The following is a 121896-nucleotide window of genomic DNA, read 5'->3' as shown; positions in this document are numbered from 1 at the left end:
AAAGGGGATTGTGGAAGAGAAGTGAAAAAGAGAGTGTAGGCAGGGTAGGTGGAGAAGAGTGTCAGGAGTGATTTGTGACAGACGGGTATCAGGAAGAGTGAAAGGGATGGTCTACAGGACAGTAGTGAGACCAGATATGTTATATGTGTTGGAGACGTTGGCACTGACCAGAAAGCAGGAGACAGAGCTGGAGGTGCCAGAGTTAAAGATGCTAAGATTTGCATTGGGTGTGACGAGGATGGACAGGATTAGAAATGAGGACATTAGAGGGTCAGCTCAGGTTGGACGGTTGGGAGACAAAGTCAGAGAGGCGAGATTGTGATGGTTTGGACATGTGCAGAGGAGAGATGCTGGGTATATTGGGAGAAGGATGCTAAGGATAGAGCTGTCAGGTAAGAGGAGAAGAGGAAGGCCTAAGAGAAGGTTTATGTATGAGGTGAGAGAGGATATGCATGTGATGGGTGTAACAGAACAAGACACAGAAGCCAGAAAGATATGGAAGAAGATGATCCTCTGTGGCAACCCCTAATGGGAGAAGCCGAAAGAAGAATAAGAAAGAAGATGTATTTTCTATTCATTAATGTTATTTAAAACTTCAATAAATATTGGATCACAAAAAAGTTTGTGATGTACAATCAGTTGATATAATGAATGCAATGCATATTAATGAATGCATTATATTACAAAATAAATTCAAATAGAGGGTGCAATGCAAACGTTAACACTGAATACGTTGAGGTCTTTTTGGAGTCCTAGGCAGTGTTGACGGAGGTCACCTTTCTTTGTCCATAGCAGGTACAGTAGTTGGTATCATTAGAGTTGTGACTAGTAATGGGGTGGGGGGGTTTGAAGTGTCTGCCCCTTCAGTAGCTCAAATGGTGCCCCTTTGTGCATATACCACAGACTTTAACTCTCTGAGGGCTGAATATTTTTTTCAGCTGCTGGCAGCCAGAGTTCAAGGCGAATCTGGCGAGAGAGTGAAGTGAATACGCAAAGTGAAATACTCTGTGGATGACATTTTGCGTATTATTGCTGAACTGGACTTATTGGACTTCCGAGTTCGATGCAAGTGATCTGGAGATGGAAAATGTAAGTGATGCACCAGCATCAGCTGACTGGTACCCAGCTGATCGTAGAGCTGAACGCGTTCGTGTAGCGGCCGGCACTCCTACATGTCGTTATATGACATGTCGACATCTACCTCAAAAGAGTTAAGGAGTGTGTCCTCCTTGATGTTATGAAATAACCAGCCTCGACACACACAAAAAGGTCTGGGGCAGCCACCTGTATACTGTCCCTGGCTGCAAAAGGGTATAAATTGTGGCACTGATGTACATAGAATGGAGTTCAAGACTGAACTAAGCAGAAAAGGAAGTGGTCTGTTATTTAAGGCAGGGAACCGGAAATGATGTCATCGAGACCTATAGCCGGAAGTGACGTCAGTCTTTGACCCCTGAACCGGAAGTAGTGTCTTCAAGGTTGAATCAGGCAGAATTTCCCATATTTGGTCTGCAGTGACAACAGAGAAAGGTTTAGTGCACCCTGCCACCCCCTGGCCTGCAGTGGAATTACCTTCACTTGATCAATTCAGCTTCCACCTATGCGCATGTGTGTGACAGTATACAGAATGTCCACACTTTTCCTTTCACAGAGTCAGCATTTGGACACAATTTTCATAATTTTGGCTCTGTGTGCCACCATGATGGATTTGAAATGAAGCAATCAAGATGTGATTGAAGTGTAGACTTGCAGTTTTAATTTAAAGCATTTAACAAAAACACTGTATGAGCCCTGTGGTGGGCTGGCGCCCTGCCCAGGGATTTGTTCCTGCCTTGCGCCCTTTGCTGGCTGGGATTGGCTCCAGCAGAACCCTGTGACCCTGTGTTAGGATATAGTGGGTTGGAAAATGACTGACTGACTGACTGACTGTATGAGCCATTTAGAAAAGACAGCTATTTTTATACATGGTCCCCCCATTTTCAGAGACTCAGAAGTATTTGGATATACCGTATATGCTCCAATAAACGCAGAGTCTCTTATTGTAGCCAGTCTCTAATAAGCGCCGGGCTTCAGAGGGGACATGGCCAAATAGTAGCTGGTCTCTAACAGTAGCCGGGTCTTTGATATTTGCCAACTAGCATACATTGTAAGCGTCTGTAGCTTTGCATGTGTAATACATGTGCATGTCAGCACGTTGCATATATAAGAAATACGGATATACCGGTTTCTAAAACTGCTTCATTTTCGTGCCATCATTTCGGATTCGGACGACGAATAGCAGCGAAAGGTACAGAAAGACATTGCCATTTATCTTTAACAGTCTTAGGCAGCATGTGAAATTCAAATAAAGTAGCTGTTTGTAATATTAGCCAATATTTTTGTGTACCTACATGTACTGACACGCGCGAAAAAAATATTGCGTTGTGAAGGTTTTTGTTAATAATGGCCAGTCTCTAATAGCAGCCGGTCTCTATTAAGTGCCGGGAGCCGAGGCTAGTTTTGCAAATAAACGCCGGGGGGCCACTATTGGAGCATATACGGTACTAACATAATAATGAATATAACAATCATTTTCCATACTTAGTTGAAAATCCTTTCCAGTCAATGACTGCCTGAAGTCTGAACCCCTGGCCATCTCTAATTGCTGGGTGTCCACCCTACTGATGCTTTGCCAGGCCTTTACTGCCACTGTCTTCAGGTGCTGCTTGTTCATTGGACTTTCTGCCTTCAGTTTTGTCTTCAGCAGGTGAACTGCATGTCCAGTCGGGTTGAGGTCAGTTGATTGACTTAGACATTGACGAATATTCCACTTCTTTGCTTTAAAAAACACTTGGTTTGCTGTCCCAGGAAGTTTAGGCTCATTGTCCACCTGTGCTGTGAAGTGTCGTCATGTCAGTTTTGCAGCATTTATCTGAACCTGAGCAGACAGTATAGCGCCCTGCACACTTCAAAAATCATCCTGCAACTCCTGTCAGCAGTCATATCATCAATAAACACCAGTGACTGACTTCATTGGCAGTCATGCATGATCAAGCCATAACATGGCCTCCCCTATGTTTCACAGATGATGTGGTATGCTACAGATCATGAGCCGTTCCTTCTCTTCTCCATACTCTTCTCAATCCACTATTCTGGTACACATTGATCTTAATTTCATTTGTCCTAAGAAAACTGATCCAAAACTGGGCTGCTTCTTTTTTTTATATTTTATGTCAAAGTCAAATCTGTCCTTCCTATGGTTGAGGATCACCAGTTGGTTTGCACTTTGTGGAAATAAGCCCTCCATGTTTACTTTCATGAAGTCTTCTCTTGATTGTAGACTTTAGCATGACAGGTCTACCTCCTAGAGCGTGGTCTTGGTTTGGCTAAATGTTGTGAAGGGGTTCTTCTTCACCAAATGCAGAATTCTGCAGTCATCCAGCACAGTTGTCTTCTGTGGTTTTCCAGACCTTCTGGTGTTTCTGAGCTCACCAGTGTGTTCCTTCTCTTTAAGAATGTACCAGATGGTTGAGTTGACCACTCCTGGTGTTTCTGCTGTCTCTCAGATGGGTTTGTTTTGTTTTGTCTGCTTAATGATGGCTTGTTCTTACTTGCATGGACAGTTCTTTGCACCTCATGTTGAGATTTCACAGCGACAGAAATTCCACACTTGAAGTCAACTCCAGACCTTCTACCTGCTTAATAGTTAATGAAATAATGAGGGTCCTGCTCACACCTGGCTATGGAACAGCTTATCAGTCAAATGTCCAAAAACCTTTGAGACCCTGGAAATGGGGGGACTGTGTATAAAAATGGCTGTCATGTCTAAACGGCTCATACGATATTTCTATTAAACCCTTTGAATTAATGGCGAAAGCCTACGCTTCAATCATGTAATTATTTTTTCATTTCAACTCCGTTGTGGTGGCATAGAGAGCCATAATTACTGCCCAAATACTTACGGAGCTCACTGTAAACGGCAGGTAATGGTGCCCATTCAGTGTCATCAGTGTTTGACAACCCAGGGGGTTGTGTACATGGGGTGTGTGAGGCCTTTAGGTTTTATAAATGGTGCCCCTTTGGGTGATGGCACACAAACAACATTATTAGACTTTGGGGTGAGTTCCTCTGTGTCCAGTGCACACACACCTTCGGAAACACAAACGTGTACGTACAGCAGACATTTCTATCATATAGGTGCATCTCAAAAAATTTGAATGCCATGAAAAAGGTCATTTGTTTTTGTAATTTATATTAAATTATGCTATATTCCTTACACATAAAACGTAAAATGAAATGTTTCAAGCCCTTTTTGTTGTAATGTTGATGACTATGGTAGACAGCTCAAGAAAATCAGAAATCCAGCATCTCAAATTATTAGAATATCTCATTTTGGGTTTGAGTAAATTGCTATTCAAACAACAGAAATACTGTGACCCTCTCGGTTTAGGTCAGTAAACACAATCATGGGGAAGACCGCTGACTTGACAGCTGTCCAGAAGGCAATCATCGACGATCCTCCACAAGGAGGGCAAGCCACAGAAGGTCATTGCTGATAAACCTGCCTGTTCATGGAGTGCTACATCCATGAGCATATTAATGGAAAGTCGACTGGAAAGTGAAAAGTGTGGTAGGAGAGGGTGTGCAAGCAACAGCCTTGAGAGGATTGTCAAGAAACGTCAATTCAATAACTTGGAAGTGCTTCACGAGGAGTGCACTGGGGCTGGTGTCAGTGCTTCAAGATGTCTTCAAGAAAGGGGGCTAGAAATTGTTGCATTCCTAATATCAAGCCACTCCTGAACCAGATCTTTGTCTTCTGCAAAAGGATGAAGGTCCAAGTCTTTAGAGTCCTGGTCCTTCCTGCCTTGCTATATGGTTGCGAGACATGGATGCTATCCAGTGACCTGAGACGAAGACTGGACTCCTTTAGTACTTTGTCTCTTCAGAGAATCCTTGGGTACCGGTGGTTTGACTCTGTGTTGCTCTCGGAGTCCCAAATGAGGCACATTACCCGCATTGTGAGGGAGCCTCAGTTACGGCACTACGGCCACGTGGAGCGATTCCCCAAGCGTGATCTGGCTCACAGGGTCCTAATGATTGGGCAGCCAAGGGGACAACCACATAACGCCAGGTTGGGGCAGATAGATGATCGATTCTGAAGGGTGGGACTGGACTGCGTGTCTGTCTTTGGGATGCCAACTGAAAACCTGAGCTGTTTCGTCATGTTGTGGGTGCAGCAACATCCTGTACCAGTACATGCTCCCCAACCTGACCTGTCCTGAACCACAGACAATGTCAGAAACGTCTTACCTAAACAAACTGGACTGCTGTTCAGTGGTCCCCAGTCCTCTTCTCAGTGAAAGTACATTTTGCATTTCATTTGGAAATCAAGGTCCTTATGTCTGGAGGAAGACTCGAAGGCACAGAATACAAGGTGTTTGAAGTCCAGTGTGGTGCCATGTCATGTGCTGGTGTTGGTCGACTGTGTTTTATCAAGTCCAAAGTCAATGCAGCCGTCTACTAGGAGATCTTAGAGCACTTCATGCTTCCATCTGCTGACAAGCTTTATTGAGATTCTGATTTTCTTTTCCAGGAGGACTTGGCACCTGCCCACACTGCCAAAAGTACTACCAGCTGGTTTCCTGGAAATGGAATTAAAAGGTTGAAGGTTTCTTTATTTAGCCGTGCTTACACAAAAAAACATGGTTTGCCTTCTCAGTTGTATCTAATAACACGACAGAAAGAAATAACACAAAACAAATAGGGACAAGACAGGTAAGGTAAGGCAGTATCGATAGTGCATATTCACACAAAAATGGTTACAGGATACATATCAAACCTTAATCATTTTCTTTGATATTCCTTACTAAAAAGTTGTAAGGCACTAGGAATAAAGGAATTTCTGGAGCGATTTGTGTGGGCTTTCAAAGCGACTAACCTTCCTGATTTACTTACTACGTGTAATGGATGTCTGTCGTCAGGTGAGATGATCTCCAGTTTCTTTAGCATTGTCCTCTGACACACACATTTGCCAGATCATCTCCATCAGTCTCAATACCTTTAGCTGCATGCTTAGTAGTCTGCTGGACCTCTTCTTAAATTTTATTTTATCAGACTATTAAACCAGGCAATAAAACTGACAACAGACTGCGATAAAAGGACAAGACGAGGTCCTTATCTACTTTAAATAGTTTGATCTTATGGAGGAGAAATAAGCCCTGATTGCTTTTCAAGAATATTTTTTACGTTATTTGAATTCCAGTTAAAATTGTTACTTAGGTTAGTTCCTAAGTATTTATATTCATTCGCTATTTCTACCTCCTCCCCCATGAATAACAACGTGTGAACATACAGATTTCTGTCTCTTAAAATCAAACATCATTTCTTTGGTCTTTTTACTTTCTTGTACATGAAGTATACAGTACAAAAATATGATTTTGAGATTTTGATGAATCTTGATGTTTTAGACCTCCCTGAGTCCAAAAATACCATTTTTGAATGTCTGTCTGTCTGTGTCTGTGTATAAACACAATAACTTAAGGACGCTTTCACTTAGGTCAACTCAATGTTGCATACAAGTATTAGGTACAAAACATAGATTTTTATCAACTTTTGGGCTATTTCCGCTAACCGGAAGTGGTGTTTTGTTTATTGATGCAGCTACAAAGTCCAGTTTATTCAACTTTACTTTTATAATAATTGCTCAATGTATTATTAATTTGATTTGATTTGTTGTTGATGGTTCTTTAATTTACTGTGGACCACTACAAGCAGGCACCACCATGCCCCAACCCAGCACAGACAGACACGGAGGAACAACTCGAAGTGCACAGGACTTTTTATTTTCTTTTCCCTTGTGGGCAACACTTTCCCCGTTCCCCACAAGTATAACACAGTCCCAAAAGTGCAAGCACATTACACTTCTTTTCTTCCCTCTTTCTTTCTCTTTCTTTTCTCTCCTTTACTCCTCCAGTCAAGCTTTGTCTCCCTCCTCCCGACTCCAGCTCCCGGAGTGGCGGCTGCTGGCTCCTTTTATAACGCACCCGGAAGTACTCCAGGTGCTTGATAAACTATTTCTGGTGTGCCGGAAAAGCTGCTCTCCAGGGCTGAGTAGCAGCTGCAGCACCCCCTAGCGGCACCCAAGAATCCCAACAGGGCCGCACCAAACTCGAACTCCCATGGAGCCCTGCCGGAGTCTGAGGCACCGGTGCAACCCAGGGGGACTGCCACCTAACGCTCTGGGGGAGTGTGGAGGCGTCCTGGCCAGGCAAGGGTACCAGCCATCTGCCACAGTACATAATATAAAAATACTAAGGGGCTCCGCCCCCTGCTCACTTTGCTTGCCAACCCCCAGGCGGGCGCTATGCGCCAGCCACTTCGAATCTTTGCCGGTCGCATGTTAGTTTATTATAAATGTGAACGTGATCTTTCGGATTCATATAGAAATCCAATAAAACATCTTTGTTCGTGTTTTCTGCGGTGGGTTGGCACCCTGCCTGGGATTGGTTCCTGCCTTGTGCCCTGTGTTGGCTGGGATTGACTCCAGCAGACCCCCGTGGCCCTATGTTTGGATTCAGCGGGCTGGAAAATGGATGGATGAATGGATGTTCGTGTTTTGCAGATAAATTTTGTGTAAAGTGCGATACTTTTGGACATATGGATTTGCATCCATTGTTGGCTGTAGTCTTTAGAGTCCTGTCCGATTGTTTAACTCTTTCGATTCTGTGTTGCATCGCTTCTCCGTGAACATAAATATAAACCTGACCGAATTGTGGTTTCTTCGGAATTAAACTTGTGGTAGCTTTAATTGTTGCAGGACCACAGATTCTCATAGCGTAGAGTCATGAATCACGTAAATCTACATTTTGAGCATTGAATGATGCGAACATGAACAGATTATTGTAGATTCAGATATTTTGCCTGTAGTGTTTGTGGATTTCACTTTCAACAAAAAACAAACCTTTTAATTCTTGCGGATAGGCCTCTTCATTGGGAAGAAACACTACTTTTCCCTTTTGGCAACACGAATTAAACGATCTACAAGCCGAACAATATCTACATACTCCTGTAATTTCACCTATGTCCATATATTCAATCTCTTTTTGCTGTTCCATTATTTCATTGAGTAGTAATTTCCATTTGTTTGCGCTAATGTGATCTTTACTAAGACTTTCAAATTTTACTACTTTCATAACCTCTAACCTGCACTGCATGTGTATCAACACCAACATTTTTGAGCCTCTTCATGATGTTCTACTTAGTCTTCTACTCTTTGTCTTTTATTTCTGACCCCGCTTAGACCTGTTAGGTTTTCAATCTCACTTGGTCTGTGGCTGATTATTACTTTCCTTATTTTCCAAATTTGCACTTAGATTATTATTGTTCTTTCTTGAATTCTTTTCTTTCCAACACTTTTGGGCCTTGTGCTGCCCTTTCTTCTTTGCTTAGTCGTTGACGTGTCATCTGGAACATATACAATTATTGTCCAGAAAAAGACTACAATGTAGGAAACAAATAGATTGTATGTCTAAAAACACAGTCCAGAAAAGCTTATTTAAAGGATGAAACTGAGGACTTTTCATAAACAACTTAAAATGAGGAAAGAAGAGTTGAGAGTGTAGGAACTGTGTCTGACAAAAGTATTCACACGAATGAGAGGTGAGTGGACCATGGGCGTGATTGAAAATAGTTGAGATGAGGGCGGGACTTGAAAAAATGTCTTGGCAATAGTCTCGTCTCGCAGGACTTGAAAAAATCTCTTTGTAATTGCCTTGTCTCAAGATTTTCTTTTATAATAGAGAGATAATAATTTGTCTTGCAGTTTTACTCCATAAAATATCTATCCCCATATCTGAATATACGAGAAAGTCTAGGGGAGATCACAACCGATTTTTTACACTCCGAATAAGAGTGGTTTTATTACAGACTAGAAAAATACCGAAGTACTGCCTTAAAATTTTTTTTAAGAAGAAAATTTAAACTTTTTAAACTGAGGGAAAATATACCAATAATTATTTGTTAAGGATCTCTTTGTATACCACATTGTCAGTTTGGCCCTCCGGTTGTAATATGACCAAGCTGTGCGCTGAGCTTACTCTTAAGCATGCAATGTACAGTTGGCCATGTGAAAAGTAATCTTGTCTCAAATCTCACAGCTTGGATTGCTGCTGTCATAATCGGTTTGAGTTTCGTGGTTTGTTTCAATTACGACAGTATTTGTAGGACTTGTGTTGAAGAGACATTCGGCATCTGTCAAGCGTTGTAAGTATACAACCGGCTTCATCGATAACTTCACATCCAGCTTTTGAGAGTTTAAACAATCATAAACATCAAAGTGTCCACTAATGAAATTTCCACCTGTGAATCTAAGATGTTTAAGAGGCGTTGGCGGTTGTCAAAAGGTGCAAAATATTTGGCCATTTCGGTACACTTGAAAGCGACAACCGAACAATTCAGCGGCAGCCATCAACTCACATGCAGAACCATAGGTGAAGGGCTTAAGCATTTCACTCTTCTAGTGCTCCTGTGTAGTCTAATTATCTCCTGTACCGTCATCAGTCCACACCTTGAACCTGTCCCAGTCATTCAATACATAAGACACAATGTTCCTCCAGATATCAAGAGTGAGCCTGATATGGCCGTGCAATATGTAACAAAGAAAATAGAAAAGGCAGGTGGCATCTCCGGGCATGGAAACCACTCGGTAAGTGACAGTTCTTTGATCGATGGTGATCACCTCGTTAGACATGTTAATGGGGGTACGGTTGGAACGGAAAAAGGAAATGGGTACCTGAACAATGTAAAGTAAGTCTAAAATACCTACACAATAACTATAATCATAATAAACGAACAATAAAACAGCGGAGAAACCGTGAATTAAATAAAAAGGCTGTAGTTATCAGCAGGGAGACGTGAATCCCGTGGCGAAGCAAGGAAGGGAATGTAGAGACCGGAGCGACGGATGGCCTTATATAGGCAGGCAGCCAACAACGTGGGAGGCGTTAGGATGGGGGACCCAACGCTGCCTCTCACGGTGACTGAGCTGCAGGCTATGGACGTATATATGTACGTAAGAAGGATTCAGTTAGCATTGGGAACTCGCGTACCAAATTTCTTGAAGATGGGCCCATAAGTAACAAAGACCGTTGGAAAGTTCAATATGGCAGCCAACAGTGGTGTCATACCACCAAAATAAGTACGTACATTGGTTTTGGTTAGTGCAGGGAAGCCGCCTACCAAATTTCGTGAAGATGGGGTCATAAATAAGAAAGTTCAACATGGTGGACGTTGTCGACCGTTATGACTGTTACGGGTAGAATTACAAAATGAAACCTGTTTAACTTTTGTAAATAAGCTGTAAGGAATGAGCCTCCCAAATTTCAGCCTTCTACCTACACGGGAAGTTGGAGAATTAGTGACGTTGGAAATTTAATTATGGAGGCAGACAGTGGCATCATACCACCGAAATAAGTACTGTCAGAGGTGCCAGGAGCGACGACCTGGCCGGGACGCCTTAAAGGACCAGAAGAGGGCGTGCACCCGCCTTGGATCACATGGGGGCCACCACCCTGGTTGCTTTGGGGGCCACGGGTTGAGGGCATGGAAGCCCAACCCAGTAGGGGCCCGTGGTCACCGCCAGGGGGTGCCCCAGTGCCGTGGGAACCCTGGACCCCAGTACTTCCACCACACCAGGAAGTGCTGGGGGGCAGAGAAGCAGGGACACCCGGAGAGCTTCCGGGAGAACAGCCGGCACTTCCGCCACACTGGGGCGTGTCAGCGGGAGATTGCCGGGGAGCACCTGGAGCTCATCCGGGTGCAAATAAAAGGGGCCGCCTCCCTTCATTCGAGGCGAGAGTCGGGAGCGGAGTGGACTGAGCCTACTAGAGGAGGCAAGGAGGTGGCCTGAAGAAGGTAGTAAGGCATTGTGGCCAGGACTTTGGGGTTTGTGTGGCACTGAACTGTAAATAACATTGTAAATAAACGTGTTTGTGGGTGACATGAACGTGTCCGCCTGTCTGTGTCTGGGCCAGTCTCCACAGTACATACATCGGTTTCAGTTAGTGCAGTGAGGCCACCTACCAAATTTCGTGAAGATGGGGTCAGCCTTCTACCTACACGGGAAGTTGGAGAATTAGTGACGTTGGAAAGTTCAATATGGCGGCCGACAGTGGCATCATACCACCGAAATAAGTACGTACATCAGTTTCGGTTAGCGCAGGGAAGCCGCCTACCAAATTTCATGAAGATGGGGCCATAAATAAGAAAGTTCAACATGGTGAACGTTGTTGACCGTTATGACCGTTACGTGTAGAATTCTGAAATGAAACCTGCTTAACTTTTGCAAGTAAGCTGTAAGGAAAAAGCCTGCCAAATTTCAGCCTTCTACCTACACGGGAAGTTGGAGAATTGAGTGAGTCAGTGAGTCAGTGAGTGAGTGAGGGCTTTGCCTTTTATTAGTATAGATGACTCCCGAAATTCACGGGTGTTGCATTCCTAAAGCACCCGTGAATTGTGAAAAACCGAAAATTTTGATTGTGGTCAAAAAAATGCCTATAAATGCCTATTTTTATAGTTTAAACCCTAAATATGCCCCCAAAAAACTTTCATTTCATTTCAAACTCAGCTTAATACATTACCCTAAAAAAAAGAATGTAAAGGTAAACCCGTATACTGTACAGTACTGTACTGCTATGTCTCCCCTAGTGCTAGAATGTAAAACACCAATGTTACCCCTATATGTACTGTAATTCATGCAAGAGCGTTTTTTTGGTATGCACTGTCGTTTTCTTTGGTATAAGTAGGGTAAAGACTTAATAATTTAATTTAATAAAAATACAGTAAAATGTACAGGTACTCACCAATAATGAATGATATTGATTGAAGATGATGATGAATTAGCTGTGCAGTATGAGGAAGGTGTGTCATGAAGATAATGACAGCATAGCAAAGCAGAGGATTTATAGCTCCTCGGGCGGCTACTGTGGCATAACTTTTTAGTTTTTAGCCCACCGTACGGCACACACACACACCAAGCACACACGAGGGACAATTTAGGATCACCAATGCACCTAACCTGCATGTCTTTGGACTGTGAGAGGAAACTCACGCAGACACGGGGAGAACATGCAAACTCCATGCAGAGAGCACTTAGGACTGAAACCACCACCTCCTTGTTGCGTGGCAGCAGCACTTAGCACTGCATCACTGTGCTGCCCTAAACAGTAAACCATACCATAAAGATAAATAAAGAGACTTTCTCAAAATGACCTAATCATTTACAGCACTGGAAGTTTCTCTGCGGCTTAAATGATGCAAAGAAAACGTCCTGCGTATTATTTTTAATTTGATTGTTCAAAAAAATCCAAACTTTGTACTCTGTCTGCAATTGGTTATAACTGCAGTATTAGTACGATTCTAATTGTAGCATATGATCTGAATCATTATTAAGTTTCTCATTTAAATGGGGATGCTGATTTTAAAAAGGTCAGATACAAATAAAAATTGAAACAACATGTTTTAAACTAAATAAATCTGCATGCCACTATATTTTTTTTTCATAAAGTATTAAACTGATACTGCGTATCATCGCTCTTAACCTTTTCAAGTCTTACTTTACTAGAGAATGCCAGCATTCCTTGAGTTCAGAATTGTTTGGCATGATCTTGTCAGATGAAACCTTTATGTATGTAGATTTCTGTAAAAAGATACTTGACAGATGAATGCAGAAAAAAAAACGATGGAAGGAATCCCCCAGTTGTGTTGTTTAAACTCACCCAGTTGCTATGGCAATGGCCATTGTCTCATTTTAAAGATAAAAGAGATTAGAAAACACTGGAACGTGTACAGAGCATTAAGAGGGGAATTGCAAAAAGTGCTGGCAACCAAACAACATTCCTGATTTTCTACCAAAGTATATTTCTGAAATATAATTAGGGGAAAACTTCTTTTTCATCATTCAAACCATTTTATTTTCTGAGTAACATGAATCATGCTAGCTAGTTGAATATTTATATAAGATAATGTACATTGACATCCTTACGCTTGTTACACTTGTTAAAAATTAATTCGCGGAAATATGTTCCATGGTGGCAAATTGATACGAATCACTCCAATTTTTAAAACAGCTCAAATAAAAGTCAAATGTTGACGAGACTCTTAGTGCCCACTTCTACATCACATGTAAGCATTAGTTGTTAATAAATAACGAAGTAAGCCAGTTTTATTCTGGCTTTTTATAAGAATCTCACCAATTACAGCATCTCAGTAGTCGTCCAGACTGTACAGGCTAAGGCTGCCCCCTGCTGTCCAATGCTGTAACTCTGTGGTGATTCATACTGAACAGTACTAATAACACAGTGCATTTATTATTAGATAGATAGATAGATAGATAGATAGATAGATAGATAGATAGATAGATAGGGAAGGCACTATATAATAAATATGAAAGGCACTATTAGATAGATAGATAGATAGATAGATAGATAGATAGATAGATAGATAGATAGATAGATAGATAGATAGATAGTGTGATGGACAGCCAGGTCCCATGCCCGGCAGGGACACCCTTGCTGCATATGTTCTGGGGGAGCCACCATGGACAGCTCAATACCTCCCCCGGGACGCTAGGTGGCAGCCTCCATGGCCAATGTTCATTTCCCACTCTCCCGCGTGGCACCATGGGACATGGAGTCCTCCACAGCCTGGTTGGGAGATAGGGTGGCCGCTAGGGGTCGCTGCCAAGACTCAAGAACCCGGCTGGACGAGTCATCAGCCCCACCCGGAGGTGCAATTGGGACCAGGTGGTCAAGCACCTGGAACACTTCCGGGTGAGGTATAAAACGGGTCAGCCTCCACCACTAAGGGGCCAGAATCGGGAGGAAGAGGATGAGGTTGCCTGCGAGGAGTGGTGAAACATTGGTTTGTGTACTGTGTTTTGTGCTTTTGGGACTTTGTTGGGCCTGTGGGACACGGGGAAGACGTGCCCCACGGCTGAAGAAAACTAATAAAGCCTGTGTGATTTTTAGACGTGCCTCTGTGTAAGTCTGTGCCGGGTCGGGCGCTATATAACGTCCTTTACAATAGATAGATAGATAGAAAGAAAGGGAAGGGACTATGTAATACATAGATAGAAAGGGAAGGGACTATGTAATACATAGATAGATAGGAAAGGCACTATATAATAGACTAGCAAAATACCCGCTCTTCACAGTAGTGTGTTAAAGAAGTTATGAAAAAGAAAAGGAAACATTTTAAAAATAATGTAACATGATTGTCAATGTAATTGTCGTAGGCTTATTTTAGTATTGACAGTGAATTTGATGATTGTAAAGAATTTAATTTATGATTGTAAATGTTGTGTATGAGAAATGCACATTTTTAGGATGTAAGGATGTCTTTGTAAACGTTGTTTGCAGTTCTGCCCTCAGGCAGTAAAGTGACCAGGCTGTCTGCTGAGCTCACTCTTGAGCTGGCAACGTACAGTCGCCCATGAAAGAAGCAATCTTGTGTCAAGTCAACACATAGCACGTATTTAGCTTTAATCACCTTTTGAAGCTCTCTCCGATAATAGTATCAAATAATTATCACAACAAATTGCAAAAGTTATACAATTGTCTAATTTTTTTTTTTATTATTATTATTTGATTTGGTGCTGGCCAAATACAATAAACTTTTTACTGTGCAAACCATCATTTTTTTCCTGAGGAACCTATGATAATATGTAAGCGAGTGTGCCAAGTTTACCGGAGAATTAAATTCTTGCACCCGCACTGGACTGGGTAAACTTCACATGCAATTAATACGTGAAACATGAATTCCTTTTGTAACTCATGCGAATAAAAAGCCGGCTTGAGCTAATAAGTTTGAGGCGCGTGGTTGGCAAACTAATGCCACGCCCTTTTACTACAAAGAAGTGCAGAACTTAGCGCTTTTGCTTCGCGGATCCAACTACCTGGACTTGAATGTATAGCCTGCTTTTATAAACTTGCCAAGATCCATTTCGGTGGAATGTAACTATGTGAGTAAAGCATCGAAGTGCAAAGTGATACGCCCTGTTTTCAGAAACTGATATACTGTCGCATGCAATGGTATTTGGTGCTCATGTGAATGCACATGCAATATTAGCTGGCACGACCTTAAAGTAGTTGGTGCGTTGACTATGATAAGTGGTGGGCACGAGTTATATAAACGGTGGGCACCTGAGCTGGAGAGAGAAAGTTGTACGCACCAAATTGCTTTTACATAACAAAAAAAAAACACCATGTCCCCTCAGGGACTCCGCACGTGTGTGCAAACGTATACCTCCAAACATAAAGTACCTACCTAAAGTCGCACTTTTGTAAAATGTTAGCTTAACTTTATCAAGTACATACATGGAAACATATCGTACGTACGTAAAAGTATCCCGTACGTATAAGATTGGGATTATCCTATAATTGTTTCCTCTGTGCAGTTCAGAAGTTCGGCACTGTAGTGACATTCGCTTCTAATGTCGTCGGGCGTGTTAGCAGTTCTGGCCCTGGTAGACAATACACACTGTCAAGCCACGCCTGCCCAAGTCTGTCATTGGCTACTTGTCGTTATGACCGTTTTGCCGAAACAGTTTACTGATAGGCTGTTTCCCGAAGACGACAGCAGCCATTTAAGTGAAGTGAAGATGCTACGGAATGTATTATAAAACGTGGCACGCAAGGCACATATTTCGAAAAAGATTTATTCTTTAATGTCAGTGAACTACCGGTAGTACATTCGTTCAGGGACCAAGCCTAGTACCAAAACAACTATATGGTAGTTCGTTCACTGCACAGCACTATGCCAAACCAGACCCACTCTACTAAGCAGTACTATAAAGAATCAACCTGATGCAAACATTGTCTTATGTTTTTTCCGCCATTGTGCTCGAGTTTTTTTTTTTTTTTGCATTTAGTGACATCGGATTAAACGGGAATACCCGTCTGGTACTCAGTGTTATTGATAAAAATTAAGACGAAAAATACTCGTCAACGCCAATTTTTATCTAAAGAAAACATAACAAAATATAAGTAAAATGCGTCTTTAATGACGAGAGCTAAGATGACTGCTTTAAAAAAGTGAATAAAACGAAAATGTTACTAACACATTATTGGACACTGAGCGACATGTAGCGCTGAACAGGTCTATCACACGTGACACGATCTGCCAACAAATAACGAGCATGACTGCCGCGATGTAATTTTTAATCTCTGTATGCTCGCTTGTAATTGGCTAACACTAATTTGGGCGCCATCCGGAAATCCTGGCGTCACCCAGAATCCTGCGCCACTGTGATCCGTAATGCCCGCCAACGTGATCGGCGGGCGAAAAATGCGGTCAGACATATGGGCCAACTTTACTTACAGCGCTGACGAAAATAAAACCCAGTATCATCCCAGTGAAATGAAGCTCACAGGAAAGAGCATAAACAGGACAAACTTCAGCGGCTTTTACAGGCGCGCCATACAGACATTCGTGCCAAGGTATGTAACGTTATCTAGGCGGCGACTTGCCTGACACCAATACCGATACCTCTGGCTCTGGTTCACCCAGCTAATACGAATGCGTCAAGTGCGATTGGAGAAGACGTGTTCATTAAAAAAAACAAAAAACACACACACACACACGAGGGTTTTGTTACTGCCAGTTTTATCGTTTTACGAGTTTTAAGAAACAGATTCGTGCAGCTTTGAGAGCCTTCAGCAGCCTCAGATGTGAGTCATAACAGTTTAGCTTGTACTGTCAGGCATTTATTACAGAAGGTGATACTAGGGTGTTGTACCGTGTTAGCCATTATCAATGTAAGGGGAAGTCAAGCGAAATGACACCATTTATTGGCTAACTGAAAAGATTACAATATGCAAGCTTTCGTGGCAACTCAGGCCCCTTCTTTAGGCAAAATGTTAATAGCAATTAAAAATCGAGGCAAGTTTAAAGTGAAGTGGCTTGTCAGCATCAAAGGTGAAAGGAGCTGCACCATTTGTTAATACTAACCTAAAATGTATTTAAGGATTTCAGTGCTTGAATCGCATCTCCTAAATTAATACAATATGTAAATGTCATTGCTGAACACAAATCTGCAAACATTAAATTTGTGTTATTCATTTGCTTTCTGAGAGCAGGCTAATGTTTATGAGTATAACCCCTAAAATGTAAAGAACGTAATAAAACAGACAGACAGACCTCAGTATGTGCGTCTCAGAAACTGCAGGTCTGACATTGTGGTCAGCAGCACAGGAGCGCTGCAGGGCACTGTACTTTCTCCGGCCCTGTTCAGCCTATATACATCAGAATTCCAATACAAGTCGGAGTCCTGCCACGTGCAAAAGTTCACTGACGACACTGCTATCGTGGGCTGCATCAGGAGTGGGCAGGAGGAGGAATATAGGAACCTAATCAAGGACTTTGTTAAATGGTGCGACTCAAACCACCTACAACTGAACACCAGCAAAACCAAGGAGCTGTTGGTGGATTTTAGGAGGACCAGGCCCCTCATGGACCCTGTGATCATCAGAGGTGACTCTGTGTGCAGACCTATAAATACCTGGGAGAACAGCTGGATGATAACTTGGACTGGACTGCCAATACTGATGCTCTGTGCAAGAGAGGATAGAGCTGACTATACTTCCTTAGAAGGCTGGCGTCCTTCAACATCTGCAATAAGATGCTGCAGACGTTCTATCAAACGGTTGTGGTGAGCGCCCTCTATTACATGGTGGTGTGCAGGGGAGGCAGCATAAAGAAGGGGGACACCTCACACCTGGACAAACTGGTGAGGATGGCAGGCTCTATGGTAGGCACAGAGCTGGACAGTTTGACATCCGTGGCAAAGTGATGGGTGCTGAGCAGACTCCTATCAATCATGAAGAATCTACTGCATCCACTGAACAGGATCATCTCCAGACAGAGGAGCAGCTTCAGCGACAGACTGCTGTCACCGTCCTGCTCCACTGACAGACTGAGGAGACCCCACACTATGTGACTCTTCAATTCCACCCGGGGGGTAAACGTTAACATTATACAAAGTTTTTGTCTGATATACCTGCATTTTTATCAATCTTTAAAATTTTATCAGTATGCTGCTGCTGGATTATGTGAATTTCCCTTTGGGATTAATAAAGTATCTATCTATCTATCTAAAAGCGCTCATGATGTCATATATTAGTATGGTACGTTCGTGAATATAATGCAGTCTCTCGGCTACGATTAACTGACTACAGGTAACTTTTTTAATTGTGGATTTGCACGCATTAGGAGTGTGCGGGGCCTAGGGCTGACCAACCAAACGTGGGGCTGGTTACGTAAAAATGATGTTACTGGTATGTGTGGACTATATAAACTTAAGCGCAAATTTAATAAAAATAATGGTAACATACACGGATTTTCTCATTACCGTATTCAGCTAAATTTTTGCAAAATAACACATGGACTTTATTAAAATATAACGATATAATCTATTAAAAAAAGTGCAATTCATGACTCATGACAATACCATGACAGTGCAAAATGCGATACGGTGTCATGCGGAAATTAGCAGGGCCTTTTCTAGAAAAGGACCCAAATTGCAGGTATACACTGACATCAGAATCAGAATATTTTTATTGTCATTGTAAAAAATACAGCGAAATTAGGTGCAGTCCGTGTGGTGTCAAAATATAAATAAATATAAATACAAAAGGACAGGAAAGGATAAGAAGAAATAAGGCAGAACACAAACATTCAACATAAGACCTTATTGCACATGAAACTCTATTGCACAAGATGTCATCTATTACACTGTAGTAAACAAGTTGCATTGGAGGTGATTAGGTCGCATTCAGTGCCCTAATAGCAACAGGGTAGAAACTGCTATACAGTCTATTAGTCTTTGTTTTGATGCTCCTATATCTTTTGCCGTGATGGCAACAGTTGGAATACTTCATGAGCGGGTGTGAGGAGTCTTTTAAGATGTTTTCCACTTTCCTGAAGCAGCGAGAGCTGTGCAGTTCATCCAGAGGGGGTAAAGACCAGCCGATGATCTCCTGGACAGTCTTTACGATTCCAACATGTACAGAATTTTACCTTGGAGAGGGATTATATATATAATATAATATATATATATATATATTGTATATATACTGGAGAATATAACTGAGACGGTCGCCCCACTTGCCACCCCCAAATGCCTCTTTTGTTCTAAGTATTAACAAAGTCTGATCACTCATGTGGCACACTTTGGAAACACCACAGCAAAGGGTCTTTTACAAGAATTCTGAAATATTGGATTAATGTAAAATAAATGACTCATCAGTTAAATGTTACTCCTTAGTGAGTTTTTCTAACATGCTAATGATGTAAATATAAATCTTACAATAGCAAATGTTGCAAACCTAACAGAGTGAACCTATGACAAACCAGATTGTAAAAGTATTTTGTTACAAAAACAGCTTTTAAGGGCTTGTTTAAATGTAAGTAAGTAGTAAATTAATTTGGAATTCTCTAATTCAATAGTACAGATATAATAATGTTTGAATTTTTATTTTTAGTATTATTTTAAGCAGTATTTTTTAGTTGGTGGTCAGATAAATCAGATGAGTCCATAGTTAGTCCATGATGATCTCATTATTTCTAAACCCTTTGCTGAAATTAAATGTGTGTTGCTTGGTCCAGTAAAATCATAGCAGCATAACTAAGGCACATTAAAATCCAGAGAACTGTGATGACAGACCAGAGCTGACATTATCTGAACAATATCTTTTGAAGTAAATCCTTTCTACACCTACTCTTCATTTTATATTCAATCATCACTACATGTGGTTTGGCACATTAGTGTACATGTTAGTATGATAGTATAGAGGTACAGTGCATTCTGTGTATATTCATATGTTAAATAAGACATCCATCTCATTCTGATTCATGGACTAATTTACTTTTAGTCAACTAAAACCAATTAACTTTCTCTCAACTAAAATTTAGTTTTTGTTGACTAAAACTAAATGATTAAAATGTGACTAAAACTAAAATGCAATTTAGTCAGAAGACTAAGACTAAAACTAAATCAAAATGTATTGTCAAAATTAACAATTCTTTGCACTCCTCTTGTGTTTTGTGTTTTCCCTTGTCCTCATTGTATAAAGAAATGTTTTATTAAAGTAAAGATTTTTTTTATGTCTATTTAAGTCTAAAGAATGAAATCATATTAAAACTCTTTTCTTCTATTGTGCACGCTATATAATAATTATATTATTCTGAACTGGCACCCCTGGGTTCGCTTCCCGGGTCATCCCTGCATGGGGTTTGCATGTTCTCCCTGTGTCTGTGTGGGACACGCAGGTTAGGTGCATTGGTGATCCTAAATTGTCCCTGGTGTGTGTTTGGTGTGTGGGTGTGTGTGTGCCCTGCTCCACTAGACCCCCATGACCCTGTGTTAGGATATAGCAGGTTGGATAATGACTGATGATTGACAAATTGGCCCCATTATAGGGGCTTTGATGCCCCATGAAGGGCCATTGTCCTGTCCATTGCTGCTTCCTAACATGCATCCTCTGGACCACCATAATGCCGAATTTGATTAAGCGTGTTTGAGGAAGTTGCATCATGTTATGCTAAATGGAATCCCATACAAGAATGATTGTGGATATACAGTCTTATGAAAAAGTAAGTGCACCCTATGGAAACAGTTGACTTTTCAACATATTTGAACAGACAAATATTAGATCTTCCTGCAAACAGTGCCTACAGATCAAGGTGATACACTTGAACAAGTGACACATAAAATTGAATTGGTGCATTTATTCTGACAACCTAAATGAAACAAAATGCAGACTTCTAATGTGGAAAAAAGAAAGTTCACCCCTATATTTATCAAGACTTCAAATCCATAAAATTTAGAATCAGATGTTCTATATTAGGTGCCACTGATTAGGTGGACCCTGTCTTATTTAACCACCAGATCTTGAGAGTCTGGTGCTCTTTTTGCTGTTGTCCTGTGTGGTATCATCATGTCAAGATCACTAATACGCCCCCAACCACCCTGCGGATCTCTAGGAGTCTGGTCAAGGATTTAAAAAGATCACCAAATTATTTAAAATCAATCATTACAATGCAAATAAAATCATTGACAAACTGCTAATTTGTTCAGAATTGTCTGGCCATGCATATTCAGTGCAAGAGCTGACTGGTTCACACTTTTAAGTGTCCAAGAATCCTGAAATTTCTTTGCAGGGTCTGCAAGTAACTCTTGCAACACTTGGTGTTAAATTGGATGCATCTACAATCAGAAAGAGATGGCACAAATTTCATCTGCATGCCAGGTGTGTCCAAAAAAGAACACTAAAGCCAAGAGTACAGTTTGTCATAGAATATCTAGGCAAATGTCAGAGGGAAAACATTTTTTTATGCAATAGGTGGTTTTCTTTTTTGTTTAGGCAAATAAACCAAAAACACAGGTAAATAATGAATGTAAAAAAAAAAAAAAGCCAAAGGGTCAGTAGGCACGAGAGAACGGGGTGATAAGTGAAAAGGCAAATTTCCTGATTAATTCTGTTACAGGTTATTGTGTCGGTTGTCTATAGGACACGTCGTATTAAAAGGTTTGGGAACCCCTCTTAATTCTTTGGATTTTTGTTTATCATTGGCTGAGCTTTCGAAGTAGTAACTTCCTTTTAATATATGACATGCCTTATGGAAATAGTAGTATTTCAGCAGTGACATTATGTTTATTAGATTAACAGAAAATATGCAATATCCATCATAACAAAATTAAACAGGTGCATACATTTGGGCACCCCAACAGAGATATGACATCAATACTTAGTTGAGCCTCCTTTTGCAAATCTAACAGCCTCTAAACGCCTCTTATAGCCCTTTGATGAGTGTCTGGCTGCTGGATGGAGGTATTTCTGACTATTCTTCCATACAAAATCTCTCCAGTTCAGTAAATTTGATGGCTGCCAAACATGGACAGCCTGCTTCAAATCATCCCGTTGATTTTCGATGATATTCAAGTCAGGGGACTGTGACGGCCATTTCAGAACATTGTATTTCTCCCTCTTCATGAATGCCATTGTAGATTTCCAACTGTGTTTTGGGTCATCGTCTTGTTGGAATATCCAACCCCTGCGTAACTTAAACTTTGTGACTGATGCTTGAACATTATCCTGAAGAATTTGTTAATATTGGGTTGAATTCACCCGACCCTTGACTTTAACAAGGACCCCAGTCCCTGAACTAGCCACACAGCCCCACAGCAAGATGGAACTTCCACCAAATTTGACAGTAGGTAGCAGGTGTTTTTCTTGGAATCCGATGGTGTTCTTCCGCCATGCAAAGCGATTTTTGTTATGACCAAATAACTCGGATTTTTGTCTCATCAGTCTAAAGCACTGTTCAAATGTGTTGAAAAAGTCAACAATTTCCATGGGGTGTACTTACTTTTTCACATCATTTATTTCAGATTAGGGTTACAGTGGCAGAAGCCTATGACAGAACCACCCACTAAAGACCATACAGCAAACCCCAAAAGGGATGCCCATTCAAAATACCAACATTGTTAAAATTATTCTATCAGAAAAAATTTTAAGGTTGAAAATAATAAAAGAAAAAAAAAATACAAAATAATTTATTACCTTCAGGAGACATTTGTACCAAGTCCTAAACGAACGTTGGAGAAGGTGCTTATGAGACCAAGAGTGGACTTTTTTCCCCCACTAGACCATTACCTTTCTTGATATGTTTGTTGAATAAATAACTTAAAATGCTATTTTTCCTTATATTTTTATTTAAGTATATAACCTTTATCTCTAGGCACAGCTTGCTTGAAGATCTACTGTTTGCCAGTTCAACTATATTGAAAAAATAATTTAAATAGGGTGTACTTACTTTTTCACTGACTGTATACATGTGAGGGGGTCTAGCAGTGAACTGGGGCCCTGTCTATTAATTATTCATCCCTTGCACTCAATGCTGGTGGAACAGTGTCTCTCCAAGTTAATTGTATTTCATTGAATCAGCTTGACAATTGTACCACGTATGGAAACTGATCAGCCTTGTTTATCATCTCCGTTTCGCTTATAAATGTGTCAAGTGGATGATCGAATTTAACCAACCCATAGATGGCAGTACAACTGTTAGCGCATTCAAACAAGCCACTCCGCCCACCACTTTTTCTTGCTTGTTCCGTCGCCGGCTGTATCGTCTAGCTAGAAATACTTTGGGTCCTTCGCTTGCGTAGTAGTCCTGTAATATCCTATCTTTTTAAATGCATTTTATCTGGTTTTATAAAGGAGAAAACATACTTTTTTGATCAAATTAATTTTATTAAGTTTTCATGTGATGGATATAGCCTGCTAGAGTTTTTTAGCCACTTAATCATTTAAGTGTTTTATTTTTTTTAATCAGGCGTCGTTGAGGACCACCCTAAACGCCTTGTTTCTGCCTCGAGTCGGCAAGCAACGTTGGAATGATGAAGTAGCAGCAGACAAGCGGCACTGAAGCCGTCCGCCTTTCACAGTCTGTTCGCTGTCAACTACTCGTTACCATGATGCCGGGTGAGACAAATTCTCAAGCGGCGGAGGCTGCATCGGATGCTACAAGAGGACCGTGCCAGAACTGCACCGCGCTACAACAGGCAAGTAAACAAATGCGCGCGAGAGGCACCTAGGGATCTCCAGCTAAGGCGTTGTGCGCACTAAATGCGGGCTCTCGTGAGGGTGTTTGATCTCACCACGGTACTAGAACATCTTTACTTCTAAACGATTTGCCTCTTTGTTCACAGTGATGCTTTCACGTGCTTAGCGAAGTTTTCGTCACTTCAGATAGTCGTCCACATGGATTGTGATACTGTCTGCCCTGGTTGGTACCCAGGCAAACAAAACGGTGCCAAGTGCATGAAATCTTTTTAGAACATTATAACTGTAGACGAAGACAGGCCGTTGAACCCAACAAAGCTCGCCAGTCCTATCCACTTAATTCTTCCAAAAAACATCAATATTGTTTGGAAAGTCGCTTAAGTCCTAATGTCTACCACTCTACTTGGTAAATTATTCCAGGTGTCCGTTGTTATCTGCGTCTATGTGTTCTCTTGACCGTGTCTTTCAGAGACGGCAGTAATAATTGTTAGCTTGAATTACCGGAGTTGTCCCAGCATTTCTATTTTTCGAAAGTGTATTACAGGTTTACCCGGAGTTGACACTAGTCTCATCAAGAGCCACCACCGGACTGGATGCAAGTCGGCCAAACTTAAGTGTCAGAGTCGCATCTTGTCCGATATGTTGGGGATGGTGAAGACAGCGTAGAAACTCCACATTTAGATTAGGTAGACTTTTTACAGAGGGAACATTTGTTTACAGCATCAAATTACATACGTAAATAAGCCAAGGCACGAAAAAAATTGACAACTATTGTTGTAATTACACATGCTCAAGATTATTGCAACGTAGAATAATTCTTTAACAGAATAGTTTTCTTATACTGATATTACCAAACCATGATATAAAAGCAAATGTAACAGTAAATTCAGTAAGACTTAATGTTTGCAGCTGGAAATATTCAATCGCCTCGCCTCAAAAGACATTATAGTAATATCAATCGAAGTTAAGTAAAATCTACAACACAAAGCCTCATTTAACAATAAAAATATGTGATACACGTGTGTTATTTTTGAAGGCATAAGTTGACTGAGTTTAAATGAAAAGGGTAATTCTTTTTGCAAATATGTTTGTTATTCAATACGCAACTTCAGTGGTCAGTGGAGCATCCTTTAGCCTTTTTAACTTCTAATAAGTGTTTTCAGTTAGTGCTGGCAAGCTTGTTGCACCTCTATATTGGAATCTTTTTACATTCTTCATGTGCAAAGGCCTCCAGCTCATTGATGTTTAAAGGCTTCCGTGCTGCAGCTGCCTCCTGTAAATCACACAAGAATTTCTCTGGGATTTAAATCTGAGGACTGATCAGGCCAATTCAGGATATTCCCAGATCTATTTCTCAGTTAAGGTTTGGTGGACCTTTAGGTGTGTTTGGGATCATTGTCTTTCTATAGAGTTGAGTGATCACCAAAGGTTCAGTTTACCAACATAAGGCATAACGTTTCACTTTAAAATGGTCTGATATTTATGGAAATCCTTGATGCCAGTAACATGGTCAAGATTTCCAGTTCCTGCAGCAGAAACACATTTCCACATTATCAATGACCTATCAACATGATTGACCATCGAATGGTGTTCTAGTTATAAGCCTGGCCTTTCTCATACCAGACAGTACTGCTGGTGCATGTGTCGAAACAGTTAGTTAGTTTCATCAGTCCATATGACTGTATGTTGTCATTGACCTGTTTTTATGGTCAAGAATGGTGCGCATCTTGGAGTCTGCCAATGAAGTACTTGTGTCTAATTTGATAATATTGAAACAAAAACAATGTAGGTGTTTTACAGTAGCATGGAGGTTTTTCTCAGTTGTCCTGATTAGATTAAGTTGCTAAGGACTCTGGATGAAACTTTGGACTTTTTCCCATGGTCAGGCAGATTTGCTTGCATTGTCACAAGTTTTAAGCTTCCTTATAATGCTCCCAGTCGTGTCTCATGGAATGTTAAATTTTTAGGAAGTCATCTTATACCCGGTGTCCTTCAGGTGCAATGTAATAATTTAATTTCTCAGTTTTTATGAAAGCTCCTTTGTCTTTGCCTTGATTGCAACTGCAATATTATATATAGACTGAAACATAGTGGCATGGCTATATTAACAAAGTATCTTATTACCCAAGAGTCTTACATTTTCTTTGTTAATTTTATATATAACTCAACTGAAAAAGAAGTTGAGCAAGGAAAAAATAATATAGCTCTTTGAAAAGATCTTAATTTGTAAATCCTTACAATCTTTGGGGTGTTGCTTATTTCAGAATGCAAGTTTTGTCACCTCTAAAACAGTCAAGTTTCCTAAGAAAGAAAATCTGTGTCCGCCCCATTTTGCAAATTTTTGTTAAGATCAAAATTTAGCCTGTTGCCAGTGATTGTCACCAATATGTGTGTTGTGGGGGATCTCCTCCCAGATCTGGACCAGGACATCACTGAGCTCCTGGTCAGTCTGAGGTGCAACCTGGTGGCATTGGATGGACCAAAACATAATGTCCCAGAGGTGTTTTATTGGATTTAGGTCAGGAAAGTGTGGTGGCCAGTCAATGGTATCAATTCCTTCATCCTCCAGGAACTGCCTGCATACTCTCGCCACATGAGGCCAGGAATTGTCGTGCCCCTCCATGGATATGCCTCCCCAGACAATCATTAACCCACCACCAAACTGCTCATGCTGAATGATGTTACAGGCAGCATAATGTTCTCCATGGCTTCTCCAGACCCTTTCACTTCTGTCACGTGCTCAGGGTGAACCTGCTCTCATCTGTAAAAAGCACAGGGCACCAGTGGTGCATCTGCCAATTCTGGTATTCTATGGCGAATGCCAATCGAGTTGCTTGCTGCTGGGCAGTGAGCTCGGGGCCCATTAGAGGACATGGGGCCCTTGGGTCACCCTCATGAAGTCTTTCTGGTTGTTTGGTCAGAGACATTCACACCAGTGGCCTGCTGGAGGTCATTTTGTAGGGCTCTGGCAGTGCTCATCCTGTTCCTCCTTATCCAAAGGAGCAGATACTGGTCCTGCTGATGGGTTATGGACCTTCTATGGCCCTCTCCAGCTCTCCTAGAGTAACTGCTTGTCTCCTAGAATCTCCTGCATGCCCTTGAGATTGTGCAGGGAGACACAGCAAACCTTCTTGATGTGCCATCCTGGAGAAGTTGGACTACCTGTGCAACCTCTGTAGGGTCCAGGTATCGCCTCATGCTACCAGTAGTGACACTGACTGTAGCCAAATGCAAAACTAGTGAAGAAACAGTCAGAAAAGAGGAGGAGGGGAAAATGTCAGTGGCCTCCACCTGTTAAACCATTCCTGTTTTGGGGGTCATCTCATTGTTGCCCCTCTAGTGCATTTGTTGTTAATTTCATTAACACCACAGCAGCTGAAACTGATTAACAACCCCCTCTGCTACTTAACTGACCAGATTAATATAATATAATATAATATAATATATAATATTATATTATATAATATAATATAATATAAGTTTCATTGACTTTATGCTATACTCTGATTAAAAAGTGTTCCTTTAATTCTTTTGAGCAGTATATATATATATATATATATATATATATATATATATATATATATATATAGGGTTCAGCCATGTCCACATTTATCTCCTTTAATTAACGTTAAGAGAGCTACAAGAAGGGAGTACATAAGATCTACAACCATATCCTTTGTCTTAGAGATATTTAATTGTAAAAATGAACGATTGCACCATTAACCAAACTCGTCAACAACAGGTCCATGGCTGTCTTCCCTTATGTTGTAGAATACTCATAATTAGCTAATGACCTAATAAGGATTAAAACAGGATTCCAGTAGTGGGAATTGGAAGAGTAACTAAGGCAGCACCACCTTGTTTAAATTTTATATTTGTTCATTAAATTGTGTATTAATAAGAAAAAATTCAAATATTTATTTGAAAATGCATTTAGTCATTTGTTTTGTTTTCTTCCTTCTTTCCACAACTTGTGACTCCAATTTGTGAGACATTTAGGGTGCCGAATGTTGGTTCCCAGATGTTTGGATCAGTGTGCAAAGTCTTATAGCTTTAGTGTGCAAAGTCTTATAGCTTTAGTGTGCAAAGTCTTATAGCTTTAGTGTGCAAAGTCTTATAGCTTTAGTGTGCAAAGTCTTACAGATTTAAGCAAATCCACTTTATGTAGCACCTTTTTATAGTAAGATTGAATTATTTATTTTGGCTGACACCTTGATGGAATCGGTTCCGTTTTTTTTTTTTGGCACCTTGTCATACAGTGTTAGTAGAGAAATTTAAACCCACAAACTCAGTATTTGAAGTCCAAATCCTTAATCACTATGCCTCACTGCCTGCCAATTTACCTACTTTGTACAACTAGAGTGCAACATGTTGGCTCAGTGGTGTAGCCCCAGTTATTTAACATATTGAGTTTGAATTCTGCACCTCTTCATTTTTCAACTTTGTATGTGTTCCTCACGTATACATGTATGGCCAAACAGTTGCTTTTTTTTCTCCAAAATCCCAAAGATGGACAGGGTCATTTTAATTGGCATCTTTAAATTGCTGTGTAGGAGGGAGGAAGGGAGCTTGGGTTTCTGTATGAGTTACTATAAAGATAACGCTTAGCACGTTTGTTTAGTTAATAGCTAAGCTGTCCCAATATCTCATCCACTTGCTTCTTAAAGGTTGTCACGGTTTCAGCTTCAACTCCATGGCTTGGTAGTTTGTTCCAGAGTCCTGCAACTCTTTGCAAACAAAAGTGATTGCTTGCTTCAATCTTATTTGAAAAATTGCGCAAATGTCAGGCCATGGCTGAATGACCAGAGTTCCGTATTTTAGCCTCACTCTCCAGAGGGTTGAAATCAGAAGAAAGAAACCAAATCTTACTAAGCTTTGTAATTCACAGGCAAGTTGATTCAGTAGTGCTATACAGTATGTGTGTGTGATTGATAATGTCCTGCACTTGACTGGTGCCCCATACTGTGTTCATTTCTGGACTTTTGCATTATTAGATTAGCCTTTTTTTGATTACTGGATGCTAGTGGCAGGGTCGGTTGTTGATTTTTGACACTTTCTAACTTATACATCTCCAATTAAACATTTGTACGTTTTAGAGACATTTTCAGAAAAATGTGGCTTGATTGAAAATGGGTATGTGATCTTAGCAACAAGATCCTTCTCTGTCAGAATTTGATTTGTTTGATGACCAAAGTAAATATGATTGAACAAGGAGTTAGTTGGCTTACTTAGAGGCTAATTTATAGTAAACAACTAAAAACTACATGCTCAATGGTGCGCCAAGAAAGAGTTTGCACATTCTGCTTTGATTTTTCAGAGCTAATTAGTTTTTCCTACTAAATAAGGCATTGACCTGGAAAGCACAAAGTTGATACCTAAATACTTCTAACTAATTCTGTATGGAACTTAAGCTTGTACTGCTAGTTGTCCGATTTTAGACATAAACAATTGTGTTTTATCAGGATATTTGCAAGTCACTTTGAATACAAGCTGTTGCCACCTAAAATGAATTGTGAATGTGGCTAGAAAAATTGATTTTCTATTCTGCTGTGGCAAATCTTAAAAACCAGAAGCAAATAGTGCACATATGCATCTTATTAATGTTAATAATTGCTCAGTGTTGATTTTTTTTTTTTTTAAACTTGTTGACTATAGTACATACTGCAACAGGATTGTCATTCTGGCTTGCTTTCCTGTGTGTGTGTTGTTTTTTTCTTTTTTCTCTTCCCTCTTTGCGTCTTTTCTCTTTGTTGTTCTGCCTTACACTGTTTAGCAATACCTGCAGTTGTACTCCTATTTGAGCCAAGTTCCTTTTCACTATAACTCAGTTGTTTTTAAGCGAGCACTGTCATTATTTCAGTGATCATTCAATGAATCTTGTTTTTCTTCTCTTTGGAAACTTCTTTTGTTTTTAACTTTGACTTCACTCAGTCAGCTCTTACAGCTTAAGCTCTCGATGCATTTTATTTCCTCCTCATTTGTACACCATCTAGGTTATGTGCCTGTTCCATTCTTTAAATGCCTTACTTTTCATTTATGGGTCCTCGTTATTTGATGCTGTTTGAACTTTTTTTTTCTTTTTCTCCCAAGTGTGCAATATTGTTTGCTTATTCCTGTTCATTATTGTAGCTCAATGTTTGTCATCCTCTATGAACAGCATGGCAGAGCTGATGATCAATTATATCGTCCATCACTTGATTGGATGGACACCAATGTAAATAAAATCGATTGTCTCTAAACATTTGCAAAAATTTCCTCAATGTGCTTAACTGCAGCTGTCACTTTATGTACTTGTGCACCTCACACTGGGACTGAGGCAAAAATTTCAAAAAAATACTTTTAAATGTTTCAAATTCACAAAATTCCCCTTTAAAGGAGATAAGTAATCAAAAATGTTAAGGACAAAGCAAAGTTTCTTTAAAAGTGACAAACAAGGTACTAGAAAAGGACAAATGAGGCCCAAACAGCTTGCCTAAGAAGGCAATCCAAAGCTAGTAAGTACTGAACAGTAATCCAGAAACCATGCAAAATTGATCATAAACCAGACAATCCAAGACAATACCTACTATAAAAATTTTCACTCTACAGATGTCAGTGAACATCTGGAGATGTAGGAAATTCGTGTAAGGGATCCAGTGGAGGGGCTTGGTTTGATAAGTTAACGTAGGAAAAATAAGAATTTTAACTTTTGCACACTCAGGGATGCCATTTTAATGTAGGAAATGGTGTATGAATGTGAAAAAAGAACTTCTTGATTGATGAGCAGTTAATTATTAGTTTTACCTATGCTAGCAGTTAAATCATTTGGCAAGGCTCCCACTTTATTTTCATTACATTTTTCTGTAAGTGAGGCTTCTGACCATTCAACTTTCTAGGTAGCTGAAGTGCACTCGTAAGAATCATAATAGTACAATTTTATAACTGCATATATATTGACATTTATGATGCATACAAGACAGACTTATAACATCAACAAGGCTGGCTGATTACTGTTCTAATGTATTTTGGCACAGATAAACAGTTTTACGATACCAAGTCTTTAAGGATGATACTCAATGTTGTGTGGAGTTGTTGTTCGTGTTGCTTCGGGTTCAAGAGGACGCTTCTTACCATATTGAGTGCATTCTTGGTTTTGCTACATGGTCCATTGTCCGTGGTGTGCTATGACGCTGATAGTTGCACTCCTAGTTATGACTTCTGCAGCTTCATTGGAAAAAGCATTACTCTTTCTGGTTGAAGAGTGTAGGTGCTGAAGTTCCTCTCTTGAAGTACTTCTACCTCTCAGACTGGGCCCAGTCACAGGCTCAGAGTGGATTTTGGAGCTAATTCAGGGCATCTAGCTCTAAAGCTCTATAAAGAATAGGCCAAAGAAAATTTATTAACTTTTTTGCTCGACAGATAGTAGGTGGCTTCTTACCAAAAGAATGGGGCTCCTGAGATTTCAGCTCAAAAAAGAGAATAGATTGTCAGTGTTCAGCTGCCCCCAACAAAAATGGATCCTTAGCTTTTCAGCCAAGCTAAAAGAGGAGCGGATCAGCAGCTTTCAGAGAAGGGATGAATGCAGCTAGTTTTGGAGGAAGGTAAATGTTCTGGTGACTGGATCAAGGTCACTTCCAGTTATAGGTGCATTATTTTGTCCAGTACATCGAAGATACAGTAAAGTTTTCAGTCACAAACCTAAAATGAATATCAACCTGGGTGCCTTTTTGTTTGAGTGCGTCTCTCCTGAGGTGTTCACTCAACTCTGATTTATACCCTTGTTATCAGATGAAGTACAGGTCTGACCAAGGTGTTGATATGAACTGCAGTTCAGCCGTTTACTCCGGATTGCAGGTGTTGGTTTTTGGCATTCTGGGTTGGTGCAGCGGAATTTCTGCATCCCTGTTAAATTTAGTCCTTCCAGGCCTTATGTGGCACAATTGTAAAGCCTAACAGAATAGGCAATACACACTTTGTCCAACAAAACCTACTCTACATCCCAGCCTGAAATATAAAGGCTGAGGGTAGTCCATTAGCAGTGACAAAATGGTTACCTCTCCTCTTGTGGATCCATCTTCAGTACATACTGTATACATGCATAAAACCTAAATATCACATATATGTATATGCTGTATATATGCATATAGTTCACAAAATGACATAAAAGCAAACACATAAAAAATAGTAATTGAAAAATAACAACCAACAAGAAAAAAAAAACATAAGCCAGGGAATGAAAATCTGGCTAAAACATAATATATAATATACAGTATTCTCAAATTCAGCTCCAAGACCAGAGCAATTTTTCCTTTGCTATTTTTTCATAAAGCAAGCAGGAGACTGTCACTTTACAGACTGTGAATCACAATTTGTTCTGTAATATATATATATTTTTTATTTGGAATTTATTTTAAAATCAAAGTGTTTTGACTTTAATGCTGCTATGTTGTGATTGCTTAAGGACTCCTCTGCCGACAAAAGTGAACAGTGTTTCAGGTTAATATAATTATTGATATTATATGTTTGGGAATAACTACAGATTTGTAGCATACCTGCATTGCTATACTGACGCTAAAATCTGGAATGCTTTGCAAAAATCGGGTTTTTAATTATACGTGACCCTGCCAGCATGCAGACCTGGTACCTATTTTGTAAATGTTTTTCTTTCCCATTACTTATATTTAATTTTCTGATGTCAGTATTTTTGCTCCATTGGTGACTCTAGGCGAGTACAGTAGCATTGCATCAGGTAATGATTTGCTTTTCATGTTTCGTTGCCTTAGTTGCATCATGCACATTTTCTTGTGCTGCTGATATTCCTTTTGAGACCAAGGGGCAGCACTCTAACTTACTACTTCACAGCAGATAATAATGGTGTGATTTTATATTAGCTAGGTAAGTGGTCAGCGCTCAAGTACTGGATTTGATTTTAATTTTTAATTTATAATGAAATATGTAATTTGAAATATGAAATCTAGTAAAGAATTTGCTGCAAACCACAAACAATTTTTATTTCTTCTTTTCATATGTATGTCTCTCTGTTTTTCCCTTATGTACTGTATCTCAATTCCAAGTAATATATTTAATTCATGCTTTCAGACAAAATGATACTTAAGTAATATGGAAAATAAGAGTTTGTATATTGGGTTGCTTGTCACTGCCAGCATTATTGAAAACGGTTCCAATTTATTGTGCACATTTCCATGCAACTGATCTTGATTTGTATTTAGCAGTGATACAGATGTTTTGTAAATATTTAGTGTGTGAAATGTATAGTCTCTCCGTTTAAGCAGCAATGCTTTGAGATTTTTTTTTAAACCAACAGTATTTTTTGATTTGTTGTCCAAAGTAAAAAAAAAAACTTTTTTTGTATTATTCCAATCTAACATGGTCATTGATTTTCTTTTTTTGTGTATTTTAGAATTTAAATGAGTATATCACTGCATTAATAGTGCTGAAGCAAAAGATTGTTGATTCGGAGTAAGTATATTTATTCCTTATTTTTGTTTGATATTATTGCATTATCATTGGGGAATGATTCACTTCCAGGTTTCTACTTGTGAAAGTATTTAGGTCAGTGATCCTCTTATGTACACTTTTATTACTTTATGTAGGCTTTTGTATGATGTTTCTCACTAATATTTTTTTATTAGTTGTTTTACTTTGGGGTATATGAGACAATGCAATGAAACATAATGCTCAAACATCTACAATAAATGCTATAAAATACATATTGTGACAAGTGGTTTGGTAGACAAAAGGAATACATGCAGAAAGGGTAACGCAGCTCTGGAGCATACTGGGACAGTATTGCCTATATGGGTAACACCCTACTCATGAGTCACAGAGTTACATTAATGAATTGCAAGCTGTTTAAAAATAATGCAGTGTCAATGGCCAAGTATCTGTGTTACGTACCAGTACCTCATGCAGACACCTTGACCCCATTTGTGTGTTTGAAAAACCAAGGGGCAAAAATGTTTTAGATATTATGGCGTGTACATCTAATGGCATGCTGAAAGAACCAAGGGGGAACCCACAATACAATATATTATGCATCAATCACCATGCATGAAACACCAATACGGGGGACTTTCCCCTCACACTGCTCTTCGATATTCTATGCAGTGATTGCCGTGTACACATGGCCAAAGGGCAATAAGTTCTTCAGTACTATATAGATCTGTCTGTATACCAAGAAAGGACTCCACCACCCAGAAAACACTCAGTTTAAAAATATATTAAAATTGAGTCCCAAAGCCAAAAATCTTGAGAACCAATATATTAGATGACCTGGAAGGAGTAGCCTGAGAGTTAACAGTAAGCTAGTGGACTGGTAACTCGGGAGAGGCCAGAGTTGCCTCACTCCCTATATAAATAATTGTGGATGCTATTTATAGTATTAGAGAATTTAAATGACATTCAGGCTGATTGAAGGAAGTTCATGTCCTTTCAAAGGCTACTGAAGGCTGAGGAGTACAACGACGCTGGTTGCTAGAAGGCACTTCACAAGGTAGTCCAGTGTTTCTTCCTGAAAATTAGAGTCCCTCTTGAGTGGAAGTTACTATGTAACAGTTGTGATATTTCGCCGGCTTATCATCCCGGCCAATACCCCCAGGCCACCAGATCGAGCCCTCCCTGCAGTATGGAGGTGGCCGGAAGACCAGCAGGGAATCATGGACAATGTAGTTTTAATCCTCAGCCCTGCTGGATACCTCGGGGGCCACAAGAGGGTGCTGCAGGGAGGACCGAAGACTCATTTGTGTCCTATGACCCGGAAGTTCGTCATAGGAAGAGCGACGGGCTTCCGGGGTGAAGAAAAGAACTTTTACCTGACTCGGAAGTGATTGAGGATCACATGGACTGGGGATTGAGAACACTGCCTGGTCAGGGAATATAAAAGGACTGTGGGAGCTCCCAGACGGCGAGCTGAGCTGGGTTGAAGGGTGGCAACGCGTTTGGGAGCTGGAGGATTGTATTATTGTGTTTATTGATTGTTTCTTAGTGATTTATGAGTATAGTGGTGGAGAGTGTGCTTTTTGCAATGTGGCGAATTAATAAAGACAACTGTTGGACTTTTTCCTGGTGTTTGGAGTCGTGGACAGGGGTTCAAGGGAGCGAGAGCACCCCCTATCTACCACACAGTATATGTGTTAAACTATGCACACATTTAGATGCTCTTCATAGACTACCTTTATGCCTTTGTAGATGCCCTCTGTTCTCCAAATAACAAGCATTTTAGGCTTCTTTATAACTTTAAATGACTATAACCCTACTAAAGAGAAACACAAATATCTTATTAAATATTTGCCACATTTGAAGAAGGCTGTGAATAATTAATAGACTAAATACTTACTTTAAAAGCACAGTTTCATAATTAGGGTAAGTGTGTGTGGAAATTAATAGATATTACATAATTGATATGTTTTGATATTAAAATATAGAAAAGCCTGACAGTTCCCCTTTTAAATGTATGCAGTACCACTCCTTATGTGGAGGCTGTTCAGATCCCTGAATTCCAAGATCAACAGTTTAAAACAATATTCAAGAGGAATGATTAACTCAAGAGTTTTACTTCATTTGGTATAAGCATCATATACATACATATGTTTATATATATATATATATATGGATAATATTTCAGTTTCACTCAAGAATGACCAATTATATTTTACAAGTATAATCTGATGAGTTTTACTCTATATTATAAAGAAAACAAAAATTGCCAAATTACCACACTATAGATGACGAACCTTTGGTCATTTTTGAGATTTGTGACACTGACGCAAGATCAGAAACTGCAGGCTGGCGCTACATTTTGTAAAAGCACCAGCTTACTTTAAGGCAGGAAGATGGACAGAAGCCAGTCTAAAGCACCTTTGTTATATGGTATTTTTGGTATTCTTTCAAGGATCAACACAGGTGTACCCCTACAACAATAATATTTAATTAAAATAGTTTAAAGCCATTGAGATTCTAAAATTTCATTTTTGATCCCACCTTGTGGCTCATGCTGCTGGTTTAGGCTCTGCCCTCCACCAGTCTAAATTGGATTAGGTCAATTCTGCAATGGATAGAATGCTTAACCTGGAAGTGTTGGTGGTGGTGGTGTTTTAATTCAGCCTACTAGTTCAGGATGGTTATGGAAGTAGTATTAGTAATCCATTATACCCCTGTATCTCACCCAATTTGTTATAAGATACCTAGTAGAATGGGCTATAGTGATAATGACAAGGCAGTAGTGCTAGAAAGGAAAAGTAATAATATTTTAAGCCCTAAATCCAGTTAAAGAGCATTTCCCAGTTTTCTATTGTGAATTTTATGTCCCACACAATTCACTGTTTAGCTGAATAAATTCTGGTTCTTTTAAATTATTACAGTAGAACATGTTCTTTAGTTTTTATCTGCACAGCTTTTAGTACTGCTGTGTGTGATGTGTGTTTTTTTTTTTTTTGCTTACTAGAATTCCACACAATACTGGAGAGGCGATCTTACTAGAGAACATTTGTTTAGGAATAACTTTACTAGCTTTATATTCTTTAGCCTTTATAATAAAACCTAACATTAAATTTGCTTTTTTATTTGCCTGTCGCTGAGAAACTTGTGTTGAAAGCGCACATCATGTTTGATGCATTTCTTGTTTTAAGTGATACCATATTTCTTTAGTTTAATGTTTCCTTTTATTTTTACATTTTTTAACATCCCACTAGATACATTTCTTGTTTTATTAAGACTGTAGAGGTGTCATTTACTTTTTTTTTTCTTCTCTATTTTACTCTTATTAACCCATTTTGGTTGTCATTTTATTATTGTTTTCATGCTAGTAGTTATCTTGATCTTTTCAAGCTGTAGTTTCCATTGTTTTATATCAGATGCTATATACTTAGTGTCTTAAATCCAGTTTTTATTTTTTTTATAATTATTAACCATATAGTTTTTTTAATTTATGATTTCAGTGTTTTTATTTGTTCAAAGTTACTGGAGGATATTTTATTAATTGCAGCTCTTTTGCAATTTCTTTCTATTATAAATCTTTTTTGTATTTTGTTGACGTTTTTGTAATTTGTCTTTACCTGTTTAGAAAGTAAATTCTGTTTTTGTTTTGTCATGTGTAACTATCTCCTCCTTTCTTGTTTTACAGTCATCTGGTGACGGAGTACCGACAAAAGTGTGATGATATCCTTTTTGGCAAAAGACTTAAGTAAAATTGTTTGTGATAGATTTCTTTTTGAAAACTATGTATGTAGGTAGGTAGGTAGGTAGGTCGGTCACCCTCCCCCCAACTAATTTTTCTATGTATTGCCTTTGATTCTTGTATGGCTAAACATTATCCTCTGATGAAGGCTCCTGGTAGGGGCTGAAAGCTCAGGAATAAAAACTACTTTATGATACGTGATTCATTTTTTCTCCCTTTATGGATCTCCAGCTGCTGATATGCAAACCGTATCACAGACCTTCGCTTCCATTCGTACAACCTTCGGGCAAGAAACCCTCCAATGTATTAGACGATGAGAAACTTCGGCAATCCGTGAAGCACACATCTATGAAAAACGTTTCTTCCTCCATAGTTGTGTCAGGCACAATGTAACTCTGAAATGCTTACGATTTAAACCACTGACGAACACTCCGAAGATTTGAATTATCATGCAACAATTCACAAAACGAGTTTTATATGAACTTTTCACAGAAACACACCGCCAACGAAACTACTACAGATCTGAAACTACAAAGCAACGTTCTAAACTCCTCACAACATGCGAACAGACTATTACAAAGAAATGGACCAAAATGATCCAGAACACAGCTTCCAAAAACCATATTTCTAAACGACATACACTCAGCAAAAAATGGAATAAACTTACGGAAATAAACATATTAACAAACCTCAACCCGGAGTATACAACTTATCCAAAAGACAGCTCTCCACCACAGAACACAATATTCTCACCAGAGGAAAGAAATTGAACCACAAAGACACATCCTACATGAACTTCCTAGGTTCCCTGGAACACGTCTTATTAACCAAGAAGATACAGACGGAAAACGCACAAGAAATGAGTTGCAATGAAATTGCCACTCTATCCCAGTTCACACCCAGAATTTGGATACGCTAGATAGATGACACATTCGTCATATTAGAAAATGGCCAGCTGAATGAGTTCTACAACCATATCAACACAACATTCCCTGCAATCCAATTCACCATGGAAAAAAAAAATGAACCAACACATCTCCATTGAAAAAAATAACAACGCCACCCTGACCACTAGTGTTTACCGTAAGGAATGCTATGCAGACAAGATATTACACTTCACCAGCAACCACCCATTATCTCATAACGGAGCTGTGTTAAAACTTTATTCAGAAGAGTTCACACCCATTGTAATACGAAGGAAACAAAAACGAACAAAAGATGCTATCTTTTCCATCTTTTCACTTCAAACGGATACTCAGACATTCATTAAACAATGCCTACACAGAAGACGCCAAAAAACTCGGCAAACAATTGACTCGAACCAGACCCCCCATCCCACCTGGTACATACTTCCTTATCAACACAGTGTGTCAGAAGGTGCAGCACGCATCGTGGCCAAATCAGGCATCAGAATAGCACACAAGCCTGCAAACCATCTGCGCACTGTCTTTTTTGATGCTAAAAACAAGAAATTGCCAGCAGAAACATGAAACGAAGTTTACAGCATTCCATGCAGTTCTTGCCCAGTGGTATACATTGGACAAACATCAAAAAGGATTGCAACACATATATAGGAACATCGCAACGCTGTTAGAACGAAGGACTCACGATCACATATCTATATGCATACAAAATCAACAGGACATAAGATTTAACTGGGACAATGTACAAGGAAGATTTAAGGCCAGTACTAAAAGTGCCAGAAAACTGGCTGAATATTGGCAGTCAGACAAAAATGCCATTAACATTAACAGACATTTGGACATAAATCCAGCATATGCAAACTTAAGAAGAACATATTCATAATAAATAAAACGTTACGACCAATACTAATCCCTAATTTTGCTATATGTTGCCTTTGATTGTTGTATGTCTAAGCATTATCTTCTGATGAAGGCTCCTGGTAGGGGCTGAAAGCTCAGGAATAAAGACTATTTTATGATACGTGATTCATTTTTTTTCTCCCTTTGTGGATCTACAGCTGCTAATATATATACAGTATAGAGAGAGAGAGCTTAATGCATATTAATATGGGCAAGAGTGTTTGTTATTTTGTTGTCACCTTTTCTATATCTTTCCTTAACAATTTTTTTTACAGCTTGAAAGAGTTGAAAAGTAAGTTTTCAATTAGTTTCTTTTTTTGTTTGTTTTTAATTGTACATGCTTTGATACATTTTGCATTACATAATAAAATCTTTTCGGGGGGAAAATAAATCGATTTGTTGCTTGTTTTAGGGAGTCTGCTACACTTCATCGTCAGCTTGATGAACTGTTCTTAAAGTTGAAACCCCTGGAAAAACAAAAAGAAGAGCTGGATTCTTTAAAGTCTGAACTAGAAGAGAAAAAGGTATATTTAACTTTGTGTTTTTGTTTTGTTTTGTTTCGTTTCATGTTGACACATTTTAAATATTTTTGTGGTGTATCTTTCCACAGTGCTCCATTAAGATGTACCAACAGACATTTTGTGAAATGCAGATGCTCAAGGATGAACATACTAAAACTGAAGCTTTGTAAGAGTCTTATGTTCATTTTTTTTTGGTGTTTTTAGCTTTCATATACTAAAAAATTTATTTTGTTTTATTTGTGCAGGAAAAAGAAGTATGAAATGCAAGCTAAAAAACTGGAAGGTTAGTTCTCAATAAATTAACAATATTAAACTTCTTTTGTTTCCGCCATGAAAGGGACTTTTCTTCCTCTGTGGTGTAAATCTAAAAAAGCTATGTACTTACAGTTCTAATGCAATTTGCTTCTTCAGTGGCTGGTTTTTGAATTTTCCCTTTCTGTTTTTGTGTCATTTAATCTCATGTCTCAAGTTTGTTTCCAACTCTCAATTGGCCATGTGTGATGTGTTCTACTATAGCCTGTGATCCAAGGCTGGATACACCTTTGCACTCTGTAATCCTAGAGCAGATTTAGAATACCTGACATCATACAGTGGAAAAAGTAGCTTCAGAAAATAGTTAGAAGCTTTATTTTAAGTATGCATTTATCAGGCAACCTGGAATGGGGATATGTTTTTCCAGGTAAAAGGTTAAATTTGTTTTCAAGTTGCACTTCTGTTTTTTTCTTTGGTATCGGGGTGCTTTGTGTTGGCAGCAATATGATGGTATAGTAGGAGCAGTGGTTAATATTACCGCCTTACATCTCCTGCATATTGTGTTCTGTTGCCTGCCTGGACGCTGCCCTTATGAGATTTCTAGTTTTGTGTGGGTTTTCCTCTTTCACTCAAGAAGTGTGTTTTAGGTAAGCGTGACACTGATGCCTTTTTCTTGTATTAATGATTGGGAAATTTTTTTTCTTTTGATTGTCCTTTCACCATTACCAAAATTCAAACACAACGTATGCCTATAATCTCTTGTAAAACCTGTTAAGCAGTTTATATATCCATAATAAGTAATTGCTGTCAATGTTACAGGTCTTGCAAATATTGTTTTTATGAAGCATTAGCCTTGTACATTCACAAAGTTCAAACTAGTTTCATAAAACACTATCTTCGCCTCAAAAATGTTCAGTCTATTAATTCGCTATTTCATTGTTAAGATGGAACGAATGCCTAAATGATGTGATCACAAAAAATGGAAAGCTGAGGAATAGTGGACTTCAGTTACAGAACATTGTTTATGAGTCCTCCTTGTGGTCAGTTAGTTCTGTAAACATTTAATGAATTGAATGGGAAATGGAAAATGCAAAGTGCGTTTTTGATGTGTTGATGCATTAAAGCAAGTATCAGTTAAATCAATAATCAATATTTTTTTTTTGTCATCCTTATTGTTAGGTCAGCTAATGTCTTTAACCATCTGTACTCATTTGTGTGTGTGTGTGTATAAAATGCATGTATACACATACTAGCCAAAGTGTCTGGTGTTGGCTGGGTTTCTTTTGTAGAGTGGGTTAAGGAAAGAAAGCAAAGGTTTATTTTTTTTTAAAGGGTGACCCTGTTGTTAACTGTCCTATCAGTCATCCACACTTTCTTTCTCAATATCTCTGCTCCTGTGAGTTGAGAATTTGTTAATTTTGGCTCTGATTGAATTCCAGAATTTCAGTAGCATCTTGTCAGGTTCTAACCATGATTGCTGTCTTGTCTGACTCATCCTGTTAGTTCAAGTTAGACCGTTTGTACTGCTTAAATTATGAGGAAAAGCTGACAAAGTGGAAGTTGAACAGCAAACTTTTGATTCTCCTTTCTGATGCACTGCACTTCCACTCTCAGTTGAGCCTCACCCAATAGCCCCCTGCAAAAGCATGCAATGCTCCTTTTTAAATTACAGTAGAAGCAGCTTTGCTCGGGTGGGTCATGTTAAGCTCTGGTCATTTTTTTGCTGGTCTTACTTCAGTTGGTTTGGATGTTTCACTTGCTCAATGGTAGGGGTAGCCAGCTCTGATCCTGGAGAGCCACAGTGGCTACAGGTTTTCATTCTAACCATTTTGTTAATTAGGGACTAGTTAATGCTTCTAATTAACCTAATTTATTTGCTATTTAAGTATAGAAATATAAAAGTATATAAACTGACAAGTCAGAACAAAGCCAAACTGACCAATCAGATTGCTTATAAAGACCAGACACACACAAACACACACACACACACACACACACACACGGAGGCAATAGCATTTTACTAGATAGTATGGATCTATATACAAACAATTAGTGATCTCTTAAATTATTGCAGTCTTAAAAATTGTTGCTTTAAGAAGACGGACAGGAAATGAATTTATTAGTTAAATTTTTATTTTCTGTAAATGTAGTTTTAAAAAGGTGGCATGTACTGATATTCTCATTAACATTCAACATTTTTAAGTTTATATTGGTATTATTTAAGAAAAGTTTGCAGACCCCCGTAGTTTTCTGTTAACTTGGTGTTTAGAAAAGAAACTGACATCTGTGCAAAATTTTTGTTGATTTATAGCAAAGAGGGAAGGAAAACAACTTGTAATTGACTATTGACTTTCTTACAATTCATTCAGAAAGTACTCAGTCTACTTTGCTTTTTCCAAATTTTGTTACGTAACAGCAATGCTCTAAAATGAAGTACAATCATTATTTTAATCATAAATCCCCACGCGATACACCATATTTAAAACCAAGAACAATATTTTCGAAATTCTTTTAAATGTCTTGAAAAATTAAATCTTACATTTTCTTAAGTATTGAGACCCTGCATTCAGGACTTTGTTGAGAAAAAGAAGTGCCCCAGGTCTTTTGTGTATGATGTTTCAAGCTTGGCACATGTGGATTTTGGGGATCTGTTTGTTTCAAGATTCTGCAGCAAAGCTGATGGGCATAGTTGGAGATATCTGTACCTTTCTCAGATGGCTGAGGACAAAGGATTTGTTGAGCTCTGTTGACTGTAATTGACAAAACTGACACCCATTACATCTCAATTTTAAGAAATATGAAGTTTCTAAATGGTATAGCAGCTGTTCCACTGTAGATGAGTTTAGTTTTCAGCTGCTTAAAAGAGGAGATTTTTGGTCAAGCACCACCGTGACAGAAGGCAGGATCTCGGTCCGCTGTTTAATCATTATTAATGATTGAACAAACTTAACCGTGGAGCTAGAGCAGTCAGTGTCTTCCCACACAGTTGTAGATGAACCCAAAGCAGAGTAGGGATTCTCGGCACATTACTTTGTGGTGCACATGGGTTTAGAATCTGCATAGAGAATGTGACGTCTATATTTATTATTCCTGAGTTAAGAGAATTTGATAATGGCATGTTAATATACTGTATTTCTTTCTTTGTTATCATTAGAAACAACTGCCAAACAGGACAGTGAGATTAAGCAATTAAGGAAAGAGAAGAAACACTTGGAGAAACATTTAGAGCGAACACAGGTATCTTTGCTTATTTTTTAAAATGTTTTGATCAGATGTTTTTTGCTATTTCATGTTTACATTTAAAACTTGGTGTTGTATGAAGGTTTTTCTTTCAGTGGAGGCTTTGCAAGCAAAGCAGAATGAGCCTTGGTAAAGGCTTATGTTCATAATAATAATAATAATACATTTTATTTATATAGCGCCTTTCCCATGCTCAAGGCACTTCATGACAGTGGTCTTTGGGCTACTGTTTTATTTAGAATTTATGCAGTTTTATGTAGCCAAAATATTGGACTGACTTCACAAATACACACTTGTATAGTTAAAGATGTTATCTTGTGTTCAGTTGTAAGGGTTGTTTTCAGTTTTTTGTTAGCTATACTTTGTTTAATTTCCCTGAATGACATGTAGGAAGTGTATGGGTTAATGGTTTGAAGAAAAATAAAACCCCTCTTTTTACCATTTTTAATATTTGATTGTTACAGTAAAGTACATTATTTCAAATAAAGCTATTTTTCTAAAACATTTTGCTCATGATCTTTTGCGCAAATTTTTACAAATTTAATGTATGGACATTTCAGCTATTTAACAAAAAACGGTGTTCAATTTGATTGTACACTGAGTGGCCACTTTATTAGACCACACTGCCCATGCCATGTGATTTACTGGTCGAGCAGTGACACTGCCATATGTGCAAGCAGTATTGTTTAAAATAGGTGGGCAAGTACTGATGATGGAAAAAAAAGTGTGGTTTTTAATTTAATAAGATAATGTGTCAGAATATAGGATAAAGAGACATTTATAGGTTTTAATTGGTGTATTTGTGAGTACCGTTTGCACCAGTGCGGTTTTTCATAATTACCAATGTATCTAGGACATCAAGTTTGAGTTCACTCTTCTTTAGCATTCTTGTATTCTTAAAAACCTGTGAAATTTCTTTTTAACAGAAAAATCTTGACGAAAGTGAACGACGCAATAAAGAAAAAGGTAACCTTTGTTTCCTTGTGAAAAATAAGTATTCTTTCCATTATTTAAAACCATTTTTAAAGTATATCTTTGAATTTGTCGCAGTTTTAAAACACGTGAGCACTCAGATAACTCCACCAAAGGAAGACAGAAAAGAAATCGACAAAAGTAAGTTTTTATATAAGGATTTATTTGTTTCCTGATTGTACATTACTTTTAAATTATCTAAGCTTGCAGTTGATGGTATTTCAGATCAAATAGTACTGTATATGTGCTACTTGAGTTGGTTTAAAAAAAAAAAAAAAAAAAGTTTTTCATTTTATTATTTGAAAAACCCCCATTTATTATGTTACCGTAATGCTTTTTTATTGATATAAGCTTGTTTTGAGGTCATTTTATTGATAGGTTTATGCCTCACTACTGTTTATCAAAATATTTCAAGAGGAGCATTGCATCTTGTGTTTTGTTATTACAGATAAAGTCCAGCTCCTTTTACAGGAAATTTGGATGTGCATAGAGCCTTCAGGTCCAGAATCGCAGTGGAAAGAAAACATAGCTGTTTGTGGTAAATACATAAACTTTTTTGTTTTTATTTTATTACTAGTAATGTCGATTTAAAGTGGATATTTATTGACAATTTCAAATATTTTTGAATTAGTGTTTTTTTAATACACAAAATAAACAATTTCATATACATGTTTAAGATATTTACAATTTAAGCAGTGGGACAGATTTTTTTCAATCCTAAATAATCTTGCATCCTTGCAGTTATCAGGTCTGTTGTCACTCTTGTTTTTAGAACATGTCATATCATTTTCTAACCTGCTTAATTCAGAACGGGGTTAGGGGTTTGCTGGAGCCTGCCCCAATCAGCATAGGACACATGACGGGGCGAACACGCACAATAGCACACCAACCATACACTAGGGCCAATTCAGTGTGGCCAGTTCACCTTACCTGTCTATCTTTGGACCGTGGGAGGAAACCCATGCAGACGCAGGGATAACATGCACACTCTGCACAAGGAGGACCAAAGACACTACCCTCGGTCTCCTTACTGCGAGGCAGAAGCTGTACCACTGCGCTAACGTGCCGCCCAGCTTTAAGATTTTAAACATTTTAACCTGGTCAGGAATGTTTGATGAATTAGCAATGTAACATGCACATACAGTATGATCATGTGTATTTTCCTCCTGTCCCTTTCTCATAAGGCAGCACTTGACATGATCCTTAGTTTACATTGTGAACTGAGAAATTATGATTAGATCCTTTTTAAACTTCTTTAGTAGTAAAAGGTTTATAGTTACAATACATTTAATCTGTTCTAAAATTAGTGGTATTCTCAGAAGATTGCACCCGTGCAAAGCTTAATGATAGAATTGTCCAATTCATAGGTCTACAAAATTAAATTCAGGAAAAAAAGTTTTAATTATGAATAATTATTTATTTGCATTCATCAGTACACTAAAATATAAATAGAATATTTCCATCATGCTAATCATGTTCATTAATTACAAAATTGAAAAGAAACTAGAAATGTTCTAGTGTCAGGTCCAGCAAAAACACTCTCATTCAGTTCAACCTCAAACTAATCTGGAAATGTTTGGCTCAAGTACATAAAATGGGCTTCTTCATTTGAAAGGGCTCAGACAAACTGCTTAATTTGAAGCAGTGGTAGCAGCACTTTATCTGGATCCACCAAATTAGGTCTGATGTTTAGGCATCAAGTCAGAGCTTTTTTCTAGTTGGCCATTCCTTCTTGGATCTACTGTCCCAAATTCCCAAAACCTCTGCGCATTTAATGGCTTCACATATGGCTACCCGCTGCTATGTTCCATCATCATCTTTACTTCCAACTATATATTTTTTTATTGATAAATAACTGTTTTGCTTTAAATATATATTTTAATATTAACTACATTGAATATAACATTTTTTCTCAGTAAAAAATGCTGATGATATAGTGCAAAAGCAATTTTAAAAAAAGTGATGGAGAGTTAAATGTTTAGTGGAAACAAATATGTAGTGGAGAATATGGTTTTCATTTTTAATTCGATGCCAAAAAATATATAAAGTTGCATTAATTAAGACCTGTAATGTATAATTGTTATGAATGAGAAACATTTTTGACAATTCAGTTTCAGTATCATCCCTAACAACCTTGGGTATACCATGTCTATTTAAATATTAATTTTCTGCTAAAGGTTTATTCCTGCAAACCTTATATAATAAGGTAAACCTTTCAGAAGTTCACACAGTTATAAGAGTATATTCATGAAATGATCATCTGTTTAGGGCCATACCACTGCAGTGATTATAAGAGCTAAAGCTATTTTGGAGAAGATATTTATCTTTTGAAAATTTTGAAATTGGGTACTGCTAAGCAAAATATGCTATTGTGACTTCACATATTTATGTGTAAGAAAATTTATAATAGAGTCATAATTCTTTCCAAGCATCATCTGTACTTCTTTTACTGTATAATTGTCTCGGAGAGTAAATTTCAAATAATTTAATCTAGTGAGTTAAAGAAAATTGAATGTACCATTCTGTTGCTTTCTTTATACTATTAAATGCCATCTGCTTAGAAACTTATTTTAATAAGTGCTTTTAAATTGAATTACTCAATTTAAATGAAAGGATGCATTAATGTTTTTGAATTCAAGTAAAATTACATAAATTAAACTGTCTATAGAGTGCATAAATATCTTGCATTTTGTTAGTTATATTTTTGATTGGTGTAATGGTTTTATTTTGACTGAGTTCTCATTGATTTTTGTGGAACTAATATAATGAACTCTTAGATGTTATAGAAGTATCGCCAGACAAGGAAACCACACCATCTAGTTTTGTAATAAAGCAAATGTAGGCTACTAAACATGCATACTTTGTAAAGGGCCCAGTATAACCCAGCAAAGACTGCCCTGTTAACATATTTTTTTTTCCCTTCAGTATTTCACTGTTTTTTGACTGATTGCTTAGTATATTTAAAATTACCTCTCAAAGTGAAAGTAAAAATAATTTTCCTCTTGGGGGTTGATAAAGTATATTAGAAAATACAGCAAATCCAAGGTTTTCCATGTGTGTTGTAATGCTTTTTCTTTAACAATTTAAAAGAAATGTCCAAACTTCGTTTTTTTCTGAACACTGTTTTTAGAATTGTCTCGAGTTAGAGCCGCAGCCTCACAGTTATACGAGAAGCTAGTGTTGCGTAGAACGATGGTCCATCAGAAAGCACACTTACACACATACTCTTTATTGGGCCAGTTTTGAATTATCCATTAGCCTACATACAATGCTTTGGATTTACGGAAGCTAGCAGAGTTCAGTCTATACAAAAAACTGTAGTACGAAAATTGGCAGGGCACCACTCCTTTGCCATTCAAGAGCTTGTCAAGGAATCCATACAAAAAGGCGAGACTTCCTGTTTCCTGCTAGTGCAGCCTTTACAGAGAGAGGGATATAAAATTATTGCTATATGCTTTCTCTCGGTCTATGTGCATTTTTTTTTTAATTCTTGTATAAGCATTCTTAGACTCTCATAATCCAATTAGGGGTTGCACACTGATGGAGTCTGTCCTCGGCCTATACTGAGCACAGTGCAGTAAACGGCTCTGGTCTAGTCATTAGTTCATTTTTGGGCATCCTCGCCCATACACACACGCAATGTGTACGTGTTTGTATATATATTTATATGTGTGTTTATGGTTACTGGATTATGTGTCTCAATATATGGTCTCAATAAATGGTTTGTCAGATTTCAATCCATTGCAGTCTGAGACAGATTGCCAATCTTGAATGTTTCTGTTGCTTGTGGTTTAAGATTGTATTTGGTTATTTTCAGATTGAACCTTAAGTTGAAGCTCTTTTCTTTTGTTCCTCCAGTTGAGAGTGGTAAACAGCTGAGAATGCCCTTAAGTGTACAGGACTCCAAGCCGAACCAGCATCTTCTCAATGATCTGGAAAATCAATTTCCTTGTCATAGTACTACTTCTCTCACTAGCCCTCTAAGAGACATCTCCAGAGAATCATCTGTTCAGAGCAGTCCATTAAGTTCTCCAGGTTTGCAGCATACTTATATGATGCCTGTTGAACCCAAATCTAAGAAACAAAAGAAATTGAAAAAGAAAGGCACCCGCATTAAAAATAATGGTGATTTTATTACTACAACTGCCTTGAATGGTCAAACATCAGAACATTCTGACAAAGAGCAACACAATGATAGTGATTTTATTAATTCTTCTGAAGCATTCAGTGCTGATTGCTGTGAAAATCTTGAAGAAATAATGAACTGTTTTGAGCCGTTGCCCCCACCTCTGTCTCCTGTACACTCTGTAGTGTCACATAATCAGGTAAGTATGTAAAATTAAGATGTTTTACTTAATTATTTTAAAACTTTACTACGGCACAGCCTTAGACTGATGGTATGCAGCAGTGGCCTTGAAATGCCTCATTGATAGTTAATTTCCTTTTCATCCAGTTTCTTATTTAAAGGCACTTTTTTCTGTTAGTAGTGAATGTAATTTAGTTAAAAGGCTTGCTTCTGATTTTATATCCGTTTGTCAGAAGTAGCCATTTTTGACTGAAGTGGATTATTACTCTTGAATCCTTAAGGAATTTTTCCTCACTGTTTCTTTTTGAGTATTGTATTAAAATTACAGGTGCACAATAATACTGTATGCAAATAGCCGATCACTATTTCCAGAATTACCTTTGGCTTGGGGCCTTAGCCTCACGAGATTTAAGAATGTTTGTCCATCACAGAGCACATTTAGACACACAGACATTCTTAATTTCTTAGGCCAGTTTAGAGCTGTTGCTTGCATAGCTTTGGATTTTAGGAAGATAGCAAAGTTCAATCTCTATAAATCAAACTTTTATAGGAGAGGTGGTAGAGAGTTAATCCTTTAACAGTCAAGAGCTTACATGGACTCCATGCTAGAAATAGAAACTTCCTGTTTTCTGCTAGAGTGCCTTTTACACAGAGAGGGATGTAGTGAGAAGTCAGGCAAAATGACACATTTTATTGGCTAACTAAAAAGATTATAATATGCAAGCTTTCGAGGCAACTCAGGCCCCAGGCCCCTTCTTCAGGCAAGATGAACTCGGAGGCTTACATATTGTAATCTTTTTAGTTTTCAAATAAAAGGTGTCATTTTGTCTGAGTTCTCGCTACATTCATAATGGCTAACACAGTACAACATCCTAGTACTAGAGAGAGGAATAGAAAATTTATTTTTGTATGTATTTTTTCTGTCTTTGTGCATTTTTATTATATAATCATTCCCAAAACCACTTAATCTTGTTAGAGGTTCCATGGGCCAAGGAGTTCATCCTTAGTTTATACTGAGCACAAGTCAAGAAACCGCTCTGGACTAGGCATTGGTGTGGTATAGCAGGTCCACAGCTCAGATGAAAATGCCCAGTTTTAAAATGGATGATCCCTTAACTTGTGGCTTATAGACGGGGCGTGGTAGTGTGGCCGAAGCGGTCCTCACTTAAGTGCACAGGTGAGGAGTCTTCCACATTCGTAATTGATGCCAGGAGCTGCTAATCGCCACACCTGAGACACACCCCCATTATATATAGTAGGAGCGCGAGTGTGGATGGGGGGTTGGTAGTAGGGAAACGAGAAGAACGGAGGTTAAGGGAGAAGGCGGCTGGTGGAGGAAGCTGGTGTGTGAATGAGGGGGCAGGCGAGCAAGAGCCGGCCCGCTATAAGGACAGGCAGCTGAGCAGTGAGCCCTAGCAGGGTGTTTGACCGGCACCCGGGGCAGTTGGTAGTGGTCTCTCCTGCTGAGTGTTTAGTTAGGAGCAGGAGTAACAGAAAGAAGGATGGCTCACTGTAGGAGTTGGAAGGCTTGGGAGGTGGGTGCCCCAGCGTTAGTGCCCTGGTCATTGTGGAGCCCAAGTCTCGATCTGGGGAGAGCATAACGAAACCAGGGATTGGGAAGCCACCAGACCAGTAAGCAGAGATCAGCTGCTAGTAGGAAATGCCCCCCTGGTGCAAAGCCTAGATGGGAGAATCAGGGGGGTCGCCAGCAGAAAGAAGGAACTGGGCGTTGTTTTAAAGGACTGCTTCCAGCCATTGTTTTTTTTAACCTCGCTTTTAAGGGAATTATTTATTGGATTTTAACCTCCACCGATTCACCTATGTTTAAATGGATTATTTATTTAATAACATTTAATAATATTTTTTTGGAGCACTGCTCTTTATTTTGAACACATGCACCTTTTTGCACCATCCCCTTGCCTCGTCGTTCATGTCTTCACTGTCCAGCTCATCCAGTGACATTACTGACGGTGTCTGGTTCAAGAGCTCCCAAAACGGAGACAGGAGCCTGGAGCAGAACCCGCATCGTCACAATTAGTTCATTAGTGGTGCTTTTGCCAGTTTTATGCACTTCCACCAGAATCTTTCCCTTTTAAAGCATTCTAGTGAGGACCTTTTTTTCTTTTTCCCCCTTAGACCAAACAGACCATTACCAGCAAAGTGCAGATCACTTAGTAGCCAATAACTAGCTGCACTGTTTGCAAAACCTTTGTTAATTAAGAAATATTGTGTGGCCAAACCAAGGAAGCAGTCTATCCCTCCATACTACTTAATCCTGTTCAAAGTTACAGGATCTGTTGCCACAGCATTCAGCACAAGACAGGAACCAACCACGACAAAGAAACGGTCCATTACAGGGAAAGGAACATGCCATATACTTATAAAGAGTGTGTTCTATTAATTTAAAACAATATATTCTAATTAAGAAATAGTTTGGGTTAAAAGCATGTAGCCAGTATATTTTTTAAATAAAAGAAATCTGTAGTTGCTCCTGTCTTTTTCTGCATATCTAGCCCATTTACAAAGTTCTTCAGTAAAAAATGTAATTTAGCATACAACATATTTTAATTAAATATTCTTATCTCATTACAATTTTATTTTTCTTTTTTTGTCATCCTAGGAAAATTTATTTGGTGACATATCAGATTTAAGTGAAATGGAGACCGATGGTGAAGAATCATTTATTGAAGTTGAAAATGAAACTTTTAAGAATAACAAATTTGAACTGTGTAGTGAGGATTCTGAGCACTTGCAAAATAATTCAACAACAAAATGCATATCAAACATTTCAGTTCTTACTACTGAAATCTTTCAGGTGGCCCCACACCTTATAAATGAAGAAAAAGAATGTACTTTTAAACAAGATAAAAAAGGTGATATTCATGATAACTCCGCTTCTTGTGACGATATTCATAGTACTACAAAGATACAAAAAGAGTTGGTCAATAGCAGTGTCAGTTTCAGAGTGAATGAATCCTCCTCGAGGATAAATAAAAGTAGTGAATCAGAAGACTGTGAGACAAGTTTGAATTTTAAACCCAATTCTAAAGTCTGTCTAAGTGAAGAAGTTAAAACTGAAGAGCACATTCCAGGCATAACCAATGAAAATTCTGATCTTTTGTCTCAAAGCAATGCAGACTCAGTCCCAAAAGAAATGGAAATAAGCTCACAGGCATCGGAAAACAATACACCTGATTGTTCTTCATTTCAGGATTCTGTATTTGATATAAATTTGCATGTAAATGCATTTGTTTCAACAGACAGTTCAGATCAAAATAAACCAGAAAAAAGTTATGATGAAATCACTTTCAGTAGCTGTGAAGAGGTGGCAGATAAACACGAAGAAACATTGAATGAAGATTCTCTTAAAAATAATTCTTCAAACCATGAAAAGCAAGTTGACTGCAAGTATGTATTGAAGAATTCAGCAGATCTTATTCCTTATGAGAAATCCGTAAAAAGTGACACAACACACATGATCAGTGATGCTGAAGCGAAGAAACAAACAATGGAGAGTTCTGATATTTTGTCAACAGTTACAGGAAGGGGCATCAATGAAGCAGAACCAAAGTACTCCGATGTGATAAAGCCATATAGCGGCTCCTTGGCAGAGAGTAGTTTGAATACTTTTGACTTTAAGGTTCATGCTCACTTGCTTAGCCAAGGCAAAAAGCTTGAAATATTGACACACAACAATCTGACACCGCCTAAAAAGAAAGAGGATTGTATTTCAGAAAATGGAAGTTGCATCGAACAGAACTCTGCCCTACAAAGGAATGCCATAACAGAATCTAGTAACAAAGTGAATGTTGAAGTACAGAATTTGCACTCCACTGATGTAATAAATATTAAGGATACTGAAATGATGCCAGAAAAAGAAAAGGTTGGTGATGAAAATCTGCCATTACAAAATATCTTTGCTAAACACATTTCTTCACAAAAACAAGATAGTGGCCACCACCCAGATGCTATGCAACATGAGTCTGATGAAATAATTGCTGTAACAAAGAAAGACAGTCCTGGTCCTAAACCTTCTGTTGATTCAGAGTCGTCTTTAGATATGGCAACATTAAGCAGAGCACCAAATATTAAAGCTGTATTGGAAGTTCCTGTTGCCTCTGGTTTGAAACAAGTCTCAGGAATAAAACAAGACTTTCAAAATCATAAAGTATTAATCGGAAATAATGTCTCTCTTAATGGCTCATCTGATCTAAATTGTAGTGCTAAAGATTCAGAAGGTGAACCCGAGACTTTTATACCACATAGAATGGTTAAGAAACTGGGAAGCCAACGTCCACGAACCTTAAGTGATAATGTTAATGGTTTGGGAGAGTCAGAGTTGTTATTTGCAACAAAGTCTGTAAATATTCCCACTCCTGACCAATATAAAATTAACAATAATGTTGATGAATCAGTAAATGTAAATCAGGGCAATAAAGATACACAGGAAGATGCCAGTAGAAAGTCAGCATTTAAAAGTAATGTCAATTTCTGTGCAACAGAATTAACTCCCAAGTGCCATACAGTACCAGAAATACAACATTCAGAAAATCTGGAATCTGCTGAATTTGTAATAGAAGCATATGAAAAGTTAATAGAAGTTAGAAGCCTAGAACCTAATATAAATATGTTACTTTCTGGTCATCAGGATACGAGTGACTCTGGAAAACATTTTGAGCTTTCGCAGTTTAATGTACAGCAACAAAATGAAAAGGACAAAGTGATTGAAATATCTGTAGAACCTTCCAGTAATTTAAGAGCTCAGAGTAATGTAAATGAAAATAGTATGCCTTTGTGCACCACTCTTTTATCAAAAACCCAAACAGAACCAACAGTATCTGCATTACCTACTAAAAGCATAGTTTCCGGATCTCACAATAATCTTGATAAAAATCCTGCACCTGCATGTGTTAGTCTTTCGTTGGACACTCCGACAAAATCAGCAATAATCCCATTACCTGTTAAAATCAAGACCTCAAGATCTCAAAATAATGTGAATGAAAATAGTATGCCTGTGTGCACCAGTCTTTTGTCAGAGACTGAGAAAGAACCAACAGCATCAACACTGCCTTTTGAAAGTACACCATCAAGATCTCAAAATAATCTTTTACATAATAATAGTACATCGTTGCGCCACAGTCTTTCATTGAATGGTAAGATGGAACCATCAATAGCTGCATTACCTATTAAAATCACAGCATCATGTTCTCAAAATAATGTAGATGAAAATGGTGTTCCTGTGTGTACCAGTCTTTCATCAGATATCCAGAAAAAATCAATAGCATCGACATTGACTATTAAAAGCATACCTTCTGAATTGGACAAGGCAACGATATTAGCAAAGGAAAATGGCTTAAATAAATATATCCCCAACTCTGTTGAGAATGATGAATCGGTTCCATCAGCAAAAAAAAATTTTATTTTAGGCTTGATGAAAGAGAGGGAATTATGTGGAGCAATTCCAACAGTGCATGCTACTGCAGATACTTCTACCTCATCACATCCCTCTTCAGATTGTCTAATAAAAATGCGATCAGAGATGGGCCCTCCACTTCCTCCTCTGCTAGCACCCCTTATAGCTACGCCACCTCGAGTACCAAGGCCTGTCTCTCCCCTTTCATCTTCTTTCATGTCACCAATGGAAGAATTGGTTTCCCCCTTAAAAGAGATGCCTGTTCCTCCTCTTATGTCTCCACTTTCAGACGTACCGAAGCGTAAATCTCTATCTTTTGACACTCCTTCACCTTCTGACATGAATAATTTAGGAAGAATACAATCTTCTCCTTTGCAGTTTTGTGCAGCTACTCCAAAGCATGCTTTGCCTGTTCCTGGTAGGCTGCCTCAGTCAGCTGTTACTGCCAGCACATCATCTGTTAGTATACATCAAGAGAACTCTGTAAAGATTTTGGACACAATGTACCCAGAACTTTCTGCCCGTGCTAGAACTTTAAATATTCTTAAAGGGAATGTCAAACCTATCAGGTTTGTCCCTTCATCGGACAGCAGTTTACTCGGACAAGGTAATAGACTTTCAGGTTTTACATCCATTAACCCTTCTGCTACTGTATTTACTAAAACAGTTAAAACCTGTGACTCTAAAAACAGTCCTTTCCAGCCTCCAAAAGAAACCACTGAATCCAAAAGACTGAGTTCTGATCAAACAAGGAAGAGACCTTCTGTTCTTTTACCTAAGAGTGCTGCCAAAAAGCTTTGTTTAGATGGTTATTCACCAGTTGCCAATAGGTTAAATAGTCCAGTCTCAGCCTCCAGTGATTCCAAGGCAAACAAACTTGACAACCCCCTTTCTGAGGACACCAGGAATGAAAAAAACAATGTGCCAGAAACTGTGACTTCTTCCAGTGATACGGCTGTTGGAGTGAAGAGACTTTTTGAAAAAATTGAACATTGCTGTTTCGATTTGTTGCCTGTTGTCCATAGTCATATCAATGTTGGGAACATTTCTGTCGTGCCAGTAATGAGAGACGAAGAAAAGGAGGTTATCTATGAAATCTGCGTATCAAAAAAGGTGAGTGCAAGTAATATGCTTTCTTTAAAATACTAACAGAGTTAATGTTACTGACCAGCTCTCCATTGACTCCATTAGCTCTCATCAGTTTGCTTGCATTTTTAATATGTAATAGAACTTTATTACTATTTCAGATATTCAGTGAGTGAACCCTTCATAGTAGTCTTCTCACAGTGGTACATGCATGCCCCCAAGATGTGAGCTTCTCCTGGAGAAATCTACAGATTTAAGCTGTTATTTTTATTTTCCATTTTTAGGTAAGACAGGAAAAAAGGTGAGGAGTGATGTCCTTTATGAATGTAGGCTTTAGCACTGCTAGAATACATTATGAGGACTGCAGCTCCTGGTAACATCACCTTAGCATGTCATATTACTTGTCTAGTAATAAGAGGATATGTCAAATTAGATGACTGCATAGTAACTTTACAACACAGTTTTACATTTCTAAAGTATTGCGAGCTTGCGTCTTTTTCTGACTGCTTTAAACATGCTTCCCTTACGGAACCAGTGTCTGTGCAAAGACTTTACAGGTACGGGGTGTGAGGCTTTTTTTCTGTTTTTTTTTTCCCTTTCTGTTGTGGTAAGTAGAACATGAGACGTAAGACGGACAAGTTTCTTTTCTGTTTGTCAGATTTAAAATGCCTGCGTTCCCTATTCCTTGTAGCTGCATTATGGTTTTCGTGTTTCTGAGTGTGTACTCATTAGCTGTCAGCTCTCACGTGTACACAAGCCTGCCTCTGCAACTTAACGCGCTATCAGGCCTGTTTGATTTTAGTTGGGGCCTGTCCCAGACTGATTGGACTGATGTGCTAGCTGGGTCAAACTATATGACTGGAGAACACAGGAGTACACCACCATTGACTCATAATTACTAAGATTATATAAATGTCTGCAGTTAAAATGTGACATGGTATTAAGCCTCCAGCATGAAAATAGCAGTGTAAGCTTATTTTGTTATGATGGAAATGTAATTTATTTTGTAAAAGCTAAATCTGATTCTCCAATGACCTCTCCTAGCTTATCTCTCCTGGCACATTGTCTTCTTAATACTGTTTCTCGTTTATTACGCTTTGAGTTAAGAGCATAAGACGTTAGACAAAAAAGAGGAGACATTCAGTCAGATGTTCTCATTTGCTTAGCAGGTAGCTAATTTGTCCATCCTTTATCCAACCCACTATATCCTAACTACAGGGTCACATGGGGGTTGGGTTCTGCTGGAGCCAGTCCCAGCCAACGAAGGGTGCAAGGCAGGAAACAAACCCTGGGCAGGGTGCCAGCCCACCGCAGGTAGCTAATTTGTCCAGATACTATTACAAATTGTCAGTTTCTCACTTTAGTGACATAACTTGGTAATTAGATCCACAGTATCACAACCCTTTGCTTGAGAAAGTGCTTCCTGGCTGTCATCTTAATTGCCCTTACCCTTAATTACGTCTAGTGTCTTTGACTTGAGACTATTTCTTTCATTTTCCAATATTCATACAAACATTCTTGTATACTGTACATTGTGCTATTCATTCTTAAACCATTGACATAACTTGTTTGATGTAAAGAGAAGCAACATAACCTCTCAGTATGGGTCATTGCATATTTTTGCCTGGTAATTTTAAAAATACTTATAATGGATAAGGCTTTAAATATACCGATTACTGGATTATTTTCTGGACTGATCTGGTGATGTTTTAATATGTTCAGTTTTTTTGTACTTATACAAAAATAAAAAAATAAAAAAATCTTTTCCTACTTCTTTTATAGCAGCGCTGTGCAGTAGTTGTAATGCAGCACAGTAGGTTTCTGTGAAGCCAGTGCCTTTTTGTTGTTTGGGTGGTAATTCGCATTCTTTGAGGGAATATAAACAGGAATTCATATGTGTACTTGTGACTGGTGTATATCCCTGGCACGTCAGCCCTTAGTAATGTAGGGAAAATAAAATATAATGTGTTCATGTAATAATCACATTTAATTCAATGTGAAAATGTTCCTTTGAATGATAATGGCCTTGAGGAAGCAAAGACCGTGACGGCCTGCAGCATTAGAACAATATCGAACAAGATTCATCTTAGTGAAATTGTATTTAGTTTTATTCTTGGTGTTTCAAACTACATTACAGTTAATAAATGGGTCTAAATAGTGAACCTGTAGGTGGACATCCCACAAACTATCAGCTTACTATTGACATTTTATAAAACATCATGGCTTTACCTGTGCTGTATATCTAATACTTAACCAGTAGGTGAATTGATATGTTTTTTTGGAAAGCTATAGACTGTCTTGTGCTTTTTATGTTAAGTGTCAAGAATGATAACTGCAAAAAGTTATTACACATGTTTAGAATGTATATGTTTCATTCATGCAGTTTCACCTCCTGATATTGAGTTAGAATGAGGTCACCATCCCCTCTTGTGTGTTACAAAAGGAAACTAAAGGAAGCTGGCATTGAGAAAAGACATTTAAAAGACTGTAGGGTAGCCAGCCTACCTGGATAAACCCAGAAAATGGCAGTTAAACCAGCAGATAATACGGCTTGGTGCAGTTTAGAAATTCAATTGGACGTTTTTGAAGTTTGCTTACCATTTCACTCATTTTTGCCAGTAACACTGTCATCATACTACACGACTGTTTTCAGTTGCATCCTTCATATGCGTAATCTTAGTAAAATGAAATGAATCACGGCTATTGCTTGTGAGGGCATGTCATGTAATTTGACAACACTTGTGAGTCAGGTATAGCTCTTTGTAACTCGCCATGGCAAAATTAGGCAAACCATAGGAATGGGCGTGTGTGTGTGTGTGTGTGAATTGGCAACCAGTGGACACAAAGCCAGAAATACGATGTATACAATGCTGAGTTAAACAATGAAGAGAAATGGGTGTTTTGGACTACACACGCAGAAGAGTCTAATCTGACCAGTGTCTCGTTTTTCTCTTAACACAACAGAATACAACAAGGACAAAGCCTGGATAAGACTGCCTCAACTCGCCATAACTTAAAACCATTCAAAAACAGCTACCGTTGTGTTGTCAGGCAGCACATATTATTTACACGGCAAAATGCAGCGATCTTGCAATACTCTGGGAATTTTGAAAAGGTGCTGAAAACTTGAGAGAGTTGTGTCATCAGTCACCTTGTGTGATTCCTAATTGTTTAATCTGACATTCTCGAAACCATGTAGTCCAACAAGTACAGTCTTTAAGTTTGCCACAGTCCCAACAGTTAACATAGAGATTATCATCATGGTAGTGACAGTGAATCATGAAAGCAGAATTTTCAGAATGTTTCACTTCGTTTTGTCCACCAGCCCAATGTTTGGTGTTACTCACTTAACCCAGCCCAGTCTTTCCCATATTTTGTGTGTTAACCAAAAAGTATAACTTTCAGTGGATATGTGTACAAAACACCACCAAGTATATACCTCTGCTGGTAATTTATTCTGTGTAGATCATGGTCTTCATCCTTAAAAAGGAAAATGATATGGATTTTGCTGTAAAGCACATTGCTTCTTTGTGTTTGGTTATCGTTATCTACCATATTCACTAACATGTATATTGCATTTCAGGGGTGTGGAAATCAAATTTGTTTCTACTTGTCCACGGACAAGTAAACTTAGAAAATCCATTTGTCCGCCAGTTAAATTCACTTGCCCATAAACAAATAACAAAAGTAAAAAATAGTTTCTTTTTTCTGATCTCTTTTATTGATGCCAAAACTGCCTTCCATTTTAAAACTGAAAAAAAGTTCTTTCGGGGAGTAGTATTTTGCCACCTTGCTCTAGAACATTATATAAAAGATTTCCTTATCATTTTAACTCACTAATAAACAATGCCTTCATTACAGCTACACTAGTTCTGTTTCACATATTACAGTTACATAACAGAACACTGTCCTGATTCATTTTCTGCCATGTTCTTCAGCTTTTGTCTTGCAACATCTTCTCCCCTAAGAATCTTTGCCATCTCAGACAGCATGGGCTGAATGCTGTTCATTTCTGCTTGAGCTGAACTGCATGATTCCTGGACTGATTTACCAAAGAAGTAAATATTACCGATGTTGTTTGGAAATAATAATCGCGTCTAAGTGAAGATTTTTATAGATATTTCATAACGTTTGGAAACCGTTAGAATGTTTTCTTCTTTGTTTTTAATAAACTGACAGTGCGAAACCAACTTGTTTTGTATGAGAAATTTTCTAATCAAAAACTATCTATAGACAGATTATCAAAATTGATGTTGTCACGCAATAACTTTCTTAACTCCTCCATATATCACAACCTACGCAAAATTGCTAATTTCATGAAAGATTAACTGCCTAACAAGCTTTGTTATGTGGTGAAAACATTTGCATTGTAAGTAAAATGACCGCATTTTTATGTAAAAACAATGGATTTTATTAATAATATATAAAAGTTATCGATTATAATGAAAAATCATCAGATTACATCGCAATGTCGGCATGAAAAAAAAATGACCGCATCTCCAAGCGTGTAAATAGTAGGGTAAAATACTTATGTAGGACCGTGAGAGTGCTTCCCCTTTGAAAAATCAGCTGTCATTTTGTAAACGATATTGAAGACCAATCTGAGACCTGAAGAACACGCCTAAGTAGACTGTTTCTGCACAAAGTACGTAGGCTACTCAAATTTTTAAAATTTGAAAGTAGTGGTAAAAATTTACCCTGCACAGCACATATAATTCTTTTTTCTCCAGAAAATTGTACTTGTCCGCGGACAACTGAAACCAGAAAAACACGCTTGTCCGACGGTCAATTTACTCGTGTCGGACGAGTCGGGCGTTGGATTTCCGCACCCCTGCATTTAAATTAAAAGAATAGTTTATAACAGAACCCTGGACAAAGTGTCAGTAACAGCAATGCTTATTGAAGTTGGTAACAAAAAGAATACATCTTTCAATAGAAATGGGGTCAATGTGAGAATTAAACCTAGGTTAATGGAACTGTGAGGCAGCAGTTGGCCATTTTGGTAGATTCTGCAAATAATTTTTCTTAGATGTGTTGCTTTTCTTTGGTATTAATGTATCAGTAATGTATTCAGTGGCGTTTCACTTCAATTGAAATTGAACATTGTACGGTGGTATGTACAGGTATAAATATATATATATTTTGTTATTTCAGTTTCCTGCAGAGGAGTTTCTTTCTGCCATTGCCCTGAAATTGAAAACTGAAAAAAATATCATGAGTGGAAACTATCTCCAAGCCCTTTGTCGTGTTTATGTTGGAATTTGTCGACAACTTGGGGACTTGGAAAGAGCACGAGTTCTTGCATATAATGTTTTGAAAGAAGGTAAGTTACCACTTTTGTGATAAACTTGTATCGGAACAGTGATATGTCTTTGCCACCTGCACATGCCTTTTGATACTTTGATAGCACGTAGTGTGACATGAGTGAAACATTTGGCTTTTGGATCCCTTTACATATAACTGAAGGTCCATGCTTTCATTGTTGCACCCTGCTGCATTTCTAAATTTTATTTCATAGTAAAGGAGCTGTGAGGAGCAACACCTTTTCTAGTTTGACATTCAGTATTTATGTATGTTTATTTTTTTTGAGAGGGGAGGGGCATAATAAATCATTAACCTATAGTTTTTCCTTATGATTTTATAAAAGTATTTTATTAAGATCCATGTTTGAAGCAAAAACCTTTAGCAGCACAGCACTTGTGATGAGATCCTAAAATGTTTTATTTGATTTACCTTATTATTGAAATTTTTTGTGTAAATTGATCACTTGTAAAATGATTGATAGATAGATACTTTATTAATCCAAAGGGGAAATTCACAATTCACAAATGTTGACAGGTAATGAAATAATGACACAAAAGATACTATACTTTGTTACAGTACAGTTTGTTTTGGTTATATTATTTTACAATGAATTTCAGACTTTGAAGAAGGATACTTGTGAATTAGATTAAATAGGATTTATTGATTAATTTTTGTGAGTTACACTTTTGTTTGGTTTTCGTTTTAACAATTCCCATCTTGCATTACATGCAATTCTAAATGTGCAGTATTAATATGCATCATTATGCAGTATATGCATGTGTATTTATATGTATACATTTTATTCATGTTGGCCACTGAGTTCTATTTTGAAATCTCTGTCACATAATTTAAATGGATTTAGATTAAAGTATTACAGATGTTGTTTGCTCAAAGACAATGAAAAAATAGATCCACAAAATTGTGTACTCCAGGACAGCAGTGGAAATTAAGGAGAAGAGCATATAGGACTAAAGCTAGGAAGCATTTCTTTACGCAAATGATTGATAGTCTGTAGCAAACTACCAAGAGATGTAGTTAAAGAAGAAACCTTTGACAACATTTAAGTGTCCGCTTAGCTGTTTGCTAATCAAACAAGCTTGATGGACTGAATGGTCTCCTCTCGTTTGTCAAATTTCTTTTGTTCTTTTTACAAAACTATTGTTCTCATATGACCCATCATTAGCAAGTAATGGTCTGAATGCTAATGTGAAATCTCATCATCTTATTGTGGTAGTTAATGATGGCTATGCCTTAAATGGGCATGCTTGAATATATTTGTCCTAGCTCATTATTTCAGTATGTCAAAATCTTTGTAGCGGTTGTGGTGATGTTAACTAGTATATCGAAAAATGTTTTCCTGGTATCTTCCAAAACAGTCAGAATTTTGAAGTATACCGTGATGTGAATGTTTGGACATTGCGCTCACTGCTGTCCCATTTATGTAAATGAAACATACCTCAAATTAATTTTGTGTTGGGTGTGGCATTTGCAATGCAAATTTTAAATAAATTGAATAATAAGCTTATTAGTAAACGTTTAATTGAACAATTGTTAATTGTTAACATCCCTTGCATGCCCTGTGTAGGAATTTGAAAATACCTTACTGATTACATACATTTTATATGTAAGGCTTTACCCGGTTTCTTATCATCTTCGTAGACTTTCTTGATCACTTAAAAAAAAAACTCAAACACAACATCTGGTGGATTTTGGCTAAACATTTTTTTAACTGACTCCTCTGTCCGGTCATTTTATACTCTAATTATTTATGAACAAATTCCATCTTTCTGGGTCCCATACATTCAGCTATTTTAAGCTCCCTGCACTGCTACTAGTTATCTTATTACCAAAACATAAAATCTAAGTTTTAAAAAAAAAAAAAACTTTTTTTATGCTTAAGTATATGTGCGTTCACACTGCAAGTGCATGATCTCTGCATGCTTCAGTTTTGCTTTTTGCCTGATAAGCCCAGGCAGACTCACATTGTACATTTATTATCTTTCACATGGGGAAAAGATGGAGTGATATTGTCAGAGTGTCTAAACACTATACCTGAGAAAAGTTTCTAGAATAAATAAGGCTATAATACACATTGGGAGTGTATTGAATTTTTTTTTTGTATTGTTTATAAGCATTACATTTTGGTTATTGGTTAGGAATCCTATATGTGGCTGCTATAGTGATCAGCCAACTGCAAAATCAGGACAGGTTCTCTGGATTTTGGCACTTAAGGATTTCTATATTGCACCTGAATACACACCCCTTAACAACCTGTATAGTTAATGCCTGGGCTACATGCAAACTTGCTTTTTAGGTGTGATGTGTATGATGCAGTTGCTTTGGAATGTGTGTCTTGTGATACACACTTGTGTAACTAATTAATATGAAAAAAAACATTTTTTGAATTTTCCTTAAGGTAAAATAACAAACAGGATTAAATGAATTTCCTTGTTTCAATTCAGCTGCTTGAGAAGAAATACTGAAATACATTTATTGTAATGTTAAACAGATTTTAAGGCAAAAATACATTAACATTACTTATCTGCTTTCTGTTTTTCAGGCTTCCCAGATTCTGAAAAGCTGGCTTTATTCATTGCAAGCACGTGGTGTGATGTTTTCTCCACGCAGGGTCTCATTAATAAATCTGTAATGTCTGTGATTCTGGCAAGAGCAAAAGGAGATATTTTACAGTGTTTCCAGGCATACACACGCTCCAACAAGGTATAGATTTTCTCTGTTTTTAATTTATAGAGTATATAGATATGACAAGAGGGTTCCACATGTGTGTCTTTCCAGCCTAAAGTAAAAATCAAAAACAAGTCCATAGTATAAAAATATTGTCTTTTCCTATCCCGACACAAGATAAAGATTAGAGCATCAACTATTAAAGGACAACAATCACTGGGAAGAAAGATAAACATCTCCAATGAGTCTTGCTAAATGTTGTTTTTGTCTGTCTGCTTAGTGGGTTGGCTTCACCATTTCCCTTCCCATATTTAAAAACACTGCCCACCTGTTACTTTCTTTGGAAAACACCCTGGCCTGTAGTCATTTTTCCATCCTGCCATCCAACTTCAAGCTTCTCTAGCTTTTGTCATCTTGGGACTGCATCCAGGTCAAGTCTAAACATCACTTTTAAAGTTAGGGATACTGTGACAGTAGCTGTTTAGTCTTTTAAAGAGGAGCAGGCTCCTAATTGATTCATGTGAGATAGAATTGCTGTCTGCAGAGAGGAGCTGCACTAGCTGCCCATCAGTAGGAATGGGTATCATTATGATTTTATCAATACTAGTATCGATACCGATACTTATTGATACTCTTATCGATGTCACTGTCCATAATGTGGTAAATTAATGTGTCTCTTGAAGAAATAGGAAACGGGCTTAAGGGATGTTGTCATCTTCCTACAGTTGAAAAGTTTACTTATGTAGCACCCCTCAGGTTTTACTCTGGGAGCTGACCTGAGTTCAGTGGGGTTTTTTTCCCCCAAATTATAGATTTAAACATAACCTTCTTTTTATATTTGCCACTTTGTTTTAGTGAACAACCCTATACCTATGTTAAAAATCTAATGAAGTAATTAATAATTTAAAGCTTATAATTTTCTGAACTCGTACTATAATAATAATTTACATAACTTTACCATGAATAGCACCCTATTGTTACTAAACCTCATTTAAAGATACCCACGTGCTAAATCGCTACCCTCTCTTTCCCTTTATAGCTATGCTAGTTAATTGCTAGTCAATTGTTTAGTTTAACTGCATGAATTATTATTTACATATATACATCCCATATAATATCATAAATTCAGTAGATTTAGGTCCTGGAAAATAATTTTAGCATTTACTCAACAGTTCTTTCTCTGAAAGCATAAAGGAAAAAAAAGTAAAATCCCCTCATTAAACCTATGCCAGCAAAAAGAAAAAATAAAAAGTCATGTAAATGGTACCACACACAGACATTGCCGGCCTGGTACTTGCTTGAAATTGCGGCTTTACTTGCCGACTGACTTCTTTGCTCTAATGGAGCATCCGGAAATCGCTCATTCCCAGCAGAAGCAAGCCGTTGTAGCAAGTGTCAAGCTGGTAGTGATGGCTGGTCTGCTGCAACAACATCCAACAGTGGCGACAAACTCTAATTCCCGCACGAACGGCACCCTGCACCTCCCCGATTTGGCGTTCTGGACACAGTATGTCCAGCCACCAGCACATCCACGTATTCTCTCCCAACAATTAACTCTGTGCTAGAATTAGCTCTTTGTTAAACTACTAGTTGAAATTTGCCATTTATATAAATAAATTTTTCATGGTAAAAGCTGAAATTTAATTCTATTGTTGACGTCTTTACCAACACCTACGCCATTACACCCCACGTCCCTTTTTTTTTCTCCTTTTTTTTTTTTTCTTCAATTCTGACCTTCACCTTCATTAGCTACCATCCAAACCAATAAAATATGTTCACATAAATACCAGCATTTACTTTTAAGTTTAAAGCATTCTAAATAAAATTACATAACAATTTATGCATAATAATCTGTTTTAATCGAATTTTAATTATATCATGAACAATCCTGTTACCACCTCGTAACTCGTGTTTTTAAAGGGCTATACTTATTGTGGTTATAATGAACTTATCCTTTGTTGTCAGGGCAGCTCAGTTCAAACTTGAGGTAACTACGTAGCAGTTTGCGATTTATGCTAAGCTATGTATACCTAAACCAATTAGACTCCATTGCGGTGAAGGGCTGTAAATCATTTACAATAAATTGTGGCATTCTGCTGGTTTTTTTTTTTTCTTCCATCGTTTTGCCTCGTCGAGCGATGGAGATCAGGTTGGATGTTGGTGCCTGAATTCTGTTATCCACTGATGAAGCTGCAACTACTGCTTGACTGACGCTCTCTGAACACAAGTTAAAACTGATGCTTACTTTATACGTCCCGAGTGAATAACTGCTGACTTGTTTTTATAGCGATGACAAGTGTTACCTTGACTTAATGATGTCCAGACAGTCGCATTTTCAGTTTGGATATTTCCAGCAGCATTGGAGCTGAGAGGCTGCAGTGCGAGTACGTTTCAGCAGCCGCTTTCTTGAAGCAGTCAAAAACACTGCAGTGTTTCACATTCATGTAATGTGTTTCAAGGAGTTGCTAGAGTTACCCCTTTACATGAAACTACCTTTTTACACATGATGCATTTAACTGCATTATTACATTTACTAAAGTGAACCCACACTTTTGAGCTCTCTGTCTGTCATGATGACTGGAGATCACAGAATGTAAACACTCAGCTATGAGACTAAAACTTGATCGCCTGGCACCTGCAGTGTCATCATCATTCAGGGACAGTTAGGAATTTAAAAACACAGCTAATATTCGAATGAATTAATGCTACAAAAATACCAATAGAGGCACCGTTTTTCCAGGAGCTTATTGATATTTTCGTACTGACCAGTCTGGAAGAGGTACCAATTTAATACCAGTTTTCGATATCCATCCCTACCCATCAGTCTTTCAGAGTGTCTATCTTAGTAGTACTCTCTAAAGATTTTTTTGGGGCTATCATAACACACACACAAGGGTAATTTGAATCAAGACACTTTGTTCTTTCCACTGTGACAAGTAGAGAAGCTTATTTACTTACTTATTTTGTGCCTCCTTCTTTCCAGGCATTCCCTTTCTGGTCTCATTTCATCTGATGGTTCTAGCATGGCACCCTCTTAAAATGGTTAAAATCCCAGTTTAATGCATTATACTGAGATTGCATTTGTAAGGGCTGTTCAAAGAAGGTTTCAGCTTCTGGGATGCATTAATTATAGATAATGATTTTCCTATCCATATATTGTCTGTAGTTGTTACATATGCCTGGTATGTCACTGTTATGGTGTTTGTTTTGATTATTCTCAGTTGCTATAAAAGTATTTTTTATCTTGAAGGAGCAGAATCTGCTGCACTAGTTTATGTACAAGACAGGCAACTTTCTTTACCAACTACTTAATGTTGAAGCTCCTTTAAGACTTAAGTACCCAGGCTGACCAAAGCAATATAGTATATTAAGAAGTAATGAAGTACTATACTGTATATAGTTCTAATGGAATTTTACAAACGTGTGTTTTGTTTTTTGTTTTTTTTTTTCTCCTTTTAAACCCATAGAGTACCCCATGTGCTATAGCACAGATTGTTTCTGGTATATTCATTGCCTTGGAAACTGGACTGAATATGAGATTCCAGAGCCATGAAAGATACGGTGAAGATTTAAGTTCTAATGTATGGGAGTACATTTATGCCACTGAACTTCTGTGTACCCAGCAGCAATGGACATGGACCCATGATAATTTAATTTGGTATGTAAAACATTTAATTTTTTTAATATGTTTTAGCTATTACTATTTTTACGTGATAAAAATGTTTCTTTTATTATAATACTTTATTATATTGGAAGTATTCATATTTTTTATTGAATTTAATTAAAGCCATTAAGATTCTATACAAACAAGTCAAACTTAACAAAACTAAATTCAGTTCAACCCCTACCCTTATATTGGAAGAATAAGGTCTATTGAGTGTAGGATCTCCTTCCTTGGGGCTTTTCCTTTTGCACCTTACGGTGAAGGCACCCACTGGGCATTTTCACTAGATGTTGAAATTTAAATGCCTCCTGTGATCCAGAGGGATACCATATCTATTCTAATTTGTTCTATTTTTCTGACCTTCCTCCCTTAATTACAAAAAGCAAGTTCAGCAACACTTCAGCCACTTTTATTTGATACTTCATTCCTTTGATCACTATGCAGAGATTGTGGTTATAGGTAAGAACAAGGATGCAAATAGATTTATAAATCCAGAGCTGCACTGATTTATTGGTCATTCCAGTTGTAACCTCCTTTGCTTATAAGCAAGCTACTCCCTCACTTGTAAAAAGCAAGACATATTTTTTCCATATGTGAATAGTGATCTCCAATTTGGGGTTACCAACTTCTACCCCAGCCAGGTTGCACCCTTCTGCCATGTGTTCCATTATATATCAGAGATCTCAGTAAAATGAGACCAAAAGGCTTGCATCATTGTCAAAAAGTAGAGATGCAACCCTTGAGTCACCAGATCAGATGCTGTTCGGTCAGTGACAGTTGAGTCACATGCATGTCAGATAGACTTGTTGTGTATATTCTTTCTAATAATATGATTTCTGGTTTTATTTGTTATAAACTACTTTTTTAAGGGTTCGGCACTATCCTGAAATTTACTGTGGTGGAATACACTGTCGGTGTCTTGCAATATAGTGTTTGATTATATTATGTTTCAAGTTGAAGGTCTTCTCTGTTGACGTAAAAAAAGTGTAGCTTTACAGTTTCCTTTTGAGAAGATAATGAAATGGAAAACTTACATCTAATATATAAAGCAGAGTCGATGTATGTGTGTATGTATGTATGTTTGTTTGTCCCCCATACAAATCTGCACTGGGCGTCCGATCACCACCAAACTGGGCATCCTTTGTGACCAGGAGAAGGTCATGGGATATTTTTGGTTTGGAAAAATGTTCATTGTGAACCACTTGGCGCCTTTTCACCGATGCAATGTTCGGCACACGTCTCAATACTTATGATGGATGCACGTTGCAACAGAAGTTCACCGCAGTGCCATCTAGCGGCAGCTTTGGTCTCTGTGCGTCGCTCTTTACCCATGTTGCTTTATATTGCCAAGAGATGGTGGAAGTGTCCAAGTATGAGAAGGCCGACCATAGACATAGAATTACTAAACAGTGCATGAACAGCACCATCGTATGTCAACGTCCCCACCACATTGTGAGTGGCACTGCTGTGGAGTGAAGTAATGGATAAAGATACCTCACGCATGTGCTGCTTGGGATTGTACAGACCGATGTATGCTTCAAACCAGATCCCGGGGGATTACATTTCATAGGTGAAGCTGAACAATTGTTTTGGTTATATTTCGCCATTAGAAAATCCAATTTTATAATCTTAGCAGTAATGGTCACCTTACAATAAAATTAAACAACATTAGTAAAATTAAAACAAGAGAATAATAAATCAGACATCAATAATTAGCAAACAAACAAAGATAACTGCCAGTAACAGTGCAAAATTCACAATTGGTATGCCAGTTTGAAAAGAAAAGTTTTGAGGGCAGTTTTAAAATGTGTTATTGAATCGAGCTGACGAATATGAGACGGAAGAGAATTCCCGAGTTGAGGAGCACCAGGAGAGACGCTCGCACTCCCACAGAACAGAGTCTGACGGTACTCCTGCTAGTTTATTATAAGTTAAATTCCTAATTTTTAGATTTGTATTCATCTTTTATTTTATGTTCTAAATTTCTGTTCATGTTGCAGGGAGCAAGTGTGTATTTTGTTGGGAACAGGGATGCTATTTAGTAACATTTTTCCTTATTTAGAATCATATAAGATAACAAAAATGTAACTAATTAAAGTAAAAATGTAGTATAAATGAACATGTTGTATAAAGCCTGAAAAAAGTAAAAAGTCTGTAGAGATAACGGCATACATAAGTAAAATCTGTTTAAACTAAAACCCTACTGCACTATAACATGTAGCATAGTGACAGCACACAGGAGTTTTGGTGAAAATCAGTAACAGATTTTGATTTATATAAAATAACAACAACATATCCTGTTAAAGAAAGAATGCAGTGTAGGTGAAAATGTTGTGTAAAGACTGTAGTGATAAAGGCGTACTTAAGTAAAGTCGATTTCAACTAAACACTGAAACCCACGGCACCTATGATATATCTCATAGTGATAGTACTTATGTAATTTAGTGGTAATCAATGACACATTTTTATAATAGTTTAAATGAGATCAAATGATTAAAAACACAAATGTACATAATGTTTGCCCTACATATTGCTGCCTTGTATTGGATTTCACATGTCACTCAATTATTTCTTTATCAAGTCCCTTGTTGTTTGACAAGTATAATTCTTTTCTGGTATTGCAAGGTTTCAGTTGGATTGCTTAATCGTGTTCCTTTTCTCTCCTTGTATATTTTTTTACTGTTCTGAAAAAAGGATTCAAATTATATTATTAAAAACCCAGTTAGAGACTACAGTTCTATACAGGTGTGTGCACTGTGTTCTTGGCATCTTTGTAATATTTTATTAATGCATCTCCTTTATGCTTAACACAAAGAGGTTCAAATGATAGATGTGCTCAATGATGGGTGCCTTATTTTTTGCAAATTATTTCTTAAACTATCGACCAGGAACTGTGAATTGCTAATTTAATTTAGAAATAGAGATCATCATTTGTTAGAACTAAAACCAGTAGGCTTAAGAGATTATGATAGATTGAGAACCACCGTTTCTGCTATATTTAGTAAAAATGAGACCCTGAGCTTTCCTATGAGAGATCTTCCATTGTCTATTAAAATGAGACATACATTTTTTTAGACATTTCACTATGATCTGTTTAGATGTTTTTTAGAATGTTTTCTCAATTGTATTCTTTCTTTTTTTTAACCCTATAGCAAACAAATCTGGCCACAAATGGACAAGTGGATTAAGCAATTTAAAGCTTCCTCACAAACAAGCATACCTGAAGTTAGTGTTGCAGCCATACTACGTCTAATAGGTAAAAAATAAATATATATATAAATATTCTTAATTCATAATTCTTTTACTTATAAAAATACACAAAACACATATGTTTTGTTTATAAATTGCTGTATCCAGGTATGTTAACATTATCATTTAAAAATATCTTGAATGAAATATTAATCCTTAACATGCTGGTTAATTGTATCCTGAGTGATCTTTCATTAATTTAGGTAGATTGATGTTGACTTTTTGTTTGCAAAAAAGTAGAGCGTTATTCTAATTATCCTAGGAAAAGCTTGGATTGCTGCTGGAAGAGGTGTTGGTGAGGCCAGCAGGGGGTGCTTACCCTCTGGTCTGAATGTGGATCCCAGTGATACAGTGCAGCGATTGGGACGCTGTATTGTAAAAATGCTGCTGTCCTTTAGATGAGACCTAAAACCGAGGTCCTGACTTTCTGTGGTCATTAAAGAACGCTGGGCATCCTTTGTAAGAGCAGGGTGTATCCTGATGTCCAGGCTCAATTGCCCACCAATTGGCCTAGTCATTATGGGCTCCTAATCGATCCCTGTCTCTAATTGGCTATCTTTCTCATCACTTTACCACCTAACAGCTAATGTGTGGTGAGCACACTGGGCAAAAATGGCTCCCATCGCATCATCCAGATGGATGCTACACATAGTGGTGGTTCAAGTGGCTCCCCACTCACTAAAGTGCTTTGAGTAGTGAGAAGAGTGCTATATAAATGTAACACATCCATGCCTAAGCTGCTTCGTGCAAGGGAGGTTTCACGACTCAGTCAGTATCCCAACTGTATTTGTACCCCACATGCAATTAAAAAAAAAAAAAATTGCAGACCGACCAGTATAAACAGCAGTTATCAAAGAGGTTTTAAAATCATACACAGTTACAGTATACAGTTACTTTAAAGCGTAGGATAACGTAACCTAAAATGAGTAGAGCTTTGAAGGCTAGCAGACTACAGTAGAAGTGTAGTAATAGCCGTGTACGCTTAGGATACAGCAGGAACCATTGAATCATGCAAATGAATTAACAGCAGTTGTAATTCAAAAAAAACAGCCATATTTTAAGCCTAGTTTTGAGCAATGGAACCTCCCAAAAAGATTTAGGAATAGAGCTTTACAGAGTGTTGTATGTGTCACAGATTTAAATGAGCTTTTCCTGACAATTGTGCAATGGGTTTGGAGCAGTCTAAACAACTAAGAACTGACCAGTGCAGCAACACATAAGAGACTGCAGCAGCTCTGTGTAAGAGTTTTGGGAACGGAAAGAAAATCCAGTTGTTAGTAACTAAGACATTAGCAAAATTATTTTTTAATCTGTTGTAATTACTGCTTAAAATAGTACATTTTAAAATGTTGTTTTTTTAATTTTCCTTACGACACAGTAAGGATTAAGAAACTCTCTCAGACTGATGCATACTCGGCTGATTTTTGTATAAAAGAAAAGTGCCAGCAGAACTTGCTAAAAGCCCAGATGGAGACACCTCCTAATACTGCTGACTACATTGCATTAGTCCCTCTCAAGTTTCTTACTGTCCAGATCAGCAATTTGTTGTCCAATTTAGAAAAAATGTAAACTATTGAATACTTGTTTTGAAGGACGACTTGGGCAGATTGGTATGAAGGAAGGATTCTTAGCTTCTGTGAAAAATGTTGCTACTGTCATTAACACCTTTGGCAGACATTCTAATAAAGAAGGTAAGATGGTATTTAAGTCTTGGGATTTATTACTATCTTGGATATAAATAAAAAAAAAAGTAGGTCACTCCCTCCAGTTGAGGAATTTCCTAATGACAGCACTAGTAAGCTAATTGCTGTTACTACTTCATTATTCAGGTTTTTGTCTACCATTATGTGTCTTTTGATAAATGGTCTGTATTTGCAGATAATGACCCTCTCACGATATTTTGTCAACCAAATGTGGTAGGAGAAAGGACATTAAAGTAGAACTAATTAATTGAAGTTGTATGCAACCGCACATAAATGTGATGCAGCAGAAATGTAAGTGAATCCTGGGGATAGATATTAGTACAACTCAAATGGGTGCACATAATTGAAAGTGCAGGCAGGATTGAAATGGAAGAAGGCATGTCCTCGCCCCACGTAAATGCAGGTCAGTATTGTCACATGTGCAGAACATAGTGAAATTCTTATTGCATTTGCAAATCAACATGCAACACATTGTCACTCTCTGGTGTCGTGATTAGTGTGTATTACTACCATACCACACAACTTCTGACTGACTTAACTGAAATAACACTTTATGTCAAATACAAGTAGTTTCTGGCACAGTGTGTGCTGGGCTTAACTAATTATAACGCTAATTGTAACTTTACTAGTTATTACTAATAACTAATGTAATTATAAATTTACAGTTTATATCGCGCTTCGACTTTCGCGGATTTCTGCGGACAATGGGTCTTTTAATTTATGGTACATGCTTCCTCAGTTTGTTTGCCCAGTTAATTTCATACAAGGGACGCTGTTGGCGGATGGCTTAGAAGCTACCCAATCAGAGCATGTATTACATATTAACTAAAACTCCTCAATGATATAAGATATGCTTCCTGCTCGGTGCTTGATTGTTTGCTTTTCTCTGTCTCTCTGACCCTCTCTGGCATTCTCTGAGCCTGACGGAGGGGGTGTGAGCAGAGGGGCCGTTTGCACAGAGGCTGTTTGCTTAGAAGATACAGATGCTCCTCTACAAAATGCTGCTTTATCTCGGTGTTTCGGCATACTTTAAAGCACGTATTGATTTTTTGATTGTTTGCTTTTATCTCGCACTCTCTCTCTGCCATTCTCTGCTCCTGACGGTGCTCCTTTGAAGAGGAAGATATGTTTGCATTCTTTTAATTGTGAGAAAGAACTGTCATCTCTGTCTTGTCATGGAACACAGTTTAAACTTTTGACTAAAGGGTGTTATTTCATGTCTAGAGGGCTCTAATGTTAACAGTGTGGGAGAGTTTATAAGGGCTTAAAATATATAAAAATAACCATACAAACATATGGTTTCTACGTTGCGGATTTTCATCTATCGCGGTGGGTTCTGGAACGCAACCCCCGCGATCGAGGAGGGATTACTGTAGTTTAGATGGGTATGTTATAATATCAATCAATCAATCAATCAATAATAATGGGACATTAAGTATTGGAGCACTGCAACTTTTGTTCAGAGGTTTAATCAACAACTGCATGTGAAGACCCAAAGGAGAGAAGCCTATCTAGATTTAACATGAAACAATTAAGACCAAACTTAAAGTAATGATGTTATTTAGCCATTAGCAATCAGTATTTCATATATCAATTGATATTTTTTTGAAGTCTTATGTAAATATGTTCAAAATCTCCCAGTAGTAACTGGTAATATTAATAATGTGATAAATGACTTAAAGATTACAGAAAGAGAAGTGCTATTTGAACCAAAATTGAAACTAAATAAAACGCCAGCATCAGATATGACTTGAAAAAGATTTCTTTAGGAAAGCTATTTTACTACATGAAAGCTCAATAGCCATTTTTTTAGAACTATACGCACTGGAAATTTCTTAAAGTATGAATTGGCAAAAATTGTACCGTTCAGTAAAAATTCTTATTGGGTTCAGTTAGGTTAACATTTATTACAGAAGTAATAATGGAATCATTTATTAAGGATAGGATCAGACGATATGTCGAGTAGTGGTGTGTTACTAAATGCTGTAATAGTGTTGATAATGCAAAATTCACCAAAGTGTTTTTTGTAGCAATTATGCAGTGTTCATGGAATATTTTCCTGGAAATTTACTATACGTTCGACAGACAAACTTCCCGTCGCCCAAAACCCCATGATATTTTGCAAGGCCGGCATAACATCACAGAGCTGTAGTGTTTTCACACAGGCATACTGTCTGTAAGTGCACTTCACCTTGTATTTTATTTCCATGCCTGAGCTGATTTGTGCAAGCATGGTTTCACGACTCAATCGATATACCAGCCGTATTTGCACCCCACATGCAATTTAAAAAAAGTATTACAATTTTTTTTTTTAGAGGTGGTGTTTAAATTTTATTGCTGATTGGCCAGTTTCTACCCAGGGCCACCGCCTTCAGATCTATAAGAAAATAGCATTTGTGTTGTTTTTCTGTAAGATTTCCTCCTATGTTCTTACTGTATACACATATATGCATCTAATTTGATAAGTTGTTAAGCAAAACAAATTAATAATGCACTGTCTTTATTGGTACTGAAAGAAATAACTGAAACAAATGTATTTTTTGGCTATTTCTTGAACAGAAATGTCTTGTGCAACTTGTTCCTGATAAACATTTACAGTACTTCATAAATTGCATGGACTGCTTTTAGTTTCCTTATCTGTGCTTCAGCTAAACCAATTCTAGTGTCGTGGGGCTATTATATTAGACTTTATGTTAATGACATTTGTTGTAATTTTAGGTATGCCCTGGGGTGTCCAGCTGGCTGCATTCTATGCAATATATGATTTGTCTCCATGCAATCCAAAAGAAGCAATGGACTCCCTAGCAACATGGCGATCAGAAGTTTCACAAACAGTCCCTCCTGCTGTGACCAGCTGTCTGACACAGCTGAACTGTGTGTACCGTCAGATGACACATCCAACCTAAATTTAGGGACACCACATTAATATATTGGTCATATTGTAAATTGCACAAAATCATCAACAAAAAATTGCACAGTTTATTTCCAAAATTTCTTTAGTAATAATTTAACTGCAGTGTTTCGCATTTGAATGTAGTTTGGTAAAAGTCTAATTTTTATGGCTCTTAGGCAATATTACATTTAAATGTACTGTAAAGTGAACTGTATATGCTGTATTATATTCTGTAAAAATGTACAGGACATAGGCTTTCATAAGTTTCAGTTATTTGCTACTTTATTTTTTTTATTCTAATTATGTTAATATTTTGCTCTTTGTAATGTTTTTATATTAAAATAGACAACTGATTGATAGCTGCATTCTACTTGGAATCATTTTACTTAGTAATGATGGTGAAAATAGCCAACAGGAATGGGAAAGTGGAATAATTTCCAGCAGGAGTCCACTCAAAACATAAATTGGCCTTGAATTAAAACGGGGAAAAAAAAAATCTGAATTTTGGAAATTATGATTTTAACATTAATTTAGTGGGATTTGATCATTCACACCTCTCATGCTACATCCACACTGCTCTGTTTTCATTTAAAAATCTCCATCCACACAAATATTTTTAACATCATTTACCAAAGTATCTCCATCCACACTAAAACGGTCAGAAACGCTCATGACGTACATGTTTGCTTACCCTGGGCATACAGGCCACGGCAGGATAATCCATGAAGGAATGGTAGTGCAGTGTGACCTGGTATTTGTCACAAAACTGTAGTGACAGGTGCGGTGGGCTTGCACCCTGCCCAGGGTTTGTTTCCTGCCTTGCACCCTGTGTTGGCTGGGATTGGCTCCAGCAGACCCCCGTGACCCTGTAGTTAGGATATAACGGGTTGGATAATGGATGGATGGATGTAGTGACAGGTAAATTATTTGCCATTTTCATATGTTTGCAGCATTTGAGTTGTACAAAATGTAATTGTTTCATACAGGTAAGCAACACAACAAGCGCCTTGGAAAGCAAGTCCTCTGTGTCCGCAATGTGGGAATTTGATTTTGTTTGGTGAAGAGCTACCGGTCAGGTAATGAGGAGGCTCCAGTCCAGAAAGGACTCCGTAATAAGGCTTTCATAAAAGGTCCATGACTGCCAACATGATGCTCTGCAGTTTTTCTCTCTCCTTTTTACTAAAGGAAAATTTATTTGTGAGTGCCAGTGGTTAATATCAGGGATGTGGAATCGGGGTCGAGACAATTTTGGGTACCTGGAATCGGAGTCGACAAAAATATACCGAGACTGGCTCCTAATAAATTTAAATTGTAATGAAAAAATAAAAACAGCAAGTTCAAATGTCCCATTTCGCAAACAATAGACATAATTATGTACTTCTCTGATGGAAGAACAAAAGCTCAGTGCATAGTTGTGTTACTACTAGTGTGAAGTTCAGCTGAGCTATTATACAACCTGACATTCACATATTGTAATCTGGATTATGGTACATTACAAAAAGTGTTTTCATTTTATTTCAGATATAATGTGTTTAACAAGTTCATTTGAGTGTAAACAAGTGTAATGATGAAGGTGGAGGTGTGTGCTACGGCCTGATGTGTGTTCAGGGGTTCTTGTCTTTTGTTTAAACAGGCCAATACAGTAGAGAGTCCGCTTCCTAGCCGGTAGTTCTGTGGTTAAATGACGTGTATGTTGCCTTCATTCAATCAACATGGAAAATACATTAGCGTATTAAATACAAGAGGAGTTGGAGTCGAAGGATCTATCTACCGACTCCACAGCTCTGGTTAATATAATCCAATTGTAATGCCATTCTTGAGATATGTTTAAAATAACAGTTGTGTGGAGGTAAAACTGAAAAAAACAGCTAAATTTAAGAGTAGCAATTACCAGGAAACACATTTACTGCTTTTCTGTATCAGTGCCTGGGCAGCTCACCATCAGAGAATCTACTAGGAATTCTTCATTTTATTAGAGGATTGACATTCAAGTTTGTTTTTTTTTTTTCTTTTCTGTTAATCAGTGTAAAAATAAAAACGAACCTTCATCCATTGTGACTGAATGTTGTATAACACGAAAAAGTGTGAGAACTTCTAACAGGGTGGAGACTTTTTAAAGGCACTTTAAGATTTATTATCTCTTTACATTCATACTGCATTATGGATGTCAGTGCTTTAAACTTCAAGATGCCGAGCTGTTATTTAATTTTACTGCATTACGGGTTCTCGCCTCCTGATATTGAATGCTCTTCCTAGAATCTAAACATTACATTCACATCTTTATTAATTTTTCAATTTTGTTGCTTTTGTAATCTCATCAGTCCATTTTCTAAATTCAGTAAAGCAAATGTTTTGATAGTTCATTTGATAAGGTTTGATTATTACTATTTCAGATACACTGCTTGAAGTGTACACAGAGACCAAGTACTTCTCAAACTCTTCTGTTGGTGTGCCTTAAGGAGGAGAAAAAAAAACCAAACTGCAATCTACAATGGCCACAAGGTGGCAGCAGATCCACACAAATGGATTAAGTCGGCTGTGTCATTTTCAGGTTATTGCAGTGGTGCTTATCTGTGGATGTGTGTGCTCTGCAATGGACTGACATGCTTAGAAGATGGTCTGAGAACCATCAAACGCATGCATTCCCCTCTCCACTTTGCTGTGCAATTGACTGACTGACTGACATCCTTTTCGGATTTCATTTTTAAATGGATACATTTACCATTTTTGTCCATCAATCTACACTCAATAACCTATAATGACAAAGTGAGCCAGAAATGTTTGTGATGCGACATCTGTTGGAATGGCAAAGACATAGCAACCGGATGGACACAAATAATGCAGACGCTTTTCCTTCTATTAAGGCAGATAAGCTGATTTCTGCTCATCCCGCAGTTGGACGGATTCAGAGTTAACGTTTGTAGTGTGGGTGTGCCATCCGTTTACAATGTCTGTGTTGCGTGCGGTTTGATATGGGATTCATAAAAGCAGTGATCATATTTGTGACGCACAATGTACAGGATAACAGAGATCTAGCAACCGGATAGACACAGAGACGGACAGACATTCATTCACTTATCCTTTTATTAAGGAGCCCTAGCTTCGCTACTTGTCTGAGATGGGTGGAAATCTAAGTAATCCACGTAGGCCTCAGGGTTAATGTTTGCGCTGCACCATTGAGTGAAATGTATCTTCTTATGTAATACGCTACCGTGGCTGTCCATTTGTCTGTCCAGGATTTTAAATCGCCTGTAGCTTGCAAACCGTTTGACTTCCTGAGCTGAAATTTGGTACACATATACTATGTGACTTCTCTTATCTGCTTTCGGGGTGATGATTGACCTCCAAGGTTATTCCTCTTATTTTATTTTTATTTTATTGTAGCATCAACTCTCTCCAGCGACCAGCAAGGCGGCCGTGTGGCGAATGTGTACGGGTGTCGTTCTCATCCCTACCACCTTTGCCGTCACTTCCCCTACCTCTTCATAGCTTAAGTAATTCTTGAGGCAGATTGAAGATTTAAGTGCCCGCTTAAATGAAAAAATTAAGGAAAAAATACTAAGTACTTGCAACACAAACACTAACTTAATCAGTTTTTTAACACAAAAAGATGAGAAGAAGTGGCCCGCTAGGGTGGAGAAAAGAAGAGCTGCTCAGGAAGCAGCAAACGCATCAACCTCTGAGCAAATGAATGATAAACGTACAGAGAAAGAGGAGGAAAACTAGGAATACTCAAGTCAAGTGTATAAAGTGCAGTGCGCTGTTACTGGTCTTGTACTGTAATAATAAAATGCATTGCATATGTCATTCCATCAGATGGCACATCACAAACATTTGTAATAATAAAAAGCCAAATGTTTATGATGTACCCTATGCTGGAATGATAAATGCAATGCATATGTCTCTTTTATATCAAATTTGGTATAAGATTCATAAAAGCAGTGCTAATATTTCACATGCGCCATCTATTGGTTAACAGACATAGCAGCTGAATGAATGAGTAAGGCCCTAAACCTGCCATTGCTTTGTCCAGGGTATGACGTTAATCTCATCCAGCCCTGCCAGCAGGCCCTCCAACTTGCAGGGAACACTTGGGGGTTGGTGGCAGGATTGGCACTCCAGCCACTGTTTAAAAAAACAAAAAAACAAAAAGACAACCACATATTGTCCCTATTGTCACCCGCTGCATTCTGGTCCCAATCCAGGTGGTTCGGCGTGTGGTCACTTTATTAAAATATGATGGTGCTTTTTTAGTGGTGGTGCAATAAGGAGACCAGGGTTCATGTCTTTGGTCCTCCCTGCATGGAGTTTGCATGTTCTCCTCGCATCAGTCCAAAGAAGTGCAGGTTAGGTGAACTGGTGACGATAAATTGGCCCCCATGTGGAGTCTGAGGTGGTCTGGTTTGGGCCCTGTGCTTGTTGAAATAGGCTAACTGACCTAACAGAACTCCCCACAGCCCTGGTCTGGATTAAGCTGATTAGAAAATGACATGATGTTATTGCTTTTCCTTGCTTTGTTTGTATATAGTGGTATTTGTATTTGGTGTGTAATATGCCATATTTATCTTGCCACTTTTCTGGTATTTTTATTAACAAATGGTAGGTGGAAAAATACAGTTTAGAGCTTAATGGACATCTTAAGTCCATCTGTATCTCATTCCAAAAGCATGGTGAGACAATTGCTGTACAGATTTGCTTGAGACCTCATTACACCCAAAAGTTCAGTTCAGTTGAACCCGTTTACCGTGTTAAATAAGCAAAGAACGGGACAAATGAAACGATATCCAAACATTGTCAAGTCAGTCCCAAACAATAAACAAAAACGAAACTTCAAAAATGATTTCTAAATATCAAGTAACCCAAAAATAACATGCAGCATAGCACTGAAGTTTATATATGTGGGAACCTCATGCCATGCCACCCCACCTTTATGTTCTACTGGATGTCATTAAGAGTTTATGGTAAGTATGTGGTACACTGAAAAAGTACAGAAAATCCCAAATTTTAAAACAGTCCGGAAGCAGCATTTTGGGATTCCTCGCAATCTCCTTCACCGTCCCTCGACACTCTCACTATTGCAGCTGTGGAAAATCCTCCACTTCGTAGACGTCATGAAAGAAAACTGGATACACTTTGATGCGGTCGGAACTTAACGGGGACATCCCAGCCCATTGCTTTGACATGATTGGATCTTCACCTCCCTGTTGGCTTCTTCATGCTTGGAACCTCTTTTAGGGGGAACCCCGCGGTCTCCCTATTACTTTGACGTGATTTGAATCTCACAGGGGATACCCCCTTCACTCCCTATTAGGTCGACTCGATCAGAAATGCACACGGGACCACCCATCCCCTATTGCTTTGGACTTTACAACTGGCAAGAGAGCAGCGGTGCCTAGTGCAGCACCAGGCAGGCGGGCAGTTAGACTGGAGTAAGGTGGAAGGTGGTCTTGAAGTTATTCTACAAAATGCACTTGCAATTTTATTTGCTTCAGAGCCGTTTTGGTATCCGTACCAAAGTCAACGTTGTAGCGCTAATCCAACACTGTTGTAATTGTAAGTATTGTTTTCTTTTTATCTTCTGGTTTTTGTAGACTTTCTGAGTTCGTTAATTTGGCCTTCAAGGCTGGGTCTTTTTGCTTTTTGTACATTTTTTTCCAAATTTCCTCATTTAATAAAGATTCTGGGCGGCACGGTGGCGCAGTGGTAGCGCTGCTGCCTCGCAGTTAGGAGACCCGAGTTCGCTTCCCGGGTCCTCCCTGCGTGGAGTTTGCATGTTCTCCCCGTGTCTGCGTGGGTTTCCTCTCCCAGTCCAAAGACATGCACGTGAGGTGGATTGGCGATTCTAATTGGCCCCAGTGTGTGCTTGGTGTGTGGGTGTGTTTGTCCTGCGGTGGGTTGGCACCCTGCCCGGGATTGGTTCCTGCCTTGTGCTCCGGGATTGGCTCCAGCAGACCCCCGTGACCCTGTGTTCGGATTCAGCGGCTTGGAAAATGGATGGATGGATGGATAAAGATTCTTGTTTTGGGCTGTCTCTGGCCGGTGAAGAGCATGTACCACAGGGTGAACCAAAATGAAGTCCCACATTTCTCAAGGTCATTGTGAGAGGGAGAGGTAGAGGCAGCAGCGTGGGTGGGGGGGTCCTTTGATAGGCGATCCCTTGTAGTTTTCAGTCAGCCTTGGTCCGGTGCACACCGTGCATTCCTCAAAAACAACGAATCCATCATCACTGCGTAATGCGTCTTCCAAACGCACTTCAGCATTCCTCTTAGCGGTGACGTCTCAAATCGGAAAACAATTTCTTCAGTGGATGGCTAAATTTAGACAGACGGGTACGGCATTTGAACAGAAAATCTCCAGGTCGTCCTCGGAAAACATCCAAGCTGTAAGGGCGTCTATTTTGCCGTCCCCTAGACATTCTTCTTCTGCCTTAGGCATTTCCAACACGTCTTTGATTTTGCATGAGGACCTTAATTTCCATCCATACAAAATGATGGGAGTGCAGGAACTCACTGAGAGAGCCGTAGAGCAGTGGTTCTTAACCTGTGGGGCGTGAAGATGTGAAAAACAGAAAATGAATCAAAAATATGAAAAATGCATCTATTGAAACCAAAACAAATTAACCTAAACTACATTCTAATACTAGAAAAATATAGTTAGATAAATGTCGATAAAAGTTAAGTAGGTATAATAAAATATGCATCTATTATGTATCATTAATTAAAAAAGAACAAATTGGTATTAGTGGGCTCCTTTCAAAAAAATGTTAGGGGGGCGCGATTAAAACTGTTATGAAAACTCGGGTCGCAAATACGTTAAGGTCGAGAAACGCTGCCGTAGAGAGTTGTGTGGCAACATTCTGCAAACCGCTCATCGAGAGGCCTTCGTCATGTGACATCAGCGATGAGGCACATTTCCATTTGAATGGTTGCTTAAATAAGTACAGCTTTCGCCATTGGGCTGAAACCAACCCTCGTGAGCTTCATCAGAGACCCCCGCACAGTGAGCACACGTGTTACAGTTTGGTACGCCGTTACAGAATATGGCATTGTAGGCCCTTACTTTTTTAAGGAGGGGGGAGCAACGGTCACCATCACTTCAGAACGTTAAATTGAAATGCTAGAGAACTTCTTGCGGCCCCAACTGGAAGAAATGGATGTGGTGGACGCCTGGTGTCAACAGGATGTAGAAACAGCTCATACGGCGCAGAGATCCTTGCAAGTTTTGCGGGAGATGTTTTTCCAGGGAAGTTGATCTCCCTGTGCGGTGATGTCGTGTGGTCTTCATGTTCGCCTGATCTCGCTCTGTGCGATTTCTTCTCAAGTCGAAGGTATACACACACCGACCTCAAAACCTTGAAGCCCTCAAGGACGCTAATCGCGTATGAAATCGTCGCTATTCCCCTTGAAATGGCCAAACGAGTCATGCGAGCGTTTAGGAATCATCTAGAAGAGTGCATCACTAATGATGGCCACCATCTTGAAGACATAATTTTTAAAACACAGTGAAAAACATCTATTTTGTATACCCTTTCTTGTGTCGTAATGAAGTTTATTTTATCTTGTAGTGTTTTTGTAGAATAAACATTTGAAATGTTCTGCTTCTTTTTGGCTCACTGTATATGTGGTCCCCGTTAAGATAAAATCCAAGAAGAGCGAAAGATACGTAGAGTCATACGCCTTTATAGATCCTGGTAGTACAGTAAGAATTGACACTGAAAATCCTCCGAGACGGTGAAACCTTCATGGACGAAGAACTCGGGTGTTCCTCAGAACTATGAGTAATTATGACAAAATGCTAACCCAATGTTCTATCTTACTAGATTTGCAAGTCTGTGATCTCTATGATAATACATATATTGATTGGCCAAAGGTCTACACACAAGCTTCTATTCCAGTGACCAGAAAGGATATTCCACAACAGGAGGACATCACAAAGTGGACATCACTTAAGAAGGTATGTCAACTTTTTAGTGACTCAGAGGTTGATCTATTAATAAGTATCAACAACCCCAAAAAAATGAGGTTTATGGTTTAGAGTTATGCTCTCACTTGTAAGGTATTTTTGAATATTTTGGATATTTTATTGTCATTTTGAACTTTTAAAGCCAGTTTCCCATTTTGGGGCCTTCCTATGCCGAAGTCTGCAGCTAGTAGTTATGAGCTGGCTGCCTGAGGTATTGTCTTATCTGGTGTGGTACTGTATATGGCCGACCATTCATCCCAGCCAATACCCCCAGGCCGCCAGATGGAGCCCTCCCTGCAGCATGGAGGTGCCCCGAATACCGGCAGGGAATCCTGGACAACGGAGTGTTTATTCACAGCCCTGCTGGATACCATGGGGGCCGCCAGAGGACGCTGCAGGGAGGATCAAAGATTATTTTCCCTACAGCCCGGAAGTACGTCCCAGTCACGTGGACACAAGAAATGACGTACTTCCGGGTTGAAGAAAAGGAGTGTTTGACCCGGAAGTGTTGCCAGTCACATGGACAGAGAGAGAGAGAGAGAGACACTTCTGGGTCAAGGACTGTGAGAGATCCCAGACGGCCGAGCTGAGTTGGGAGGAAGGGAACAACGCGTCTGGGAGTGGAGGATTTGATTTATTATTGTTTATGAGTATTGTGGAGTGGAGGATGCTTTGTGCACGTTAATGTGTCAATAAAGTCAATATTTGGACTTTTACCTGGTGTCTGGCATATGGTCTGAGGGTTCAAGTGAGCGACAGTGCCCCCTATCTGTCACACTGTGCAGAGTCTTGGTTTGTTAATTGAAAGCTGTGGAAGATCAGCCTCGGCACAGAGAGGCAGACACCAATGGGTCAAAACCCACAGCACGTTTATTTACACTATGTTACATCCATTTCTGCCATGTCTAGCTAACTGCTTTATCTGGCCAGACTATCATGTCAGCTTCTGCTCCAGGGGAGTCAACTGGTTAAAATCATAAAGGTCAGCCTCAGCTTCTGGTGGGCTGCTATGTCTGTGGCTTCAGTGTACTTCCTAAGATCATGTCATGCTTTTCAAGGTCGCATGGATTTATCAAGTCCAGCTACAAATTCTCAATTGGACTGAGATCTGGACCATAATCCTGGACATTCACATTGATGTTTTAAAAGCCGTTCCTAAGAAGCTTTGGCTTTTTTCTTGGACTTGTTGTCTTGGTGGAAAAAAAATCAAATCTTCTCCCAAGGTGCAAGTTACTTGCAGACTCCCATAAGGTTTTCCTCCTTGATTTGCTCATATTTTGCTTCCTTCATTTTGCTCTCTGAAGCCTATGACAGCCTGCTACAGAGAAGCGCCTCCGGGGCCTGATGTTTCCACCACCAGGCTCCACAGTGGGAATGGTGTGTTTTTGCTAAGGTGCAATGTTTGGCTTACATTCAGTTTTGGTTTCATCAGGCTACAAAACCTTCTTCCAACTGGCTTTCTGGCCAACTCTAGCTGAGATTTCCTCTGTTTTTTTTTTTTTTGTTTTTTCTTTGTCACTGTCTTGTACATTTCCCCATGACTCTAGTTTTTGTCTGCCCAGTCTGCCTGATCACCTGGGGCCTCATGTATAAACGGTGCGTACGCACAGAAATGTTGCGTAAGAACGTTTCCACGTTCAAATCACGATGTATAAAACCTAAACTTGGCGTAAAGCCGCGCACTTTTCCACAGTACCTCATACCCTGTCGTATGCAAGTTCTCCGGTCGGTTTTGCAGACTGGTGGCACCCAGCGTCAAAGCAGTGCTACTGTTCCTGTGTGGTTATCCTTTCTTTTCCTGAAGTGGCTTTATAAATACACTGAAATTAACCGCATATTGTTTATTAGTTTAATACATCTAATTGTAATTAACCTGTAACAATATAATGGTCCACAGAATGACCAAACTATTCTAAATACCATAGGTGCTTTAGCGTTGTTACTCTCACTGCACCACCTTCTTCTTCTTTCAGCTGCTCCCGTTAGGGGTTGCCACAGCGGATCATCTTTTTCCATATTACTCTCACTGCACCACTCGGAGCAGCATATACAGCATCAAGCACACGCTGCCTCAGCCATGTGTCCTATTTGAACTGCTTCTCACATAGCAAACACTTCAGAGCCTTTCTTGTACGGACCTCGCGGTTCAGAAAGAGTTTCATCCCAAGAGCTCTAAACACACTCAATCAGTCCATCAAGTGCTCCTTGTAGAACTGTCTGGACTTAGAAGTACAATCACCTCACTGTAGACTTGCACTACAGTTATAATATTACACGACCTTCGCCACTTTATAAAGCGCGTATTTACATATGATGACGATATCATTTTTAAGATGAAATGCAGCAAAATATGTTGATTATATTATACAGATAAAACTTTAACTTCATTTAAATACCGTATTTATGCGTGTACCACGTGCACATTTTTTCCCGAAAATTAGCATTAGAAAATCAGGTGCACGTCATACACGAGGAAATGTAATTCTGTCGTGTTTACTTCTTCTGCTTGTGCTCGCTCTCTCTCTCTCTGTAAACGCTTCCTATACAATCACAACGCACGTCGTACACGGGGCAAAACTTTTTTCGCGATTTTCTTTGTAAAAATTAGGGTGCGCGTCTTGCATGAGGGCGCGTGGTACACAAGTAAATACGGTAATCTATATTGTTAATAATTAAAGGTTGTTCCTGCCTCGCACTGTATGCTTCACTGGAACTGGCGTGAAGGATAGAATAATTAAACACGTACTACGAAGATATTTCAATGTTCCTTAAAAGTTCTGAAGAATCGGCAGGCTAAGCTTACAGAAGGCTTAACGCCTATCACTGAGCTGATTGTGTGGCGATCGGTTACTTGGAGAAATTAAAGGAAGGACATGAATTGGAGGTTAGTACGTTTGAAAGAGACAGTACTGCAGGGGCGGCCATGCCAATATATATTGAATATAAAACAGAAAGAGAAAATAACGACACAGCTAAAAACGCAGCAGCAAATTTCAACAAAAGTTAAACGCTTGTGTCATGAGCGCGAGGTGGCTATGCAGTGTCTGCAACAGACGTGACCATCCGCCGTGCATAAGATACCATACTGACATTGGCGGGCGAAGGAGCCACCGATTCTTTCTCTGCCCAGGGCCACCACAAGCCTAGAGCCGCCCCTGAGTACTGCTGCAATAAATTATTTCATCGAAGGTCGCACACAATCACTGCACCGTGAAACCCATGTGCTTTTTCGTGCTTTTTCCTACTGTGTGACTTTTTTTTCTCTGTACCCTAATAAGCTTTCATATGAGACTCAGATGATGGGCTACAACTCGCCTTTTCACGGTGACTTTGATATGTTTCTTCTTTTTTATTTCAGGCACTGTGTGACTTTGTGAACTTGAGCTTTCAAGTTTCTCCAACACGCTATGTCACTCAATCAGCTTCCTTTTGTTGATTATTTCACTGTTTAAATAAACAAATGGTACGTTTTTCCTTTGCCTCCACTTGGTATTCGCTGAAATTCTTATATTTTCCCCTGTGCTTTTTCCATTGTCTTTTCACAGAAGGCTAAGCTTAAGGGCAATTTATATTGATTTCCATATTCAAAGAGGCATAATTCTGGGAGGAGTTGGGGCGAGACATCAGGCGCGTGCACGTATGTTACTTTTCACGCTGACCGGGATATACAGTATGTAACGGAAGAACGTGGAAGTTGGCGAACGCCCAGATTCGTGCATCTGGATTTTTCTGTGTGTAAACACATTTCGGCTTTTGTGCTTACGCCATGTTATAGTGTGAGTTCTACGCACGGCGTTATACATGAGGTGAACTGTAGCTTGTACCTCCTTCAGAACTGTCAGAGGTTTCTTGGTGGCTTTCCAGCAACTCTACCTTGTAACTCCTTCAGAATTCGCAGAGGTCTCTTAGTGACTTCTAACTGTAGCTTGTAACTCCTGATGTACAGGTTGACAGACGAGATTAGTGTGACCATGGTGAGGTCTGTGGTAGGAGTGACAGAGGCAGGATTACATCAGGGATCGGCTCTGAGCCCTTTCTTATTTGTAATGGTGATGGACAGGTTGACAGATGAGATTAGACAGGAGTCCCTGTGGATTATGATGTTTGCTGATGACATTGTGATCTGTAGTGAGAGTAGGGAGCAGGCTGAGGAGACCCTGGAGAGGTGGAGATCTGCTCTAGAGAGGACAGGAATGAAGGTCAGTAGGAACACCAAGACAGAATACATGTGTGTGAATGAGACGGAGGTCAGTGGAATGGTGAGGATGGAGGGAGTAGAGTTGGTAAAGGTGGATGAGTTTAAATACTTGGGATCAACAGTACAGAGTAACGGGGATTGTGAAGGAGAAGTGAAAAAGAGAAAGCAGGCAGGGTGGAGAAAAGTGTCAGGAGTGATTTGTGACAGACGGGTATCAGGAAGAGTGAAAGGGAAGATCTACAGGACAGTAGTCAGACCAACTATGTTATATGGGCTGGAGACAGTGGCACTGACCAGAAAGCAGGAGACAGAGCTGGAGGTGGCAGAGTTAAAGATGGTAAGATTTGCATTGGGTGTGACGAGGATGGACAGGATTAGAAATGAGGACATTAGAGGGTCAGCTCAAGTTGGACGGTTGGGAGACAAAGTCAGAGAGGCGGGATTGCTTTGGTTTGGACATGTGCAGAGGAGAGATGCTGGGTATATTGGGAGAAGGATGCTAAGGATAGAGCTGCCAGGCAAGAGGACAAGAGTAAGGTCTAAGAAAAGGTTAATGGATGTGGTGAGAGAAGACATGAAGGGGATGGGTGTGACAGAGCAAGATGTAGAGGACAGGAAGAGATAGAAAAAGATGATCTGCTGTGGCAACCCCTAACAGGAGCGAAGAAGAACAAGAAGCTTGTAACTCCTTCTGAATTCTCAGAGATCTCTTGGGCCTCCTTGTTAGAGGTCACTTGGTGATTTTCTCCACTGTAGCTTGTAACTCCTGATGAACAGGTTGACAGACAACATTACACAGGAGTCCCCATGGACTATGATGTTTGCTGATGACATTGTGATCTGTAGCAATAGTAGGAAGCAGGTTGAGGAGACCTTGGAGAGGTGGAGATAAGCTCTAGAGAGGAGAGGAATGAAGGTCAGTAGGAAGAAGACAGAATACATGGAGGTCTCTTGGTGAAACCCCTCTCCCCCCACTGTAGCTTGCAGCTCCTTCAGAACTGTCAGAGGTCTCTTCTTGGCTTTTCTCCACTTTAGCTTGTAACTCCTTCAGAATTCTCAGAGATCTCTGAGAGGCCAGCGCCTCATCTTCTGGGGAGCTGTAATGTCAGTGCATTGAGTGCTCTTCCTAAGATTGTATGAGGCGCTTTTTGCCATAAATAGCCTCACCACCCCTCTTCGCTTTCCGTATCCTTAATGTACACAGACAGCATTCTCCACACAGGTAGCACTCCATCTTTGCTCAGGACTCGTCCCTCCAAATCGGTGCATATTTATGCTTCATCACGGTCATGTCAATAATTGAGAAGTCTTATTAGATGGTATCTCAGGCTGTCAGATGGCACAGCTCCCTTTGGGAATCCTTGTATTCTTTTCAGGGGCCTGGGTGGGGTGGAGTGTCTGGCAAGATAAAAATCACGAAGTGAACGTCTTCATTATAGATACCTGGTACTTAACGGCTGGCTCACTAGCGCTATTTACCTCTTTCTTCGAAATGAATAAATGATTACCGCAGCCGTCTTGTGGCGGGTTTCAGCTCAAGCCAGCGCTGGCAAAGCTTTCAAGTAACGTACCAGTCTGACAAACCGTATTTAGCACAATTTACACACCTTTGAGGAATTTCTCATTTCCTAGCATGAAATTATGCTGAGTACAAAAATGGAATTCCAACAATTCATCTCACCAGACAACACAATGAGAAGTCACTGTCCGTTAAATAAGATATATGGTTTTAATAAAACATAAAGCCCCCGCTTCCATAGCAACAAACTTATTTGCATGAGAGCTTAATAAAGCCCGATTCCTCCATTTCCTTTATTATATTTGCTTAGCTGATGCTTTCATCCAAAGCGACTTACAAAAGAGATCAACAGAATCGAGTAAGACATCAGTGAGGGGCGCTGTTTAGGAACAAGTGAGACAGGACAAGGTGTGTAAGAGACGGCCGGCAGCCCAACTCGGCTGGGATGCCCAACGAGTGAAAGGATGGGTCGAAGGCCGCCTCATTAGGGCACTGCTTCCCCCAGAACACTAGATGGCATCTCCCCTGGACTGCAGCGGTGCCCCAGATTCCCACAGGGCAAAATGGGACTTGGAGTTCTTTATCTCAGCCATGTTGGGCACTGCGGGTGCCACCAGGGAGTGTTCTGTAAAAATCGAGGAGCCATATGGCATTGGGATTACCACCTAACTCAGAAGTGCTTTCAGAACACAGGGGCAGAAGAACAGAAGCACTTTCAGGTTGGACGATATAACAGGACTTGCCAGCCGCACAAAGCTTGGGAAGAGGAATGGAGGCAAATTAAGGAGAGAGACAGAGAAAAAGAAGAAGAAAGGACTGTATATTTATATACTGCTCAAAAAAATTAAAGGAATCCTTTTTAATCTGAGTATAGCATCAAGTCAATGAACCTTCTGGGCTATTATTCTGGCCAGTTAAGTAGCAGAGGGGGCTTTTTAATCAGTTTCAGCTCCTTTGGTGCACTAGAGGGGCAACAATGAGACGACCCCCAAAACAGGAATGAATGGTTTAACAGGAGGCCACTGACATTTTCTCTTCCTCATCTGTTTTGTCACTCGTTTTGCATTTGTCTACAGTCAGCGTCACTACTGGTAGCATGAGGCCATACCTTGACCCTACAGAGCTGGCACAGGTAGTCCAACTTCTCCAGGATGGCACATCAATGCGTGCCTCCCATTGCCAGAAGGTTTGCTGTGTCTCCCAGCACAGTCTCAAGGGCATGGAGGAGATTCCAGGAGACAGACAGGCAGTTACTCCAGGAGAGCTGGACAGGGGGGCCGTAGAAGGTCCTTAACCCATCAGCAGGACCCACCGGTGTCTGCTCCTTTGGGGTAAGAAAGAACAGGATGAGCACTGCCAGAGCCTACAAAATGACCTCCAGCAGGCGACTGGTGTGAATGTCTATGACCAAACAATCAGGAACAGACTTCATGAGGATGGCCTGAGGGCCCTCTAGTGGGCCCTGTGCTCACTGCCCACCAGGCACCATGGAACTCGGTTGGCATTGCCATAGAACACCAGAATTGTCAGGTCCACCACGGGCGGGCGCCCTGTGCTTTTCACAGATGAGAGCAGGTTCACCCTGAGCACATGTGACAGACGTGAAAGGGTCTGGAGAAGCCGTGGAGAATGTTATGCTGCCTGTAACGTTTGGCATGAGCAGTTTGGTGGTGGGTCAGAGATGGTATATCTGGGGAGGCGTATCCATGGAGGGACGCACAGACCAATACTGGCTAGATAACGGCATCTTGACTGCCATTAGGTATCAAGATGAAATCCTTGGACCCACTGTCAGACCCTATGCTGGTGCAGTGGCTCCTGGGTTCCCCCTGGTGCACGAAAATGCCCGGCCTCCCGAAGGAGGACTGTATTGATACCATTGACTGGCCCCCACACACTCACTCACCTGACCTGAATCTAATAAAACACCTCTGGGTGAGACTTTATGTTTCAGAGCTCAGTGATGCCCTGGTCCAGATCTGGGAGGAGATCCCCTAGGACACCATCCGTCGTCTCATTAGGACGTTGTCAGGCATGCATACAAGCACGTCGGTGTCATTAAAACTACTGAGCACGATTTGGAGTTGCTGCAATGAGAGTTTAGCCAAATGGACTTGCCTGCCTGCCTGCTGCATCCGTTTTTCCATTTGATTTTCGGGGTGTGTTTGAAGTCTGTAGGTTGATCATTTTTCATTTCCATCAAACGATGTGCCATCCTTTCGTCCCTAACACATCAACATATCAGTAGAGATAGCCAGCAGGATTTTTTTTTTTTCCCATTGAAATCTGATGTGTTTTCAAAGCGTTCCTTTAATTTTTTTGAGCAGTTTATATTGGTGCTTTGTGCTGTGCTGTGTAGTGCTGAGCAAAAAAAAGACTCTTCCCCACTTTAAAGAATCGCGCCATGTTGAACTTGTGTCTCAGCCTGTCTGTGTCAGGGCCCGGGGGAGCGGTTTGCCCCCTATTGGGCCACAGGTGACAAATGTGATCACCACGAATGAAGAGCACAGAGCAAAATCTAAGCGAGTTACGATTTCTAGGCGGAAATTCACCAAACGCGTGTCTTCAAACGCTTCTTAAACACCTTGAGGGAGTCTGAAGTTTGAATGGAGGTGGATAGCCCATTCCACCTGATTGGAGCTACACAAGAAAAAGAGCCTGGACTGAGATTTAATATCCTGCAGAGGGAGGAGGAAAAGGAAACCTGGTGGTGGAATGGGGAAGTACAGGAGAGTATACAGAGGAAGAGGATGGCAAAGAAGAGGTGGGATAGTCAGAGAGATGCAGAAAGTAGACAAGAGTACAAGGAGATAAGGAGCAAGGCGAAGAGAGAGGTTTCGAAGGCTAAAGAAACGGCGTATGATGAGTTGTATGAGAGGTTGGACACAAAGGAGGGAGAAAAGGACCAGTGGGCTAGACAGAGGGACCGAGCTGGGAAAGATCTGCAGCAGGTTAGGGTGATAAAGGATAAAGATGGAAACGCACTCACAAGCGAGGAGAGTGTGTTGAGCAGAGGGAAAGAGTACTGTGAGTGGCTGATGAATGAAGAGAATGAGGGAGAGAAGAGTTTGGATGATGTGGAGATAGTGAATCAGGAAGTGCAATGGATTAGCAAGGAGGAAGTAAGGACAGCTATGAAGAGGATAAAGAATGGGAAGGCCTTTGGTCCAGATGGCATACCTATGGAAGTAAGGAGGTGTTTAGGAGAGATGGCAGTGGAGTTTTTAACCAGATTGTTTAATGGAATCTTGGAAAGTGAGAGGATTCCTGAGGAGTGGAGAAGAAGTGGACTGGTGCCGATATTTAAGAATAAGGGGGATGTACGGAACTGCAGTACCTACAGGGGGATAAAATTGATGAGCCACAGCATGAAGTTATGGGGAAGAATAGTGGAGGTGGTGGCCACAACAACATTTACTTCTAGAGCACGTTTTCTTAGAAATGATGTAGCTCAAAGTGCTTTACAGGATGAAGAAAGAAAAAGAAAAATATAAAAACGAGATTAGGCAATACTAATTAACAAAACATAAAATAAGGTCTGATGGCCAAGAACGACAGAAAAAAAAACTCCAAAGGGCTAGAGAAAAAACAAACAAAATCTGCAGGAGTTCCAAGGCCACAAGACTCCCAGACCCCCTAACATAAATGATCTCAGTCAGTCCTCATTGCTTTCAGGCTTCACATGGAAGAACTTGATGATGACGGGCATGTGGACTTCTGGCCTTCAGTCCATCAATGTAGGGACAGCACGGTGCCCTGATCAGGTGGTGATGGTGCAGATCACCACCACAGGAAACCGGAAAAAGAACAAAGGAGAAAGTAGGGGTTAGTATGGATTTTGGAGCCACCACGAATGATAATGAAAATTAAATGTATATACAGAATATCAGGGTTACACTAAACTGAAGCAATGAGAAAGCCATGTTAAAGTAATGTGTTTTTAGCAGTTTTTTAAAGTGCTCCACCGTATTAGCCTGTGAATTTCTATCAGTAAACTCGTATTCCTGATTTGCGTTGCATAACAGCAGAAGGCCGCCTCACCACTTCTTTTAAGTTTAACTCTTGGAATTGTAAGCAGACCCTCATTTGAAGATCTAAAGTTACAATTTAAAGTGTAAGGTGAGAGGCATTCTGAAATATACGACTGAGCAAGATGATTGAAGGCTTTGTAAACCATGAGCAGGATTTTAAAGTCAATTCTAAATGGCACAGGTAACCAGTGTAGTGACACTAAGACTGGGGTGATGTGCTCGGATTTTCTTTTCCTAGTTAAGATTCTGGCAGCTCCATTAAGCACTCGTTGTAATCGATTGATGCAACATTTCCCAACCTTTAAGTATTTGCGACCTGAGTTTTCATAACAGTCTTAATCACGCCCCCTAACGTTTTTTTTTTAACCCTAATTCCTATATTTTTTACTGCCGATACACCGCTATGTTTTATTACACCTACTTAACTTTTACCGACATTTATCTAACTCTATATTTATTTTTCTACTATCAGAATGTAGTTTAAGTTCATTTGTTTTGGTTTCAATAAATGTATTTTTCATATTTCGATTCTTTTTTTCATATCTTCACGCCCCCTTTTTTGTTACTTCGTCCCCCTCTAGGGAGCCCAACAGGTTGAGAACCGCCAGATTGATGTCTTTTTTGGGTGGTCTTGAGAGAAGCGCATTACAGTAATCTCGTCGACTGAAAACACAAGCATGAACTCATTTTTCAGCATCTTGCAGAGTTATAAGGGGGTCTAACTTTTGCTATATTTCTTAACTCTTTCAGGGCTGATATCGACTTTTGTGAAAAGGAGGAGTTGACGATGGTAATCAACTGTAAATTGTGAAAAAAACAACTGTTATGTTTTAGTTGGACTCTCGTTGACTGAAGGAAAGTTAGATTCATTGGTTTGACCGAGATTTCTTGCTCTCGTGTGAGTTGCAAGGCACAAACAATGGCAAAAATGGGACTGAAATCTGGCAAGACATCAAAGCAGATGTGTAAAGCAAAATACTCCGCAGACGACATTTTGCCTGTTATCTCTGAACTGGACTATGTCTTGTCGAACTCCGATTTTGATACAAGTGATCTAAAACAAATGTGAGGTTCCAGGTTCAGCTGATTGGTTCCCAGCTGATTATGGCACTTACAATGTTCACCAGGTAGGACTGCTACTTAACAATGATAAGAGGTAGAAACCACATCACAATGCACTGTGACCGTGATCGCTGCTGCTGCTGCCCCAGCCAGGCGAAGACAGCCTGGCAGCAAGCCTGCTACACATTCTTGGCAAACTGGCAGCCACAGCATGCAACAATAGACTTTTTTTTTGATGTGTGCAACCATTGCTTTTCATAAACTTTTTTTTGGAAAAAATATTCAGCCTATAAAGAGTTAAGTGAAAAAATGCTGTCCTAGTGATCTGATTAATATGTGATTTAAAATTCAGGTCAAAATCATTAAAGATCCCCTAAATTCTTTACCTCCATCTTGACTTTTAATCCTAATGTATCAAGTTTATTTCTAATGCCCTCATTATATCCATTTTTGACAATCACTAAGATTTCTGTTTTCTCCTTATTTAGTTTGCGAAAATGACTCCTCATCCACTCTGAAACACAAGTAAGACATTGTGTCAGTGAATCATGAGAGTCGGGGTCATCAGGCGCTATTGATAAGTACAATTATGTGTTATCAGTATAGCTGTAGTAGGTCACGTTATGCCTTGAGATAATCTCACCTCATGGAAGCATGGAGATCGAAAAGAGCAGCGGATCCAGGAGAGATCCGTGTGGGACGCCATATAGAATATCCAGATGCCAATATCACCAGATGCCATTCATGAGCAGAGCTGAGTTGGCAGGAAAGAAGTGAAGGACCTCACAAGTGCCCCCACATTGCGAGGTGTTGACCCAGTGACTACTCCGTTGGAAAGCAATAAGGATTCAGTCTCAATATGTGACCGATACCGTGATCTGAAAAGAGGAGTGACATGTGCCCAACAACCAGCCTTGCCACTGCATGTTGAATCATCTACAGCAGTGTGGTGACACATGCTGGTACTCCTGACTGCAGACACTTGCAGTAATCCACAAACACGAAAAGACCAAAGCCTGGACCAAGATTTGTGCCATCAGATACGTTCTGATCTTGTGGATGCTGTGTAGAGTGAATCTGTTCGACCGAGAAACCGTAGTATCGTGGTCAGTGAGGGACAGCTGGTCATTGATCACCACCCCAAGGTCACAAATAGACTTGGTGGGGTGTTAGCTAAAATGAGAAAAGAGACTGGGTGACGAAAATATGGGAAGAGGGGAGGAAACAAGAAGGTCTGTCTGTGCAAGTCAGGTTGAGCTGGAGATTGATCACAATATCAGTGAAACATGGAGAGATTCTACCTGTGGGGGTAACAACTGGTACACTCACTGGCTACTTTATATTAACTGCTTGTTAACACTAATGTCTCACCAGCCAATCACATGGCAGCAACTCAATGCATTTTGGCCTGTAGACATTGTCAAGGCAACCTGCAGAAGTTCAAACTGAACATCAGAATGGGGAAGAAAGGCGACTGAAGTGACTTTGAACGTGGCATGGTTGTTAGTGCCAGACAGGCTGGCGTGAGGATTTCTGAAACTGATGATCTGCTGGGATTTTCACGCACAAACATCTCTAGGGTTTACAGAGAATGGTCTGAAAAGGGGAAAATATCAGTGAGTGACAGGTCTCTGGGAGAAAATGCCTTGTTGATGTCAGAGGATATTGGTCAGACTGGTCTAAATGATAGAAAGGCAACAGGAACTCAAATAAGCACTCGTTACAAGTGAGGTGGGCAGAAGAGCATCTCTGAACATACAACACATCAAACTTTAAAGTAGGTGGGATACAGCAGCAGGAGACCACACCGGGTGACATTCCTGTCGGCTAAGAACAGGCAACTGAGGCTACAATTCACACGGACTCACCAAAAATGGACAACAGAAGACTGCAAAAATGTCACCGGGTCTGATGAGTCTCAATTTCTGCTGCGACATTCAGATGGTAGGCTCAGAATTTGGTGTCAACAACATGAAAATATGGATCCATCCTGCCTTGCATCAACGGTTCAGGCTGCTGTGTGGCGGTGTAATGGTGTGGGGGATATTTTCTTGGCGCACTTTTTTGCACTTACTACCAACTAAGCATCATTTAAATGCCACAGCCTACCTGAGTATAGTTGTTGACCATGTCTATCCCTTTATGACCGCAGTGTACTCATCTTCTGATGGCTCCTTCCAGCAGGATAGATGTCACCATGTCGCAAAGTTCAGATCATCTCACACTTGTTTCTTGAACGTGACAAAGGATATGACCAGAGTGGAGCAGATGATATCATTTATCTTGACTTTCAGAAAACATTTGATAAGGTGCCAACTGAGAGGTTGGGTGTCAAATTAAAAGAGGTGGCAGTTCAGGGTGATGTTAGTAGATGGGTGCAGAATTGGCTCAGACACAGGAAGCAGAGGGTGATGGGGTGAGGAACCTTCTCAGAATTGACTGATGTTAAGAGTGGTGACCATTAGAGGTCAGTTCAGGGCTGGGGCCGCTGCTGTTTTTAATATATATAAATGATTTAGATAGGAATATAAGTAACAAGCTGGTTAAGTTTGTAGATGATACCAAGATAGGTGGATTAGCAGATAATTTGGAATCCGTTAAATCATTACAGAAGGACTTGGATAGCATACAGGCTTGGGCAGATTTGTGGCAGATGAAATTTAATGTCAGTAAATGTAAAGAATTACATATAGGAAGTCAAAATGTTAGGTTTGAATACACAATGGGAGATCGGAAAATCGAGAGTACACCTTATGAGCAGGATTTAGGAGTCATAGTGGACTCTAAGCTATAGACTTCCAGACAGTGTTCAGAAGCCATTAAGAAGGCTAACAGAATGTCAGGTTATATAGCGCCTTGATGTGTGGAGTTCAAGTCACAGGAGGTTCTTCTCAACCTTTATAACACACTGGTGAGGCCTCATCTGGAGTCCTGTGTGTAGTTTTGGTCTCGAGGCTACAAAAAGGACATAACAGCACTGGAGAAGGTCCACAGAAGAGCAACTAGGCTGATTCCAGGGCTACAGGGGTTGAATTATGAGGAAAGATTAAAAGAGCTGAGCCTTTACAGTTTAAGCAAAAGAAGGTTAAGAGGTGACATGATTGAAGTGTTTAAAATTATGAAGGGAATTTGTCCAGTGGATCAAGATGGTGACTTTAAAATGAGTTCATTAAGAACAAGGGGACACAATTGGAAACTTGTGAAGATAAATTAAACACCAACATTACATTAGGACGTTTTTCTTTACACAGAGAATCACTGACACCTGGAATAAGTGAACAAGTGGTCTGGTGGACAGTAGGACTTTAGGGACCTTCACAACTCGACTTGATGTTTTATTAGATGAATTAAGTGGGCTGCATGACCTGCTCTCATCTGGATTGTTCTAATTTTCTCACAGTTAATGGACTGATGATGATGATGACTAATGCCACCTCATACGGGCGCTCAGTGTTCACTTGAATATGCAGTTAACATTTTTTCCACATGCTGGATTGATCAATCTGGCCCACATATTACTTACTTTTCATTTATTTCCTAGCCAACTCTTCATTCGTCCTTGTTCTTCATAATAATTGACTTCTTCTGTATCTGACAGTTCATTCCATCTTTGCTGCGCCGTACACAATTTGCGACTGAGATTTAATAAAAAGGGGAACGCATTTCTGAGAGATGTTTGATTATATCGGGGTTTCATATACAGCATGTGCCGGGCTGATAGAGATCTCGTAATATTAGGAAGCTGCAAGGAGATGAGCCACCCAGAAGCGAGCCGTAATTAAGTCCCTGTGATCCAGAAAGTGAGCGCACAGAACAGTCCACTGAGAAATAAAAGTTGTGAATCTGGTATAGAAATGGCCTGTCTTGAGGAAAAAATTTAGGGCGCCAAACCTTACGTCGTCCCATTTAATTCAGAAAAGGTCAAACCAAAAACAAACGATTTGCCGTGTTGACAATCTTGGCTTACATAATGAATTAAAAAGGCTCGGCTTTAGCTGTAAGGGTCAGGGTCTGGCTGCTTGGCACGCTCTTGCCAAGAAAGATGCCTCCTTCCTGGGCAGTCTGGGGTCCTTAGGCTTGTGGAACTGGAAGGGGCGGGGCTAAGTGACCTCACTGGGCAGTTTCTCGGTGCTGCGGGGAGAGAAGAAGACAAGAATGTTAGTGACTGTGCCCCCTCTTGTCACAGGAGAGTTATTACACACCCCGATGGAGCCTGTGAGGAGATCCTCAGGTGCCCGTTCATGATGTGGCGAAGGCCTGCCAGTGTCATGTTTAAGTGAAGAGAGAGAGAACCAATTGAAGGCAAAGAGTACATGTCAGTGTCTGTCATGGTGTAGCATTGTGACAGCCCCGGTGCCCTCAGATGGCATTGCTTGGTCTGCCAATTGTCGTGTCCAAGGAAGAGCCGGGTAAAGAGGGCACAAACAAGCAAAGGTTGAGTGCTTTCAACTTCACCACAATGAGCAGAAGTGCAGTGCAAAGTCTTCCAAATGAAATAAATTGATAAATAATCCATGAAAGCAGCAAGTCGCGGAGGCTGAAATCAGCGCTAAATAAATGGATCCATCCAGGCTAAAACACACAGGATGTGTCCCTTAAAGACTATTATGAGGACCGTGTGCTCCTCTCCAAGACTGACGTCCCCGATGCTCCACAGCAGGAGATGTCCTCATCCATTATAACAGACTCAAGTCCCTGCCATAATTCAGCAGTGAGCCCCACTGGGGGGTCTATCTCTGCCCTCCCACCGCCATTCGTCGGTCCTGTGCTGGAGCCACTTGGAGTAGGTGGACTTGAGTCTTATTTAAACCGTACACGTCAAGGGTCTGGTGCTCTTATTGCTGTTCACGTGTGCACCGTCATCATAGCAAGATCAGAAGAGCTCTCGAAGGCCAACCCAAAAAACCTTTGGATACCTAGGAGGAGGAGGAGGCTGATTGCCACACCCACCACAAGAGAAGGCTGATTACAGCGCATTGCCACACCCACCACAGGAGGAGGATGATTACAGCGCATTGCCACACCCACCACAGGAGGAAGAGCTGATTACAACGCATTGCCACACCCCAAACAGGAGGAGGATGATTACACTGCATTGCCACACCCACCACAGGAGGAAGAGGCTTATTATAATGCATTGCCACACCCACCACAAGAGAAGGCTGATTACAGCGCATTGCCACACCCACCACAGGAGGAAGATGATTACAGTGCATTGCCACACCCCAAACAGGAGGAGGAGGCTGATTACAACGCATTGCCACACCCACCACAGGAGGAGGATGATTACAGTGCATTGCCACACCCACCATAGGAGGAGGAGGCTGATTAAAAGTGCATTGCCACACCCACCACCGGAGCCTAACTTCTGAATCCTGGTCATCCTTAAACCTCAGATATTCTGCCTTCTTCCTATTTATCTTCAGTCTTCTTTGAACATTCCTGATACTTTCAACCAATTGTCCCACCCACACTCTACACCTCTAAGTTTCCATCTTGGGCTACCACTCATCCTGGATATTTAAAACTTCTCTGCTCTTTTCAATGGCTCTCCCTGGAGGCTAACCTCTGCATCCTGGCCATTCTTAAACCTCAAATATTCTTCCTATTTATCTTCAATCTTCTGTCTTCTTTGATCATATAACACTCCTGATATTTTCTACCAATTATCCCACCCACACCCTGACTTTCCATCTTGGGCTACCACTCATCCTCTCCACTCATCTCAGTCCAATCTTTCCTAACAGAGAGCAATGCAGGCCTTTCTTTTGGCCTCCAAACCAATATGAGACCCAAACGGACTTTGTCGATGTCAGCTCCCCTCTCTTCACTGTCACCCAAACCTCGGCTTACCCGTTATCCTCGTAACAATGCGCCGTTATATAACACCTCGTTTGTCGAGCAGCCCGTACCTTCTCTTTGCGTTTCCATGGTGACGGCACTGCAGGATGGAGCGCTCTGTAGTAACGTCTCTGATGACTTCCAGAGCAGCTCTTTGTAGGTGTTTACTATAAAGAAACTGCAGATAATGCAGATTGCTTGGGGTTGCCCCTATTAATTAAACCGGTGGATTCCAAAAGGATTCTGACCCTTTCGCTTCCTGCATGCTTTATTGTGTTGTAGATTTCATTTTCAGTCAGTCATTATCCAACCTGCTATATCCTAACTACAGGGTCACTGGGGTCTGCTGGAGCCAATCCCAGCCAGAACAGGGCACAAGGCAGGAAACAAACCCCGGGCAGGGTGCCAGCCCACACACACACCAAGGGCAATTTAGAATCGCCACTGCACGTCTTTGGACTGTGGGAGGAAACCGGAGTATCCGGAGGGAACCCACGCAGACACAAGGAGAACATGCAAACTCCACGCAGGGAGGATCCTTACTGCGAAGCACCTGCGCCACCATACCACCCGATTTAATTTTCAGCTGAGACATTGGCCATGGTTGCCCATCAGCCTCCGCTCAGTAACCCGTAATGACAACATGTTTTCAGAAAGGTGTGCAAATTTATTACAAATTCAAAACACTGAAATCTCTCTTTCCTTGAAGTATTTGAACCCTTTGCTGTGACACCCCTAAACTGTGTTCGGGCCCATCCTGTTTGCTTTAATTTCTCCAAGAGATGTGTCTACAACAGGGGTCCCCAACTCTGGTCCTGGAGGGCCGCAGTGGCTGCAGGTTTTCATTCTAACCCTTTATTAACGAGTGACCTGTTTTTGCTGCTAATTAACTTCTTTTGAATTCATTTTAATTGACTTGTTCTTGAAGACTCAGACCCCTCAATTGTTTCTTTTTTCCTTATTTTGCTGCCAAACAATAACAAGATATAAAATGAGCCAAAACAACTGTGTCCATCATACAATATAGGAAAATAAAGAAAGGTGGAGGTCTCGGAATTGCGGATCTGCTCAGGTGCACAAAACATTTTAACAGGAGAAAATCAACAATTTCTGAAATGTCTGTTATTGCACAATGAGAGCAGCAACAAGCCATGGAGTTAAAGAACAAGACTTGTCGCCTAATTAAGCAGCTGGTTAGAGTGAAATCGATTGCAGTTTCAAAGCCCTGATTTAGTTGGTCTTCTGTTGGCTCACTCGCCACATATTTCACTTCTGTTTGGGTGGCATTTAAGGAAAGAAATGAAGCAATTCAGAGGAACAAATCTTAAAAAACAAGTCAACTAAAATGAAAGAAAAAGGAGTTCATTAGCAGCAGAAACTGGTCACCAGTTAAGGAAAGGGTTAGAATGAAAATCTACAGTCACTGCGGCCCTCCAGGACCGGAGTTGGAGACCCCTGGTCTAGCATTTAAATGGAGTCCATCTATGACAAATTGAATTGATTGGACATCGTTTAGAAAGGCACACATATACCTGTGTATAGAAGGTTGTAGCAGTGCTTCTTAAATTTTCTTACAACTCCCAGCAGTCCCGGTAGTACGACACCTCTGGGCAGCTTCAGAGAGGCGCTTGGGTGGCTGGGAAGGAAGCTAATAAGGTGCTCTCAAATTTCAGTCTGGTGTCTCCTGTTTGCTTTGGCTCTCCTTGAGATGTTTCTAGAACTTGATTGGAGTCTGGCACTGGCAATTGATTAGCCGTTAAGTCTGGGCTTTGGCTGGGCAATGCAAGGACACTCATAAACCTGGCCTGAAGCCACTCCAGTGTTGTCTTGGCTGTATGATTCAGGTCATTGTGATGCTGAAAGCTGAACTGTCACCCCAGTCTGAGGTGGAACAAGTTTTCTTCAAGAACCTCTGTGTGTGTTTGTCTGCATTCATCCTTCATTCTGAGCAGTCTCCCTGTCCCTGCACTCCCACAGCTTGAGGCATTTGTCATTCCAACTGATGGTGCATCACAAACATTAACACTAGTTTTACGAATCCAGTAACAAATGGCATATACCAGAAATGTAGGCATAGCATTTTTCATTCTAACAGATGGCACATCACAAACATTAACACTGCCTTTACAAATCCCATACCAAGTAGCAAATAACAGAGACATTCGCACTGTATTTGCCATTCCAACAGATGGTACATCACAAATATTAACACTGCTTTTGTGAATTTAATAACAAATGGCATATACAAGAAATGTAGCCATTACATTGTCATTAAAACCAATGGTGCATCACAATCATTAACACTGCCTTTACAAATCTCATATGGCATGACATTTAACAGAGACATATGCACTGCACTTGCCATTCCAACTGATGGTGCATCACAAACATTAATATTTCTTTTGTGAATCCAATAACAAAATGGCATATACAAGAAATTTAGGCATTGCATTTGTCACTCCAACTGATGGTGCATCACAAACATTAACACTAGTTTTACGAATCCAGTAACAAATGGCATATGCCAGAAATGTAGGCATAGAATTTGTCATTCTAACAGATGGCACATCACAAACATTAACACTGCCTTTACAAATCCCATACCAAGTAGGAAATAACAGAGACATATGCACTGCATTTGCCATTCCAACAGATGGTGCATCACAAACATTAATATTTCTTTTGTAATTCCAATAACAAAATGGCATATACAAGAAATTTAGGCATTGCATTTGTCATTCCAACTGATGGTGCATCACAAACATTAACACTGCCTTTACAAATCCCATACGGAATGACATATGACAAGAGACATATGCACCACACTTTCCATTCCAACAGATGGTGCATCACAAACATTAACACTAGTTTTACGAATCCAGTAACAAATAGCTTATTCCAGAAATGTAGGCATTGCATTTTTCATTCTAACAGATGGCACATCACAAACATTAAAACTGCCTTTACAAATCCCATGTGGAATGACATATAACAGAGACATTTGCACTGTACTTGCCATTCCAACAGATGGTGCAACACAAACATTAATATTTCTTTTGTGAATTTAATAACAAATGGCATATACAAGAAATGTAGCCATTACATTGTCATTAAAACCAATGGTGCATCACAATCATTAATACTGCCTTTACAAATCTCATATGGCATGACATTTAACAGAGACATATGCACTGCACTTGCCATTCCAACAGATGGTGCATCACAAACATTAATATTTCTTTTGTGAATCCAATAACAAAATGGCATATACAAGAAATGTAGGCATTACATTTGTCATTCCAACTGATGGTGCATCACAAACATTAACACTGCCTTTACAAATCCCATACCAAGTAGCAAATAACAGAGACATATGCACTGCATTTTCCATTCCAACAGATGGTGCATCACAAGCATTAACACTGCTTTTGTGAATCCGATAACAAATGGCATTTACAAGAAATGTAGGCATTGCATTTGTCATTCCAACAGATGGTGTGTCACAAACATTAACACTGCCTTTACAAATCCCAAATGGAATAACATATAACAGAGACATATGCACTGCACTTGCCATTCCAACAGGTGGCACATCACAAACATTTACACTGCTTTAAAGGAAAGATGAATGCAACCAAATACTGAGATTTCTTTGAAGAAAACTTGCATGTGACCTCAGAGTGGGGGGACAGTTCACCTTTCAGCATGACAATGACCTCAAGCGTACCGACAGGACAGTACTGGAGAGGCTTCAGGCCAAGTGTCCTTGAATGGCCCAGCCAATGCCCATACTTGAACTCCACAGAACATCTGTGAAGACTCCATAAGATGGCCATTTACAGAGGCTTCCCATCCAGTCTAACAGCTTGAGAGGATGGGTCAGGAAAAAATGAGATAAACTGCTCAAACTCTGGTGTGCAAAGCTTGTAGAGACTTACCAAGAAGTCTCAAAGCTGGAACTGCTGCCGGAGGGGTTTCTACAGAGTACTTCATTATGGGTCTGAATACTGACAGAAATTTCAGTTTTTGAATGTTAATAAATTTGCAAATCTTTCTGAAAAAATTGGCATTATGGATTATTAAGGGTAGATTGGTGGGAAAAAAAACAACAACAAATGTATCCATTTAATATGAAATCCACACCACACAAAAGTGTGCAGAAGGGATTTGAATATTTTCTGAACTCGCCATACATGTCAGCCATTTTCGAAGCACTGCATCCAGTTTCGGCTCACGGGGGATTTTATTGCTGTCAATTTAGTTTGCAAATATTAAAATCATTCCACGTAGAAAAGAAAAGCTTGATTTAAATGGGTGACGTTTTCCAGACACAAGACAAAAGACGAGTGACTCGAGCATTTTTCTCATGTATTCATTAACACGTTCTGATTCACGGCTCCCTGCCCTAAATAGTAGAGCGAGCTTCTCAGCGACGCGTCGACCCACGAGGTGATTCACCTTCTGGATTTCGAATGCCTAGCAAGTGCCAGGATGTGTAGTAAAACCTGAGAATAAAACACCGGCAGACACCTCAGTGGGAGCAGCGCGTCCCGAAGGATCCTCTGTGGCGCTTCCTGCAGAAGTGTGAAAGGAATATTAAAAGCAAATTAGACTCTCCGCTGTAAACGTACGGTGTGACCATTAACTCGCTTTCCACCCGGCTCCCTTCGATTTGTTAGCGCTTTTTATTTTTAATGTCAAACTAGTGAAACATGCGGACACACGGCCCTAAAATTGAATGCAAAGAATTTAACGCTTAATAATGAGAACCGAACACATATGTAGCGTCTTAATGGTATGGGCTTAATGGTACAATGGCGCGTCAGTCGTCGTGCAAACTTCTGACACCCCTTTGTCTGTGTGCTTCTTGTTGCCTTCCTTCAACACACATAGCAGCCCTGTTGTGGTCGCCGGATGACGGGACGCACGGATGTACAGGTGCCGGTCATACAATTAGAATATCACGACAAAGTTGATTTATTTCAGTAATTCCATTCAAAAAGTGAAACTTGTATATTAGATTCATTCATTACACACAGACTGATGTATTTCAAATGCTTATTTCTTTTAATTTTGATTATTATAACTGACAACTAATGAAAGTCCCAAATTCAGTATCTCGGAAAATTAGAATATTGTGAAAAGGTTCAATATTGAAGACACCTGGTGCCACACTCTAATCAGCTAATGAACTCAAAACACCTGCAAAAGCCTTTAAATGGTCTCTCAGTCTCGTTCTGTAGGCTACACAATCATGGGGAAGACTGCTGACTTGACAGTTGTCCAAAAGACGACCATTGACACCTTGCACAAGGAGGGCAAGACACAAAAGGTCACTGCTAAAGAGGCTGGCTGTTCACAGAGCTCGGTGTCCAAGCACATTAATAGAGAGGCGAAGGGAAGGACAAGATGTGGTAGAAAAAGTGTACAAGCAATAGGGATAACCGCACCCTGGAGAGGATTGTGAAACAAAACCCATTCAAAACTGTGGGGGAGATTCACAAAGAGTGGACTGCAGCTGGAGTCAGTGCTTCAAGAACCACCACACACAGACGTATGCAAGACATGGGTTTCAGCTGTCGCATTCCTTGTGTCAAGCCACTCTTGAACAAGAGACAGCGTCAGAAGCGTCTCGACTAAGCTAAAGACAAAACTGCTGCTGAGTGGTCCAAAGTTATGTTCTCTGATGAAAGTAAATTTTGCATTTCCTTTGGAAATCAAGGTCCCAGAGTCTGGAGGAAGAGAGGAGAGGCACAGAATCCACGTTGCTTGAGGTCCAGTGTAAAGTTTCCACAGTCAGTGATGGTTTGGGGTGCCATGTCATCTGCTGGTGTTGGTCCATTGTGTTTTCTGAGGTCCAAGGTCAACGCGCAGCCTACCAGGAAGTTTTAGAGCACTTCATGCTTCCTGCTGCTGACGAACTTTATGGAGATGCAGATTTCATTTTCCAACAGGACCTGGCACCTGCACAAAGTGCCAAAACTACCAGTACCTGGTTTAAAGACCATGGTATCCCTGTTCTTGATTGGCCAGCAAACTCGCCTGACCTTAACCCCATAGAAAATCTATGGGGTACTGTGAAGAGGAAGATGCAATACGCCAGACCCGACAATTCAGAAGAGCTGAAGGCCACTATCAGAGCAACATGGGCTCTCGTAACACCTGAGCAGTGCCACAGACTGATCGACTCCATGCCACGCCGCATTGCTGCAGTAATCCAGGCCAAAGGAGCCCCAACTAAATATTGAGTGCTGTACAGGCTCATACTTTTCATGTTCATACCTTTCAGTTGGCCAACATTTCTAAAAATCCTTTTTTTGCATTGGTTTTAATTGATATTCTAATTTCCCGAGATACTGAATTTGGAACTTTCATTAGTTGTCAGTTATAATCATCAAAATTAAAAGAAATAAACATTTGAAATACATCAGTCTGTGTGTAATGAATGAATCTAATATACAAGTTTCACTTTTTGAATGGAATTACTGAAATAAATCAACTTTGTCATGATATTCTAATTTTAGGACCGGCACCTGTACATCGCACAGTTTTAATATCTAACACCGGTCACTTGCCTTTCTTCTTCGGCGATTCCCACCCTCTTGTGGACACTGGGTGACATTACACCCTGGCAAATGTTATCATTTCCAGTTTAACAGACGATAACTGTCTGTGTGGCCGTCTGCTTGCCATGTCTTTGTCATTCCAACAGATGGCCTACCACAAACATTGGTAGTAATAAAATGCATTGTCGTTCAAACAGATGGCACATCACAAACATTAACATTGCTTTTACAAATCCTATACCAAATAGCAAATAACAGACATTAACGCTGCTTTCACAAATCCAGTACATATAACTGTGACATATTTATTGCAACTGTCAACAGATGGTGGATCACAAATATTAACACTGCTTTTGTGAGTCCCATACCAAATGACATGTAACAGAGACATATGCATTGTATTTTTCATTCCAACTGTGGTGCACCACAAATATTTTTCATAATAAAGTGCATTGCATGTGTCATTCCAATAGATGGCATACACTCACATTAGAGCTCATGTTATGAAGGCCACTCCAAATGACACCATAACAGAGACATACAGTATGCATTGCATTGTCATTCCAACAGGTGGTGCATCACAAACATTTGTAGTAATAAAATTAATTTTACTTGTTATTCCAACAGATGGCGTATCCCAAACATTAATGCTGCTTTTACAAATCCCATACTAAATTGCATATAACTGTAACATATACATTGCACCTGTCAACAGATGGTGTATCAGAAATAATGAAACCTGTGACATATGCTTTGCATCTTTCAACAGATGGTGTATCACAAATATTAACACTGCTTTTGTCAGTCTCATGCCAAATGGCATGTAACAGAGACATATGCACTGCATTTGTCATTCCAACACATGGTGCACCACAAACACTTTTAATAATAAAACGCATTGCATTTGTCATTCCACCTTCTTTTATGAATGCCATTCCAAATTGCATATAACAGAGACATATGCATTGCATTTATCATTCCAGCAGATGGCACATGACAAACATTAACACTGCTTTTATGAATGCCATAACAAATGTCATATAACAGAAACATATGCATTCCACTTGTCATTTCAACAGGTGGTGCATCACGATCATAAACACTCCTTTTATGAATCTCATACTGCATGACATGTAACATAGACACATGCATTGCGTTTGTCATTCCAAAAGATAGCGCACGATAAGCATTAATACTGCTATCATGAATCCCATACTAAATGGCATATAATAGAGACATTTGCATTGCACTTGTTGTTCCAACAGATGGCACATCACAAACATTAACACTACTTTAATGAATCCCGTACCAAATAGGATATAACAGAGATATATGCATTCCACTTGTCATTTCAACAGATGGTGCATCACAAACATTAACACCGTTCTTGCGAATTCCATACCCAATACCACAAGACAACGATATGTGCATACAGTATGTGCAGTAGTTTCTTGACGCACTGCTGCTGAATATTTCATTGGCTGTAAGTTTTTGGTGTTATTGTGTCAGAGAGGGGATGTGCAGCACTGTTTATAATGGTATAATGGATGTTAATGATGGACTGGTGCGGAAGAAGAATTAGACTTTGGGGTCACATTTAGTAATTTATGATAAAGTCTTTTGGTATTCTTTCCATATTAAAATATAGCATTCATCTTAAAGAAATAGCATAATGAGTTAATAAATGTCAGAACCCTGTTCAGGAAAATCAGGAAGCCACATCAGCTGTTTTGAGAATTGTCTGAACCATCCACTAAATTCCGATGACACCTTACCGCAATATCTCTGGAAAGAATGTTTAATGATTAAATCCATCAATTCAGGGATGTGCCCATTACAGCTAGCATTGGGCATGAGGCTGAAACAATCCCTGGATGGGGCATCAGCTCATCGCAAGGTGAATAAAAACACTCACATACACTATTATCATTTTAGTGTCACGAAATCTGCATATCTTTGGAAGGAAACCGGATCCCACTGTGGAAACCCAGCAGGAAAACATGCAAACTCTAGGCAGGGAACACCAGCGACGTGACTCCCTGCAAGACAGCAGTGCTACCACTCCGCCACCGTGTCACCCCCGTGTGTGTAATTATTAAAAGTATTCATTATTTAAACGAAATTAACCATTTACAGTGGAACCTCAGTTTGCGAGTAACTTGGTGTTTTGCAAGATGATCTAAATTTTTTAATAAATTTTGACTTGATAAACGAGCGAGGTCTTGCAATACGAGTAGTATGGATACACTTTGTCTGCTGAGCGTCATGTGATCACAACTGAGCTGATGATTCTTCTTTCGCGCGAGCGTCTCTCTCTCTCTCTCTCTCTCCTTATCTCTCTTGCTCCTCAATCAATCTCTCTCTCTCTCTCTCTCTCTCTCTCTCTCTCTCTCTCTCTCTCTCTCCTTATCTCTCTTGCTTGCACGCGCGTCTCTCCCTCTCTCTCTCTCTCCTCTTGAGGGCAATCGTCTCCTATTCTCCGTCTTAAGTCTGCGTGCCTCACTCATACAGTCAACATCCGTACGAGCGTATACTGTTTACTACAGCATTGTGACTGTGTGTGTGTGCGTGCGCACACGTGTGTGCTGTGAAGTGCGAGTCCCCGTCTTGCGCCCCAAAACACGAAGCTGAGTCTCAGTACTTTAACAACACCAGCTTTATTCAGCTTGAAACAGCAACAGCGCAGTTATTTACTGTAGCGGGATCTTTATAATGTTCCTTGTATCACCCATCGACTGCTGGTGCTTACAGCATGTCCGCGATCTTTTTGGATGCGCTTGTACGGCGAACTGCTACAGCGCTGGGAGACTGCGATTGCTTTGGGACGCTCTTCCGCGTGTCGTCCCGTTGGGTGGAATCCCACAAGAGTTTAGAAACTCACTCACACCAGCCATGATTCTTTTTAAAGGTAAAGTGCAGGTTAATTTGTTTTTACTTTATATTTTGTATTAATCATTTTTATATGAATAGTTTTGGGTTGTGGAAGGAATCATCAGAGTTTCCATTATTTCGTATGTGGAAATTCACTTTGATATACGAGTGCTTTGGACTGCGAGCACGTTTCCGGAACGAATTATGCTCGCAAACCGAGGTTCCACTTCCGATAAATCTTCAGTTCTCTCTCTGAAATACGTAATATCTTCGGCAGAATCCATTTCATCGGCAGTAGTAAGCATTTTTCTAATTAATTCTTGTGCTATCGATTCACCAATCAGTAACTAGAGGGCGTGTTAGAGCCCACCCTCTCAACTTTGACGAGTGAAAGTGACAGTTTTATTTCAAGCCGTATTTCATGACAGTTTGCAGGAACGTTACGGACAAAATGAAATAAATAAATAAGCAACGAAAAACATATTTCGTGACACATTTATTTATTTATGCTCTCATTTCATGACATATTTATTTATTAAGGCTCTCATTTCATGACACATTTATTTATTTATGCTCACATTTCACAGTACTTTTATTTATTTACGCATTTATTTATTTATTTCATTTTGTCCGAAATATTCCTCCATACCCCTGAGAGAATGACGTAGTGACGTCGAGTTCATTCCAAACATCCCAGATTGTTTTTTAGCTCCTTCTCTTCACTCAGCATTCCTTCAGCCCTCGCTGTGCCCTTCAGATCCTCTTCGTCACCAGATTTGAAAGTTCTCAACTCCTGCTTCAGGTGACATTTTAGCTCCTTATAGTAATTCAGGACAACACACTCTTTTTGAGGGTCCCACAGCGTCGATACACGTTAATGCCGTCTGTGTTGCAGTGGCTGAGACCCTCAATGTCATCTCTGTGCGACATCATTCCCAATTCCTTAATATCCGTTTGGTAAAGTCTTATAGGCGTCATGATGATGGATTAGATTGTGGTCAGATCTTCCCAAAGTTTGACACTTAAACAAATCCTTAACCTTTTACTGCTAATTATTACTGGTGGCCCAGTTATCATATGTTACGAAAGGTCCGGCATCAGGGGGTGCCTTGTAGCTGAGCTAAGACCCCCTAAAAAATACATCATGTCAAGCCTTGACCCCAGTACTGTCCAGTTTACAGTTACTTGTAATATTTTTGGGGCTCCATCTTACTGATTTGTTCTGATGCCAAAGCTGCGTAATGGGGGTCATTTGTTGCCCCCCAAGTGCTGTGTGTACCTAATTATGTGTCCGTGAGCAACATTCTGCCGCTCTGTCTTATTTAGCTGAGTTATTTGACTTTTGCTTATAAACGCCTTATTTTTCTGTAGAAACCTCAGTGGTTTTCATGTCATTTTTATAGAAGCCTTATTCTCATTGGTGTGAATGATGAGATTAAATAATCACCATTACCAAACATTTTATTTTTATGTCGAAATTAGTTTTATATAAATGAGCTTCAGCTTTAATAATTCAGTGGATTATTTTTAGAGACATTGATAGATTCCGTGTTGAATTTATGCCACGAATTCTGCAGGCGCATATTTGTCTGTCTTGATTGTTGCCGTGGCAACAGATGGAGATCTCGTTCCACATTAACTGGCCCGCATGCGGAAAACGGAATCAGATTTGGAAAAAAAAAAAAATAAGAGAGAGAGAGAGAAAGACGTAGTGATGATCATAAGAAGAAGATGATGAATGCACCTTGTGTTAAAACACGCACTTCAGATCAGGCCATCCATCTGCAGCTAAGCCTGTTCAGGCCCGGCCAGCACTTGGATCAGAGAACATCTAGGAAATGCTTGGGAAGAGGTGCTGGTGAGGCCAGCAGGGGGCACTTACCCTGTGGTGAGTGTGTGGACCCCAATGCCCCAGTGCAGTGATGAGGACACTGTGTAGAAGAAAGGCATCGTCCTCCAGATGAGATGTAAAACTGAGGTCCTAACTTGATTGGTCATTAAAGATCCCTGGGCATCCTTCATAAATTATAGATAGGGTGTAACCTGATGTTCGGGCTAAATTGCAACCACACACACACACACACACAGCCTAGTCATTCTGGCCCCCTAATCAACCCCTGTCTCTAATTGCTATCTCTCTCACCACCTAACAGCTAATGAGTGGTGAGCACACTGGAACAAAATGGCTGCCGTGGCATCAACAAGGTGGGTGCTGCACATTAGTGGTGGTTGAAGTGGCTCCATACTCACCAGGAAAAGTGCTTTGAGCAGTAAGAAAAGTGCAATATAAAATGTAAAGAATTATTATTATCATTAAAAGCATGGGAAAAGGTATTATGTGTGCATGGGAAAGGTGCTAGGTATATAAAATGTATCATTATTATCATTATAGGGCAGCAGTAGCTCAGTCGGTAGAGCGGGTGGTCCAGCAATCAGAGGGTCGCAGGTTCGATCCTGGCTCCTGGCATGAGAATGCAGCTGTTGTGTCCTTGGGCAAGACACTTAACCTACCTGGTCGGAAGGATTGGTGGCGCCAGTGTTCGGCAGCCTCACTTCTGTCAGTGTGCCCCAGGGCAGCTGTGGCTACATAGTAGCTTATCATCACCAGCGTGTGAATGGGTGAATGACTGTTGTGTTGTAAAGTGCCTAGGGGGGTTCTTGAACTCTAGTTAGGTGCTATATCAAATACAGGCCATTTACCATTATTATTATTAATTAGCCATCCCCTGTGGCTCTGCCCATGTAGTAGTGAAACATGGTATCTGATTGTATATTAGCTCTGATGAGAGAGTCTCCTCTGCGAGGGGAGAAAAGCACATGGGCATCATATCTCTGCCAATCACTAGGGCCCTGCCCCCTCCCCTGGGCCCGCTGCGTCTCTCTTTGATTCACGTAAATAAATTGTTACTGCTAGCGAACTATGATACTTAGCGATATGAGAGAAGTTGCAAAATCAACAGGAATGTTCAAGAAAATTATAGAAGAAACCCGATCTAAATCCATATATGTAGCGCAGTGGGTAGCGCTGCTGCCTCACAGTAAGGAGACCTGGGTTCGCTTCCCGTCATTCCTGAGTGGAATTTATATGTTCTCCCTGTATCTGTGTGAGTTTCCTCCGGGTACTCCGGTTTCCTCCCACAGTCCAAAGACATGCAGGTTAGGTGCATTGGTGTGTGCTTGTTGTGTGGGTGTGTGTGTGTGCGCCCTGTGATGGGCTGGTGCTCTGCCAAGGGTTTGTTTCCTGCCTTGTGCCCTGTGTTGGCTGGGATTGGCTCCAGCAGACCCCCGTGACCCTGTAGTTGGGATATAGCGGGTTGGATAATGGATGGATATATACTATATATATATGTATGTTCAGGGGGAGCAACCATGGGCTCCTCAGTACTTCCCCTGGGACGCTTGATGGCAGCCTTCCTGGCTGAAGATGGTGCCTCAGTTTCCAGCAGGGCTCTATGGGAGATCTTGAGATCTGAGGTGGCTGCCAGAGGGTGCTGCATGGGTCCCTGAGCCGACCCGGATGACTCTATAGCCCCGCCCAGAAATGCAATCAGAAACAGGTAATCAAGCACCTGGAGCACATCCGGGTGGGCTATAAAAAGGGCCAGCAACCACCACTCAATGGCGGGAGCAGGAGTACGAAGCTTGACGGGAGGAGTGGTGGTGCCAAACAGGAGAAGAAAGTACTTCTGTTTACGTGTGTGCTATTGCTTGGGACTGTGTTGTGTCTGTGGGTCTGGGGAAGGCGTAGCCCACAGACGAAGAAAATAAAAGTCTTTGTAAGATTATACATGTGAGTCTGTGATATATATCGGGTCGGGTGCTATATAGCGCCTCAATTCACTATATATATTAGCCGTCCCCATGGCTCTGCCCGCATAGAGGTGAAACAGGACAGTGAGAAGGGTCCCACCCAGCTCCCCGCTCCTGATGTCACGCTTCCCCCTCCCCTCGGCCCACAGCCTCTGTCTCAGATTACCGCAAATATATCACTCCTGCAAGCGATCTATGATTCTTAGCGGGATGATAGAAGTCGCAAAATCAACCGGAATGTTCAAGCAAATTCTAGAAAAAAGCCCGATCTAAATCTGTTAAGTAGTTCTCTCGTGAAAAGTGGACAGACATACAGACAGACGGACAGAGTGAAAGATGTTGGATTATATATATATATATATATATATATATATCCTTCTATATAAAAGCGGTCAGGATTGTTGTTCCGTCCCGTGAGTGCTACGCAGGTGCGGAGTTTCACACACGCCCCGTCCATTTTGCAATGCACGATGGGATTTGTAGTTTCATTTTTCCAGGTAAAGATGATTTTCTACTCCAGACTGTGCGATATCTTCTTCTTCTTTCTTACTATATAAAAGCGGTCGGGATTGTCCTTCCGTCCCGTGAGTGGAAAGCGTAGCGGTATTTCGCTTATCACAGACTTACTACTTGCAGCTTGCGGTACGAAGCGACATGATGTGAGCAGAGCTCTGGTGCTCCCTGCATTCTCTTGCTTTTGTGCGCGATGCGCTGGAAAAATAGACAAAATGATGTCTCTGGAAATAATTAATGTTGATGGAGTACAAATGCCTCACCGCGTAGTAAATATCAGGGGGGTTCAAAAGGGCGACCTCAATATAGAAAAAAAGTTTAAATTTCATCACAAAAATAACAGAAACTACAGTATTAAAGTAATACGCTCAAATGCAATATAACCAAATGAATGAGTTTGTATAAAATATCAAATTGATCTACAGATTGAATTGCCTTAAGAAGTGGTCAACTTAAAAGTCGGTCGCCTTAAAAGGCGGGTCAGCCTAGTATATATACTGCACACTGTATATATATATATAGAGAGAGAGATATGTTATACATATATATATCTACAGTGGTGTGAAAAACTATTTGCCCCCTTCATGATTTCTTATTCTTTTGCATGTTTGTCACACAAAATGTTTCTGATCATCAAACACATTTAACCATTAGTCAAATATAACACAAGTAAACACAAAATGCAGTTTTTAAATGATGGTTTTATTATTTAGGAGAAAAAATCCAAACCTACATGGCCCTGTGTGAAAAAGTAATTGCCCCTTGTTAAAAATAACCTAACTGTGGTGTATCACACCTGAGTTCAATTTCCGTAGCCACCCCCAGGCCTGATTACTGCCACACCTGTTTCAATCAAGAAATCACTTAAATGGGAGCTGCCTGACACAGAGAAGTAGACCAAAAGCACCTCAAAAGCTAGACATCATGCCAAGATCCAAAGAAATTCAGGAACAAATGAGAACAGAAGTAATTGAGATCTATCAGTCTGGTAAAGGTTATAAAGCCATTTCTAAAGCTTTGGGACTCCAGCGAACCACAGTGAGAGCCATTATCCACAAATGGCAAAAACATGGAACAGTGGTGAACCTTCCCAGCAGTGGCCGGCCGACCAAAATTACCCCAAGAGCGCAGAGACGACTCATCCGAGAGGTCACAAAGACCCCAGGACAATGTCTAAAGAACTGCAGGCCTCACTTGCCTCAATTAAGGTCAGTGTGCACGACTCCACCATAAGAAAGAGACTGGGCAAAAACGGCCTGCATGGCAGATTTCCAAGACGCAAACCACTGTTAAGCAAAAAGAACATTAGGGCTCGTCTCAATTTTGCTAAGAAACATCTCAATGATTGCCAAGACTTTTGGGAAAATACCTTGTGGACTGATGAGACAAAAGTTGAACTTTTGGAAGGCAAAAGTCCGTTACATCTGGCGTAAAAGGAACACAGCATTTCAGAAAAGAACATCATAGCAACAGTAAAATATGGTGGTGGTAGTGTGATGGTCTGGGGTTGTTTTGCTGCTTCAGGACCTGGAAGGCTTGCTGTGATAGATGGAACCATGAATTCTACTGTCTACCAAAAAATCCTGAAGGAGAATGTCCGCCATCTGTTCGTCAACTCAAGCTGAAGCGATCTTGGGTGCTGCAACAGGACAATGACCCAAAACACACCAGCAAATCCACCTCTGAATGGCTGAAGAAAAACAAAATGAAGACTTTGGAGTGGCCTAGTCAAAGTCCTGACCTGAATCCAATTGAGATGCTATGGCATGACCTTAAAAAGGCGGTTCATGCTAGAAAACCCTCAAATAAAGCTGAATTACAACAATTCTGCAAAGATGAGTGGGCCAAAATTCCTCCAGAGCGCTGTAAAAGACTCATTGCAAGTTATTGCAAACTATTGTAAATGCCATGGAGCACAGACCTGAAGACACAACCCATCCAGAATGTTCTATAATTCTTGTCCCAGTTGGGATCAGAGTGTAAGGAATGAAGGAATGGACTGATTGAGCGAAGGTGGCAGTGTTCCACGAGGCTGATTCCAGTCAGGACACCTGCAGGGTTGAATGGGAATTGGAGTGAAGAAGTGCAACCGTATCTGGGTCTTTGGGTGGCATCACAGAACACTGTCAGGATAGGGGTGAGGAAATCAGACAATGCTGGTTTCCAAGTAACTTGGAAGTGCTCCCAACTTGTAATATGGCGACACCGGAAGCAGACCCGGGTTTGGCTTGAAAAGAAGCCGGCTGCCTCCTGACTCTGACTCCCTGATGTGTGGCAGTGACACTCTTGGAGGAAGGAAGGAGTTGATAGAACTGTGTATTAAATCTATCTATCTATCTATCTATCTATCTATCTATCTATCTATCTATCTATCTATCTATCTATCTATCTATCTATCTATCTATCTGTCTGTCTGTCTGTCTGTCTGTCTGTCTGTCTGTCTGTCTTTTATATAGTGCCTTTCTCTATCTGTCTGTCTAGTTCTCAACCTGCCTACAGATCTGTAGCGGGCATAAAAGTATAAAACAGAAGATCAGCTGTTTTGCTCTCCTAGTGTAAATGAATGAGCCTTATCTTTAGCCTTAAAGAGAGTATTTTTAAGTGATAAACAGCACTTCTCTGGCTGTGGTGCTAGTGATGGGGGGCCCATTCATTAGGCTCTGTTAAGGAGAAATCCATGAGCGCACTGCCCCCTGGTGCTCCGTCACGATGACAGCATTGGTGTGTAATTGCCGTGGCTCGATGTGAGAACTCTGTGTAGTTCAGGTGCTGGCGACAGCTATAATTTAATTTGACTCATTTTTTATTATCACCTAATGTGTATAAGTGTTGGGAAGTGAGAAGTGGGTTTTGCTAACTATGTGGGAATACGATTTGAGAAGATATCCCTACAACGGCCGTAACTGGAGAAAGCTAAATAATAATAATAATAATAATAATAATAATAATAATAATAATAATTAAAAAAAACAAAAAAACAGCTTGTGAAATCCATCTCTCTAAAAGTGTTCTTTATTTAAAATAGAAATGGCCGTCACCTAACTTGAAATCAGGGAAAGCTTTGTCATGTCTCAGCCAAGGTTTAAATTCGTGCTTTATGTCTCTTTTGTTCATTTTAGATTCTTTGATTTATATGCACCATTCTTTATTAATATTTCAGTAATATTTTAGTAAATATTTAGTAATATTTCAGTTTGTGCCTTAGACTCAGCCTAATCTTTTGCAAGACATATGTGTATTTATATACAGTATACAGTATGTATATAAAGTGGAGTATCAGCCCCAGACACTACACTCCCTCACATAAGCTCTATTATATCTATTACATAAAGAAAATCTTTTGACACGACAAAACTTTTAAGGAGACGAGACTTTTTAGAAAAGGTTTTTTCAAGTCCCGCCCTCCTCTCAACCCAATGCACCCATGGCCGCGGTCCTCTCACCTCTCATTCATGTGAATGCTTTTTGTCAGACGCAGTTCCTGCGCTCTCAGGTCTTATACATTTTAACGTTTTCCTCAATTTAAGTTCCAAATTAAAGAAGACGTATCATGTCCAAATCTTATTGAAGAATTTCGTCATGAAGGGTGTCAACAGAAGAAATGAGTACGCAGGCAATCCTAGCACCAAGAAACGATGAAGTCAAACTAATTAACGCCAAGATTGGTTAAATGCATATCAATAGACTCTGCTGAAACAGTTGGTGGTGATGGTGCGGAAGATGAAAACATCAACTTACAATATCATGAAGACTATCTGCTGTACAACTGTTAACACTGTCCTGTCTTCCACCGCACAAATTACTGTTGAAAGAAGGATGTATCCAAGAAAGACTGTAGCGCTGCCACATAAATCTAATATGTTTTCTGCTGTCGATCGGGTGTTGTGGGGATGATTCTCTCATCCTGAGATCGACAGCTGTGCCCCAGAGGTGGAACTTCCGCTTTTACTGTTTACTTTCAAGGAGTGATTTGCATAAAGCGCGCCATTTTAAAAAAAGAAAGATGAAGAGGAGGGGAAAGAATAAAATGAGAATCGGAGAATAAAAAAACAGATCAGCTACTGTACGGGCCATGTAAGAAGTCCAGGAGCTCCTACAGTCCTGTCAGAAGGTGGAAATGATTCTTTTGATCGGGGAATTGAACGTTCCGCTAATTCCTACGGACTCGGGTGAGCTATGTCAAAGGACTTATTATATTGTTATCATGGCGCAAGACTGACTGTTTGTCTTTTATGACAAAAATATTAGTGATGAGCGAGCACCAAAGTGTTCGGGTGTTTGGTCCGAACACATCGTGATGTTCACGTGCTCTATTGAGTATAATGTAAGTCAATGGGAGACAACCAGACACCCCCTGCTCTGATGAGGGGAGGGTGCCTGGTCCATTGGAAAATGTCAGAAACATCACCCAAATGGACCGGGAACAGCATGGGGATGATGTCTGGATGCATCTTGGACTCCCAAGTCGCTGCTGGGAACCAGTTTGTCCGAGTTGTATGCCACTTTTAAAGACTGACAAAAACACGCCCAAAACCCCCCAAAAAAATCAATTTTACAGGAAAAATGACGCTCTAAAAAATGATATGCCAGTGCCTGCAGGTGAGCTGACGCTCTAAAACATGATGTGTTCCGGCCAGCCAACCACTGTAATGCCAGCACCTGACATGGCTACTGGCATTACAGTGAGGGCAGTACTTACCTGTCCCTTGATTGGCTGTCTCCAACCCGCAAAACGTGCGGGGCGGAGACTCGAGCATGGCACACGAGCACAGTTGGTGCTCATCACTAGAAAACGTGATTACAGCTAGGAGTCCGCAATTGTCAGAACTCCTTGTTTTGCCTGCCGGCATGTGATGATTGATATTGACTATTAGTTTTTGTGGGCTATAAATGTACAGTGGAACCTCGGTTTGCGAGCATAATTCATTCCAGAAACGTGCTCGCAGTCCAAAGCACTCGTATATCAAAGTGAATTTCCACATACGAAATAATGGAAACTCAGATGATTTGTTCCACAACCCAAAACTATTCATATAAAAATGATTAATACAAAATATAAAGTAAAAACAAATTAACCTGCACTTTACCTTTGAAAAGAATCATGGCTGGTGTGAGTGAGTTTCTAAACTCTTGTGGGATTCCACCCAACGGGACGACACGCGGAAGAGCGTCCCAAAGCAATCGCAGTCTCCCAGCGCTGTAGCAGTTCGCCATACAAGCGCATCCAAAAAGATCGCGGACATGCTATAAGCACCAGCAGTCGATGGGTGATACAAGGAACATTATAAAGATCCCGCTACAGTAAATAACTGCGCTGTTGCTGTTTCAAGCTGAATAAAGCTGGTGTTGTTAAAGTACTGAGACTCAGCTTCGTGTTTTGGGGCAAGACGGGACTCGTGACTTCACAGCACACACGTCAGCGCACGCACACACACAGTCACAATGCTGTAGTAAACAGTATACGCTCGTACGGATGTTGACTATAATAGTGAGGCACGTAGACTCAGTCGGAGAATAGGAGACGATTGCCCTCAAGAGAAGAGAGAGAGAGAGAGAGAGACACGTGTGCGTGAGCCAGAGAGATAAGGAGAGAGAGACGCGCGTGACAGAGAAGAACCATCAGCTCAGTTGTGATCACATGACACTCAGCAGACAAAGTGTATCCATACTACTCGTATTGCAAGACCTCGCTCGTTTATCAAGTCAAAATTGATTCAAAAATTTAGCTCGTCTTGCAAAACACTCGTAAACCAAGTTACTCGCAAACTGAGGTTCCACTGTACTGGCATTAAGGGACTGAACTGTGTAGAATAAAAGGTATACTGGAAATGTATTGGGGTGTGATATTGGCCTATCTTTTTATCAACTGCCATCACTAAGGACAGATTAGGGGTTGCGATCGTCTCGTGTCAGCACATGGGACGAATTGTTACAACGTAATGTAGTACATATTCAGGGGATACCATTAGACAACAAAGGAGGTCTTCATATGCCATTCGTATTAAAACGTTAACAATTTCCTGTTAGAATAGTTTTTGCAAAGACAATTAACAAATCTTAGAGCCAAACATTCAAAAAAGTGGTTTTATTTAATAGAGAGAAAGAAACAAAATTCCATCACGGACAGTAATACATCGCATTAATACAAATGTAACACTTCAAATGAAAATTAAAATCTGTTTAAATTGTAAATCCACATCCCCCATACGTGAGTGGTAGAACCACAAAGAGGCTAGTGGGCAGCGCTGACCCAGCGGTTGGTGAGTGAAACAAACAGGGGGCAAAGCCCCCTAGTATATATATATATATTATAATCAACATGAAGTACCAGGCAGGAGGAAGCTTGTCCATTTGCATCTTTTTATTTCTCATCATGATACACTCCATCAGAGCAGCCTGTGACAAAATGGCCACAAATTAAAGGCAGAGAGCTGTGTTTATAGATAACTGAATTTACATAAAGTGCTGAGTTAATGCTTACATATTCATATGACATTGACTCTGATTGGTTTGTTAGCTTTCAGTTGCACCATCTGAATATTTCCTCTGATTGGCTAAAAGACATGAGAGTGAATTCAGAAGAGAGTATAACCAGCGTCCATTTCCCAAATTAAAAGTCTCATTTCTAGTGCGAGTTGCTGTCATCTGTCAAGTCTTACAGGGTACATGATAGTCAGGCAACTTCTCGAGCCATCGCCCAGAACTTTCTTGTTCTTTGTTGTTCACTTGAGCTTTATGTGGTGTCCTGATCTGCTTGATGAGGTTTCTGATATTTATGAACCATTTTGCATTACTTCTACATTTTAATACACCTCATGCATAATAACTAAATTAGCCCTAAATGACTATGACAGGTTTAAAAATGTTTTACATGTAATGCAGTATACATACATACCTAAATTTGTAATTTATAGGAAACTAAAAAAAAAACTCTACGATGGATTAATAAAAATTTAAAAAAGAAGTTGCAAAGGAAAAAACTGCTTTATAAGGCATATAAGACTAATGACTGCAAAGTGAATGGTAGAGTGCATGAGAACATGAGGGCAACCATTAAGAAGGATATCAGGGAGCTAAAGGATAGTTGGAGAGGAATATAGCAGATAAGGCGAAAGACAACCCTAAGAGATTCTTTCAGTATTCTAGTAGTAAAAGAACAGTTAAGGAGGAGGTCAAGTGCATCAGGAATAGTAAAGGGGAATTAAAAGATACAGACAATGAAATAGCAGATGCCCTAAACTTACATTTTTCTGAGGTGTTTACAAGTGAGCAAGTGGATAACCTCCGAGTGGTAACAGGGACTACTAAGGAGGTACTGAGGGATTTGGAAATTGTAGAGGAAGAAGAGCTGCTCAGATTAAATAAGATGACATCAAACAAATCACCAGGACCAGATAATATTTACTCTCGTGTTCTTAAGGAGGCTAGCGAGTACATATATAAACCCTTGACACATATTTTTATGAAGTCACTGAGCACTGGAGAGATTCTGAAGGACTGGGAAATGGCAAATATCATCCCATTATATAAAAAGGGTGACAGGGCAGATCCAAGCAACTACAGGCCAGTAAGATTAACATGCATCACAGAAAAATTAATGGGAGGAATTATTAAGGATAAGATTGAGCAACACATGGCAAGGACAGGAGTTATTAGGAACAGTCAATGTGGGTTCAGAAGAGGGAGGTCGTGTTTTACTAACATGCTGGAATTCTATGAGGAGGCAACAAAAGGATACGATCAGAGTGGAGCAGATGATATTATTTATCTGGACTTTCAGAAAGCATTTGATAAGGTGCCACATGAGAGGGTGGGCATCAAATTAAAAGAAGTGGGAGTTCAGGGTGATGTTTTTAGATGGGTGAAGAGTTGGCTCAGACACAGGAAGCAGAGGGTGATGGTGCGAGGAACGTCATCAGAACAGGCCGATGTTAAGAGTGGTGACCAGCAGGGGGCAGTGCTAGGGCCACTGCTATTTTTAATATTTATAAATGATTTAGATAGTAATGATACCAAGATAGGTGGATTAGCAGATAATTTGGAATCCGTTATATCATTACAGAAGGACTTGGATAGCACACAGGCTTGGGCAGATTTGTGGCAAATGAAATTTAATGTCAGTATATGTAAAGAATTACACAAAGGAAGTAAAAATGTTAGGTTTGAATACACAATGGGAGATCGGAAAATCGAGAGTACACCTTATGAGAAGGATTTAGGAGTCCTAGTGGACTATCAAGTGTCAGACAGTGTTCAGAAGCCATTAAGAAGGCTAGCAGAATGTCAGGTTATATAGTGCCTTGATCTGTGGGGTACAAGTCACAGGAGGTTCTGCTCAACCTTAATAACACACTGGTGAGGCCTCATCTGGAGTCCTGTGTGCAGGTTTGGTCTCCAGGCTTCTAAAAGGACACAACAGCACTAGAAAAGGTCCAGAGAAGAGCGACTAGGCTGATTCCAGGGCTACAGGAAATGAGTTATGAGGAAAGATTAAAAGAGCTGAGACTTTACAGGAGATTAAGAGGTGACATGACTGAAGTGTTTAACATTATGAAGGGAATGAGTCCAGTGGATCAAGACGGTTATTTTAAAATGAGTTCATCAAGAACACGGAGACACAGTTGGAAACTTGCTAATTGTAAATTTCGCACAAACATTAGGAAGTTTTTTTTTACACAAAGAACGATGGACACTTGGAATAAGCCACCAAGTAGTGTGGTAGACAGTAAGACGTTAGGGACTTTCAAAACTCGACTTGATGTTTTTTGGAAGAAATTAGTGGATAGGACTGGCAAGCTTTGCTGGGTTGAATGGCCTGTTCTCGTCTAGAGTGTTCTAATGTTGTAATGTTCTAATGTGACCCGGGCAGCATGGTGACGCAGTGGGTAGCACTACTGCCTCACAGTAAGAAGACCCAGGTTCGCTTCCCAGGGTCCTCCCTCTGTGGAGTTTGCTTGTTCTCCCCGTGTCAGCATGGGTTTCCTTCCACAGTCCAAAGACATGCAGGTTAGGTGCATTGGCAATCCTAAATTGTCCCTAGTGTGTGATTGGGGTGTGTGTATGTGTGTGTAGGCTGGCACCCTGCCATTGGTGTGTTCCTGCCTTGCGCCCTATTCTGGCTGGGATTGGCTCCAGCAGACCCCCGTGACCCTGTGTTAGGATATAGCAGGTTGGATAATGACTGACTATGTGACCCCCTAAGTCTCATTTTATTTCCATTCATCATACATATGAGGCCATGATGCTCTTCTTATCCTGGGTTGATTCTAATTGAGGTGAGGCTCGTTATTAGATCTCAGCCTGTTACCTCTTAACTTTTATTATTGCTGCCTTCTGGCATTTTGAAGGTCCTAATTAGGTCTGTATGTACTGTAGCCATCCTTCTTTTAAACTGTTTCGAACTTATCGGGGTCATATCTTGTCATGCCCCCCTTAAATAATCACACTTTGCTTTAGCAGGGAATGCCAACACCATTTGCCCACAAGGCCTCACTTCTGTATTTTTCGGATGTTCTTCACCTGCATCCCAGCAGCCTGCCAGTTCGGAGACGGCGCCGCCTGCTTAAGGGTCTCAGCGGGCCGTTCTGAATCCTTCAAAATGAAGTGTAAGTTCCGCGGTGAACTGTGAGCGGTTTTAATTA

At 39.8% G+C, this 121896-nt stretch overlaps 1 protein-coding gene across 2 annotated transcripts; it reads left to right on the top strand.

The window, feature by feature from the left end:
* Positions 1 to 16209: 16209 nt before the first annotated feature.
* On the top strand, positions 16210 to 74708 carry ice1 (KIAA0947-like (H. sapiens)). 2 transcript variants are annotated; one of them, XM_039736371.1, is made up of 20 exons: positions 16228 to 16472; positions 23368 to 23596; positions 32998 to 33056; positions 36718 to 36752; positions 38868 to 38886; positions 39007 to 39118; positions 39205 to 39281; positions 39361 to 39398; positions 42522 to 42604; positions 43534 to 43573; positions 43658 to 43720; positions 44028 to 44117; positions 47438 to 47904; positions 50506 to 54411; positions 59539 to 59707; positions 62249 to 62409; positions 65841 to 66031; positions 69190 to 69293; positions 70879 to 70977; positions 73708 to 74708. In XM_039736371.1, exons 2-20 carry the CDS (start codon positions 23507 to 23509, stop codon positions 73893 to 73895), a joined length of 5991 nt encoding a protein of 1996 aa, XP_039592305.1. In that variant the 5' UTR covers positions 16228 to 16472; positions 23368 to 23506; the 3' UTR covers positions 73896 to 74708. The 2 variants fall into 2 exon arrangements, with proteins under 2 accessions (XP_039592306.1, XP_039592305.1); XM_039736372.1 differs by lacking the exons at positions 59539 to 59707; positions 62249 to 62409; positions 65841 to 66031; ... (1 more) ...; positions 70879 to 70977; positions 73708 to 74708 and adding an exon at positions 54546 to 54653 and having other exon boundaries at positions 16210 to 16472.
* Positions 74709 to 121896: the final 47188 nt, after the last annotated feature.

The sequence above is a fragment of the Polypterus senegalus genome, chromosome 15, assembly GCF_016835505.1.
Source record: "Polypterus senegalus isolate Bchr_013 chromosome 15, ASM1683550v1, whole genome shotgun sequence".
NCBI classification, from domain to species: domain Eukaryota; kingdom Metazoa; phylum Chordata; class Cladistia; order Polypteriformes; family Polypteridae; genus Polypterus; species Polypterus senegalus.
The sequence above is the reverse complement of the archived record's forward strand: the minus strand, read 5'-3'. Positions and strand labels throughout refer to the sequence as shown.

What these genes read in the sequence shown, in the direction of transcription:
- ice1 (XM_039736371.1), top strand. Translation starts at nt 23,507, where the DNA reads ATGATGCCGGGTGAGACAAATTCTCAAGCGGCGGAGGCTGCATCGGAT. An exon ending in ACGACGCAATAAAGAAAAAG is followed by an intron (nt 43,574 to 43,657) that starts GTAACCTTTGTT and finishes AATTTGTCGCAG; the next exon opens with TTTTAAAACACGTGAGCACT. An exon ending in AGAAAACATAGCTGTTTGTG is followed by an intron (nt 44,118 to 47,437) that starts GTAAATACATAA and finishes TTGTTCCTCCAG; the next exon opens with TTGAGAGTGGTAAACAGCTG.